This window comes from Brienomyrus brachyistius, chromosome 4, assembly GCF_023856365.1.
Source record: "Brienomyrus brachyistius isolate T26 chromosome 4, BBRACH_0.4, whole genome shotgun sequence".
NCBI classification, from domain to species: domain Eukaryota; kingdom Metazoa; phylum Chordata; class Actinopteri; order Osteoglossiformes; family Mormyridae; genus Brienomyrus; species Brienomyrus brachyistius.
The window spans coordinates 2422166-2535859 of record NC_064536.1 but is presented as its reverse complement, the minus strand read 5'-3'; the positions used below and the strand labels follow the sequence as shown (position 1 = coordinate 2535859).

General features: G+C 45.8%; 2 protein-coding genes and 1 long non-coding RNA gene across 5 annotated transcripts; 2 read left to right on the top strand and 1 right to left on the bottom strand.

The window, feature by feature from the left end:
• The first annotated feature begins 53691 nt into the window (after nucleotides 1–53691).
• LOC125740531 (uncharacterized) lies at nucleotides 53692–55810 on the top strand. The gene is made up of 3 exons (XR_007397649.1): nucleotides 53692–53821; nucleotides 54581–54684; nucleotides 55350–55810. It is a non-coding gene; the product is annotated as an uncharacterized LOC125740531 (long non-coding RNA).
• Nucleotides 55811–60801: 4991 nt separating this feature from the next.
• On the bottom strand, nucleotides 60802–66189 carry LOC125740495 (BCL-6 corepressor-like protein 1). Of its 2 annotated transcripts, none has more exons than XM_049011738.1 (3): nucleotides 65938–66189; nucleotides 65652–65715; nucleotides 60802–64195 (listed from the first exon to the last, which is right to left on the bottom strand). In XM_049011738.1, exon 3 carries the CDS (start codon nucleotides 62472–62474, stop codon nucleotides 61506–61508), a length of 969 nt encoding a protein of 322 aa, XP_048867695.1. In that variant the 5' UTR covers nucleotides 62475–64195; nucleotides 65652–65715; nucleotides 65938–66189; the 3' UTR covers nucleotides 60802–61505. The 2 variants fall into 2 exon arrangements, with proteins under 2 accessions (XP_048867695.1, XP_048867696.1); XM_049011739.1 differs by having other exon boundaries at nucleotides 65942–66189.
• A 27-nt stretch (nucleotides 66190–66216) lies between these two features.
• adcy8 (adenylate cyclase 8 (brain)) lies at nucleotides 66217–108142 on the top strand. Of its 2 annotated transcripts, XM_049011522.1 has the most exons (18): nucleotides 66217–68157; nucleotides 79250–79399; nucleotides 81685–81815; nucleotides 82359–82470; nucleotides 84945–85072; nucleotides 85908–86066; nucleotides 87698–87968; nucleotides 94435–94632; nucleotides 96391–96491; nucleotides 97403–97604; nucleotides 98370–98459; nucleotides 98941–99113; nucleotides 99666–99747; nucleotides 103825–103983; nucleotides 105264–105410; nucleotides 106974–107066; nucleotides 107193–107307; nucleotides 107562–108142. In XM_049011522.1, exons 1-18 carry the CDS (start codon nucleotides 67288–67290, stop codon nucleotides 108047–108049), a joined length of 3669 nt encoding a protein of 1222 aa, XP_048867479.1. In that variant the 5' UTR covers nucleotides 66217–67287; the 3' UTR covers nucleotides 108050–108142. The 2 variants fall into 2 exon arrangements, with proteins under 2 accessions (XP_048867479.1, XP_048867480.1); XM_049011523.1 differs by lacking the exon at nucleotides 94435–94632 and having other exon boundaries at nucleotides 66219–68157.
• Nucleotides 108143–113694: the final 5552 nt, after the last annotated feature.

Below are 113694 nucleotides of genomic sequence, written 5' to 3'. Positions count from 1 at the left end.
ATAATAAGGAGCCACTCTGAACTGGGACGGCCCTGTTCATTTTCGAGGGCAATCGATGCGAAAGGTTACACGTTATATTTGTCCTACTGTCCCCGCAACGTACACCGACTCTTATTTGTTTACTTACAGTAACACTGTACAGTCTACTGACTTTGAAAGTGCTGCTTTTCTGTTAAACACAGGATGGATGCAAGAGCGGCAGATAACTTTTACCCCGAAGAGGACCCAGTCATGTCTTCTAGGTCAATTGGGCCAGTATTGAATGTCTTCTGTAGCTGTGGACACAGGAACCAGGATTCATCTTTATGCCGAGGTACAGTTGGCTCACACCTGTGGTCCATCACATCGTCAGCCGTACATCGTAAATGAAAAAGGCCAGTTAACGAGTCGACCGCAATCTGTGTCACTTCCTCAAAGGTGAGTCCTGCCCTTCATATTTCATTTGCACTTCTGTTCATTGTCATATTGAACTACGCTGCTAGACTCCTGGTCTTCATAAAACTTTGATTATTATAACGTTCCTTTGGTTCCTTTCTCCCACAATGAACACTCCATTTGTGGTACAGCCAGGGACAAAAATCCAACGCTAATCCTTCCATAAATCCGAAAACTACCCCCAAATGGGATGACCTTCCTTTCTCTTCATGGTACGATTCCCCAAACCCCGAGTCTGAGTTACACCTTGTCCCCATGACATAAATACAATGACCGATTAAATACCGTGCTTCATTATTGAAGCTGCCCCAGACCAAAGGAACCGATCAGAGGTAAAGAGATTATTACCGTTTGAAAGCCACCAGTGACAACTGCCGTAATTTTTTCGTCTCGCTTGACGCGCCCAATGTCACCTCGCGTGCACTTTGTCTCTCTTCTTGATGAAGATCCGTTGGTGAGGAAATTTTCTCAGATAATACCAGAAGGTCTGCAAAGCTGAAATGCTGCCTTTTATCATCTTCTGACAGTTTTGCACCATGACAAAATACAGCTACTCCAAATATATGAAGACATTGTCAAGTCCTTAGACCCAAATTGAAGGCCTGTTTCAGGACCTAACCTGAGTGAGCAAAGCTGTAATTTCATTCTGGACAAAAAAGGCTTCTTCATTTTTACAATATACTGTACATTGGGTTCTTTAACAGTTAGCCAATAGCTGACTGACTCGCACAGACTAAACTTGACAAGTTCCACCCGCAGAAACCTGACAGTTTCCGGCAGAAGGTTCCAGATGCTAGTGCTTAAAGGACTGGTTGCCATATCGATAAGCCTGGGGTTTTCCTGACTGTACAGGAAAGCTGGATCACAGCCTGTTTCCACACACATTTCCCCGCATAATATTCTCTGCAGTAGGTTCCTCGGTCTGAGTCCAGTTTTCCCCGTGACCTAATTCATCGCTTGTCTCATATCAAAGCTAAGCTTCCATGGAAGAAATGCCGCAAAAGCAATTAATTTAATCAAACTGACAGCTGGGCCCTGAAGCAGAAGGATCTATGACTCTGACTGACTGAGGTAATTTCCCCTATTTTTCTGCACAGTTGACTCTGCTGGCATTTATGTGAGCCCCCTGTGGGGAACTGGGCCCCTGGAGTGGGCTCAGCACTACAGGATGCTGCCATAGGCTCCCTGCCAGGGCCACCCTGCCTGCTCACTGCAAAGGCTGCAAATGGAAGATCTCCCCCTTGAGGGTGGGAGGAGGCATTGAAGCACAGTGGAACAGGACTGTGTGGCTTCAGATAGTCAAACACACTAAGCTTTAATTGTCAATCGTTTAAGTGTAGATTCCCCCACTGTAGAGAACCTCAGTGTTAGCAGGCAGGAATTAAGACTATAATCAACTTGTTAGCATGCAGTAAAATAACGATCTTTCACAAGGTACAGGCCACACACCACAGACTGCGCTACCAGTGAGCGACATGAAACAGGAAGTGAGGTAACGTGTCACATGTAACGATGTGACGGCCTAGAGTGGCTACTCCTCTTCTGAATACACACATTTCACAATTTAGCAACATAAATACATTTACTCATTGTGTAAACTCAGTACTTTACATTTACTCATTGTGTAAACTCAGTACTTTACATTAACTCATTGCTTTGCATAATTACCCCAGTTTTTCTGGGTAAACAGCAAACATTTATTTTTCGAACTCTCTTTCAAAGAATACTCATGTAGTTGAGTCAATATTCTGTACCAGTGACTGATGATTTGATCCTTCTGGGCCATTTTATGCAAAGACCGTTAACAGATGTGCAGAGTTTCATGGTTGCTCTAATGGAGTGCCATGATTGTTTACACTTCGTGATACTCGATTTGATTAAAATCCACTGAGCCATTTGATGAACGGGCCCTCGGTGATCTCGTGTGGCAACGCAGAGGAAGGAAAACCATGTGAAAAATCTGTCTTTCCTTGCAGATCCAGCAGAACTGGGTCACGCATTTCTCTCTTGTTTATTGTGTTTTGCGTTGTGCTTTGCGTTTGTAATTAATATATTACGGTAATGTAGTAAAAAGTGGACGGCATGGTGGTGCAGTGGTTAGCACTGTTGCCTCACACCTCTGGGACCCGTGTTTGAGTCTCCGCCTGGGTCACATGTGTGTGGAGTTTGCATGTTCTCCCCATGTCGTTGTGGGGTTTCCTCCCGGTACTCCGATTTCCCCCCACAGTCCAAAGACATGCTGAGGCTAATTGGACTTGCTAAATTGCCCATAGGAGTGCATATGTGAGTGAATGGTGTGTGAGTGTGCCCTGTGAAGGGCTGGCCCCCCATCCTGGGTTGTTCCCCATCTTGTACCTGTAGCTTCCAGACCCCCCCCCCCCGCAACCCAGAAGCATAAATGGATGGATAGTAAAAAGTTATAACCCCCCCCCCTCCCCAATAATCATGTCTCCCACTAGTTGGGTGGATACCTCAACCAAAGTTACACCCTTTTACACAATAACAATAAAGTTGAATCTCATCTATTCTGGAAAAACACAATCAAGAAAACAAAAAAGGCATTTGCATGTAAATTTAAAGCCTTGTATTTAACATGCGCCTTGGTTGATCTGATCACAGGCAGACAGCTGCAACATCACCGTTTACACCTGTCTGTCTTCTCCAAGGTGCCCAGCTGAACACTTCTGCTCGGATTTCCTTACTGGCCAGAGCACCGTAATTGTCCGGGACACATTAGCATTTACAGTACAAAAGTTACGCGGTAAAACACGTCCCGCATCACTTCGGCATGCGGTTTGAGTGATCAGATCACAAGGCATCTTGGTGGTTGGTTACACTCGTATTTAGCGCTGTTCACTTCTGATCCCGTCGCCCAAATTGCTTTTTAAAACCAAGTGTAAACATTACCTGATATCCTTGGATCACATAAGCAGCTCTGGAAAAAATTAAGAGACCACAGCAGAATTTTAATTTTCACTCATTTCTCAATTTATGGATGCACCTGTGGAAAATTCTTTGCAATCTCCAGCCTGGTTCTTCTCATTAATGAAGGGCTTCTTCCCTGCTTCTCATCAATGAAGGGCTTCTTCCCTGCTTCTCATCAATGAAGGGCTTCTTCCCTGCTTCTCAATAATGAAGGGCTTCTTCCCTGCTTCTCATTAATGAAGGGCTTCTTCCCTGCTTCTCAATAATGAAGGGCTTCTTCCCTGCTTCTCATTAATGAAGGGCTTCGTCCCTGCTTCTCATTAATGAAGGGCTTCTTCCCTGCTTCTCATTAATGAAGGGCTTCTTTCCTGCTTCTCATCAATGAAGGGCTTCTTCCCTGCTTCTCATTAATGAAGGGCTTCTTCCCTGCTTCTCAATAATGAAGGGCTTCTTCCCTGCTTCTCATTAATGAAGGGCTTCTTCCCTGCTTCTCAATAATGAAGGGCTTCTTCCCTGCTTCTCAATAATGAAGGGCTTCTTCCCTGCTTCTCATTAATGAAGGGCTTCTTCCCTGCTTCTCAATAATGAAGGGCTTCTTCCCTGCTTCTCAATAATGAAGGGCTTCTTCCCTGCTTCTCATCAATGAAGGGCTTCTTCCCTGCTTCTCATTAATGAAGGGCTTCTTTCCTGCTTCTCATCAATGAAGGGCTTCTTCCCTGCTTCTCATTAATGAAGGGCTTCTTCCCTGCTTCTCAATAATGAAGGGCTTCTTCCCTGCTTCTCATTAATGAAGGGCTTCTTCCCTGCTTCTCAATAATGAAGGGCTTCTTCCCTGCTTCTCATTAATGAAGGGCTTCTTCTCTGCTTCTCATCAATGAAGGGCTTCTTCCCTGCTTCTCAATAATGAAGGGCTTCTTCCCTGCTTCTCATTAATGAAGGGCTTCTTCCCTGCTTCTCAATAATGAAGGGCTTCTTCCCTGCTTCTCGTTAATGAAGGGCTTCGTCCCTGCTTCTCATTAATGAAGGGCTTCTTCCCTGCTTCTCATCAATGAAGGGCTTCTTCCCTGCTTCTCAATAATGAAGGGCTTCTTCCCTGCTTCTCGTTAATGAAGGGCTTCGTCCCTGCTTCTCATTAATGAAGGGCTTCTTTCCTGCTTCTCATCAATGAAGGGCTTCTTCCCTGCTTCTCATTAATGAAGGGCTTCTTCCCTGCTTCTCAATAATGAAGGGCTTCTTCCCTGCTTCTCATTAATGAAGGGCTTCTTCCCTGCTTCTCAATAATGAAGGGCTTCTTCCCTGCTTCTCATTAATGAAGGGCTTCTTCTCTGCTTCTCATCAATGAAGGGCTTCTTCCCTGCTTCTCAATAATGAAGGGCTTCTTCCCTGCTTCTCATTAATGAAGGACTTCTTCCCTGCTTCTCAATAATGAAGGGCTTCTTCCCTGCTTCTCGTTAATGAAGGGCTTCGTCCCTGCTTCTCATTAATGAAGGGCTTCTTCCCTGCTTCTCATCAATGAAGGGCTTCTTCCCTGCTTCTCAATAATGAAGGGCTTCTTCCCTGCTTCTCGTTAATGAAGGGCTTCGTCCCTGCTTCTCATCAATGAAGGGCTTCTTCCCTGCTTCTCATCAATGAAGGGTTTTTCCCTGCTTCTCATTAATGAAGGGCTTCTTCCCTGCTTCTCAATAATGAAGGGCTTCTTCCCTGCTTCTCATTAATGAAGGGCTTCTTCCCTGCTTCTCATTAATGAAGGGCTTCTTCCCTGCTTCTCATCAATGAAGGGTTTTTCCCTGCTTCTCAATAATGAAGGGCTTCTTCCCTGCTTCTCATCAATGAAGGGCTTCTTCTTTGCATTACGGGTCTTCAGTCCTGCTTCTAGGAGCCAGATATGAATTGTCTTAAAAGTGAACTTCACACCTATATCTACATTGAGCATAAGTGACCCTATATGATTGCCTAAACAGAATGAAATGCAAATGTTTATTGAGGACTACTGTGTATTTGTGTGTGTGTGTATGTATTATGTTTATATTATATTATGGGGACCAAATGTCCCCCACAATGTAATAAAAACTTGTTAGTTTGACATTGTGGGGACCAGGTCACCACAGATTAGATATGGTTAAGGTTAGGGTTGGGTAGGGATTAAGGTTGTCACGTTGGGAGTAGAGTTCTCTCTATAGATATGAATGGAGAGTCCCCACAAAGACATAATTACAAACATGTGTGTGTGTGTGTGTGTGTGTGTGTGTGTGTGTGTGTGTGTGTGAGGCAGGTTTCTCCTGCCCTTCAGTGTTATTGAAGAAGGCTGCATTCTTGTTCTCAGAGAGTCCCAAACCTCGTCCCTGGAGTGATCTAATATTGCGCTGACTGAGTGCATTCAGCATTCCTAAGACAAACCGCACGCTCAGCTAGCCAAAGGAAGCAGAGACCTCAGTAAGCTCCGAACAGGAAACCCGTCACACATAAATGCGTATTAAGAGACATTTTCACTTTGATCAAATTCTCTAAGTGAATGATGCAGCTTGTTTAGCGAGAGTTTGATGGCAACTGCAGAGATTAAACCAGAAACTCCTGTATGGAAGCAGCCATTGATGTGATAATAAGACACGCTGGTGGGGTGAGGCCTTGTATTACAGATAATTTCCTGATGAAAGAGGTGCTTTTTTTGAAATAACGTGCAAATGGCAGGCACGTCTACGCCATATTTAATGAACGACCAATCAATGAGAGTTTGATGGAAAATAGGAGCAAAGGAAGCAGCAGGCAGAGCTCATGGGCTGCAGGATTGGCTATTTGCACATCTACAGGCTTGTTTTTATATCTGAACCGGCACAGCAGCCAATGAAATCAAATAGCTTGTATAAATTTCAACTCACATACCTCTAAGGATATTTTTACAAGATTATATTGTGTAGAAGCTACTGTTAATCAGTATAATTCAATATAGCCAATATAATTAAAGAAATCCAAATTAAGGGATTTTTCAAATCATACATAACCAACCAATAATCATGTTAACTCACTGATGTATGTTCCAGTGTTCCACTTTCCTGTAAAAATAAAGAACCACACAGACCAGCAAAGGGCACCGCTGGTATAGGGCAGTTTGTACCACCTGGCATAGGATTGCAAGTCCGCTGTCACTGTTAGAGTGGCACCTTGGAGCTCCTCTGTCATTTAGGAACTTGCTCACTAGACAGTTGAAATCTTTAAATGCTTACATATTGGCTACTTGTAGATCTGTAATGAACACAGATCAGTGCCAGCAAACAGATATTGTCAGTGGTCCCAAGCGTCTGTGGGGGTGTGGAGGGTCGCGTGGTGAATCTTTTCCCATCGACCAGAAGGTAGTCTGGTTATATTATTCGTACGTGTTTTTCCCCCGAATCGTTGAGCTCAGGGTCATATCAAATCGCTGGGTTAGAGTCGAAACTTTCGCAAATGCAAGATGGTTAAATTTCTGCTTCATTCTTCTTTTCAGCCTGACTTATGTGTTCAGGATTGCGGAGCGCCCCACGGCCCATTTTCGGCTGAGCCTAGGCTCATGGCTGGGTACCGTGCCATCCTCCTGTAGGATGAATCGCCTGGATGATTCAGGAGTTATTGTTCGTGCAAGTGTCTGACGCGTCATACTTCCTGCAACACTCCTCACAGAGCACAAGAGGAACAGATCTGTCAGTCACTTCCTGAAACCTGCACTGGCAAGAGCAGGAAAACAACGCTTGTTGTTTTTTTCTAAAGGCCCTACAGACTGTCAGAAACTGCAAACTGGAATCACCTCCTTGACGAACAGATTCGATCAGCTTTCTGGTTCTCGTACGAATATATTTTAGCATTGTGTCGAAATATAATTTAATATGTTTAATATAATATGTCTTATTTTAGCGGATGAGATTCTTTACGGCTTACACTGAGGTTAGATAACATTTTAAATAAGGAAGCACAGAGGACACAGATAATTAAACGGCATTAACAACCTGTCTTGCCCATTTGAACTGAAAAATATTTTCCGGTTCATTACGTCTATCACCTGGAAATCAGGCATAAATTTTGTTGTCCCAACAGCACTAAATGTGTATTAGACAGGAAGTGACATCACAATACACCAAAAGGACAGTGTGCTATGAAAATATATCTAAATGCTGGGCCCTTCTCACCAATTAGAGATGCAGGTTTAGTGACGATAATTAAGGCAATTACCTACAATAACAGGGAAGCTAGGCTAACCCTGGATTATTTTAGCTTCCCGGCGAAAATGAGAATGCAGCATCTGTTACTACTCTGTCATCATTGGGAAAGAGGAGGATTCTGCGAATTACAAGCCCTGAAATATAAAGCCTGATGGCATTAAAATAGCCATCGAGCTCAGAATAGGTCATCAGTGTCACTCTTGTAAAACATTTAACCACCAAAGAGCTTTTTTTAATGGTACAAACATGAAGATCGCTAAGAGCATCAAAATGGCTCTACCCCTAACCCTAAATTAAATGCCACCTTGATACGGAGAATAACACGTAAGTCTTTTTTTTTTTTTTAGGAACTGACAGAAAAAGGCGCAACTGAATGATTCATAAGACACTTCAGCAAAATCTCTTCATCTCCTAGTTAAAAAGAATTCATTACATTTTAAAAGCAATGGAAGATGAAAGAGTACTCAGTCATTCTGAGATTTCCGGACATACGTTTCTACGGACAATGATATGGGCTTTCTTCCAGTCCTCAGCAGATACGTCATCGGATGTAAATATGTACTATGGATTGTGGTATGGAGAGATTGGTGCCGGATGTAAGTAAAGTTTTAAAGCATCAGGCAAAAAGATGCACACACACCCACATACAAGGGCCCCAGTCAGCAGAAAACTAAAATCTGATAGAGTGTAGAATAGTATTAACTGCATGTCAAAGTAATTTACATGATTACAGGTGCACAGGTACATGATGCACGTACATTAGGGTTGCGATATATGTGAATAACGTCTATTCTTCAAAAAATGGCTTTCTAATTAAAGCAAACACATTTTTGGATGTGATTCGTTTTTTTTTTCCTAAGCTAAAATCATATCCCAATTACTAACATCGTTATAACAAAACCTAATATTTCTTCTCCCGTGTCGTTAAACAGCAAATGAGAAACCGTTGCAATGTCCCTCCATATCCAAGACTGGGGTGCGGAATCCATATTCATTTGTGTCGTATAACCGTGCCGTCAAGAACCGGTCGTATTGCGTTAGGTTGTTAAATAGTAACGACCCTTTAGATTGCAGCTTTGGAGATAAGACACGCGTCTCCTATTGTATGAGCAAAGAGCAGCGGTTGAGTTGCAACGTGATTGTCTTGTACCTGTAAACAGTGAGATTTAAAGTCCCAGCAGGGATACTGGCGCGCACTCTAAGCTATTAACCGCAAATTGCGGGGCTAAGTATCCAGATATAAGTGTCCAAAACGCAGCGGTTTCCCGCTGTGATTTGTTGATTCCCGTCGGGGCGATGTTTGTCCTGCACCTCCCTCTCCGTGCGATAATCGCAGCGGCCACATTAGTGATCTGATACCGGGTTTCAAAGGCACAGGCGACCCGAACCGGGACCTCTAATTAAAGGCGTTATACCTGTATTTAGAATCTCACGGCGTGAAGGTCTTTAGTTAAAGTGGACGTAAAGTGCATCTCAAATTAAAATGGCGTTAAAGCAATATGTAGTGTGTGGGTTTTATTACCAGATTTACAGATTGTGTATTATGTTCATCTACACCTCTTAACTGAAGAGCCAGGCCATTATAAACAGAATATCACGTGGAGAGGGACCAAGAGGAGGTAATTCAATCTGGACTCACTGTTTACTGGAACCGGGCTTCGTGCTAATGTGAGAGGCGGTTCCAGTTAAAAAACTGGGACTTGCGGGTCAAAGTGAGGTGTTCCGTGACCACACAGAATTTCCGTCACTTAGAGAGAACGGAGAGGAAAGGTTTGTATTCAAGAAAATATCGGAATCATAATTAAAATGATTGGCATCCATCCATCCATTTTCCAAACCGCTTATCCTACTGGGTCGTGGGGGGTCCGGAGCCTATCCCGGAAGCAATGGGCACGAGGCAGGGAACAACCCAGGATGGGGGGCAGCCCATCGCAGGGCACACTCACACACCATTCACTCACACATGCACACCTACGGGCAATTTAGTAACTCCAATTAGCCTCAGCATGTTTTTGGACTGTGGGGGGAAACCGGAGTACCCGGAGGAAACCCCACGACGACATGGGGAGAACATGCAAACTCCACACACATGTGACCCAGGCGGAGACTCGAACCCGGGTCCCAGAGGTATGAGGCAACAGTGCTAACCACTGCACCACCATGCCACCCCCAAATGATTGGCATATTAACGTATATTAATGTTATTGTTATTACCATGTTAAATGATTAACATATTCATGATAAAAGTCAGCAGAAATAAAGAACAGCTTTAAGAAAGATAGATAATCTTACAACTTTTACAACATAGTAATAACATATTGGTACACAGGAAAGCGTCAGTGCACTCTTCATGTAGCATCAACTCTTGAGCTCTCATATGTTTCTTTTTAAATTAAACAGATTTAATTTAAATGAGGTCATTTACTAACTGTCGGACAAGGTAGTCAGAGTCTGGAAAGACATAGGTGACACTCAAACTGCATGTATTGCATTAATTTTATTGGAATAAACGAATGGGGCAGAATTCTCCTTCCAGCCGGCCCTGTACTCACCTCACCCCCCCCGGACAGCGGAGGACATTCAAACCCCAAGCTGGCTCAGCTCAGTCTAAATCTGTTCCTTTTTTTCCATCAGGGTGGAAAGAATCTGGAAGTTGATTACCATACATGAGCCGCTCTCTCTCTCTCTCTCTCTCTCTCTCTCCCCCCTCTTTCTCTCCCTCCCTGCAGTCTCCCGCTCTTCCGTCACTCAAATTCTCACCAAATACCAGACAGGTCCCAGATCTCAGAATCCCAAGGGGCCTCATATAAGAAGGATTTTGTAGAGTGCTGGTTAGCTCCCGTCTCACTCCGCCTCGCTCAGCCTCCGCCTCCCTCAGCCTCCTCCTCACCCATCCTCCGCCTCCCTCAGCCTCCTCCTCGCTCAGCCTCCACCTCCCTCAGCCTCCTCCTTGCTCAGCCTTCGCCTCGCCCAGTCTCCGCCTCCCTCAGCCTCCTCCTCGCTTAGCCTCTGCATCCCTCAGCCTCCTCCTTGCTCAGCCTCCGTCTCGCTCAGCCTCCTCCCCGCTCAGCCTTGGCCTTGCTCAGCCTCCGCCTCCCTCAGCCTCCACCTCCCTCAGCCTCCTCCTCGCTCAGCCTCCGCCTCCCTCAGCCTCCGCCTCCCTCAGCCTCCGCCTCTAACTTCCCAGAATTCTATATGATGTTTCCAAATGGAAAAAAAAATTATGAATCTTCATACAAGATCCATGAAAATTCTCTGGTGTCATACCTGTTTCCCCGAACAGGATGTTTTCCCGGTGCCTCGACACCGGATGGAAGGCGCACGCCGATTCTCCCCCAAGTTAATCTGGGTGCCCTGGCTTCTAAGAGCAAATTTGAGGAGCCGACACGCAAGACAGCAGAGACACACAGACACACACAGACACACACACAACGGGGGATGACCACGCTTCCTGACCATGTGTCCCGTTCTCCTTATTAGCTAATCCTCCCCCACCCCCCCAGAGTGGTTTTCGGTCCCCTCAAATAAGAATATTGGCAATGAGTACGCATTGGATGTCAAATTCCACCAAAATAAATCTTCTATTGCAAAAAAAAATTAGTCATCAGGCACCAGGGGAATTCTGGGTACGTGCATAGAAAGAGTCCGGTGAATCGCAGCAGACTTCCCCGCTGCTTAAATCACCAATCACGGCTTTGTGGATCACCAATTGAGGTCTCCTATGCCTGGTAGGCCCAAGGCACTTTCCGGCAAGGCCATTTCCTTGACAAAGTGGCACCGTGTGTTGCCTGACCTGCATATTTATACAAATAAAGCATTTAGGCTAATTACTTTCAGATCCTCAGAGCGGGCTGCAGGCAGGCTGTGGGCGATGGGTCAGGGATGGCTGCAGAAGTAATTAATTATGAACCACAGAGGATTTTTCTATGGTCTTTGTTTCCCAATGCAGGTGATTGAAAAAAAAAAACACATACTCAGCTCAAATACTGTCACTGCACTCGGTGATACTGACTATGTGCTGCTCTTCAGACCAAGAAGCAAATCCCAACACATTAGTACTGGTAGTTTTTTTTTTAAATGCATTTTTGGAATCACAAACAGATGTAAACGACGTGCAGGGCAGTATGGCACAGTGGGTCATGTCTCTCTCTGTGATCAGAAGGTCGACAGTTCAGATCCTGTGCTCAGCAGAGTAGCCAGATCACTGTTGGGCCCGTGAGCAAAGGTCCTTAACCCTCCCCCCGCCAAAAATGCCCATGAGGCATCAGATGGGCAGCTGACAGTGAACTCAGACCCCAAGCTTCACTCCCTCCTCCACACACCTGCAGCCAGCTGTCAGGGGGTCCCCAAAGTCCCTATGTCCATAGACCCAGGCATGATACGGTTTAGTCTTTAGACCTTGAGCCTGTATCATGAAGCAGGATTTCTTACTTAGGCAAATAACTCGTTGGATTAAAGGTAGTCTGGGCTAAATGTATGGGAATAAACATGAAGTCTATTTAAACTAAGGGACCTTAAATCCCACAAGTTATCCGGCTAAACAGGAAAATCAGCTTTGTGATACAGGCCCCTTGTCTTTAGTTGGTAGGACACCTGCCCTCAAAATAAAAAACTCTATTGTCATGTCATAAAACTTTACTGCTTGCATATGACCCCAAAATGCATAATCATACATGTCTAAGGATTTGTGCGTGTCAATTTTTCTTTGCGTAAACACTATCCTTCTCTTTGAGATAAATGTACCTATCAGACCATATTATTTCTGGCCACTCAGATATAGACTATATGGCCAAAAGTATGTGGGTGCCTCTATTAATTAGAGGAACTGGCTGACTGACTCACACCCACTGTTGTGAATGGTATATCATTAAGCACACAATCATACAATCCTCTAGCAACAAACAAAAACAGCAGAACGGATGGTTGTTCAGTAGAGATGAATGACTTGGGCGCCATCATAAGACACCATCTTTCCACCAAGGCTGTTCTCCACATTTCTGTCCTGCTAGAGCTGCCCTGGTCAGCCTCAACCGAAATGGTAGCGAAGGACAAAACATCTGAGAACAAGTTCAGTTGTGAAGCGGACAGCCACACAAGCTGACAGAAAGGGAGCTGGTCAGCGAACATCAGTTCCCAACCTGAATGGCAGTAAATCCCATCAGCAATGTTCCAGCATCTGATGGAAAGCTGTCCAAGAGTAGCAGAGTCTGCTACAGCAACAACAGGTCAACCAACTTCATATTAATACTCTTGGTTTTGGAATGAGAGCTGGTGTTCACATACTTCTGGTAATATATGTAGTGTATCCAAAATCCATTTGTGGTCTGGAATGGCGTAGGGATCAACATAGGCGTGGCGATTTCTCCACTGTCACAGACCTAGCTGTCAATTTCGGATGTAGCGGGTCATAAAGTAGCCTTGTCGTAAACATTTTCACTTTGACTGAAATAGTTTGGTGACACTAACTTTACTACCATGGTCCTCATATTGTCAGATAAGGAGACGACAGACAGACAACAATCAACAAGACTAGGTAAGCTGAGCGAAATTCATAGGGCACGTCAGCCAACCGTAAATGTACTTGTGATTCGAGTAGCTCCTTTAAGCCAAACATGTTTGTGAATAGCAATCAGTTTCATAGTGACCTGATGACTGTATTGACAGTCATCTATTGTCAGCTAACCTTTTACATAATGTTATATTAAGGAGCAAATGAAAGACAAACATACAGATCCAACTGCAATGGAATTCTGTTATTGAGTTAAGAATTTACAAACGATGCAAAACCTACGTTGATTACAATACGTGACTCCGATGTCGTGACCGGCTATCGAAGCGGTTTTGCTCCCTGGATGCAAATACACCTTGATTTCCGAGAGTTGGGTGAAATGACAACGCCATGTATTACTAAGAGGCTGGCACTGATGTCGCAGCAGAGGCATCACATTAGCATTAAACATCTTGGATTGTTTTGGGAGGTGTTGAACTCACCATTAGCTTTATCTAAGTCTTCACTCTTCTCGCCTGTTGCCAAGACAACTGGGCATGTTGAGTTTTGACTAATCTAATAATGGAAAGCAATCTGTTTCATTGGTTTAATTCATTTTTTATTTGGATGTTTTTAAGACTGTACATACAATGTCCGTGTAGGAGTGATGGGGAATGTTTCATATATATAAAATGCAAGAAGATAGGAAACTGACGCTTGAAAAATCAAAGACTCTATAAAACTATCTGGACATGGACGATAAGGGCGGAAAGTTCCAGAGACGTGAACAACTGGCCACCAGAGATCTCATCACAATATCTATGTTATTATTACAACAGGACTATTTTATATCCGCCTGAAAAATTATTTCTAAGGATTTAAGTCAGATCGATAATTTTTCTGTCAGCCGTGCCTTTAATGTCAGAATGGAACATCCGGACAGCTGAACTAATCACCCTACAGTATGTGTGATTTTACCGTCACTAAACCAGAAAACCCAGCATGAGCAGTACAGCACGCTGTGCTCTTGCACCTCTGTCAAGTCATTAAGATGCATCCCACTGTTTAATGCACTCGATACCATCCCACATAAGATATCATTAGGGACTATTAGCATTATTGATATAGGTGGAGTTTGGGGAAAAACTTCCACTCAGAGACTTTATTACGGGCTCCATCTCAGACAGTATTAGACAGAGGCTGTGGTGGGATTGGCTGGCATCATGGTAATATGGGATATTTTGGCAAGAGAATTAGCCTGGAGGGTGGTCTCTCACAATAAAAGTTGTTGTTTAGCGAAACAATGGGGGACACCATCCAATGGCAGGGCTAGTTTATTCATATCTAATATTATTCAGATTTACAAAGGTCACGTGACAAAGAAGCACGTTTGTAGGATTCTAGAACCTTTAGTGCAGCGTATGAGAATAGACACAGACACACCCTGTACAACATTTTCACAACAAAGCTACGTTCACACTGCCATGCTGAAGTGACTCAAATCGGGTTTTTTGCCTTAATGTGACACAGATCTGATCTTTTCAGGGCTGTGTGGACACGCAAATCTGATCTTTTCAAACCGGATCTGTGTCACTTTCATATGTGGTACTAAATCTCATACGTATCCGATTCGCGGCCATGCGACCTGAATGTGAACGCTCACGTGGAATTCATGTGGCTTTTTGCTAATACGCGTGTGCTGACATCATCAGCCTGCGCCGGCAGCGCGGGAAGGTAAAATTGGAGGGGAGCTGCGATAACAGAAAAGGCTAGCCGCCTGGCTTTTTTCCCTCCTTTTCGGCCTGCTCATGCACAGCTGATTCACCGTTTGTCGTCCTCCAGAGCAAAGTGCGATACACACGTGAGCTACTAACGCCTCCATTTTTAATGCCGTGAATCGTCCCACAGATATGACGTTTTTTTGTTGGTGGTGACGCAGTTGACCCGTGTAAAAACGTATCAATGTGCGCATGCGTGACGTTTCAGAGGACTGATGCGTTCACATTACAGTCAGATACAGGTCACTTGTATTTATGAATGTGAACAGTCAAGACAGACAAATCTGATCTAAACAAAAAATCGGAATTGAACGATGCGGCTGGCAGTGTGAACGTAGCCAAAAGGACCCTTCGACTTATTTTCCAACTCATTGAAATTGATACTTAAAAAAATTAGGTTCTGCAGTGCCATTTGTGGGCTCGCAGAACCAGGATATACCTTGGTACCCTGTATATCCTGCAGATCACATCCAGAAGACCGTGGCAAGAAGATTCAGTTCGCTCGGTGTCAGAATTGTACGGCTGCAGAGATGATGCGTTCCCATCACTGACACGCCGAGATACCCGACACAGGCTCGTCAGAACCTCGAATCACATCTCTGTTCAGATAAGACAGGCGCGCTCGTTAGATCTGTCTCACGACAAAGATCTGCCGTCATTTAGTATTCAAATGCGATCGGCAATACATGTCAACAAGTTTTGTTCCTTGCCATTCTGCGATTTTCATAATTATTTGATAAGTGGTAAGGGGAGGCAATTATGTTCGCATTGTTAATGATGCCTGCCGGGAGGGAAATGAGAACGAGCTCCGAGCAGACACATCTCACCCTCGTTCCATTTGGAAATCCAAACAAACGGGATCCTTGAGCCTCGTTAAGCAATTAGAAACATTAGGAGGCTCTGCGTCCACTTTATTAACGGAGAGTGAATAATTAAAAGCGACCCGCAGAGAGGCAGCCAATGGGTAGTCACTTGGCGTCACTGGGATCCGAGGGTTAGCGTGTGTGCTGCATCCTTCCCTCACCGGCTCCCACACTCAGCTCACTTCCTGGGACACCCCTGGAGGCCCCCTATAAGCTACTCAACCAATAAGCATGAACCTTGGAGAAGCTAGTCGTCATTTTGTCTCTGCCCACAGACAGACTGTGGAGATGGATACCAGGCTGCGAAATCTTGCCTGAGCTGCTTTGTAAACTTCCCGGTGTTAATGAGCCCAACATCCACAAGGAACTTTTGATCAGCTATGGGAAGATGAGTGGCAGCCCTGAAACTGTCATGGACAATTAAGGTTGCTGGCATTTTCCTCCGGTCATGAACTATGCTAACCTGAGCAAAGATCAACAGGTCCAGATTACTCAGATTTGAAAATGAGCTCTTTCCAGCACGGTTCAATGCATTATTCATAGGCTATTGTATTAAAAAATAACTCTTCGGTGTAATCCTGCTTCAGGCTTGGCTTCCTCCTCGGCACAGTTGGGGAGTTAGTGCATTTATTCCTGGCTTTTTGGTTGTGGGAAAACTGAGAAGTGCGTCAATGCATCACACCGTGTTACAGCCAATCGCCCGGTTTCCTTTAAGGGGCTCCTGACAGGAACTCTGTGATGGAGCCCCAAGGAACTACCTCAGAATTGATGCTTGAGGGTGAATCGATAGATATAAAAAAGGAAAGTGTGAAAACAGCCAGCTCTTTAAAATAAAAAGGGAGACTTGCTAGCTTGTTAGGTAGAGATATTTTTGTCCGGGCCAGAAGCCTGAAAGGGTAACTTCATATTCCCTGTAATGTAGTGCCAAGAGGATTATGACTTATCTGTAAATATTAATTTAAGAATACAGTCACTGCAAGGAGCTAAAATCAAATGGTTCCAAATTCGCTGCTTGAAGGATTAATGCTGTGTTTTGGCTAGACCGGCTCTCAGCGCCAATCGCCATGTATAATCTGAGAAGGGTCTTCCATAAAACCAAGACCCCTGGAACCAATCATCCGCCTCTGTTCCTGTCACAGAAGGCTGTAAGGAAATTGCTGGAAATACCTACTTCTTCGGCGGGATGTGAAGGCTCAGACAGCAGATGTCTTTTAACTCGCAAAGGTTCACGTGGTAAAAGTTCAGGACAATGTGATTTAATAGATCTCAGGGCCGTGAAAAGAATGGAGAAGATAAAGGAGCATGACAGACAATGAAAAGTGCAAAGCGTAAGTATTAGTCCATCCAGGACTGCAGGAGGCTGGTAAACAATGTATGAAATGATCTCTACCAGGGCATCTCAATCTCTCAAATGGCAGTGCAGTAAGATGTAAATGGTAGAATTAAGCCCTAGAGCCCTTGACATGTAAAGGGCTATATGGACCCTGCTGACGTGATAATATCCAACATTCTGGGCATGAGTAGAGAGAGGGGGGACTCCTGAAGCAGAATGGGCCAGTGGCCGCTCCTGGGCCGACGGGAGGTGTGCACAGCGGCCATGCCAGGCTCTGGCTGACGTCATTGCTGCGATGAGATTTGGCCCGGAGTCGGCGTGTTGACAAGGGACGTGGGGTGCCGGCTTGGCAAGCGCCGCATGCTGTTGTAGGGCCAGCAAGTTGCCAAGACAACCACGGCATCAATTTGGCAACAGATAAAAATACATTTTGAAATAGTAGCACAGATTATATGTTGCAGCTTCCTGTGCAACCTTTAGCATTTACACGCGAACATAATAAAGGTCACGGTGATGAATTGCTGCACTGGCTGGTACACTGGATGCATCTGATCGGACCCGTCTCTGCAGTGTGGAGTAATGGCCATATCTAACGGTGGGTGTGTCGTGGGGTCATTTCCACTGGGCGAAAATGCTGTCAGTGAATTTCATTTTAGAAAGAAACCATATGTTCACCAGATAAATAGGTCAGGCAATGACTATGGTTGACATCTATACTTAAATTCCTGTTGCATATTTCTTCATATAGCGTAATACATGACTTTTTGTCATACTTCCAGAAAATGCAAAGGAAATGACATGCATGACTCAGTCAACTTCACCACACTGTATTCCAGTCGACACACCCACTAACCTTTCAATACGCCCACTACTCCAGGCTGCAGAGACTTATACTTGTCTGAGAGTGGTACTCTCTGGATATATATGATCACATACTGAGTGGTACTCTCTGGATGCACCTGCCCATGCACTGAGTGGTACTCTCTGGATGCACCTGACTATGCACTGAGTGGTACTCTCTGGATGCACCTGCCCATGCACTGAGTGGTACTCTCTGGATGCACCTGATCATGCACTGAGTGGTACTCTCTGGATGCACCTGACTATGCACTGAGTGGTACTCTCTGGATGCACCTGCCCATGCACTGAGTGGTACTCTCTGGATGCACCTGCCCATGCACTGAGTGGTACTCTCTGGATGCACCTGCCCATGCACTGAGTGGTACTCTCTGGATGCACCTGATCATGCACTGAGTGGTACTCTCTGGATGCACCTGATCATGCACTGAGTGGTACTCTCTGGGTGCACCTGCCCATGCACTGAGTGGTACTCTCTGGATGCACCTGCCCATGCACTGAGTGGTACTCTCTGGATGCACCTGCCCATGCACTGAGTGGTACTCTCTGGATGCACCTGCCCATGCACTGAGTGGTACTCTCTGGATGCACCTGCCCATGCACTGAGTGTTACTCTCTGGATGCATATGATCACATACTGAGTGGTACAGAAACTTAAGGAAAGAGCACAGCTCTCACTCTCAACAAGCTGCTGAATTACGACATATGATGCTGTTATCTGTCAGCTACACAGAGCTGTGATAACTTCCTAAGTGGATGGCATGCTGAAGACCTTATCAGGGTGGTAAAGAGACGAGGCGAGGGTCCTGGGAAGGAAATTGAAAGGATAATGGGCAGATGAGAATCCCTTCAGAGCAGCGGCCGAACAGAAACGGCAGGCCATGTGATCTGGCTGGCTGGCTGATTGGCTGCTCTCCCCTGGTCAGAGCAGAGATGTGATGGGAGCCACCGATCACCTCATTATTAGGCACAGAGGCGTCACAGAGCTGTACTGGCCTCAGCACCCTTTCTGTGCTTCTATGAACTCTTCAAAGTGACCTTCACCTGCTCCTTCAGCTGTCTTCTTGAGATTGATACCTGGAGAGGTGATGGGAGGCAGGAGCGACCCTAGGACGCTCGACCCCCTGATGGAACGTCACCCTGGTCATTCCACCCAATTTTACATAGAATTTTACATGTTCCAGGGCCCCTGTAAAGTGCTGGGCTGCTGAACCTGCCTGGGTTTCCATGCCCCTTCCTCATCCCTGTTGAGAGGTGAAGCTCTTCGTAAAGGGTTTTCTTTGTGCACTAGTGTGCGTGTGTTTACTCCACGACCCTTTTCCCACCGTGACTGTGTACTGTGAAGTTTGGCGTAGGGTTCCAAACTAATTTTTCCAGGGGCAGTACTGGTGCTACCAACTTTCTCAGTCAGTTACACCAGCATATGATTAAGTTACACCCTTTTTACTGGTGCTGCATGGTTTTATTGTAGAAAGTGGTATTATTTCTTTCTCAGTATCTCAGTCGGTCTCCCCCTCCTCTGCATCTTCTCTATCTCGGGTCTAGGGTTGGGTTGATGGACGATGCCCTTCCAGTGCTGAAATGGCTCCTCACCACAGGAACTCAGTGAGAATGATGGAATAATAACAAGATGCTCAGATTAAATTTCAGAAACCGGATTTACTATACAAGGGATCAAAATTCTTGATTCTGTAAATTACAGTGACCTCCCTTCATTTGTGTAGTTATTCTATTATCATCAGCAAGCTAAAGCAGGTTGGGCTCTAACATTAGGTTAGCCTCTGCGCTAACGGCAGGTTGGGCCCCACGCTAACGGTAAGTTAGCCTCCGCGCCAATGGTAGGTTAGCCTCAGTCCTAACAGTAGGTTAGCCTCCGTGCTAACAGTAGGTTAGCTTCCGTGCTAATAGCGTTACTGATTTTCAGCTCCGTTGCCAACTTGTCCTGCAGGATACTGTCTCTGTGCCTCTACTCCCACACCCATGGTGCACACAGGAGCCACTCCTCAGATCTTCGACAGGATCGACGGGGATGCGGGGGTTTTGATTAACAGACTGTTGTCCTCTCGCTTGCTGAATACTTTATTTAATTAAGTGTGACACTCAATGGCAGAAACACTCTAAGTGCAACGCTGTGTCTCACGGCAGTTTGGAAATTCAATCTCCTGCTTTCAATTTAGGGTTATATCTAAATATAACGACTGTGTTAGCGCTTTTGTGAGCAGGCCAGAGGGAACTTCCATGTGATATTGTTAAAAACAAGTCACGTTACAAGTATCCTGTGTTAAAGATATCCAAAATTGTATTGGAAAGACAGACAGACAGATTTTTTAGCAAATTGAAATGTATATGACTGCGGTGGGCTGGCTCCCGTCCTGGGTTGTTCCCTGCCTCGTGACCGTAGCTTCCGGGATAGGCTCCGGCCCCCCCGCGACCCAGAAGAATAAGCGATTTGGAAAATGGATGGATGGATGGAAATGTATATGGCTTCAAAAGAACCCCTTCGCGTACTTCTATATTTGAATATATGCATGTGATTCATATCAATGATTGATGTAAATCACAAAAACTATTAAGGTGGTTTAATATATATATAAAAAAAATAATGTTAACCTCTGTTGTGATTCTCTAAATCGCCTACAGTCAGAGCTCGAGCTGTTATGGGACGCATGTGGATGCCACCCCCTCCTCATGGGGAAAAAAAATGCCAAAAACCATCCCTTTAAAAACATACTGTCCCCTTAAATGATTCTGTTATTGTCATTCACCTCGAGTTAAATCTGTGGACTGTAACGGGGCTACACAAGAGGCGGACTCCGGTAGACAAACAACCCAGAAAACAAATTAATCCAGACCGTGTGATCAGTCTTCCACTCCCACACAATTAATTGTCTTGTGGGGCCCTCCTGTGAAGTTTTGACCTTGAAATATCTTTACAACTTGATCATTGCCTATAGTGTACACTGATGGACTGGCATCCCGTTCGGCGTGTACCACAGCCTTGTGCCCTGTGATGGACTGGCATCCCGTTTGGCGTGTACCACAGCCTTGTGCCCTGTGATGGACTGGCATCCCGTTCGGCGTGTACCGCAGCCTCGTGCCCTGTGATGGACTGGCACCCTGTTCGGCGTGTACCGCAGCCTCGTGCCCTGTGATGGACCGGCATCCCGTTCGGCGTGTACCGCAGCCTCGTGCCCTGTGATGGACTGGCACCCTGTTCGGCGTGTACCGCAGCCTTGTGCCCTGTGATGGACCGGCATCCCGTTCGGCGTGTACCGCAGCCTTGTGCCCTGTGATGGACCGGCATCCCGTTCGGCGTGTACCGCAGCCTCGTGCCCTGTGATGGACCGGCATCCCGTTCGGCGTGTACCGCAGCCTCGTGCCCTGTGATGGACTGGCATCCCGTTCGGTGTGTACCGCAGCCTCGTGCCCTGTGATGGACTGGCATCCCGTTCGGCGTGTACCGCAGCCTTGTGCCCTGTGATGGACTGGCATCCCGTTCGGCGTGTGCCGCAGCCTTGTGCCCTGTTCTGTCTCGGATGAATCTCCAGGCCTCCATGAGGCTCAGCAGTCAGAAGATGGATGGATGTCTCACTTTGTCCCAGCGGGGTCTGCATTCCAGGCTGGAGTGACAGATGAAGGTTTGAGGCCATGGAATGCATATCAAAGTATGCAGACCGCCATGTAATGCATGTTGTGATGCATGTTAAAGTACACTCACCCTCATGTAACGCATGTCAAAGTACGCACATCCTCATGCAATGCAAGTCAAAGTACAGCACCCTCAGGTAAAGCATGTTGTGATGCATATTAAAGTATGCATGCCATCATGTAATGCATGTTGTGACACATGTTAAAGTATGCACACAGCTATGTAATACCTTAAAGTATTGCACCGCTATGTAACGTGTTGTGACGCATGTTACAGTATGCATACTGTAACACATATCTATACATACACACTGTTATGTAACACGTTGTCATGCACGTTAGAGTTTGCACACCATCCTGCAAACGAATGTCAAAATATGTACATTTCCAAATGTACGTAAATGTCCGTAAAAACGTTTTCAAACAGGCTCATCAATTATACAACAATTACCAAATGACAGAATCCGTACATCCATCCTCCACAGCCACTTACAAGATCACAGAGAGGCTGAGTCCTATCTTAGAAAGTACAGGTCACCAAGCATGGGAACATCCTGCATGGGATGCCAGTCCATCACCGTCTGCATGCATGCACTCACACACACACACAGGTACAAAATACAGATAACCATTCACCTGTTTTCCAGATTCTACCCACCCTGCACACTGGATGATGCGTTGGAGGGGCTTCATCCATCCATCCGTTTTCCAAACCGCTTATCCTACTGGGTCGCAGGGGGTCCGGAGCCTATCCTGGAAGCAATGGGCACGAGGCAGGGAACAACCCAGGATGGGGGGCCAGCCCATCGCAGGGCACACTCACACACCATTCACTCACACACCATTCATGCACACATGCACAATTTAGCAACTCCAATTAGCCTCAGCATGTCTTTGGACTGTGGGGGGAAACGGAGAGCCCGGAGGAAACCCCACGACGACATGGGGAGAACATGCAAACTCCGCACACATGTGACCCAGGCGGAGACTCGAACCCGGGTCCCAGAGGTGTGAGGCAACAGTGCTAACCACTGCACCACCATGCCACCCCCGGAGGGTATTTTATTGCATGTGCGTAGCTTATTTGTATTTCCTCATGAGCTCAGGAATGGCGAAGCCAATCATGCAGTTTCTCCCTTATCTGCATCCCTTACAGGATGTGACACATCCTGCTTCTTTCTTACACACTCCTTACACCTCCTCCGCCCACGAGTTTCAGGTCCCTACACTGACAACCACAGCATCCACCTGTATGGTCCGTGTACATTTCAAAGAACTTTTTCGGGCTAATTTAGATAGCACCGACTATGACCTTCAAGTCTAGACAGATTATAGCTGTTTCGAAGCATGTTAAATGCGGAATGGCAGATCTGGCCCAAAACCAGCCGATTCAATGTGGGACTTGGGGAAAAAAAATAATGCAAAAATAGGCTGGAGAGGCAGGTGGCTGGCGGACAAACAGATGAATTAGGCAGACTGAGCGGAAAAAGTGTGAGGATGATCTTGGAATGTTGTTCTGTTCCTTGTTGTTTAGATGCGAGCAATTGTTAAGCGTGTTGTGAGTGTGAGATGTACCTCTGACTTCCCAGTTTTTAGTGATCCTCAACGTAAGATTATTATGGTCTGCTTTGCTTAAGAATGATACTGACTCAGTGGACAGTTTGTTTGATGCACCTGTCCGCTCGTGCTAACACTGAGTCATGTGGCTGTAACTGAATACGTACAGCATACAGACACGGTCAAGACTCACTGTTACACTACTCGACTCGGAACAGCTAAAATGCCTGCTGGCGTGATGTGACTCTTGCTGCCGGGCTTGGCGATTCAAGCCTTACTAAAACAGCCACCCTCCAGGGATTTTCATACACTACACTGTCTACCGTTTACAGTAAACAGAGGTATCAGGGGAAAAAAAAAACCCTCTAGTCAATTGCATTTCTGCAAACGAAAACATGGCATTAATGAGAGCGGTCAGAGGAGAATGGCTAGACTCGTTAGAGCTGACAGGGTGGCCACAAGTGCGAAGATAATGGCTCAGTACGACAGTGGAGTGCCGAGTCGCTTCTCTGAATGTACAACTCATCAAGCACTGTAAGGGTTCTGGAGACAAAAGTGAGTGTTTGTTTGCCTTATGGTTTATCCAGCAGGCATCTAAAATATTTATCCTGGTCAGGGTCACATTGAGTCCTTCCCAGGCAGCGTAGAGCACAAGACTGGGGAACAACCTCGATCAGATGCCAGTAAAATGCATATATATATGTGTGTGTGTGTGTGTGTGTGTGTGTACTGTATGTATCATACTCTATGGGCAGTTTAGAGCCTAACTGCATGTTGTTTTAGAGCACTGTTTCTCAATCCAGTCCATGGGGACCCACAGACAATTCATGTTTTTGCTTCCTCCCAGCTGAGGGAGCAAAAATGTGGACTGTCCTGCAGGGAGCTGGGAGAGAGCAAAGACGTGGACTGCCCGGGGGGGGTCCCAGAGGACCAGGTTGGGAAACACCATTTTAAAGTACACAAATACAGACATAAGAGTGGACCCCCAACCTTGGAGATAGAAAGGAACAGTGATGCTCTGAGGTTATTATATTGCATAAGACAATCACCGGTCAGGCTTAACTAAGATAATATGGTCATAATTTTAGCCTGTACAATGTGGTTAGTGACTCACAGCCTCACCATCTGTCACTCGCACAAAGCGAACCTCCAACTATATTAATAATGTTATATTAACCCAAAAGTGTAAGTGTTTTGAATGTTATACAAGAGAAATTACAAAAAAAAAATATATAAAAAAATTGCTAATCGATATAAGCTAGTTTCTTATCTATTAATTCAAATGGACTTTAGGACAAAGTGCATGTGATTTGCTAATGCCTCAGGAATCAGGTCCAGACAGATAAAGCAGAAGGTAGCCTCCTCACGCCGTTACTCGTATCTACGGGGTCCAATGTCACGTCAATAAATCCATAATTCAGTCCCTATTAAATCCTTCCATGGGGCACCCTGGATATTGCAGGACTCCAGTGATCCATCACAGACACCAAAAGTAGGCGAACCAATGATGACAGGCTCTGACCAAGAGTGTGACCTCATTTGTCAAATATCCCCCCCCCCCCCCCCCCCCGATACCAGGTTCACCGAAACGTTCATTTATTGTTTCATATGATGGTGTACAGAAGGATTATTATTAAAAAACAAACAAAACAACATAGGACTCTCAAGCAGTCAGGCCGTGCTCGTCTTGGGGCTACCTGCAGTCTGAGGAAATGCTAACTCAGGCTAATTGGTGCCGCTAAATTGCCCGTAGCGTGTGCCCGTAGGGGACCCGGGGATCCATTTGCAGTTGCATCCATATGGGTCAAACCATATTGTGGCAACAGAGGGGGGTGAAAGAAGTCAAAGGGGCTGCGTGGATGGAAATCTAATACTTAAGAGCCAATGACTGGATCATTATTACAGCTCAGCAACGTTAAAAACAATCAATAAAGTGAAGTCAGCTGAGTACCTGAATCTACTGACTGGCCGGGTTACACCTCCATCCATCATCAGTGGGTTTTTCTCTTCCCTGTTGGCATGGGCATATCCCAGGACAAGGATGGCAAGATTCATTGGGTTCGAACTGTCAAAGGGTGGTTCGGGGAGCGTGAGGAATCATTTTCACGCATGACTCGGTCACCACAGAGTTGCGACCTTAACCCCATTGAAGGTCTTTGGGACGTGCTGAAGGAGGCTTTATGGAGTGATTCAACTCACTTGTCAATGCAGGATCTCGGGGAGAAATGAATGCAAATCTGGATGAAAATAAAGGGTGAGATGTTGTAGAAGCCTGTGGAAACAACAGCATTGCAAATGTCCGCCATAATCAAAGCTAAAGGCGGTACAACGAAAAATTCAACTGGCAACTTTTTTTTTGGCCGGGCATCATACATGCTTCCCAACTGGGACAATAAATAAATAAATAAATAAATAATGTACAAGTATCTTGTTTATAGGCTTTTTTTAGGCAAAGCCCCCCCCAGACACAAAGACAAAAGAAAACGGACCCACGAAGGTGATCGTATATCAGCATCTCCTTCTGATTCATACCCCTGCGTCACCTTTCTGATCGTATCATCACGTAGTTTTCAGGAGAGAACGGCGTTATTCATTTTTCGGAAGACTCATGGACGTTCGGTGCCAAGTCATTTTAGCTTAGTTTCCAAAATGGCACGTTGACAATTCAGGCATCGACTGGCAGGTATTGGGCAGCGAAGGAGAGGCCTTTTCTGCCGAGATTCCACATCGGCAAGAATAACATCCCATCTGGAAGGCTGGCCGCCTTGTGCCGGCTAGTCCAGCTGCGCGGCGGAGCCGACGGCTCCCGAGACACAGCCGCAGATGGGCACCTGGGCAGCGACTGGGCACAGAGGCACCGGCAACCATAACCGTCACGCTTTCTTGTCGCTTCAGCTCATGGACAGATCAGCATGACTTTGAAAAACAAATAATAATAATCAAAAAACGCCTCGAGTGTTTATTGTAATATCATAATTGTCATGCTCACTGCTGTCTGTTTGCCTTTTAAATATCTGTAATTGACACTTGGGGGGACACAACCGTCCTCCCGCCATCCTCCGTCTCTCTGATCATCTACATGCCCTTCTGTCATCAGATCCCAGGACCCTGTATCTTATCAAAGACGAAAGAGACTCAACTTCAATATAAGCAGCAGCTTACTGTGCTCTGTCAGTGTCCAAAGAGGCGATTAAGATTCATTAGGTTCCCCAAACGAAAAACCTTAATGATGTGGAATAACTTTTAAGGTTTGTTTCAGTGAGCTTTTCCAAAGAGGCTCCGGTTATGCTATGTGAAAATGGCCAGCAGATCTCTGATGCAGGAGCTTGTAGAGGAGATAAAAGCAGACAGCCAAGGTCCTTGTGGGTGTATAGGGGTCTTAGTGGTTCACATCCAACCCATCTATAAAAGGACAAACCCACCCAGTCCACACACCGACCCAGAAAGAAGCAGGTGGCTGGCACCAGGTTGAGGAAGATGCCGTTGTTCCCCTTTCTCAAGCTCGGGTGGATGTTGTGTTTTGGGGGGGGGGGGGGGGGGGGTGGAAACGTAGCCGATAAAAAATGCTGTTTGAATCCTGTCTGGAAGGCTCTTCTCCCTCTGCTACCACATCGTCTCTCATAAAGCAGAATGCCTGTTCTTTTCATTCCAAGCTTCTAAGCTGCTAACTGGCAGGAGATCAAGCCCAGGAGCAGCTGGGAATGGAGAAGGTAACTGGTGAAAGGCAAGTAGAAGAAACCCTCTCTGCTGAACACGGCTGGTGACTTTTATTATTAGATATTCCTGGTAACATTCCTTCTTAAACACAAAATCGCCTCATAGCTTATGATCTCTCGTAGATGATGTACATACTGTATGTATATGGGAATAAAACAGCCATATTCTCCCTTCATGGGCTTTTCCTTCACAGCAGCTCAAGTCCGTCCTATAATTTATTGTTTTTAATATTTCCACAGTTTTGTTTTCATTATCTGCCTTAATCTCTCCTCGTAAATTAGCCCGAAGCTGACCCATTGTGGGGAAGACGGTGGCCGTGACCTCGTAAAGTTGAATTATTTAGGGCGAGTATATCTGATGGCGGGCCTGTTCTCACAAAAGGCCGCGGAGTTGAGGGGCGGGGGTGAAGAACGACGAGCCGATGGAGGCGTCGGGAGAAAACACACGTGGAAATGCGAATATCCACCGCAGTGAGAGGCAACTCCGAACAAACCGCTGATAAACACTGTAATAAAGGTGCCCAGGGCTGCGCTGCATTTCAGCTGACTTAACATAAAACACATTAATAGCCATTTCACCATACACTCAACATGCTTAAACACACACAATAAATTATCATGGAAGCCATTCAGAAAGTCTGAACCCTACATTTACAATCAGCAGCCTAACATTGTAATTATGTTTCCCGGGACTCATATGTAATCCTGAACCTCTTAAAAAATGAAAAAAGGTAAAAATATCACTTGGCTGAAGTGTTAAATCCACAATAACACAATGTATGTGCAAAATGACACACTGACAGTGTTCAATCTATTAAAATGTGTGTACAGTACAGGTCTATGCAGAAAATGAGGGTCATGTAGGATTCCATACAGCGACCAATCACATTGGGCCCCTACATCAAGCGAGCACATAGAAACCATATAGCAACCAATCACATGGGGTCGATACATTACGAAATCACACAGCAACCAATCACACTGAGCTTTAAGAGGCCAAGCAGCCATACAGCTGCTGACCATATGCAGTGCATAGAACAACTGATCACATAGCAACCATACACTGCCAGAGTGATACCATTTTAGCAATGCTCTTTTTTTAAACTTCTCCCGGATATATCCCATCAGACGTGTGGTTCATGAGAGGGGAGCCCCGCTGACGGGGGGGGCATGTGAGGTCTGGGGGGAGCCCGCTTTCCGACGCTCACAATATGTCAGACCGTCTCGCAATCTGGCGGCAGTGTCGGCCACCAGCAAAAACGATGACCCCCACAGATTTTTGGAAATCATGGCGTCCGTGCCTTACGAAATGCAGCTCACAGGTCATCCAGTCAGTGCAGGGAAAAACCCATGCAGTGCCCTAGGCTAAGCTAACCGGCCAATTTTAATATGGCAAAAGGTGTCAGGAGGCCAGGGTAGGGAGGGGGCCCCCACAGATGATGCCGCCCCAGGCATCTGCCCATCTGGCCCTTAGCGGGAACCAGCCTAGTTTACACTGATCAAGGGTTACTGAACACCAGTCATCTTCATGCTTATATATTCACGTACGAGGTGCATATTCCTCAAACGGCAATTCACTGTAACCAGGAGCAACATCAACTGCGGGACTGCAGGGGAAGAGACATGAGTATCAGACACACGGTGATGGATGATACTGCCGAAAATTAGCGTGAGCTAATTAGTTAATTAGGGAAGCTATTAGCTTGAGAAGACTGTCAAAAACATCTTAAGGGTTAAGGCTTCGTAATCGATGCACGTCAGCGCTAGTTTTATGGAGAAGTGTTGCCATGGTGACAACTGTGAGGAAGTACCAGTAATAAATAAATTATGTGTGGAAAAAATAGCGGAAAATATGCAGTGTCCAAGCCTGACAATGGGGGCACTTCAGCTGAAGACGCCAGCAGGGGGCAGCCTGGAGTAGGGCAAAAAAGACACCAACAGAGCTGGATGCCCATGCAGTCACCTGCCACGCACTACAGACTGTAAGACAACAGGTGATTGTAGAACCTATTTGTTGGTGGTGGGGAGGGGGGGGGCAGCCACATATTTTTGTCTCAGCCCCCTTGAAAATTATTTTATTTTTTTTGTAAAATGTAGCAATTAATCCCGTATTTTTACACATTTAGTACAAATATAGTAATCAGCCCCACCCCGCACATAAAAAAAATTATTATAGATGACCTGGGGGGGGGGGCATCCTGCATTTCTTCAGATTGAAAGTGGCAGCCCTGCTGGGGGCTGATTTGACCCCCTAAGGGTCAGATTCGAGAATGGCCCCTTAGTTAGACCCCTAATCTCATAGCAGATTTTGCATGGCGGTTGCGGCGAACCTCAGATCGCGCCGTAAACAGAAGGCTGCCTGACTCTCACTCCCGCAACAACAAAGGTCGTCACACCTGACAGAATGTCATCCCCTCACATTCTCTGCTGCCGCATCTTAGGATGCTCATCTGTCAAGTTCAAAGAGCAAAGACAAAATCTAGATGGAACTCTCTACTTTAAGGAGTTGCTAACGGAAATCTGCAGTGCAATTCAGTGACAGAGGCACGCCGAAAAAAACACCTTTTTTTTTACCCATGTAATACTGCTTTTTACAATTATAGATGAATTTATATAATTAACACACTTATGCAGTTAGAGGCTTTGTCATAACAAATTACTTTCCGGGCTACAGACAGGTCTCACTCTGTAAATATTCTGGTATTTATAACTGCCGGTTGTCAGAAATGTTTAGCTTCAGAAAAGTGAGCTTCTTTTGTTTTCCGACGCTAATGTCACCGGACCAGAGAATTGCATGCGGCATCTTACAGATGTCGTCCCCCGGGGTCACTGGCAGAAGACTTCTGGACGTGGGTCGTCCCCCCTCAGAGACCAGGGATGAGTTTGTCACCTGACATTGACTTTCATATGAGCAGGGTCTCTGGGCCTCTAGCTCGGGTTTGTGGACAGGCATACACAGGGTTGCCAAATCTGGCGAGTTGGCTAGTGTGAACTTTTCAGTTCGAAACAAATCTGCACACACATGTACACATGTATTAACATGAATGCGACAGTTTTATTTACCTTGTAAATAGTCTGTAAGGTTTACAGACTACCTTTTGACGTAGCTAATTTTAGGTTTATAATGGAATAATATAGGTTTGCCGTAAGATTTCCTGAGAGTCTGAAAGCGTGTCACGCCAGATGTGTGCGTTGGCAACCCTGCATGTAAGGACCCTCACAAATTACAGCACAGATCCTTTAAAAGTAAAAAAAAAAAAAGTGATGCTGTTTGACTGAGTGATGTGTCCGCTGTCCTCATCAGACAGTATCAGGGAACACCAAGACCCCTGCGTCTCAATAAAGTGGATTTATTGCAGCATTTCCGCCCTGCACCAGAACAGGACGGGATGGTCGGAGGAGAACGTCATCCATCCATGACACAAAAGCAGCTTTAAGAATGATAAAACCGCGGCATGGGGGGAATTAAATACACATAAATACACACAGCGTACTCACCGTCAGCAGACCCAGACAGGAAGTCGTGCCAAGAGACAGAGATGAGGCAAAACGAGAGGCAAAAGGACGACGTGAACCAAGCTCGCTTTCACAGGAATGCCACTGAAATGGCTTTACTACCGAGCCGCTGATGCATAACCCACAGACGCAGCCTGGGACGTACCACAGTAAATCTGGATAGATTGGTAAACCACCTGTAGAGGCAACAACCTGGAGATATCCTAGTATCGAGAATAATTTGTGTCCGCCTGGGACCAGAAGTTACCTGGAGAAACATTTGATACCCCTCGCCCCCTCCTAGCTTGTTATGAAACGAAATGTGATTTGGGTCTGTGTGGGGTTACTGGCTTATCGGGGTAACTTGTCGGATTTAAGGTAGTCTGGGTAAAATGTAAGTGAATGAATATGAAGTCCATTTAAAGTGTGATTTGATTTAAACTTAAATCCGACAAGTAACCCCGATAAGCCAGTAACCCTGCTTCGTAGTACAGGCCCCTGTTCAGCTGTGATCGGCAAACACCTTCAAAAAGCTCAGAGCCAGCTTAAATGCGGCTAGGGTACAAATCAACCAGTTAAACTTGAGTTTAAATGTAGGTGGGGCTGAAGCTAATAATTTTGTTTTGTAGAAATTAAAAAATAGAAGTCCAGTTATAGAAGGATACATAATATGAGAATAAAATGTTGCAGGAACCTGCCTGAAAAACACTGATTTAATTGTAAGACAGCAAAAGAAAACGATGGCCCTTTTTAAGACAATTACATTTAGGACCCTGGGGATGCCTATGTTAGAAATGCTGCATAGTAAGTGAACCAGGACCCTTAATCGTCCCACCGCTGTGTTCATGCTTCGCATTGCCTACTGGGAGAGCTGTTATTACCATTTAAGCACATCACTGCTTTATACCGGCTAGCTGACTGTGAGCCAGCAAAGCTGAAAGGAAACAATGCCATTTGGCATCAACACCCCATCCTTGTCACCGGTATTAACATGCCATCCTCATCTCTGACATCAACACCCCATCCCTGTCACCGGTATTAACATGCCATCCTCATCACTGACATCAACACCCCATCCCTGTAACTGGTATTAACATGCCATCCTCACCTCTGACATCAACACCCCATCCTTGTCACTGGTATTAACATGCCATCCTCATCTCTGACATCAACACCCCATCCCTGTCACTGGTATTAACATGCCATCCTCATCTCTGACATCAACACCCCATCCTTGTCACCGGTATTAACATGCCATCCTCACCTCTGACATCAACACCCCATCCTTGTCACTGGTATTAACATGCCATCCTCATCTCTGACATCAATACCCCATCCCTGTCACTGGTATTAACATGCCATCCTCATCTCTGACATCAACACCCCATCCCTGTCACTGGTATTAACATGCCATCCTCACCTCTGACATCAACACCCCATCCCTGTCACTGGTATTAACATGCCATCCTCACCTCTGACATCAACACCCCATCCCTGTCACTGGTATTAACATGCCATCCTCACCTCTGACATCAACACCCCATCCCTGTCACTGGTATTAACATGCCATCCTCATCTCTGACATCAACACCCCATCCCTGTCACTGGTATTAACATGCCATCCTCATCTCTGACATCAACACCCCATCCCTGTCACTGGTATTAACATGCCATCCTCATCTCTGACATCAACACCCCATCCCTGTCACTGGTATTAACATGCCATCCTCACCTCTGACATCAACACCCCATCCCTGTCACTGGTATTAACATGCCATCCTCACCTCTGACATCAACACCCCATCCCTGTCACTGGTATTAACATGCCATCCTCATATCTGACATCAACACCCCTCCTTGTCACCAGTATTAACATGCCATCCTCACCTCTGACATCAACACCCCATCCTTGTCACCGGTATTAACATGCCATCCTCATCTCTGACATCAACACCCCATCCCTGTCACTGGTATTAACATGCCATCCTCATCTCTGACATCAACACCCCATCCCTGTCACTGGTATTAACATGCCATCCTCATCTCTGACATCAACACCCCATCCCTGTCACTGGTATTAACATGCCATCCTCATCTCTGACATCAACACCCCATCCCTGTCACTGGTATTAACATGCCATCCTCATCTCTGACATCAACACCCCATCCCTGTCACTGGTATTAACATGCCATCCTCATCTCTGACATCAACACCCCATCCTTGTCACCGGTATTAACATGCCATCCTCATCTCTGACATCAACACCCCATCCTTGTCACTGGTATTAACATGCCATCCTCACCTCTGACATCACCACCCCATCCTTGTCATTGGTATTAACATGCCATCCTCATCTCTGACATGAACACCCCATCCTTGTCACTGGTATTAACATGCCATCCTCACCTCTGATATCACCACCCCATCCTTGTCACCGGTATTAACATGCCATCCTCATATCTGACATCAACACCCCATCCTTGTCACCGGTATTAACATGCCATCCTCATCTCTGACATCAACACCCCATCCTTGTCACCGGTATTAACATGCCATCCTCATCTCTGACATCAACATCCCATCCTTGTCACCGGTATTAATATGCCATCCTCACCTCTGACATCAACACCCCATCCTTGTCACCGGTATTAACATGCCGTCCTCATCTCTGACATCAACACCCCATCCCTGTAACTGGTATTAACATGCCATCCTCACCTCTGACATCACCACCCCATCCTTGTCACCGGTATTAACATGCCGTCCTCATCTCTGACATCAACACCCCATCCCTGTAACTGGTATTAACATGCCATCCTCACCTCTGACATCACCACCCATCCTTGTCACCGGTATTAACATGCCATCCTCATATCTGACATCAAAACCCCATCCTTGTCACCGGTATTAACATGCCATCCTCATATCTGACATCAACACCCCATCCTTGTCACCGGTATTAACATGCCATCCTCATCTCTGACATCAACACCCCATCCTTGTCTTCAAGTGCGGTTCTATTGCCCGTTTTAGAAACCCAAAACATTGCTTACCTTTACATAAAGTACTTATGTGGAGACCAAGTATTGCAGAGTTTTTATACCACGCAACACGAACTTTGCGCCTTCTTCCCGTCTTATTCTTGATCAGCCACTTTTCATTTTCCCGCTTCCCTGTATTCTTAATAATCAAAACAATCAGTTCTATTAGCTACTGAACCGTGACTGCTTGTCGTACCCACACACACAGCGCTGTCTTACCTCAGACAGTGCTAGCACCCCTGCAGATGTCCGACAGCACCTGATATATTGCCCACTGGCTCTAAGGAAACATTTTTTTTTCTTTTGTTTTGCTGCCCCAGCGATGTTTTTCTTCATAACCAGCTGCCAACAAAGTCGGGAAACTTAAAGCAAGTAATAAAAAAAGTTTGATCAAAGCGATGCTGATAGGTGCCGGGCGTTGGGTGTGCTTTCATTAAAAGGGCGCAGAAATGAAAAATGAATAAATATGCAAGGAAACAACAGGGTTCACTCGCAGGTCATCCTTCACGGAGCGAGCAGGGCGAGGCGACGCTGCCTTCAGGAGCCTCTGGATATCGATTTAGGCGCCGTTCTCATTTCAGCGCCTCGTGAGGGATGGGCTAATATGGCCGATTAAGGATGCCGCGCCGACTCCGAAATGTCAAATGTCAACCGCTAGAAATCTGTGCTCACATGACAGGCGGGAGAGGTCACACGATGAGCAGCCATTCTTAATGGCCAGTGACATTTCATACCGACTGCTATACTATAATCTGTCTTATGATATTTCACATCAGCATTCAAAATTAAAGGCAAAGTATTCATTCAGCTGTAAGAAGGACGCAGAATCTCCGGTTCCTGATCACAGGAGACATACAGTTTTGGACATTGTCTCCTGGCTGTTCGGATTGTTATAATTACGACTGCTATTATTTGATATTTAGTTAGCACAGGGTTTGAGACAGGGCTTCCCAACCTGTGCGCAGAACAGTTTGCATTGTGCTTGTCGCCTGGGAGAGCAAGCGTGGGGGGCTGAGTAAGTCATGTCGACATGTTTGGACCAAAATTTTCAAATTTTTTTTCCCCCAGACGTGGACGTGAAAATGTCAGGAATCATAAAAAGGCATGGCTTGAAAGACAGAAAGAAAGAAAGAAAGATAGACAGATAGATAGACAGAGATAGATAGATAGATAGATAGATAGATAGATAGATAGATAGATAGATAGATAGATAGATGCTATGCTTTATATATAGACACACACACAGATACACGCGCACAAAAATAAAAAAACTTCTTCTTATCCAACCCATCACTCCCTGGTAGACCCTGGAGGGGGGGGTGACCTAAAATAAGGGGCCCAGGGTATGAGGCCAGTCCATTGCACTTCGTAGTGATCCCCACAGACATGGCGACAGGAACTGGTCCCGTTCAACCCCGGAGGCAGGTGCCAGCCATGCAAAACCGGAAAGAGTGAAGAGGTTAACAGATAATGAATCCGCTTGTCGTTTTGATATTTATCGTTCACATACTGTCCATGCGTCATTTCCTCGGCCCCCTCCGCGCCCTCAGCGGACCCCCGGCTGCAGTCATCTCCACAAACTGTCTACGGCGCGGGCAGTTCGTCAGTGCAAAGAGGGAGAAAACACTGTTTGAGAGGCGAGCCGTGGAAGTAAAGCAGCCCAGCACTAGACAAACCTTCGAGGTGAAGCATTAGAATTCACCCAGGGGGACAGCCTGGCACGGAAGGTTCCGGAGTGACAGACACCCTCGCCCCGTGTGACAGGGTGACCTTGCGAGGTCGTCGAGTTTTATTACTCTGCAGTTCCCACGGCGGTGCCGGTTTTCACTAATAAGCGGGGGCTCTTTTTAAATGGAAGCTCAGGCTCCAGGAAGGTATAAAATGTTTTATTTTTTTTTTGGTAGGGAGGAGAGCCAGCTGGTACTAAGGAAACCGGTGGGGAGACAAAACCGTGGCATGTTTGTCCTTAAATGGCAGCGTCTGTCAAGTTACGATAAACTTCCGACATCAAATGGCAAACATAATTACCAAATAAACCTACGGGTACATTTCCTTTAAGCCTGCTCAATAACATTGATGGTACCTCAAAAAGCGAGAAAATACACATAATTTAATAAAAAGGGGGACTGCGCCCAAATTTCGAGCTCCGCATTTAACCGTTGTGTGCTAAAGCTGACCTAAAATCATGAGTCACTAGGATACACTCACGACGTGGAGGCTACTCCGTCAATGCAGGTCACTGGTCACTAATAGCAGTGAATGAGAAAAAGCCCATTATGTTTCAGCTGAATGAAAAAAAAAAACACAGTTTGCCTTGACCTTAGTCATGGAACCACGGGATGCCACCCAGTAGGCAGGCTGGAACTCGATGGGGCTTTCGAGCCCAACATCGCCCGAGGTTGCACATGGCGTGGAGAGAGGGCTGAGTCAAGTCCTCCCACGCACCACTGTTAAAGTTTTCTCATATAATAACCATTAAGCACTCATTATTCGCCAGGCGGTCATTACCATAGCGAGTACTCTATGATAATGCATTATAATGAACGTGGAAGGCGGATATTTGAATAATGTTTCAAGCCTGTCACCGTCAGACCATTATTGACCCACGCTACAATTCTGGAGTTTCTCGTACCCGGGATTCTTGCACGACGGTGCACCAGAGAGAAGTGCGCCGTCTGACCCTAACCATAAGCCTGCCATTCTGAAAGACGGAAAGAACTCGTTCTTGCTTTGCTGTGCAATCACGACCTTGAGAGCCAATCAAGCAGGTTAACAGAGGAATAGCAGAAGCGGGGTGGCACAAAAGACTGCAGTACTCCTGGCTGCCACAAGAGGGGTTATGACGCACAAGCAGCACCCATTCCTCAGCTCTTAAGTGACATGGACGAAATGAAACATCAGAGATCCTGTCCGTGTAGCTGCCACAGCTAATTTTGCAGGGGGGGGGGGGGGGGGGGGGGCGGTCAGAAAAATTTAAATGGCACGTCTCCCATCTGTGAACGGCATGATTGCAGCTCCTGCGGTAATTTTGCGAGCGAAAGGATCTCCTTCGGTATTTTTCACCCAAGATGCTGTCTGCTTGCTGACCATTATCTGCGGCAGCCTCTGGTGCAGCATTTTGTACTGCAATTTTATTTCGCACATTTTTAAAAACTGAAACGCACAGACTCGTGAAAAAGTGCCCAGACGACAAACTGTCCCCTGCACACGACTCTTTGTCGCACTACGGAATCGCACTGCTTCACGCCTCCCTTTTAGCTTTGACGTCAGTCTGAGAGTTTGTGTCAGTATATCTTACTATTGTATTAAACTCATTCTTCCATGCATCCATCCATCCATCTTCTGTACTCGCTCCTCCAGTGCAGGCAGTGCAGAATGGCCAAGCCATGGACGGCATCCCAGGGAGCGAGAGGCGGGCTAAACCCGGGACAGGAGGCAACCCAACCGTCCCAGTGACAGCATTATTAGCTAAATAATGAAATAATGACGAATATAATATTTAATAAAACTATAAAATATCACCTGTCTATAGAGTAAAATGTAGGTTTGACCCCTTTGACTCCTCTATATCTATCACATATATATCTATATACAGCTCTGGAGAAAAACACAGTAAAAAATTCAGTTTCACTCATTTCTCAGTTTATGTTATGCTTTTGTGTGAAATAAACGATTTTTGCTAACTCCAGCCTGGCTCTTCCCTGCTTCTCATTAATGAAGGGCTTCTTCCCTGCTTTATGGGTCTTCAGTCCTGCTTCTAAGAGCTTGATACACACTGTCCTAACAGTGCACTTCACACCACTTAATGTTTCCCGTTCCTTTTGAAGGTCCCTTGAGGTAATCCTCCGATTTATGAGGCGCTGCCGGATAAGTTAACGGTCAACTCTGGCATTAGGAAGCCGCTTGGCCCCTCTAGCTGGCTGCCTTTTGGTTATTGCCGGGCTCTCCTGCTTCACCTTGTTCTCGCGTGCTGCAGTCTTAGAACCCGAGCCTGAAAGCGACCCGCCGCTCAGTGTAGCCTTCTGCCAACAGAACCAGGATTAAACCAGGATGTAAAAATGCAGATTTGTAAAAATTATAGAGTGGGCTCATTTTCTTCCAGAGCTGTGTGTGTGTGTGTGTGTATATATATATGTGTCTGGAAGTCTTTCCTTATTTACTGTTGACTGTTTTAAATGAACGAGAACTACATTGTTTTTTTTTTTGTTTTTTACATTTATATTGTCTTATTGCCTGGTTCAACGCTCAGAAATGCTTGATATTTATTTTGGACATCGACTGTTATTTATAGCCACGTTTTTCCACGTTTTTCCTCACACGGGGCACCAAGCTAAGATACTGCGCAGGACCCTCAAGCTCCCAGGCCTCTGGTAGAGGACCCGAGCTTGAAGGACAAAAGACCGCCCACAGGAGGGCGAGTGGGGAATTTTTTTTTATATAATGTTCCTTAACTGACACATAAATATGTTCCTGACTGTGCTGGACACACTATTCTGACACGCCGATGTAAATAATAATGTGTTTATGGCAGATTAAAGGTGGCAGGCGTCCTTACCCAGAATCCTTTAAGCCTCGCCGAAATGCGGAAGCTGCAGTGTCGCATGTACAATGCCATGGTTATTGCAATGTCATGACTGCCCCTCCCCTTGTTTAAAGTGGCACTTGACAGCTAACTATGCTGGGGGGGGCATAGACTGGCTCAGCTTCACACTCCCCAACCCTGTCGATCTTCTTTCCCACCCCCCACCTTTGCAACGCTCCCAAAGATTTATCGGCGAATCTGCAAATAAACACCCACAGATGACAGGGCAGCATGTGGTCATGTTATCAGATATATTATCATCACCGTGAGACTCCATCGCAGATACATTCCAAATATACCTCCGAATATCTATATTCTGTTATCGGCCCAGTGCATTTTGGCTCATTTTTTCTGGAACATTCTATGTCGCTGCCTACTAACGCACTCTGTGCCTGGAAATGTGAGCAGAGGTAAGCAGATGCTATACAGTCTGAGATTGCCATGCTTTTGTTATTTTTCCCTGTGAGGGAAATGCTGCCACGTGAGTCACATCAGGTGACACGAAATGGGCAGGAATGAACAAAAAAAAAAAACAGACACAATGTATCACTAGCAGATAGAGATCAGCACCTAAAATAGTGCCAGAGGCGGGTGGAAATGGAGTCAAGAGCCTCTGGTGGTAGGCAGACGTGCCATGTGCCCCCCCCAACTTACCAAGCGGGACACCATCAACAGCAACATGCCCCGCCTCCTTCTGACAGCCTGCTTCCCTAATTGGTGTGGCAGGTGAGGAAATGGAAGCTGATAGGCTCCCCTTGGCCTGTCCCCCCCCCCCCCCCCAGACCATCCCCCCAGAGTTGTGTCATCTTTTCACCTCAATGCTGTCTGAGACAGAGCACGGGGTTTTGACACTAGCTTAGCGGCACATAAACATTGCCATTATACGTTACGTTGAGATACGTGAATATAAAGTCTGACCCAAGATGAATAATGACATCGATAATCTTCAGACTACGAGCTGAACTGTAACAGAACAGCGTTACTGTCGGAAGAGCTCCGTCATAATTATGTCCCGCCTAATATTTTGTATTCACTAGGGTGGTCTTTGAACATTTGGAAAACATCACCATTCTTTGCCCTCACAAGGGTCACATGTCCAAATCATTAATAATTGCTGTATCAATTTTTCTTGCAATTTATTACAGCCGTTACATCATGGATGAAGGGTGGTGTAATAAGGAAAAGTAGCAATGATACAGGCACTAAATTGCTTTTGTTATTATGCACTCCACCGCTACGGAAAAAAATAAAAACTGCCTTTTCCACACACACACACGCACACACACACACACACACACGCACACACACACACACACACACACGCACACACACTACTTTCTGATTGGGGGGGGGGGGGGGGCACGGTGGTGCACTGGCTGGCACTGTTACCTGGGTTTGAGTCTCTGCCGGGGTTCCATGTATGTGGAGTTTTCATGTTCTCCCCATAACATTGAGGGGTTTCCTCCAGGGTCTCTGGTTTCCCCCCAAAAAACATGCCGAGGTTAACTGGAGTTACCTAATTGCCCATAGGAGTGTGTGTGAGTGAATGGTGTGAGACTGTGCCCTGCGATGGGCTGGTACTCCATCCTGCAGTCAGAGCTTCCAGGATAAGCTCTGGACCTCCTTGTCCTAAATAGGACAAGCAGTCTTGGAAATCGATGGATGGACAAATCTGACTATAACATTGATGATGAGCATATTCTATCCAAGGGCCATTACCTGATAACCTGCAGGCAGTGATCTGACCAGCAGGAGGTGCTGATTAGCCGAGACCTCAAACAGCCAGGTACATCCTGTTTACTGCGGGCAATGAAGCACACACAATATATAGGATTTTAAACAAAGTTGGGATTGATAGAGCTTTGTACCTGGAATGGATCTTGTCCACTTTGATATTCGACCCATTGACTGTTTTGCTATGATGTAATACAATGAAACTTTCTGTGACCCTTGGGATGTGAATCTGTACCTTGCAGGGTTTGTACCTGCACTCCTCCCACCTCCAAGAAACTCGGCAATGAGAGGTTCTGCGTGTATTTCCGCTCCAAATGGCAGACTACGTCGAAGTTTCAGAGTCCCTCGTGCCCCGTATAAAGTTTTGCAAGAGGAGGAGGGAAAAGAAATGAAAGAAAGAATGTTACAGAATGAGTAAGCAAGAGCCTGGCAAACGGACTGGGGAGTAGCGATTAACATTTTAGCGACTTGAGTGATCATTCAAATTTTGACCCATTTAAAATTCGCTTTGCATTCGTTTTTTTCTTTGTAGTTTGAATCTGCGTCTGCAACCTGAGGCCGTTGTATTTTAGAGACACATCCGTTTCGCTTGCCATGGAAGTCTACCGGCAGTCGCTCCAACAGCAACTGCGAAGGTTTCCTTTTCAGACATAAGTTTTTAAAAAAAAACGCTCATTTTTGCATTAGTCAGCCATAACTGTTGCCGACCCTCTGTGGTTATCGGGCCAAATAAATTATCTAGATAAAATATGAGTACAGTGAATAAATCGTATGGTTCTAAAAATCAGAGGTGGAAAGTTCAGATCCAGAAAGTAAAAATCAAGACCAAGTCCTTATTTCAACCGGCAAGTTGAACACGAAGAATCAACTCTGGTTGGCTGAAACAAAATCTTGGTCTGGAGTTTTACCTTCTGGACCTGAACTACCCACCTCTGCTGAAAAGTGTCTTGTCTAAAAACTCTTTAGGGAAAACCAGGGCACTGACCCAGTCTACTGAAATGTTGTGAGAGGCAGAGCAGACCAGCAGCCGAAAGACATCTTTATACTTAAAAAATGTGCATTTGTACATATCAAATTACAAATTAGACTGAGCCAATCACAGCCTGTCAGAAGACAGTACTAATTAGATTGACATTCCTGAGAATACATGGCGTTTGTCTAGATATCCAAGGACCGATCTGAGTCTTTAGTGTGTTACATAACGTCTGCCTACACTGATTCAGTAACAAAGCCCCTTTTGTTTCTGTCCCTGTGCGGCTTTTTTTTCGCTTGCATGGACGAAACCTACATTTGTGAATGTGTATATTTAATACACGCGCAGACCTGCGTGAAGAATAACATCCTAACGCAATTGGAGTGTAATGAACAACGGAGAAGGGGGACATGCATGAGCGAGCGAGCGCGCGCTCCGTGGTGGCGCATGAACCGCCCGCCTTGCTGCACGGCGCCTTTATTAGAAATACGGCCGTCGGTGTTCAGTCAGCTGGGAGCTTCACACTGTGCCAATCAGAGCCGATCGCAGCCTGTCAATACACAATACTCATTGTGCATTCCACTGATTACCAGTGACTAATATAAGGAGGCAGGACAGACAAATAATGACTGTATAATGGGGAACAGTTCTGGCTTTTATTCCCCCAACACGGAATCCGCTAAAAACGCAAGCATTCATCTTAAGATCTGTTCCGGCTGCCGTGGACAGTATTTAAGTACGTAGAACCTGAGTGAAAATTGTTTATTGATTCTTTAAGTTTAAAGGAAACAAACCCTCCTACCGTGTACTGTTTTGGCAGAAAGCCGTATTTAGACTAGCGCGATCCTGACTGACATCCCTCCGTGCTTCTATTCACTCAAGCTGAGCTCTTAGTTAATTAGTTAATTAGCCGGGATTGAGCTGTCGATTGACTGAAACTCACGATTTAAATCACTTAAAGCCGAAAGCCTTATACAGTCGCCCTCGTTTGCACCTCATTCCCTCTTCTTGTGGTTTAATCTCAACGGAACACGCTAGTGTTTAACTTCATGCTGAATTAATCTCTAAATTACTTGATTGTTTAAAGGCTCCATGTAATCTGTAAAGTCAGTAGGCCTAACTGCTATACTGGTTGACTGAAATAACAAACATTTTATTTTGCCTCTCAAGACAATTGATTCAAAACACATTTATGATATGATTTAACTTATTCTTCTATTATTCTTTTATTCTTTAGTTTTTAATTGTATCCACTTGGGAAACAATCACAAACCCACGGCACGATTCACAAAACGTAACTGGAAGCGTGTGATTCTGACAATAAACAGGCTAATATGTGTAAATATTTAACAGCACAGCTAGGGTCCAATCCATCAGATACTGGGATCCGAGAGGACTGGAGCACAGAAGCCCCCGGAAGGAGGGACCAGCTTGTGTTTATTCAGGATCATAAAGACCTGCTGCGGGGCTGGAGACGGTGGAGCTGACAGACGTTAAATACTGTTGTAATAACTCCAACAAGTCTGAGTGGATTTGACCGTTCATGTGTAGATGCCTTAAAAAGTCAAATTAATACCAAAACCACGTCGTCCAAATTTTCCATATAGGATTTCCGGCATTCAACAGTTTTTCATTAGCAAACCAGGTGTTAGTGTCTAAAATATCTAACAATGCAGATCCAGATGGAAATGTAACAGACGATAAGGACCATCTTAGCAGTGTCACTGTCATGTGTGCTTCCGAAATATTGACCTAATTTTGCATGGCTGGTAAATGCAACCCCCTTCGCTAATGATTCAGTGTTTACACGTGCACCTATCTGCTTATTGTTGCAGGATATTTATTGTGCGATTCTTTTTTTTTCAGCTGAGGTGTAATCATGTGTCTCTGTCATTGTCTTATCCCACACAAACAGATGCTCCTGGGCTCTCCTCCGCATTTTTTAAAGGTCAGCTGGTTGGTATTGAGGCCTCGGCACCTCAGGTGTTCCGTTTTCTCATTTTCCGGGCGGTTTGTATGTACCTCTTTCACACGGGCGCAGTCGGAGCGACGGGGAGCCGCTGCGTGGAGGGTTTAGCAGAGCCGGACGGGGAGGAATCGCAAACTAGGACCGAATTTCCCAAATAGAACCCAAACAAGATCAGGGACCCATTTCGACGGCCTTGAAAAAGTCAACGTTGAGTGGTCCGGCATGTTGGTCTGCTGCCAACCACAGCACTGCTCTGTGGGCAATAAAAAACAGGGGGGAGCCATTCGTCTCACGATGAGAAGTGAACATGAAGATACTCCCTGTACAGACTGCTAGATACATTATTGTGGGTCGCAATTCCCTCGGGTGCTGTATCAGGAGACCAAATAAGACCTGGCGTGTAATTAAAAGACTTTCCAAGCCATTCGTTTAACCTCACAGAGGTATGTGGATGGATACATACAAGTCTGTGTCTGTAGGTGTGACCAAGACTGATGTGTCGACGGAAACTGTCAGGTCCTGAAGGAATGTAGCCCAGCGATTACCTGAAATTACCCGGCTGACTCCATCCTGAGGGCAATATCCCTCTTCATTGTCCTCCTCCCTGCGCTCGCTCTATTTCCTGACCTCAGTTCCGCTGGTTATAAAAATCACGTAAGGGGGAAATTTCACGTAATTCCCGCAATAGCTGGGTCTGATACAGGGGTCAGAGCCTCCCCCGCTTTTTCACCATGATTTGATGAAAAACATTTTCTTCCCTCCCAAGTGGCTCAAAGGATGACGCTAGACAAAGACCATCAAGATTCGGCTGAGAAGATGTCAGAGCTGGTGTTGGGGCCGGTGTAGTACATGGAGAAATCAACCGTATGTAATCAACTATATGCAAATGTGCATCTGTAGCCAGCAGCTAGGCTGGGAAATCTTTCCTGACAAACCTCTTCTGGAGTTTAAAACGAACTTAATAGGGTTATTTAGATTTTAAGAAATTGGGGAAAGTCGAAACATGACTGTTTGTGTTGACATAGCCAGCGGCCCCTGGGCTATTTGAGTTGTCAGATATTTTCTAGAATAGTGTCAAGCAGAGTGGGAATGGACGACGAAGGTAAAACTTGTCCAATAGGGGGCGGTATTTTATAAGATGGTTATAAATGTAGATTCCGAAGTCATAAATGCCTGTGTTTGGGCATGATGTCTCCTTACTGTACCTGATTTGGTTGTATCTTCCGACTCTGCGGCTTGCAGAACGCAGCTTCTGTGCTGTGTCTCATAAAGGATGTGCGTGGCATTGCCGGCATCCGCCGAGGTTCCGCAGTGGTGTGCTGCTGCATCTCCAGTCTCTGGTTCTGCAGCTGTACCTGTGACAGAAACACGCTCTGCTCTCCCCGTAGTTGTAATGTTCCCAAGTCTCCTGTCTGCCCGTCTAGTATTTGAGCGTGAAGGAAAGGATGGCGGTGAGGGAACGCAACTCTGCTGAGAAAGTGTGTGAATTTATGTATATTTTTTGCTTGGTAAGGAAATGGTTGTTACTGTAGATTAAATTTATATGGAAATCAGCATTCCATGCTCCCCCCCCCCCCGCCCCCCCAAAGAGTTTCTCTAGAACTGTCGACACTAGAGCCATAATCGTAAAACAAGGCTCTACGAAGGACGGACTGAATTCCAAATTCAGCTCTGAAATATCCTGTTTTTTTCCTGATTCGCAAGAGCTGTTTTTTCATTTGTACCAATTTTACCTTAAGGTCTGAGTGCCGAGAAATTGCATCAGTCAGTCAAAAGGCTTTTGAAGTTCAAACAGTTACTGAGTTCATTCTGGCCTTTTGCACAAAGCTTGCTCGTAGCAATGTTTTCTGCTAGCAAATGTAAAATATTGAAATGAATTAAGACTGAAAAAAAGCTTGGGGAAAACACACATTGACTTTTCAGTTTACGTAACATGTTTCAGAAAGACCAGGCTCCCAAATCCAGCGCCAGCAGTCCAGCATCAATTCGGTATCGCACCTCCGGATTTGGATTATTAGAAAATTAATTCTCTGAGAATGATAATACCTACTGGCAGTGATTTTTTGGGAATGAGGTATCAGCTGGATTTTACTTGTTTAAAGCATAAAGGCTTTTTTAAGTGAATGCTGGCCACAATTCTCTTATCCCAAATAGCTACCAAGGTTAAGGGAAGGATAAGCTATTGACATGTATTCAGTCACAGCTGCTGTTTAAGGCAATAGCTTCTGATTGGCTGCTCGATTTGCTGGTATTTTAGTGTGACAACTCCTTAGTGACAATCGCACTGGGTCCCTGAGGGTACACGGTTATCGTACGATGCCAATCAGCCATGCTGGTCAGATTTGCAACATTTCCATAATTAGGATGATTATCGGGGGAGGTGGCGGGGGGGGGGGGGGTGATAGGGCAGACAGCTGGCCTGTGTGAGAGATGCTTGCAGTTAGTGTTACAGGAGGCTAGTTGTGTGTGTGTGTGTGTGGGGGGGGGTCCTTAAACCCAGCAGTTCCTCTGAATGAACGGGGACAAACTGTCCCGCTTCTTAGCACCACATGCCCCTCGCATAGCCTCGGAAGAGGGAATACATTTAGTAACGAAATTGCACATTTGCAAACATGCAGGGCAATCCTAGCCTCTGGGAGAAGAGATTAATGTCTCCAGCGGTAAGAATTTCAAGCGTGGAGCATGTGGCCGTCTTTAAGGGCACGACACGAGCCTCGTTACTCATTAATCTGTGGGACAGGGTCTCGCCTCGGAAAGTAAGGCTGGAGCTAAAGCTGCTGCGTGCTGCTTAAGCCACGTCGCCTTCCTGCGCTTAGGCCTCGTCATGAAGACGTTAAACAGCGGCCCTGTCCTCCCTCACGTAGACAGTCCTACTGGGCTGCAGTGTGACAGCTGCAGGCAGGAACCAAGAAGAGTAGCAACGTTTGTCAATAGCAGGGGTGTATGCAGGGGGCGGGGCCACAGGGGCCTCAGCTGAAAGCTGATTTGCCCCCGTCCACTGTCACTCGCCAATTTGCAAAATATCATTGGCTAAGTGGCAACGGCTAGGTTGGCCCCTTTATGAATTACGGCCCGTCTTATGCAACCCACCTTAAAACTGTAGGGAGAGAAACTTCAGGAATTAGGCTTCGTGGTTCCCGTTCACCACTTAACTGACAAAGGAGATTCTAGAACATGAACCAAGAAGGTTCCGGCATGCGTGCCAGTCTTAATTAGGTTAAAACTGTGCGGTAAGTAAATGAACAATTTAATGACACAATAGCGATTAGCAGAAAGCAGTGAGTCATGGCTTGTCTGGCGAGATTCGTGGTGACGGACGATACGGACGGCGAGGGGGGGGTCGAGAGGCAGCTTGACTCGCGGCCCCCAGTGCGTCAGGCCGACCTTCACGTGCCTGTTCCTGTCTGCCAGCGCTAAGCCCAGATTAATTACTGATGTCTAAATCTGCTTATTGCGATATTTTAGCTTCCTCTTAATCCCACGCTGAAGCTAAATATGAAAAAACACACAATAACAGAAACTGACAATCTGGGATTTAGTTTTCTGTCACTCAGTCCATTTAAATACTGGCGGAACTTAGCTGTCCATTTCAGGATGTACACATTTAATGAATACAGTTGTGTGCCCATAAAATCCATCCATCCATCCATCCATCCAGGCCCATTGAACTTGGAGTCTGTCCCAGTATAAACCAGGCCAGGGATATCTGACACAGTTAAAAGTCACTATGATTGACAACCTTAGATAATTATGTGCTTTGCTGCGGAGGATATGCCTTTTATATTGGTTGACTTTTGTGAAAACCTTCACCAGACGTGATAAAAATGAGAAGCACTCAGTTCAGCTGGATACTGGATGCCATGGGAGTCCAGTTCTGTGGTCTTGGAAGCTGTCAGGCTAATCCAGGTGTGGAGAATTGGCCTCTTATGCAGCTAAGAAATCTGCCTTATGGAAATGTTTCAGCCACTAGCTCCCATTCATCCTTTGTGCTATAATATTGACCTTGGACTCACAAAGGTTTTGTTTCTCCTTATTTGGGAGTTATTGGCTCCTCTCCTTCATTTTCTTTCTGTCTTTCCTTCATCATCCCATTTCCGTGTTTGCTCTGTATGAATGATGATGTCATGTATTACAGCACACCCATCAAAAGTGCCTCAGGGCAATTCTATCATGAAAGGCGCTATATAAAATTAAATTGAATTTTCCTGGTTGCTAAATTGCCCGTAGGTGTGTGTGTGTGAGTGAATGGTGTGTGAGTGTGCCCTGCGATGGGCTGGCCCCCCATCCTGGGTTGTTCCCTGCCTCGTGCCCATTGCTTCCGGGATAGGCTCCGGACCCCCCGCGACCCAGTAAGATAAGCGGTTTGGAAAATGGATGGATGGATGAATTTTCCTGTCATTTTGTGTGGATGTCTGACGGGATATATTGACGCAAACCTCCTGCACGTTTTGTTTACGATTTCAGTCATACTTTGTAAGAGGAAGTAAAATGAGCGTAGTCAGATGCTTCAAAGATCGCCTTGAAATTCACAGTCTGACTATATCTGAGAGCACAAATATAGTCACACTTATATATGATTTGTGTACATATATCATAAATGCCTTGATTAGTGTGATGCTCAAACGTGAGAACACTTTTGAGCACCATATTAATCAGATGTGTTGGGTCCTAAACACTTTCCATTATACGTTTCTGCATGGTGACCAAACATGATGTTGATTTACTCAGAAAGAACAAAAGCATTGTGGGAAAGGAGTCTCGTCCCACCGCAGATGTTCCGAGGAGCACCGCCTGCTGGGCCACCGTCCACCGCAGAGCTCTTACGCAGCATGAGGGCAGATTGTTTTATAGCCCTATCTAAGCAGACCTCAAACTGCTGCAATATTTACGTTTATTTATGTAGCGGAAGCTTTTATCTAAAGTGAGCAGTGGTGTCTTAATGGTTAGGGAAGTGCACTTGTAGTTGAAAGATTGTAGGTTCAAATCTCTGAGTAGTAAGACACCACTGAGGTGCCCTGAGCAAGGTACCGCCCCCAAGTATTGCTCCCCGGGTGCTGAAATAGCTGCCCCCTGCTTTGTCACATTGTTGCATATTGATTGAAGGCAGAGAACAAATTTCATTGTTGTGCACTGTGTGCTGTGGTGTGTCAACACTGATCACTAAAAAATAAAATTAATTAAAAGTGACACATGAATGAGTATCACAGAGTATCCATAAAAAAACTGATGGTCTTATCTAAGGGCCCAGAGGGTACATTGCTACTCTAATGATTATAGGATTTGAACCAATAACCTTCTGGACAACAATATAGATTCCTGACCCACTGAGCTATACACCAACATGTTTGTGCATGAGCAGGTTTTTGGTCCTTCAGAAGGCATGAACAGATAATTAAGTAAATAAGAAATTATTTAGCTACATGTCAGACACCTAAGACTGATTGGGGGCTGGTAAAATGTTACATAAAGCAGTTATGTTCGGAAAAGGCAGTAGTGTGAAATTCTGAATGGAGGCTTAATTACAGACCAGATGTTCATTATTACTGGTTCATTCTTAACACGCCAATCCATCAGCGTGTTACTTACAGAGTGATTAAACTCCGCTGGGCCTTTTCCCAGCCACCCCATTACACCTTTTTCCCTTGTTATCCTAATTTATGACCGGGTAGCTTTTAGCCTCGTTTTCTGGCATCGCCAAATGGCGCGTCTGTGGGCCTCGTGCGCAACAGGCCGCGAACCCACGCCCATCCGTGACTCTGCCAGTGAGCGTTTCCTCTTCAAATCAGCTCAATGTAACTTTGCATTCTCTTGTTGTAGACAGGACAAGCCCTTGGAATCAACGTGCACTAGGACCAAGCGGTGAGGGAATCATGTGAAGTGGCTATCAAGGAAAATAGGAGTTGTTTGGGAACAATTTTCAGTACTTTTTCTTATTAGTTTTGTATATCATAATGTGTTTGTTCATTTTTGAGTGTGCAGGAAGATACATGAGAAAGATGAATATATCATATTATATTATGGCCAAACCTAGCGTCCTGCAGGTGTACTCAGACTTTGGACAGGCACAATAAGTGGCAAACTGACTTATTAGCGATAATATCAGGAGCATCGGCGAGCCATTACAGTGGCCCTGACTGTATGTTTTTGCTCCCTTTTAGATCCCTGACAGACAGTCCAGTTTTGCTCCCGAGGGCCAGATTTTGAAACACTGTTCTAGAGAATTCTAAATGGCTGTTTCAAGATGGGGATGTGCCAGGATTAATCTAGGTACACACATGCACACATATGTGCTCGCACACATGTGTGCACCTACAGGCTAGCGGGGTGAAATTTGCTCAAAATGAGATGGATGGATTTTTTTTGTCTCGCACTGAACCTGAAAGTTACTTTTCAGAATTGTTCTTAATGCTGTGATATAGATATATACAGTGCTCACAGAAAGAATTGCGATGTTGCTTAACTTTGTAAAAATGATGCTAATTTATTGGTTTCATAATAAAATCCATTGACAAGCAACATTTATCATATCTGCACATATATTCTGCACAGCCTTTTTCAGTTTATTAAATGACTCATTCAGTTCTGTTCTTGCTATGAATTGCAATTGTAGTTATAGGGTCCCAAAACTATACTCAACACAAATGTTTGCTGTTTTACTGTTTTTTTTATTATTGTTGTTATTGAAAAGGTGTTACTAATTAAACAGCACCCAATGAGACTGTTTGTCAATTAACTGTGTAACTCAGAAGAATTCTTTTGGAACTATAAATTTATTACTACTTGAAAAACAAAAAGCCTTTCGGACCTCATTTGTTTGACTTCAGTGAGTTTTCTGGTCAGGCTTGACTTTGCTAACAGCAAGTGTAAACTCTGACCTTTGCTTAAAACTGTGAATCTCCCACACAGTCTATCCTCGTGAGCTTACAGTGAATAACTTATTAAATGTATTACATACCCTGTGATCCAGTAGGATAAGCGGTTTGTAAAATGGATGGATGTATTACATATATTAAAATTATTATTTTTTTTATAATATATTTTTTTGTAAACAAATGAATAAAATATTGATTTTCGTTTTAAAACCAATACATTTTCAGTATGTTTACTGAATTATCCAACTTTCTGTGTGTGTATATATATATACACTATATTGCCGAAAGTATTGGGACACCTGCCTTTACACAGCAGCCTACGCATGGGCTACCCATAGTCCGGATGATGCCAGTTGGTGAGACATGGTGCCGGATGACACAGGGTGTTGTAAAGAGTCCAATACCTGTGTCCGGATGGCAGGCACGGATGTCACGGGGATCTGTAATGCTTGGTGCACAACACAAAGATTCTCCCTTGGTGTGGTCTGTCTTGGGTGACCGGAACCTTCACTGTGTGTGGGTGCCCTCACGTGCCCATTGGTTCCAACATCAGGTGACTGTGACACCTGCATGCCCCACATGCCGGGCATTTGCACAATAGGACCACCGGCCTCATGCAAACCCACAATGCGACCCCCATGAAACTCCGTCAAATGCAAGTAATGCTGTCTAATGTGCGTACCAGGCATCCTCTGTGTCTGGTGACTAGACTTGCCAGCTCCGTGCAAATCGAATCATTTACATACCCATCACTATTACAGTATGCATGTGTCACATCCAAATCGGACTATCACGTCCGGGTGCTTATATATACTGTACCAGTGTGTGTGTGTGTGTATATATATATATATACACACACAAACACACATATACAGTATTCACAGAATGTATATGCATAAAATATATAAACAAAGCATCTAATTAAAATGACAGGTGATTTAAAGCTGACAAGCGCTGCTCACTAATCATGATAAATGTGATCTAATGAATATGGAAGGTTTTTAATGTATTCCTGATCCTCAGAAATGGTTATTTGGGCTGAATATTAGCTGACAAGACAGCATTTTTGTTTCCTTTTTAACTCATGGTTATACTGCCTCAATTCCAGCCGTCCTAAAACAGGGGCCTGATGATGATGGAGTACTGTCCCAATTAGAGGCTAATCTGAAAAATGCCTGGGGCATGTATAGAATAAACCCGGAGCATGTTCAGAATCAACCCAGAGCGTGTTCAGAATAAACCCGGAGTGTGTATAGAATCAATCTAGATCATGTTCAGAATCAACCCAGAGCGTGTACAGAATAAATCTGGAGCGTGTTCAGAATAAACCCGGAGTGTGTACAGAATCAATCTAGATCATGTTCAGAATCAACCCAGAGCGTGTACAGAATCAATCTGGAGCGTGTTCAGAATAAACCCGGAGTGTGTACAGAATCAATCTGGAGCGTGTTCAGAATAAACCCGGAGTGTGTACAGAATCAATCTAGATCATGTACAGAATCAACCTGGAGCGTGTACAGAATCAAACTAGATCGTGTACAGAATAAATCTGGAGCGTGTTCAGAATAAACCCGGAGTGTGTACAGAATCAATCTAGATCGTGTACAGAATAAACCCGGAGCGTGTACAGAATCAATCTAGATCGTGTACAGAATAAACCCGGAGCGTGTACAGAATCAATCTAGATCGTGTACAGATTAAACCCGGAGTGTGTTCAGAATCAACCCGGGGCGTGTACAGAATAAACCCAGAGTATGTACAGAATAAACCCGGAGTGTGTACAGAATAAACCTGGAGCGTGTACAGAATAAACCCGGAATGTGTTCAGAATCAACCCGGAGCGTGTACAGAATACACCTGGACCGAGTACAGAATAAACCCAGAATGTGTTCAGAATAAACCCGGAGCGTGTACAGAATAAACCCAGAGCGTGCACAGAATAAGCCTGGAGCATGTACAAAATTTGCCTGGGCGCATGTGAAGGGTGATCATTCCAGAAAATGGAGGCTCGTGCTATTGTTAATAGAGCGACCAGCGGCCTGCAGGCCAGGAGGCGAGCTGTACTCCTCCCCGGGAGGAGCAGAGGCTGCGGAGGAGCCGGGTTTCCATAACAGAGGTCCCATTGATCACGTGACTCGTTCTTCTGAGCGTGTCACCTGTATAAGAATGGCCGCCCGCGGATCATGTCCGTCGCCAGCGCGACGCACTCGCTACCTGCTGGCGAGACAATAGCGTGGCACTTGAGACGGAAACCCCATCTTTCAGAGCGCTGAGCCGCCATCGTAGCTGTGAGAACGCTGCCAGCTCTCGGGGGAGGAATGCGTGGCAGATTCACAGCTTTAAGCAAAGCCCAGAGTTTACACTTCCTGTTAACAAAACCAAGCCTGTCCAAACAACTCGCTGAAGTCAAATAAATGAAGTCTGAAACTTTTAAAAAAAAATTTTTACAGATTCTATATGGATCATAACCTAAAAAAAACAAAGAAGGCTAGTGATTAATAGATTACTTGCACACATTCCTACTGGCAGAGTATAAAATTCATATTAATATTCAGCCATCCATCCTTCGACCGCTTATCCGGTTGTGCAGAGCTGAGAGCCAATCACAGACAGCAGAGCTCGTCGATCACATGGCACATGCACATGGCACAAACTATGGGCCACCTGGAGGCCCCCATCCACTGAATTCTGTGTCTCTGAGCTTCCAGAACACCCAGGGGAAACCCAGACAACCAACAATGAGTATGTTGGGGCGGTTTCTCAGAAATTCCATTATTACTACTATCATATGTTGAATAGTAAGAAAACACCATACTCTAGAAATACATTTACATGATGAATACTAAGAAAACTCACTGCATTATTACTTTACCCAGCCTTCCTCTTATTGTTTATCACTCTGCCTCGCCTCACAGCACAGTGAAGGTCAGTCCCCCAGTACAGGTCCGCTTGAAACTTTGCTACTTTCATTAGAATTGCAGACGGAGTGAGGAAAGGATTATAAATAATTTGTGTATCTCTGTCTGCTTCCCCGCAAGCATCCCTTTAAGCCCCTTATTAAATGTCCATTATGTCAATACGCCGCGGTTTTTCGAAAGTCTTAATGCCTCCAGACTGTTCGGATATGGAGGAGGTGCAGAGACATGGAGACCAGCCGAGGCTGGGGAATCGGAGGTGAGCGGGCAGAGTGGCTGAAATCTTTATCTGTCATCTGCCCCCCCCCCCCTACCCAGACCATCTCGGCCACATGGGTTTGAAGGGCTATTTTTCTCCTTTAGATGGGAGAATCCTTCTCCCAGCTTCAGGCTGAAGGGTGGGGGTGTTGGGAGGGGGAATTGATGATTGTTGGCTCTTGGTTTAGCAGGGGGGCCCAGTTTAAACAAACCAGTTTGAGCTCATGGCTCACTGGCCAAAGCACGGATTTGGTCATCTGCCGTCACTCTGTCAAGGGATGAATGACACAGGCAAAGCCCACACAGGTGGCTGATTAGCCAAAATCAAATAAATGTTAACTGTCTCCCAGAGTTGTTTCGTACCTGTGATCTGTTAATTATATGGACAGCTTGTTATGTGATGATCTGTTACTTTGGGGGTCAGCTAAAATTCTTCATGATATCTAAACCCCAAAAAGGAGAACTCAAATGTCCACACGTGACGAATACCCGATTTTTTTTTACCTTATGGGGATCCGTTTCCTGGTCCCCATATGGGAATCTGTTTTATAAAAATCCGTGACTGCAATGACTGCAACTAAAAATGCAAAAACTCTTGTATTTTGCTTGGTTACTTATGGTTATGGTCAGGGCTGGGTTAGGGTTAAGGTTGTCATAGTTAGCATTAGCATTTTCCCCATAGAAATGAATGAGCGGTCCCCATAAACATATGATTACATGACTGTGTGTGTGTGTGTGTGTGTGTGTTGCACCAGTGTTGGAGTGGACAAACCATGCCTGGAAAAGACATCACAGAAGCAGGTAGAGGTAAGTGTTACTTTATTCACCATGTTTCTCAGTAAAAAGATACGTTCACAGAGCTAATGTAGCAAAAGCGGCAGCTCACTTAGTACCAGATTACTGGTAATACATCACCTAATTCCCAAAGATTAACCAAGAGTTGAACATTTATCCAAGAGACAGGTTCAGAATGGCGAACGTAGACTTTACTTAAGGCACTGTGTATGAAGCAGGCAGGTCACAGGGCTTGCATTCAATTTTATTTGTAGAACATCCATCCATTTTCCAAACCGCTTATCCTACTGGGTCGCGGGGGTTCCGGAGCCTATCCCGGAAGCAATGGGCACAAGGCAGGGAACAACCCAGGATTGGGGGCCAGCCCGTCGCAGTATTTCTAGAACATCAAATTTGTAAGTACAGACGCTGCGAGTTACATTCCGAACGGCCGTTCGTAACTTGAAGTGTTCGTATTCAACATCATTTTAAGGATATACGCAAGTACAAAGAACTAGTATGCTGGGAGTACGCACGCTACGCTGGGAGTTCGCACGCTACGCTGCTGCGCGGTGGGAGTAGCGGCCAGAAGTCGTACTAGGAGGAATTGGGCGCAGAAAAAAAAATTGATGTTGCGGAGAGGAATCGGGAGCCTAATTAACATAATTTGGACTTGCAGTCCTCTTCGTTCATATGTTTGAAAGTTCATACACAGAGGAGCGTCTGTATAGAAATTCCAGAACTGCCACAGCCGGTAAAATTAAAAGTTTGACAGAAGGAATTAACTTTAAATGTATAAATGCCCCCTTAACTCCTTCGACATGCCCATACTCAACTTTCACCTCATTTGCCTGGACAGAAGGCTTTTCCAAGTGAGCCAACAGCAATAAGAGCGGACGGAATGGACCAGGACTGGAGGATTAATTCAGCGTTAGACCCCTTACTTAGAACTGATTTAATCTTCCAGCTGTGGCTTTGTATCAGCAGTCACTGTGAAATCCACTGTGAGAGTGGTGCTGAAATAGCAGTTCATCATTCCTCAGGCTCTGTAAAACATAAACACATGGAAGAATTTCAATTAGACGGCCACATGGATCTGACCACCTTAAACAAATGCGGGGACGGCCGTTGCCCTCCTTCTATTCATTTTTATTTGGTCTTTCTGCCTATTCCAGATAAAACATCCCTGTGCAGTGAGAACATGGTGAGGCCCAGAGTTGCAAGAATCGATGCAGAAGATGAATCCATATTATGACTTACAATGTGAAAACGATGGAAGGTACAGTCTTCCTATGTAGCATTTATTTGTGAAGTACAACTGCTTCTCTTAAATCAGAAACAGCAACAAAGATATTGGAGCAGAATTTTAAATATTTACATAGCAATATTCACTTTTGATTTCGTGGATTAATTGCCTGTTTTAAATTCCTTTCAGCTTCATAATTACGGCAGTGACTGGAAATGAACTGTTTAGTCATGCATTAAAACGGCTGAGAAATATTTTAGAGCATTAGTCTTTAATGCAAAAGTGAGAAGATGGTCGAAATAAAAGGAAAATCAACACTGCAGAACCTAACAGATGGGTATAGAAAAAAAAACAGGAAAAAGGCTTTTAGAGTCCATGAAATCTGTGAGAATTAACCTTGAAGGAGTTTCTCCATACTGCACACACATATGCACAAGCAATTCTTTACACTATATACCCTGGTTGAACCACTTTGAGGTCACATTTTTCATATAGGATGTCATGCAGTATAATGCGTATGCTGTAGGTCAGAGATAGTACTGCCTCTATTGTTGACATTTAATTGTGAAACAACTTTGAAATGCCTAATTGCTAAAATGTTATTGCCATTTAAAAATCAGTTTTCTCTCTTCTTTGGGAAAAGTTACTGCTGTAATTTTGTATCTTCTAACTTCCCCGATTTTTTTTTTTGTCACCAGCCGCCACTGCGGCAAACAGATTTCACCGGACGAAAGGGCTCCCAGCCTCCTTATACAAACTCAAATGGATCGTTTTTGACTCGATTAGCGGCCCCACAGGCCTGTAAAACCTCTTGACCGAACCCGTATTGAAAACTCCGCTAACACTGATTTACTGTCATGTCATTGACGCTCCGTTCAGATAAATACGTCCAGCAGCCATCCTGGGAAGGACCTTGCAGGAAGTGTCACGAGAAAGGCTGCAATGTAGGAATGTTAGGAACATTTTCTGTGTTTTTTTATTTTATTTTATTTGTTTCTTTGACAGTCAATGATAGGAGAGAGTTTGATATTGGGGGACACAACTGGAGTCAACACTGGGGGGAGGGAGGGGGGAATGAACCCCATACATCCATCTATTTTACAAACCGCTTATCTTACTGGGTCGCGGGGGGTCCGGAGCCTATTGGCACGAGGCAGGGAACAACCCAGGATGGGGGGCCAGCCCATCGCAGGACACACTCACACACCATTCACTCACACATGCACACCTACGGCCAATTTAGTAACTCCAATTAGCCTCAGCATGTTTTTGGACTGTGGGGGGAAACCGGAGTACCCGGAGGAAACCCCACGACGACACGGGGAGAACATGCAAACTCCGCACACATGTGACCCAGGCGGAGACTCGAACCCGGGTCCCAGAGGTGTGAGGCAACAGTGCTAACCACTGCACCACCATGCCGCCCCCGGGATATATTGGGGAATTATAATTACGGCCTTGATTTAAATATTTAAATACAAAGGCCCATTTATTGGGGGGTGGGTGAATGTATCCAAATTAAATATTGTTGGGGATACATGTTCCTGGTTCCTATTCCCTTGGTGACAGTTCAGGCAAAACGCAGCTCCGTGTGAGACGCAGACGATGGCGATTCAGTGCTGACATTCCTTCATTACGAAACACGCCTAACCTCCCTTAGGAGATACTCACACTTATCTAACAGATGCTTTTATCTGAAGTGATGCACGTTTCAGAAATCAGGGTCAGACGGTCCCTGAATCAACTGGTGGCTAAGGGCCCAGTGCTGACATCACTCTGCTGACTCTGGGATTTCCACTGTTCCAATCTCAGGGATAAAGTCCTAACTTGCATAGCCGCCTAGGGAGGTTCGAAGGGGCACATCACACTGGCCCTTGTTTCACGGGGCCACGGAGCTGACCCGAGAGTGCGCTGGGGCCAATTCCTCCCGAAGCGGAGCATCCAGGGACGTCCTGCTTTTGCCGGGTTCGACGAGTCTCTGGTTCCACAAGGGAGGGGCTTGCATTTCACTTCTTTAACCAATCACAGTCTTCGTTGTATGACATCACCAGATTTATCCATTTTTTGTTCTCACTTTCAAACTGAGCCCCTGTAGTTGAACTCAAAAGCTTACTGATTCAAGCCTAATTATTATTTATTATTATTTATTATTATTATGCAATGAAGAAATGTGTTTATATTGCTCGGTACAGCCTTTGAAGGTAAGTAGTTCCTTTGTTTTGTATCTATGACATGTCCCTTAACCAAAGGTATACACAATAAAATTGGTGCTTTATAAACCTGTGCACCTTTACAGAAAACACTGGTTTTAATTAATGTGTGATGTCGTACGATGAAAACTGTGATTGGTTAAAGAAGTGAAACACAAGCCCTACCCTTGATGACGCAGGAACATGCTGGAATCAGGATGTACAATCATCCAGCACGTCTCGAACCAACAGGACTTTGCACTATGCTGCGGAAAGGGGGCAGCGACTTCTCCCAGGACGCCCCCCCCACACCGACTCAGTCCCGGACCCTTACTGAATGAGTCCACATTAAATGGGCTATATTTAGCACAGTTTGCTAATTAATCACGCAGACCAGCAGAGGCATGAATTTTGCATGAGAGGGGATTCCAGGCTTGTTACGATACCGGCCATTTTTCATCAGTCTGAGCTATGCTCTTCATGTCATTCTTTACAACCTGTCTGACGATGGTTTACAAAGGTGAACATACTGGATACAATACGTCTTAATTGCTCTTTTTGTGTTAACACAGAAATTCAAGTTCCGATATTGTTTATTACAGAAGATGCACACTGTGAATTTGTATATTGGAAACAACTATAAATAAACCCTTAAATAACAACTTGCTTTATGAAATTGTGTTCCAAGTGACTCAACTTGCTATTCATCCAGTAAGCCTGAGGGTAGGAATGGCCCAGATCGAAAAAAACGCTGATGTAGAGGAGAGAAAAGTGTGGATGTCAGGTAGTCTGGGGAGGAACACACAGAAATGTCTCCTAGCGGGGAATCCCACGCTAAAAGCAGCCCCAAGCCGGGCGTCTTCTAATGTGCAACCATCATTCCCAGCCGTTGGGTTCAGGAAAGCCAGCCAAAGGCACTCCATAGCTGGAAATGGCCTGTAGCCATCGATATCTTTGGTGGTGTGGGGGCGGCGGAGGGTGGGCAGTTAGTCCCTATTAGCTATTACACTACAGGCATGTGCAGAGTGGGGGGGGGGCAGTTAGTCCCTATTAGCTATTACACTGCAGGCATGTACAGAGTGGGGGGGCAGTTAGTCCCTATTAGCTATTACACTGCAGGCATGTGCAGAGTGGGGAGGCAGTTAGTCCCTATTAGCTATTACACTGCAGGCATGTACAGAGTGGGGGGGCAGTTAGTCCCTATTAGCTATTACACTGCAGGCATGTACAGAGTGGGGGGGGCAGTTAGTCCCTATTAGCTATTACACTGCAGGCATGTACAGAGTGGGGGGGCAGTTAGTCCCTATTAGCTATAACACTGCAGGCATGTGCAGAGTGGGGGGGGGCAGTTAGTCCCTATTAGCTATTACACTGCAGGCATGTACAGAGTGGGGGGGCAGTTAGTCCCTATCAGCTATAACACTGCAGGCATGTGCAGAGTGGGGGGGGGCAGTTAGTCCCTATTAGCTATTACACTGCAGGCATGTACAGAGTGGGGGGGCAGTTAGTCCCTATCAGCTATAACACTGCAGGCATGTGCAGAGTAGGGGGGGGGGCAGTTAGTCCCTATTAGCTATTACACTGCAGGCATGTACAGAGTGGGGGGGCAGTTAGTCCCTATTAGCTATTACACTGCAGGCATGTACAGAGTGGGGGGGCAGTTAGTCCCTATCAGCTATAACACTGCAGGCATGTGCAGAGTGGGGGGGGGGGGGGCAGTTAGTCACTATTAGCTATTACACTGCAGGCATGTACAGAGTGGGGGGGCAGTTAGTCCCTATTACCTATTACACTGCAGGCATGTACAGAGTGAGGGGGGGGGGCAGTTAGTCCCTATTAGCTATTACACTGCAGGCATGTGCAGAGTGAGGGGGGGGGGGGGCAGTTAGTCCCTATTAGCTATTACACTGCAGGCATGTACAGAGTGAGGGGGGGGGGCAGTTAGTCCCTATTAGCTATTACACTGCAGGCATGTGCAGAGTGGGGGGGGGGGGCAGTTAGTCCCTATTAGCTATTACACTGCAGGCATGTACAGAGTGGGGGGGCAGTTAGTCCCTATCAGCTATAACACTGCAGGCATGTACAGAGTGGGGGGTGGGGGGGTGGGCAGTTTGTCCCTATTAGCTATTACACTGCAGGCATGTACAGAGTGGGGGGGCAGTTAGTCCCTATTAGCTATTACACTGCAGGCATGTACAGAGTGGGGGGGGGGCAGTTAGTCCCTATTAGCTATTACACTGCAGGCATGTGCAGAGTGGGGAGGCAGTTAGTCCCTATTAGCTATTACACTGCAGGCATGTACAGAGTGGGGGGGCAGTTAGTCCCTATTAGCTATTACACTGCAGGCATGTACAGAGTGGGGGGGGGGGCAGTTAGTCCCTATTAGCTATTACGCTGCAGGCATGTACAGAGTGGGGGGGGGGGGGTGGGCAGTTTGTCCGTATTAGCTATTACACTGCAGGCATGTACAGAGTGGGGGGGCAGTTAGTCCCTATTAGCTATTACACTGCAGGCATGTACAGAGTGGGGGGGGGCAGTTAGTCCCTATTAGCTATTACACTGCAGGCATGTGCAGAGTGGGGAGGCAGTTAGTCCCTATTAGCTATTACACTGCAGGCATGTACAGAGTGGGGGGGCAGTTAGTCCCTATTAGCTATTACACTGCAGGCATGTACAGAGTGGGGGGGGCAGTTAGTCCCTATTAGCTATTACACTGCAGGCATGTACAGAGTGGGGGGGCAGTTAGTCCCTATTAGCTATAACACTGCAGGCATGTGCAGAGTGGGGGGGGGCAGTTAGTCCCTATTAGCTATTACACTGCAGGCATGTACAGAGTGGGGGGGGGGGGGGGGGTGGGCAGTTTGTCCGTATTAGCTATTACACTGCAGGCATGTACAGAGTGGGGGGGCAGTTAGTCCCTATTAGCTATAACACTGCAGGCATGTGCAGAGTGAGGGGGGGGGCAGTTAGTCCCTATTAGCTATTACACTGCAGGCATGTACAGAGTGGGGGGGCAGTTAGTCCCTATCAGCTATAACACTGCAGGCATGTGCAGAGTAGGGGGGGGGCAGTTAGTCCCTATTAGCTATTACACTGCAGGCATGTACAGAGTGGGGGGGCAGTTAGTCCCTATTAGCTATTACACTGCAGGCATGTACAGAGTGGGGGGGCAGTTAGTCCCTATTAGCTATTACACTGCAGGCATGTACAGAGTGAGGGGGGGGCAGTTAGTCCCTATTAGCTATTACACTGCAGGCATGTGCAGAGTGGGGGGGGGCAGTTAGTCCCTATTAGCTATAACACTGCAGGCATGTACAGAGTGGGGGGGGGGCAGTTAGTCCCTATTAGCTATTACACTGCAGGCATGTACAGAGTGGGGGGGCAGTTAGTCCCTATTAGCTATTATACTGCAGGCATGTACAGAGTGGGGGGGGGCAGTTAGTCCCTATTAGCTATTACACTGCAGGCATGTACAGAGTGGGGGGGGGGCAGTTAGTCCCTATTACCTATTACACTGCAGGCATGTACAGAGTGGGGGGGGCAGTTAGTCCCTATTAGCTATTACACTGCAGGCATGTACAGAGTGAGGGGGGGGGCAGTTAGTCCCTATTAGCTATTACACTGCAGGCATGTACAGAGTGGGGGGGCAGTTAGTCCCTATTAGCTATTACACTGCAGGCATGTAGAGTTGGGGGGGGGCAGTTAGTCCCTATTAGCTATTACCCTGCAGGCATGTATAGAGTGGGGTGGGCAGTTAGTCCCTATTAGTTATTACACTTCAGGCATGTACAGAGTGGGGGGGGCAGTTAGTCCCTATTAGCTATTACACTGCTGGCATTTACAGAGTGGGGGGGCAGTTAGTCCCTATTAGCTATTACACTGCAGGCATGTACAGAGTGGGGGGGGGGGGCAGTTAGTCCCTATTAGCTATTACACTGCAGGCATGTACAGAGTGGGGGGGGGCAGTTAGTCCCTATTAGCTATTACACTGCAGGCATGTACAGAGCGGGGTGGGCAGTTAGTCCCTATTAGTTATTACACTGCATTCTGCTATTACACTGCAGACTCGCACGACTAGAGCAAGAGCAAAAAAAAAAGTGGGTATGACTCACGGTGTGCGGCTGCTGCTGTGACGTGCTGCCAGGCGGGAGAAGCGTTTGGAGAAGCGTTCATCCCCAAGACGATTGTTTAATATCCATTCAGTGGGGCAACAACACAGCATCGCTTAGATTCACTTTTCACGGGAATAATTCTAACATAAAACAGCATGTCTCTGCAGAGAGCCACTTCACAGAGACCCTGTCCTGAGCTCTCAGAAATCACCGATCCGGCCAATCGCCGGCAGACGTTACGCTGTGAACAGGAAGAGGAGAAAGAGACGCTCGACTAGGAGTGCACACGAAAAAAAAATTTTGTAATGGAAAATATCCCACAAATGCTTGACATCCATCCTCACAGTTGTGAAATTGGTGCAGTAGATTCCTGCGTAGATCAGCCCTCATGATCTGCATTTCCTGGAAAAATTCATCTCCCAAAGATCATCTGCCTTCAAACTTAAGTAAGGATGTGTAGCTGAATGGGTTGGAGGTTGCAGGGTCAAATCCTTGGATTGGTAGAGTCATTTCATTGTTGGGCTCCTGAATAAGGTCCTTAACCTCAAGTGCTTCAGAGACAGGCAGGCACCGACTGGCACTGACAGGCACAGGCAGGCACCGACTGGCGCTGACGGGCACAGGCAGGCACCGACTGGCGCTGACGGGCACAGGCAGGCACCGACTGGCGCTGACGGGCACAGGCAGGCACCGACTCGCACTGACGGGGACAGGCAGGCACCGACTGGCGCTGATGGGCACAGGCAGGCACCGACTGGCACTGACGGGGACAGGCAGGCACCGACTGGCACTGACGGGCACAGGCAGGCACCGACTGGCGCTGACGGGCACAGGCAGGCACCGACTGGCGCTGACGGGGACAGGCAGGCACCGACTGGCGCTGACGGGCACAGGCAGGCACCGACTGGCGCTGACGGGGACAGGCAGGCACCGACTGGCGCTGACGGGCACAGGCAGGCACCGACTGGCACTGACGGGCACAGGCAGGCACCGACTGGCACTGACGGGCACAGGCAGGCACCGACTGGCGCTGACGGGGACAGGCAGGCACGGACTCGCACTGACGGGCACAGGCAGGCACCGACTGGCACTGACGGGGACAGGCAGGCACCAACTGGCGCTGACGGGCACAGGCAGACACCGACTCGCACTGACGGGGACAGGCAGGCACCGACTGGCGCTGACGGGCACAGGCAGACACCGACTGACACTGATGGGGACAGGCAGGCACCGACTGGCGCTGACGGGCACAGGCAGACACCGACTGACACTGATGGGGACAGGCAGGCACCGACTGGCGCTGACGGGCACAGGCAGACACCGACTGACACTGATGGGGACAGGCAGGCACCAGTGCCTTTGCCCTTGTGGCATCTGCTAGAACCAGTAGTGCCAGGTGGATCTCCCGAGCTTTCCTGCCAGAGGTCGGACATCGAGTCGCTGCCATGGTATCAGCTAAAACCTGGCTGGACTTCGTGGCTTCAGTTCTGGTGTTTAGGTGTGAGATACCGTTTTCTGACATTCAGCTCTGCGGATGTTCAACCAATACGACCAGGTGCCACAGCTGAGGACCAAACCTGAATGAAACAATCTATGAAATACTCTCACACCATTATGGACCTATTTTTGTTCTCGGTGACAGCTATGGGTGTATAAATAAAATGTTACAGAAAGTAGTGCTTCATTTCATCCTCGGCGGGATTCGAATGGCTCAGGGCCAGCGAGTGAGTAGGCTCGCAGGCCGAAGGCCGTTGCTGGGTTCGGATACCAGGAAAGGCACTACTGTAGTAGCCTTGAGCAAAATGATTAACCTACAGGGCTGCCGTAAAACACCCAGCTGTACAAATGAGCAGGAGCTTATATATAGACGGAGGCCACCAGGATAAAGTGTCAGCTAAACGGCGAAATGATTAACGGAAGCGCTGCTTCGTGTTTCCCTCCACTGCGCTTGAACCCGTTTAGCATTACTGGGTGTGCTGTCCCTCTGGCTGGAGAATTTTCCAGAATCTCACAAAATAAAAACACATCTGCTAATCTGGCAACAATGATATTTTGTCTCTTCATCTTTGCTATCATGAAATCAGCCCCTAAAGGTACCTGTAGTGGTTGGTGTCACCATGCAAGCTCTGGGCCTCATGTTTTACACTTGACCTGCGAACGCAAGGTAGCTTCATTGTGAAAAACACAAGTAGGCGACCAGGCATTGGCATGACCTTTGACCTGCTGGCCTGGCGTTCCTCACGTGCTCCCTGCTGTTATGTGATTTAACCACTCAGCATGCATAACGGCTTGACTGATGACCTTGAGTCGTCCTTCTGTTTTTGTGTGCGGGGGGGGGTATGTTTGTAGGGTGAGTACTGGGGCACCGGAACTTTAACTGGATGAGAGGTTATGGGTAAAGAAAGATGTGTCAATTTTCCCAGAAACCCCTGCAAGAAGGTGATTTGTTAAGCCTATTATTATTATTATTATTAGAATGACCGACAATTAAAAAATACTTCAGAGGGATGGTGAAGGATGTACTTTCCCTGAACGCTACTGTGTCAGTCCTAACGCCTTTGATTAACGAGACACCTCACATTTGCATAGCCTTTTGGAAATATCCGGGCCCCACGGTAATCCCTTTAATAATTAGCTGCTCGGATTTCCACGGCCCACGACATGCCCGTTTCTTGGGTGAAGCGTGACGAGCGTCAGACCCGAAACAAAACACCGCCAAAAATCTACGAATTTTCAAAAGCGACCGGTTTTATACTTTCCCTGTCATTAAAATGTGCAAAATTCAGAAACTGTTAATTGCTGTAATTCTTCAGAGGAGAGACACATACGCACATGCACACACACAAAGCACTCTGATAACTTTCCAAATATAGCTGCTTTTAATTGCAATCTACCAGATGGAGCGACACAGCTCAGCCGCTAGCTGAAGACCCCTCTACCTGGGGCGCGATAAAATGAATAATAGCGTAAAACAGCAGCTCCTCAAAAAGTACAAAGTGCTTTTAACCCTCAGAGGCCTCTTTCCTCGTCTCGCTAGTGGGACATCTTTAAGGCGATAGGAAATCAAAGCCAGGTCCTATTGAGAAATGCCTCTGGCGTTCTCTGCTAGCTCTTCTCGTCACGGTGGAGGTGCATTTTTCACATGCACATTCTGTGTCTCGCCCTCAGAAGGAGGTCTCCATTCCCTTCAGAAGCAGGAGGCTGTGACATCCGTCTGGCCGAGCCTGGAGGGCCCACGCTGACCTGGAGAAGCACACAAACCAACTTCTAGGCGCCGTGCATCTGAGGAGGCATTTGCAGTAGAACTCTGTTGAAATATGACTGCAGTTCAACTGTTGGTCCTATTAAGCACCTGATCTTCCTTGACGGCCTCCTTACCAAAATGGCTACCTGCACAGAATTTCAGCCGGAAAGGCTTTGCTGTGCATTAAGCTACTAAAAGTTTTGTTCAGTCACTTATGGCTGACCATCCTCGATAGCTTCATGTAATTTAATACTGAAACAATTGTATGTGATGGAGAATGACAACCGTCACGCTATTCTGGAGAGAAGCACCATCATCTCACAGACACGGCCATCTCCTGCGAACTTCTAGGCAGACATGGTGAACCTGTTTATTCCCAAAGGAATGCAAACCAAGAAACTATATATATATAGATCTCATTTAATTTAACAGGTGTATAGCACCATGTCGTTTTATGAGATGAAAGTTCAGACAACATGTATTTTTAGAAAAATAATGATACTGGAATAGAGGCCCACTGTCTGCAGATAAATGCTAGAGATTCTTGTAAAATCCCACAAGACAAACGGAAAAGCCACACAATCTTTTGAAAAACGCTTCTAGGTCTTTTCTTCAGTTCCTTTTTGTGTTTATTAGTATAACAGGCCTTATGTACTAATTAGTTATGAATATAATTAATACCTCAAAGGAAATTTCATAGCAGTTTTCAAAGAATCACAAAGAACATTGGACCGTTGAAATACATAGGAAAGACAAACCTAAAGCGGTCTTTCTTTTTACAAGAACTTGGTCATGTGGAAGATGTGCTTTCAGTGACACGTGAAATAGATCGCAAAGAACAATAAACTAGTTGTCTTACGAAAGGAACAAGACAAAAAATCGCTGGGGCGGGCATATAGGTGCGTTACCCGCTGGTCCAGTTAAACCAGGACGCTACTGCGGACTGCAAACGTTTTTAACTTCCAATTTTGAATGGTACCTCAAGATGAGACAACCAAATGTCCGTTATTTCATTCTCATCCAACAAATTGTTTGCTGTGAATATCTATTCGTCATATATGTAATGTCGGGGAAAGCAAATATCGCAAATGCAACTTAATTAAAATTTGACCTGTTAAATAGGCCTACGTTACGCTGCATAAGAGAGAGAAAAAGTTAAGGCATATTTATGACTTTCGTATTTTAAAGAGCTGTGATGAATATTTAACCGTTGCTTGATAGGAGCAGCAGAATGCGTGTGTGTTCACGTCTTTATTTTAGGCCCTGTTCATCATCTGCTGGGGAACAAGTTTCGAGAAGCAACTTGCACTCATCTCGCAAGTAAACCAAAAGGGATCGTGAAAAAAGACACGTCAAAACAGTAGTGAAACTGTATACATGTCTTCCCAGTTGACACAGCACAAGAGTAAATACTGCCCCCCCCCAACCCCCCCTAAAAAGAAAAAAATACTTCACCTCAAAAAGAAATCGCGGGGGTAGAAGGATGAGTCACTCATCCAACACATCAGCGCCTCAGCTCCTGCAGAAAGTAGGAATCCATTAAAAAATAATTTCAACAAAAAAATTCTGAACGGATACGAGCAAGATATTTTAACTGGGGTGAGGCTTGTGTCTATAATACAATGAAATCTGTTTTATGTTAGAGCGCCGCAGTTTGCAGTGAATCTGGCTCACTGGTTATTGAGGGCGGCAATTTAGTGATGGAGGTAAATTTCAAACTTTTGTTCATCTGAATACTCACGTACATCCGATTTCTCTCGCCTTGATGGACATTTTCCCTCCCCAACTCCCTGTCTTATCTATCCCTCTCGGTGCGTCTCTCTCTCCCTCTTTCTGCGCTCCACTGCGCTCCGCGTCCCGTGGTGTCATTTGCGGCAGTGATGAAAAACAAAAGGAAAGATCGGCTTAAAAAAAGAGAGGGAATGACGTCAGACGGACCCAGCTGACACCGGTCGCCCTGCCTCCTCCGATCGCGGCTTCGCTCCGCAAAATCCACTCCTCTCGCCGCCTTAAAACTAACTCCGATCATCGCGGTGAAGGAAGACGGCAATCGCCGCGCACCTACATGCACGACAGACCAGGCAGTGAAATGCGGAGAGCCATTACTCAAAGCCTACCGCCTGGTATTATATGCTCCTTTTAGTTTTATTTTACATATATGTGCACTGATCGTAATTTCAGGATTGATTTTTCATCCGGATGCGCGCCGATTCGTTTGATTTTTATGGGAACGGAAGGAGTGCTGCCTGTTCACCGCTGTCCTGGGTCGCTGGGCTGCCTTTGACTGTGCAGCCCCAGCCGACATTTCACCAGGTGAAACGATGATCCGTCACGCAAAATGAGGTGGAGTCGCAATGCGAACAAGGTGCGGGGCACTTTGCACCTACGGCGTCGCACCCTGTGATAACGAGGCGGCGACGGGAGTCAAACGTCCACTTGTTCAAGTTCAAGATCCTTAAACCCGCCAGAAAAACGTCGTTTCTATATGTTAATAATGCTGGTATCGTAGAGAAGACCAGCACTCGATGACTGTTTTTTAAAATTTATTTGGTCGCACATTGCACAAGAAGAAAACTGTATAAAGACAAGTTGCATCAGCGATGACACGGAAAAAATAACGGCGTTAATTTTTTTTATGCAAACGTATATGCACTTTCGTTTCGCGATTAAAGCAAATCTTGAAAGTATTAAATGCATCGTAGCTGGCGGTACTGCTCGGGGTTTGCTGTTCGTGGTTAAATCTAAGAAAAAAAAATGTAACAGTCAAGATGGAGCACACGACACATGGTCTTTGGAATAAATACATTTACTGTCATGCCAGGTTGGTAATTCACTGAAAAGCAATACCTTCATCTTTGATCATGGGAGGCAAGCGTTTTTCGGAAAGCATTGATGCCAGCCGCCAAATTAATAAACGCTTCTTTTTTATTCTGTAAGAAAATGACCCACAATCTCGCCGTTTCGTGTCTGTTCGACACACCCCAAGGATACACAGAGCTCGTCCTTGGTCCGGCATGGCAAGTAAACAGCTCCAAACAAACTCTCACCGTTGACATATAAGGCAGATCGGATCGAGAAGAGCCGGCAAACGATGGAATTGTCCGAAGTGCGATGCTCGAGCGCAAGCGAGGAGCTCTACACCATTAACAAAACTCCCAGCAGCACCAGCAGCACCAGACCCAAGCGGCTGCTGTGGCAAAATGCCGTGAGGCACATCACCGAGCAGCGCTTCATCCACGAGCAGAGCAGCGCGAAGAGCATCACCCCGGAGGAGAGCTACGGGCAGGACCTGCGGAAGCAGTCGGCGGGGAGGACTTCAGTGAGCGACCGGCACAACAACGGGGGGACCAAAGTGTTTCCCGAAAGGGCCAGCAGTGATCTGGGATTCCTGCAAATTGACTGCGCCCCCAGCAATTCCGACTTTTTCCTCAACTGGGGCTACACGTACAGAGGTGTCATTTTCCCCACTTTGCGCAATTCCTTCAAATCGCGGGACTTGGAGCGCCTGTACCAGCGCTATTTTCTGGGGCAAAGGCGCAAGTCGGTGGTGGTCATGAACATCTTGGACGTGGTGACGAAGCTCACTCTGCTCATCCTTCACCTGACTTTAGCTTCCGCACCAATGGACCACATAAAAGGCATGCTCCTGGGCTTCTTTACCGGCATCGAGGTGGTGATCTGTGCCTTAGTGATAGTGCGCAAAGACACGACCTCACACAGCTATTTGCAATACAGCGGCGTGGTGACCTGGGTGGCGATGGCCACGCAGATTTTGGCAGCCGGGCTGGGTTACGGACTACTCGGAGATGGTATCGGATACGTGCTTTTCACGCTCTTTGCCACTTACAGTATGCTTCCATTGCCACTTACCTGGGCAATTCTAGCTGGATTTGTCACGTCGGCTCTTCACATTGTTGTTCAGCTGATAATCCCCCAAAGCGCACAAATATCTACAAATCAGGTATGTCGAACCCGTTTTTTTTAGCCCCCGCTGACAGACAGTGGTTTTTGGACGGTGATAATGAAACCCGTGACGTCGATAGACAAGGAAACGGTGACAAAATGTGATGTGCAGGAGCGATGGAGTGACAACGCGCTTGTTCAACAATATCCCAGCCATAATAAATCATACGCAATCGTATTTGTGAGGGTAAATTTCGACTAACAGTTTGCCCTTAGAAGAATTTTTCCATGCACAAGAAACCCAACCGAGAGCTGTTGTCTTAAACCTATTACTATTTCATGATGGTGATCTGCTGTTATTTTATGCATTATTTTAAATAGAATGTTATGTGATGTTACTGCACTGACTAGTAAATGTGGAAAATTTAGAAAAGTATTAGATAAGTATATGCAACTCTTTATGAAAGCTGTTAACCAAAGCCATCGCGTCTAAGCGCTGTCCACGTGAAAGGTGCTGAAAAGTCTTTTCCTCGCTCCTTGTTTGACTCCCCGATTCCGATAAAGGCGCAGCGCCCCCTATCGGCAGCTTTATTAAGCGCTGGGCGTAGCTGCGCAAAGGACAAGAGTCCAGATCCCGAGTCCGGACGGGAACGTTTTCCGCCCCGTTCGTCGCCGCTCTGGGGGCGCAGTTGAATGATCTTCTGAAATAAACGCAATTGCTCTAACTGGTGTATATTTCTTGTACATTCCGTATTAATTATTTAAAAGTGTTACTGTGCCCCGTTTTTGCAACCGGGGAGATGAGAACTTCAGTCTGGGAGCTCACATTCCACACTTTGCATGGTTATTTCGAGTCAAGTAGGTGGAGGGCGGGTCTTCTGCATAACGATTGGCTGTAAATGCACCTGAGGGCGCATGGGGCACTGATCTAAGACCATATACTAAAGTAATAAGCGTGTATATATGGCAGTCGTATTAACTAGAGGATAATAATGTAGTTATATAAAAATTCTATTGTAGGTAGCGCTTCCTCAGTTGGTATTTAAGTCCATCCTACCAAAGCGGCTGCAGATTGCCTCGTTTTGATCTATTTCTTTATTTTTAGTTATTTTTCTTGGAGGCTGAATATAAGTCCTTGGTCACAGACGGTTTTTTTTCGGTGATAAATGGTGCTTGTATTTGAAAAACCTCTCAGGGACCCCTCAGTGCGGTGCTGCTCTAAGACAAGACAGGAGACAAGACGTGACAGCATGAATGAAGGCGACAGAAATGGTCTCCGGCTCGCTGCTGCTTAGGGATCGCGACGCCGTGCAGATTCGTGGCTTCGGTTACTTGCAGCTTTAACGCCAGATTTAAAGCGCCGGATCATGCTGGAGTAAGATGCGTAGCGGCGTGTCCATTCTGCCAACATCTGGAAGAATCCGCCTAAAATGAGTCACCAGCTGCATCACCGCGCCCCTGCCCTGTGGGCAGAGGAGGTATCGCTGGGCATCCTCACACGGCAGGTCTGCCAGAATGGGGGGGGGGGGGGGCACCACTTCTATTCAAACGGTCGGAGACAGGGGCCAGGGGCTTTCTCAGGTCAGGCGGCATTTCTGCAAGCGGACTCATTAACGGAGCGGGTCAGGAAAAGCCAGGAAAGCCTCGCTGTGGGATGCACACAAATGGGGAAGGGCGGGGGGAGGCGATCGGGGGGTGTAGCGTGCTGGTCCCCGTAATGTGAGAATATCCCACTAAAACATGCGCTCAAGGTCACAGATAAGGGACTGGTTTTGTGACTGTGGTCTGTTAAACATTACATACAATAAATACAATTTAATCTCGAGGAAATTCTGGATTTAATCTATAAAAGGATGGCTTCAACTTTAAATGCAAACATTATAACATTCATTATATGCATTATAGGAATATTTTAAACACTTCTCAAATTGTATGGTTTGCATGTATATATATATATATATATATGTGTATATATAAACAATTTAAAAACCATACTTCTCTTTGTTGAATAATAAATATGTACATGCGGCATAAGGATCTGTAATTATTTAAAAGATGATTTGTAACAGCAGATTCGATGCTATGAATGTTTCCTCCCCGTCTGATGTTATCGCAGTGATGTTTATCGGAAGTTAGCTCTGCCCTCGCGATACTGAAAGGTTTGGGGCAAAAAATCCACAGAACCCCAAAAAAGTTAATTACTGTACAGATATTTCCAGCTGTGTAATAAATGCCCCCCCCCCCCCCCCGATCCCAAATCCAATCTGAGTTTTGAAATTGATTTAATATATAAAATGGTTCACTTATTCTGGCATACAGTGTGCTAATATTAGCAGTAACTGCATGATATATTACACGGTATAAACTTGTGAGCTAGAGACAATGCAGAATTATCAATAGGACTGTTATGGCGTCTCCCTGCATTTGTCCTGCATTTTTTAATCCATTGCATCTGCGGCCCTTGCAGCCATGTGACGCTTGCGGTTCTGCCCAGCGCAAGTCTGGCTGGGTCCAGCAGGTGCCGTTCGCAGGATGATTTATGTTGAGACGAAAATAAAATTCAGGGTTAATGCCGGATCAGGCCCCCCAGCAAAAAACCCCACGTTTGTCACTGTGATTTCCCCAAAAGCAAGTACTCTAATGTTCACTCGTATTGCTCTCCCCAGTATGAGACCGCATCCCGGGTCCATGGAATGTGCTCTTCGGGCTCTCCGAGCGATTCTCTGTAAGATACCGTGCTGCAGCAATTTGGTGACCTTGCCCCATTTGTCTAGGCCATTGGGCACAGTTTAATTGCTGTCAAATATATGAGGCCACTGTGTAATTATGGATATTGGTGGTAGGCTATGTACAAAAGCTCCAGATGGTGGGAGTGCCCCAGTGCAGCCCCTCCCCCTGCCTTGATTGGGCACACGGCGATGCGTTAAGAGGCTCGCTGATCAACACTCGGGGGGATTCAGCTCCAGTACCTCTTGGTCCCTAACTCAGGACAATACTTCAAAGATCTGCTAATTACTTTTCCCCACCAGAAAGTCATTACAGGAGGACAAAGCATTTTCACCTTTATTGATGTCATTCATTGGGGAAAAGCTAGACTCGTTAGCTCCGTGGGCAGCATAGTTGCCTCCAGAATTGGGAGTTTGAATCCCACCTCTGGTTTGTCTGTGAGCTTTTCACAAGGGATTTCTTCCACTGTCCAAAGATAGACAGTCAGGCATCTCTAGGTTGACCATAGAGTCATCTTGTATGTGTCAATGGCTACATCCCAAAACCTTGTTTGTGCCACCCTCCCTCACTGACTCCCCCCCCCCCCCCAAAGTTTTTCCGAATCCCAGATGTTGAAGTGCTGTCTCAATACCTTACGGATTGATTGCATCATCAAGGGCCGACTTTTGCTCAAATCACTTTGTCTGGGGCGTGTGGAAGTCTAGTTCCCTTTGTGGCAGAGAAATTCACCTATGGTGGGTGACACCCATCCATGATGTGGCATGAAAGCCTCTATTTCTGTGATGACTTCATACATACAGACGGAGCCTGGTAAGTCATCGAGGACGCAAGTGTGTCCCGATACCGCATTTTATCCGCACTACCTTCCTCGTTCACTTGTTCCTTCCCTCGTCAGCTTCATGAACTTTCAGCTTTAGACAGTGAGTCATCGAGGGAGGAAGCCATCGAACAATCCGTTTTGGGATGTAGCCTATGTGTCCTGCAATGGACTGGCATCCCATTGAGGCTGTATGTCAGCCTTGCGCCCTTTGCTGCCTGGGTTCGTTTCCAGCCTCCAGCCCCCACCACCGTGACTGGGATACGTGGTGAGAAGATGAATGGACCTATGGGTTTTTGTGTATTGGCAATATTAGTGGTATGATATCCTGCACCCATGTGATGTGATGCATTACTGGACAAACAGAACACACCAAAAAAAAAAGCATTTTATTTTGAATCGTCATTAAAAGCTTTGATAACGAAGAGGAAGTTCATGCTGGTTTGGAATATGCACAGACTGGGATTGTGGGATTGTGACAGTTTAAGATGAAGTGTGTAGCGTGGATTGCACAAAGTCTGCGATGTGTCCCACTGGAGCACAAATACCTTAGATAGACATTTTTGGGGTCAGGCTCTCAGTCAATACCTAGGGGAAGGCACCTGTCAATATGTGTGAAATGTTAACGCCAGGCTGTGGTGCTGGAACACTTGCAATCTGGGGGGGGGGCGGGGGGGGGGTAGCCTTTCATCTGCAGTGTCCCATTCATCCCGATTCCTGTGCTGGTCACATGCATCTGAATCTTTCCATTTCTTCACAAGACTAGGAAGCCCCTGGGATTGCTAAGATAGCTTTTAACCTCCTCCCCCCCACCATAAAATGGTTGTCTGTTCAAAGAAATGCCCCCCCCCCGCCCAGCCATTGCACGCTGAACCAGCCAGAGGAAATGGGGACCCCCTATCCCAGGTGGGGTACGGTGATCTCGCTGGTCGAGGGGGGCTTTTAAGTGAAATTGAGTAAAGACAGTGGACACCTTACCAGTGGCCTACCAAGATTAGCGGGCGTGCATCAAGGCACCCAACTGGGTGTCTAGAAGACAACAGGAAGTGACACGCGACTGAACACCAGGACTAATTGCCTCACGTCTCATTCTGAATAGAAGTTAATTAAAAGACTGCATTGTTCTCCGGAGGAGTGACTCTGCACGTACAGTTCTTCTGTTGATCAAATTAGCATTTCGCGATATAATCAAAATGACCTGTCGCCAGTAAGCAAATGTTAACCTGTAGGCAATAATGGGATCCCTGACCCCAATGACGGCCCCAACCCGCCCCTCCTCCCATCCCTGAGAAGCTGTTGACATGCTCGCTCTGCCAACAAGATCAGGTGCCTCAACTCATTTGTGGTGGATGTCAGGGCTGATGACAGCCAGGGGAGGTGGGGGCCCATTTTATTAAGGTCTGCCTCTTTCAACTCTAGCCCCCTCCCCCGTCCAGGTTTACAAAGATTGTGATCAGTGCTTGGATTTCATCCAGTTGCCCGTTTATAGCTGGCCCACGTCATAGATATGCCCAGAGGGTCAGTGTTTAATGAGATTAGTGGGTGGCTTGGAGTTTTTCTCCATGGTTTGCTGGTCCACTGACTGAGAGCAGCACCCATAGGAAAGCTAACAGGAACATCTGTGGTTTTACAAGTTGGGGACTCCTTCAGAGTAGAACACACCAGCAGATCCCTGGATCTCCAAATCCTGGACAATACCTGCCTTTTATTTAATTTAAATAAACCATTTTCCAGTAAAATTTCAAATTCTACTCAGAAATGAAGGCACACCATCCCCTTTTGCTACGAGTCCTGCTCAGGAACGGTTCAAAGGTGTGATTTTTACTTGCCAGATTTAGATCTTTACAAATGATGACATCAAAGTGCTTTTTTTTATCAACAAATTCATTGGGAGGAGGAAGGATATTTGATCATAAATGAATCCCTTTGATTAAAAATTCAGTAGGATAAAAAAAAGTACGGATGGAACCCTGAGCGGACGGAAGTTATCTGATAAACAATTAAATGATATTGATGAGGAGGGCGGCGGCTTCTGGGGACGCTTGTATGTTTCAGAGACACAGCAGCCTGCACACGCTATGCTAATTCCACTGCTTCGTGGAACAAAGGGAAGGACATGGAACCAACAAAGAAAAGCGAAGGTCTAGACAGGAACCAACACAGGAAAGCGAAGGTCTAGACAGGAACCAACACAGGAAAGCGAAGGTCTAGACAGGAACCAATACAGGAAAGCGAAGGTGTAGACAGGAACCAACACAGGAAAGCAAAGGTCTGAACAAGAACCAACACAGGAAAGCAAAGATCTAAACAGGAACTAACACAGGAAAGCAAAGGTCTAAACAGGAACCAACACAGGAAAGCAAAGGTCTAAACAGGAACTAACACAGGAAAGCAAAGGTCTAAACAGGAACCAACACAGGAAAGCAAAGGCCTAAACAGGAACTAACACAGGAGAGCAAAGGTCTAAACAGGAGAAGTCTGGGGGTGGTCAGGTTTAACCAGAAAGAGGCCAGAATAATATCAGACAAACCTTCTTAGTGGCTGGCATCTGACTCTCGATGTTGCCAGTGATTACCAGGGGTTACCTGTTAGCTAGCTCTGATTTCCAACATCTATCTATCATATGGTCATGGGGAATGTAGCATACAATCTGGCAACTCAGGACACAAGGCAGGGGAGTACCCATGGCGGAAGGCCAGCTACTGTACCTGGGAACACCATGAGCATGTGACTTACCCAGTGAGTGCCAACCGAGCCCAATATTCCCATGAGGAAAGGGATCAGATCCCAGCATTGAAAAAGGCAGTATAGGACTACAGCCTCAGAATAAATGTATGATATGAAATGAATTAGTACTAAAGAGATGGTACAGCTCTTTTTTGCATTTACTAATATGGCTGTATTCATTTTCATATTCGTACTTCATTCATACAATATTTGTCCATAATTCCGCCATATTAACTATTCTGCTCTGAAGTGTAATGTCCAATAACCCCTTGTGAGTTCCCTGGAACGTCTCCAGCAGTCTGGACACTTCCCACCTCCAGCTGATGCATCCCCATCGCCAACGGGTCTTCCCTGGTCTCATGGCAGGGGCTCGCTGGAGCGTGAGCAGGCAGAGTTATAGCAGGTTGACTTCCCTCCCCAGGGAGGCTGAGAGACACTGTAAAGTTATACTCTGGGGACTGGGCCTTAACGAGGCAATAATGAGGCATTTTAGATACTACAGCCTGGGCCTGATCGTTACACTGCGAGGGACATGCGTTTGAGTGCTGCCCGAAATTGATTTTCATTCGTGATTGTGCATCGTGTACGAAAACGTATAGTTGCATCCTACAGCCTAATTCTCTTAATATGTATATACATCATGCACTGCGGCGGCCAATATTACAGATCTGTACATGTGTGAACAATAAGCACATCAGCCGATGTTTTGAAATGGCTGCTTTTGATGGGCAGATGAGCTTTGTTGAGAGTGAAGTGATGAGAGATTCCCGAGGGGGGCGACTGAGCCAAAAGCTGCCCAGGAAACACACCGAGGCTCCTTGTCAGTCCACAGATACCGACGCCATGGACCAGCACCTGACCTACTGCCGTAGTTTTGTAATTAATAGGAATGAGAATAGCGTCAAATTCACGCCTTGAGCTTCCCTGTACATAAAACTGCAGCTCACGGAGCATCTGTCCGATGTTTTTAACGTGTCTGAAAATCCGACATCTGCTGACAGTGATTTCTGTGGTGTTGGTGGAAATGGGAAACGCTGATGTGCTGTTGCAATTGCGCTGAACTCTTTTTTTATACCCCATGCTAATTAAGTAATTATGTAAACATGAAGGGGTGGTGCAGTGGTTAGCACTGTTGCCTCACACCTCTGGGACTCGGGTTCGAGTCTCCGCCTGGGTCACATGTGTGTGGAGTTTGCATGTTCTCCCCATGTCGTCACAGGGTTTCCTCTGGGTACTCCGGTTTCCCCCCACAGTCCAAAAACATGCTGAGGCTAATTGGAGTTGTTAATTGCCCGTAGGTGTGCGTGTGTGAGTGAATGGTGTGTGAGTGTGCCCTGCGATGGGCTGGCCCCCCATCCTGGGTTGTTCCCTGCCTCGTGCCCATTGCTTCCGGGATAGGCTCCGGACCCCCCGCGACCCAGAAGGATAAGCGGTTTGGAAAATGGATAGATGGATGGATGTAAACATGAACATGGCCTGACCAGTGACTAGGGTTCTTGGTGCATCGCGTGGCTTATTATGGCTAGATACCGCATCACATGTGTAGCCAGGTGTAGAAAAGGATCTGTTCTCTGGAGTAAGTCGGCAAGAAAAAATCCAAAAGTGAACCGGCCTACTCTGCTTTCTGTGCAGGAATATCTATCTCGCCGTACTTTCAAATAGATCTGTGTGAACATAGAAGGTGCCGATGTTTTGGGTGAGTCCCCTCTACTCACCTGTAAGTGATTATTTTGAGCCTAAAGCAAGCGTAAGAGCAATGGCCCGACTCTCATGGTTGCGGATTCGATTTTCAGAGTGCCGAACTGTTTTGTACATTGTGGGGCCTCCTGCCTGACACATCCTCCATCCTCCTGACCTCATGTCCTGCAAAACAGCTTTTCACTCTTTACTCCAACATATGATATTATTATCTGCTGTATTACAGGGTGTGACACAAATGATACATTTGTTTCACTAACCAAGGCCACTATACATTGTAAGGTGTGGAGAATGCCTTCCTATTGTAGTCGGTTAACACGCCAAGTGGCTTCATTGAAACGGATCCCTTAGATACACACTGTTACTCTGTATAAAGGCATCTAGGCTTCGCCTAGTGTCAGGCTGTACCTTTTTACATAGGCTTTTACATGTTTGACCTCTTAGTTTATATTACTACAATCTAAGGGATGGCTTTACTGAGACAATTTGTCAGGTCGATGCCATCAGGATGGCGAAAAAAGAAGTGAATGATGAGGAGGAACGGAGTAAAGGACACCACTAAAATATTCATGCCCAAAGAATGACTGTGCTCCTTGCTGGAGTCTGTGACATGCTCCTGCAGGACATCTTTGTGAAATGGCAAGGCAAGCGCTTAATAATTAATGTAACAGTCGCTGGGCCGTAAGGCTGATGCCATGGCAGAATCAGAGGGCGGCCGTGGGCAGCAGCGAGTGTGGGAGGGGCGAATTGGGGGAGGGGCGCTAGGTCTAAACCGACCCGATGTCTGTAGGTAGCGAGAGAGCCGGGCCTTCGTGTGATTGGACGATCCTGAGCGCATTCATCTTTTGTTCCAGAAAGCGCCAAACCTGCCCACTGCCTTGTTTAAAGAGGAGAGGTAGCTGTCTGGGGTTCCGATGTCGCGCGTGCGAGCGTGAGGTCAGCCGCAGCAGCCTCCGTGTGGCGAAAACGTCCATGTCGGATGCTGGATCCCGCATCAGGCATAAATTGCTGAAAAATCGACAGCAAATCAAAGCAGCTGTCACGCTCCCCCTACCACACCCCCGCCGAGACTCCCACATGTAGCAGTTCGCCTCTGCGAGCGGTGAGGTGGGCTGGGGAAGGGGGAGGGCCGGGGGGAGGCTATTTCAGTCCTCATTACCAGATCAAATTGTCAGAAGGCCCGCTCTGTACCCCTCCGGTCCCTCGTGGGCGTCCCGCTAATGTCCACTGTGTGGGCAGGTGCGCCTCCTTTGATGGAGTGAGGGGCGCCTCCCAAGGCATTCCGGCCGATGCCGGCCCCAAGCTGACGCCGTATCCACCTTGGCCTACGGCCGCTCGATAAACGGAGCCAAAAGAGCGTAATGACAGCCCAGGGTGCGAGCGGGATTCCTCATCACCGCTCGATGGCTTATAGCGAATCGCTATGGTGCGTTGAGATCACGTCGACATCGAGAGAAGCCCTCCAAAGACGATTACTAAGGCGCGGAAGCGGCGCCCTGTGTTCCGCGACGCCAAATACGATCCGAGCATTTTCCTCCGCGGCTCGAGCAGAAGCGGCCCTCCCTAGCACCCCCCAGCCGCTCTTCCCCTCCCCCTGCAGCTTGGCACGCTCCCTAATGGACTCATTACGCTCCAGATATATACTGTTACCGCACTTGTTTTGGCCCCAGTTATGCCTGCCATTTTTGCCTCTGCGTCAGGCTCATCCGGGCCCTTCGGAGCCACATGTGGTGCCAGGGGCCCTCAACGTGTCCGGACCCGTCCCTCTGTTCTTCCCAGTGGAAAAACCCTGAGTGAGGTGGACCACATGACTGCGGGCAGGCGGGGGGGGGGGGGGGGGGGGCAGGCACTGCTGACGCAGATCGGGGGGCTTTGTTAGGAAATTCCCCCTATTTTCAGGAACAGGGATGACGAAACTTGCAGCAAACACTTTTGGGGAAAAAGCAAAATGAACTTATTTTGCTGAAATCCAGGACTGCGCACAGAAACTTCCTCTGCCTGTCTCAGGGGAAGAGCCATATTTAATGCACATGGAAAACGGAGGGCAGGTGAAACATGTTACTAATGATTGCACGTGTTACCTGACTCTCTGACTACAGAGCCAGGTGCAGACACCGCCCCCGCCCCCTTCAGTTGATGCAGTGTAACTGCGTGCCCTTGATAATGGTCTCCTATAATTTCACTCCTCTGCCCCTCCTTATGCTATTTCTGTCATTTTTGTCTCTCTACATTAAACACGTTGCAGTTCACTAACATGAGTGCGCTGATGTGGGCGCTGTGGAGCTCAGCTGGTGAAGGGACTCTACCCGGAAGGTTGTGAGTTCCGATCCCACGGCTAGCAGAATAATTGCACCAATGGCGGGCCCTTGAGCAAGGGCCTCAACCCCAACTGCTTGGGATGCCCAGTCTTATCCTGCACTCTGATCCTCACTTCTGTGTCACTTTGGATAAAAGAATCTCAATAAATAAAAGGTACAACGAATGCCATTGAAAAGTAGCTCCTCAATAACATCCCCCCTGCACATCTACTACAAAGGCAACAGCGTGTAATTGGCCACTTACAAATAACCCATAAGACACCAAGTAATTTGTATATAAATTATATTATAATAATATAAACATCTTTCATACTGGGGGCGGCATGGTGGTGCAGTAGTTAGCACTGTTGCCTCACACCTCTGGGACCCGGGTTCGAGTCTCCGCCTGGGTCACATGTGTGTGGAGTTTGCATGTTCTCCCCATGTCGTCGTGGGGTTTCCTCCGGGTACTCCGGTTTCCCCCCACAGTCCAAAAACATGCTGAGGCTAATTGGAGTTGCTAAATTGCCCGTAGGAGTGCATGTGTGAGTTTATGGTGTGTGTGAGTGTGCCCTGAGATGGGCTGGTCCCCCATCCTGGGTTGTTCCCTGCCTCGTGCCCATTGCTTCCGGGATAGGCTCCGGACCCCCCGCGACCCAGTAGGATAAGCGGTTTGGAAAATGGATGGATGGATGGATTATTATTCAATGAGAGGCATTTCTCTGTTTTTAATTGATCTCAGTCCATATTGACTGGGCTTCTGACCCAGGCCAGTTGTGATGTGGCAGTGCAGTGATGTTTGGCAAGGAGCACGGAGGGACTGATCATGTCCTCTGTCGTTTCCTCCCACCTCCTCCCACCTCCTCCCTGTCTCCTACCCCCAGCTGCTGGCCCAGGCCGTGCTCTTCACGTGCATGAACACGGCGGGTGTGTTCATCAGCTACCTGTCGGACCGGGCTCAACGCCAGGCCTTCCTGGAGACGAGGAGGTGCATCGAGGCTCGACTCCGCCTGGAGACTGAGAACCAGAGACAGGTGATGCTCGGTGGGGGGGTCGGGGGGGGGGGGGGGGTGTCTTAATTGAGCTCCTTTGCTTGTGACCTGAAAGTGCTGTGACATAGATGGCGGCCATGTTATAAGATACAGTTATAAGATAGTATAGAAGCATTCAGTGATGTTTTGTTCTGAGATTCTGATTGTCTGAAGCAGCATATATATCCCAGTGGCAGACAGACTGGTTAATGGAGGGGGCGTCAACCTGCTGTTTCACCCTGGGGGGCCTTAGAGCAACGGCAGGCCTCAGGGCAGCCTCATCTTGTCCATGTGTATATGGCGCGGGAGGGGGGCTGTTATTCATGGTGCCACGATGACGTGTCTTTCAGCTTTAAGAAGAGAGGCACTGAGGGCGGGAACACATTGAAAGATGGAAAGATCCATAGCTAATGTGAGCGAATGATCGTATTCTTAATCGGGGGGGGGGGGGGATGGGACATCTGGCAAAAAGTCCCCCTCCCCCCCCCCCATTGGCGAGTGACGCTCCCTGCTCCACCAATCACGAGGCGCCACACGGGCGCAGAGTCACCGCGGTTATTTTCAAGGAGTCGCAACAATTGGACAGGGGGCCACCTTCATACTCCTGGCAAATTCAAACAGGGCGCAGCCCCAAATACGCGGAAAAGACAGTAATCATGACTGAGCTATCGTAGGTAGTCAGGCACATCACTAATTACGACTTGAAATCAAGCCCTATTTGCCAACCGCAACCATGTAGGAGGCAGTTTGATATTGGGGGGGGGGGGCACCATTTAAATTAAATACAAAGGTCAGTTTATTGGGGGTTGGATGATTGATCAAATATTGGGCTCCATTGTAATAATTTAGCTTTAACATCTCCCACTATGCTAGTAATAGTCAGCTATTTATCCTGAGCATTTCGGGGGCCTTGTTTTTGCCTAGGAATCAAACATGCAGCCTGTGAATAATACAGTAAGGCGTCGAGTGAAGGATTTAGTAACACATACTGTCACCACTGTATATTCTCACAGCATGAAGCGCATTAACCCTGTGAACAGCAGGCTAACAGTGTCAGTCACAGAAGCGGGCTGTCGGCAGCTGACCCGGAGTCAGTCTCGGTGCTGATTTATAAGCGACGGCTTGGGCGCAGCCCCAGGGAACAGGCCCGTCGGGTCACATGGCTCCCAGCTCAACACCGTGTGACTTACTGCTCGCCAGAAGCATCCATAGAGACCGTTTTTGTAGGAAGTCCAGGCCTCCCCAGGAACAAGACATCCCTGCAAACACAATGCAGCTTTGCAAACATCTGGGGCTCCGCCTCATTTCCCAGAAGTCATTACACGCACTTTATAAGCCCTCGTGGCGACACGCGCTGTTGTGACTGGACGTCTTTGTGTTGAAAAGGGGAGACGGGGACGATCTGATTTTGCCAAGTCTGAAGAAGGGAGGGGCTTGTGGTTCACTTCTTTAACCAATCACAGTCTTCATTGTATGACATCACCACATTGGTCACTTTTACCTCATTTCTCAACTCAAGGCTTTCGAAACGCTGGTTTTAATTAATGCAGTGATGTCATACAATGAATTTCGTCGATTGATTAAAGAACTGAAATGCAAGCCCCTCCCTTGTTGACCAAGTGACACTTTGAGCTCTTCAAAAGCAGGAGGTGTGGGGAAAATGAGGGTTTGACCTGGTCGTTAAACACGTACTCCGTCCTGTAATCGCTGTCCGACGTGGGAGCATGAGGTGTGATTTCACTTACCCCCGAGGCTCCATTCCCCGCTCACCCTCCTTCTAGCACTCTCAGAGTGAAAGTCCGCTGGGGACACTCGCAAAACACCGTCCCGCCTCATGGTTTTGCAGTGAGTCAAGTGAGGTCAGCATCGCCGCGACATGTACTGTTGTTGTTTGGGCGGAGGCCAGGCCTTTCTCTCGGCCTCTGTCCCGGGAATAATAATAAAAAAAAACAGGATGACTACAATAATGCTTGCTTGGCAGTGCTTGCATCTATTTTTAGCAAGCTTGTTGCGGTGAGATAAATTCAGAGTGAATAGTGAACAAAGCATTAAAGGTATGAAACAGGTATGAAGTTATATTCATCAGATCAGCCCAGATCAGATCAGTTAAAAACAGATTAGCCTATTATTAGATTAACAAATATTCTCATCCAGTTGAAGTAACCTTTCTCCATCTGGAGGTGCTGGTGAACCCTACTGCACCTTGTTTTCTGTTATTTACCACCGGCGCTGTGTTTATAATAGCCGTGTACTGATGCTAAGATCTTTCTGGATTCCCCCACTTGTAGGAGAGGCTGGTGCTCTCAGTCTTACCCCGGTTCGTGGTGCTGGAGATGATCAATGACATGACCAACGTGGAGGACGAGCACCTCCAGCATCAGTTTCATAAGATCTACATCCACCGCTACGAGAACGTCAGGTGAGCGTCTCTGGTCCTGGGTGTCTATTGGAGTGTGTGCGATGTTTCATTCGGACCAAGAGGACAGGGTCTCGGTCAGATCAGTGGTCCGGAATGTTGGTGCCACGTCCAAAACACCTCAAGTCAAACTCCGAAGTACAAATGTACCTTTTATAATTTTTAAAAACCCCACATTTCCTGATACGCTACTTCGATTTGCAGTCACGTGATGTAAACAGCTGCCTTTCTACATGTAAATAATTCATTGCACTTAAACATACGTGAACTTCCATATTATATGCTTAAATGTATTTACCACAGACCACTTAAAATCCTTTGTGCGAGGAGCGGCTGTGATTATGGACCGTCTCTCTTGCATTGTCGCGTCGACACTGTCGTTCGGCGTGAGGCAGTACTGTACACCCCCGCGCGTTCTTGTAATTACGCTGACGACGTGGTAACGAGGTCATGCGACTCCTGCCGCCTTGCGTTTCTCCTTATCGTCGGCGTGCAGCTGCTCCAGGCGACCCTGCAATTAATGCGCCGTCTCCCTGCTTTCTGCAGCATTCTCTTTGCAGACGTCAAAGGCTTTACCAACTTGTCCACCACACTGTCAGCACAGGAGCTGGTCAGGATGCTGAATGAGCTCTTTGCCAGGTTTGACCGACTCGCACATGTAAGTGGGGACCAGTTCGCACACAGTACTGGGCCAGAATACACTGCCAATGGAAATAATATTTATATGATCTACAGACTGCTGTGACATTATATAAGTCAAAACCTCTCCCAAAATCACCACAACGCATGCATGAAACGTTCAATGTATTTGTTGATTAACAAGCCTTGTTTGGTACTCAATGCCTAATCAAATTATTCAACTAATGAAACTAATTAATTAAGTGAGCTGATGGTGAAATTTAAGAAATACATGAACTGGCTGTGGTGCCCCTGAGGCGAGTTTTGAGATGATGTTCATCTAGCCATCCAAGCAAATATGTCACTTTTGGTGAACAGAAAAAAATTCGTAGTAGATTTCCATACATTCTGATATTAAGTTTTTTTCTGAGAAAATATGCCCTTGCTACCCAGAAAGACGGCTTTTGCACAAAACTATACATATACATTTTTTAACATTTTTTTTTACTTTGTACAGAGTATAAGTATTTATGAGTATTTCTATAGTTATAATACAAAGTATTACTCATAGTTATTTGCACTATTATTTCTATGACTATTACTTCTGTTCCCTTTAAACTCTTACCTTTATTCCTATTGTTGCACTGAGCAAGTAAAGGACAAAAGAATTTCCCTCGGGATAAATAAAGTTTTTTCTTATCTTATCTTACCTTATCTTATAAAAGGCATTGTGAAAGTTTAAGTGATAACGGCTGACAATAATGCATAATAGCGTATTTTAAATGAATCTGCATAGACCACCTCACGGACGACATACGGCAGTCCAATCACGAGAGTTGATTCTTGAGTTACGAATTTCTGGTCTACCTCTGAAAATAACGCCCTTTATTCTTGAAGCGTATTTGAAAGTGTCAATTAATTCCCGGCAGGTATTTCTTAATTACCTCCATTTTCCCTTCTCACGCAGCTTTAATTGTCCAGCACAGAAGCTACAATGCCTACAATGCCTTTTCATAATAGGGACGAGCAGTCTACATAGATAATTACATACTGCATTGTTTACCCTTCCATAATAATGACAAATAATGGCAATAATGGAGTAAAAGTACAGTTATTTCCAATACTGCGGCAGTAAATATGAATAAATGCATGTAAGTGAGTGAAGGAGGACGTGAGGGAAACGCAGATGACAGGGGTCCCTCGAAGACTGGGGCTGCGGAGATGCGAAAATCCCAGGCTGGGGTTAATACAGGCTAACAGAACGCAGCAATACATGCGAAACTGCGGTGGGGTAAATCAGTGCATTTCATCGCAGTCACAAGGCCTCCTCTCCCAAGATGGCCGCTGCCTCTGTCGCCTCGCCCAAAATCCATTTAACTGGCAGCTCCATCTTCTTCCTCTCTGCCGATCCTCTCACTTTATCATAGATGCATTAAGGGCAGTAAATAGGCTTTGATGACAAGCTTAGATTACGGCGCTGATTGGCCACAGGAACAGCTCCAGACGCCTAAGTGTTTGCGCCTTCATTTTTTCTCTACGAAGATACCGTCGCGGCCTTAAAATGATCACCCTGCTTTATTTGGTATTGAAAATGCAAGTGGAACGGCCTTTTAAAAATACAGTAATCACCCCTCCGGAGCCTGTGCCCTAACAATAAATTCACACAACCACACATGCTGAGAGGCCTCAAAATATCGTTTGCAGGAATATTTCCAATTCTTGGATAATGTCAGATTTGAAGGTCGCCTTATTAATTAACATAAGCATTGCATTGATGAAGAATCAGAATGTTCATCGCAGGGTTTGTCAGTCCCTGATTTTGTTGAAAGACCAGCACAAAACGACAAACGACACGTAAACGCTTTCAAACGCAGGCATCGGCCAAACCGACGGAAAGACATAAACGGAAATCCCGGCTGCAAACAGCGACTGTCTCATTAGCGGAAACTTGCAGGAATCGTTAGTTATTAGGCTTTTGAATAATGAGGAACTTTCTGTGTCATTTCTGACCTGAAGTTAGCGGCCATTTGATTACAGCCTGATCTTAACATGCCTGCTGGTTCTCTTTAATTGCATTTATTATATTTTTATTCGTACTGTATGTTCCTTTGCCTGGTACACATAGACACTTTTATGCAAAGCTTGGTCCAATTATAAACCTGGATTATTTTTAAAAGCAGTACAGGAGAGGAGCTGGACCCCCGTTCCAGACAATGATGTCAGAGTCTTTTCTGAGACTAGAATCTTCACTGGCTGCAGGGTTACATGCTTTAGTATTAGGCAAGCTGCTCTTCGTGCATGTAGGCCTGCCGATGCAGGAAATGCATTCTCCTCATTCGCAGGAAATGCATTCTCCTCGGTCGCAGGAAATGCATTCTCTTTGGTCGCAGGAAATGCATCTTCTTTGGTTGCAAAGAACCTTTTAAGATGCAGTATGGATCAGATGGATGTGAGTAGACTGCACTAATGTGTTTGACACCCCCCATCCCTACCCCTCCCGATCTGCACCCTCAGGAGCATCACTGCCTTCGGATCAAGATCCTGGGGGACTGCTACTATTGCGTGTCGGGCTTGCCGGAGCCGCGTCAGGACCACGCGCACTGCTGCGTGGAGATGGGCTTGAGCATGATCAAAACCATCCGGTGCGTCGTCCTGGACCAGTGGGCTCAGAAACAGGGGCGGGGCCTTTTCAGAGAGAAATCCAACTGCTCCAATTTGGCACTGCAGAAAAAGACATAGCTGCATGCTGCAGGAGCTCAGTAAAGGGCACCTCCAGTCCAGAAGGTTGCAATTTAGGCAAGATGACACTGTTGAAATGTATGTAAGCCGTAGCTGAGGCAGGGCGTCACCCGAGAACCTGCCTCTAGAAGGTCTGAGACCGGCTTTGAAATTCGAGCAATTAGTGCCAATAGCTACAAATCCGACGCAGCAAAATGTGCATCCAGCTCCGATTACATCCGGCCAGCAAAGTCCACAGCGAAGTGTCCATTAGCTGCAGAAGGCAGCAGTTAAGAGCTGCATACGATCGACCGCTCGTGTTCCTTTCTGGAGACCTGCAAGTAACAATGGTGCTCAGCGCCGGCACTTTACACGCTGCGCCACTCCCGTAAGACGCCACGGGCCTGTGCAGGGCACATGCTTCCCATCGCCACCCCCTCAGCTAGCATCTTCTACGCAAAACACATTTCAGAATGCATATGGCAGTCCAAATCACAAAAGCCTGAATGATTAGTGCTGAACTGCACTTTATATGAATTTATGAATATGACATTTAGTTGCTAATGATGCACAACTTATGAGTGAAAAATCACATTGCCATATTGTCCCTTAACAGAATAACAAATGGATATTTGTATAAAACTATACTAGTGCATGAAAATTGTACAACTCTAGCGCGATTCCTCAATTCATATTCCGATTCCACTTGCACTTTCAGTGGTCTGTCCCTAGCACTCACTTCCTCTCTTGCGGCTGCAGGTACGTGAGGTCGCGGACGAAGCATGACATCGACATGCGGATCGGGATTCACTCCGGCTCTGTCCTGTGCGGGGTGCTGGGCCTCCGCAAGTGGCAGTTCGACGTCTGGTCCTGGGATGTCGACATCGCCAACAAGCTGGAGTCGGGTGGGATCCCAGGGTGGGTATTCTGAGCTGCGCCGTGTGCTCCTAATGCAAAGGATGTGGGTTTGAATCCCAGTGAGCCCCCAGGAAAAAAGATCCACAACCCTTTCATCTCATGCCAATCACTTTGGATGAAAGCCTAAAATTGATTAATTAAAAGGACTTTCGTGGTACAACATCTTTAAATCTTGATAAGATTTAGTATCATATTAAAAAATAAACTCCATCATGTTTCATTACAATTTATCGGTGTTTTATCTTACGGGTGGAGAAGTGCTTGATATTTTTTTTCTCTTTTTATATCCATCTCCTTCTGCAAATAGTCCTTTAATGGTCTCTTAAATAGATGGCGTCATAACCCTTAGTAACCCTCTCCTTAAAAAAACACCCCCCCCCACCCCCACCCGCACTGGTAAGTGAATCACTGTGTGTCAGGGGGGGCAGCAACGGCTGCCCCTTGGTTATCACTCACAAACAAGCTTTAATTACTGTTATTATTGGTGTGATTTCTCCACGGGGCCTAACTCTCCCCGCACCGAATCCCACAATGCATTGCACGCCAGATGGGCCACACGCTTCCCTGGGGTCAATAACGACACCACAAACATTTGCACGTGTCTAAGAGTCCACCAGCCGTGATTCTTGGATAAACCACAGAATCTGCCAGTTCCCAGTTGCAGATTAAAGTGACTTCAGACCCTGTGAGGTAATCTCCTGGTTGGAACGCCAAGCATTAAGGCTGGAATGGGAGACCCGCTGCGGAAAACAATTAGTAAAAGGTTAGATGATTTGTTGAACACAACCTTTCTTACTGATGAAATCCACGCGCTGGAGGCCGACCAACATAAGCAGGCTTTTGAAAAACACTTTTACCCCAATTAGTTTCAAATGACAATGGATACGATTCATTTTACCTACACAAGTCATTTGCTCTTTTTCCGTCCTTGAGTTAAATTAAAGTGAATGTGATGGTTCATTTTTTAAAGTGAATGAATCTCCTGGACCCATTTTTCACCAATCCTGTGCTTTTAAGTGAATCAAATTGAACTTATTGTAGTGGGATTTCAGTAAATTTTAGTCCTCTGTTGTGATCCAAGAATAATAGGTGATGTATATTCAAGCTCTAAAGACCAATTTTAATGGATAATGGATATTGTTTGGGGGTGTTTCCCACACACTAGTTAAATTTGTTTGCATGCAATATGACCTGGGGAATCTGCAGCACTTGACAGACAAATGTTGGTCCCCAAAATGGCAGTAAAATACCACAGAAGCTCATGTAGAAAGCAGTTCAATTTGGCGTCACACCGATGATGTCAGCAACCCTACGCTGATGCTTGCTGACGGTTTAACCGGGTTCAATTTAACCAGACTTACAGCTACAGCTAACCAGAAGTTGTTATGTTAAATCGTGGCTACTCAGCCCAAAGCCATATGTTTGTAATGTGCTATTTGCCTCACTTGTACCTCACTTTGGACAAAAGCTTCTAATAAATAAAGTCAATGTCATAAATATTCAGGCTGCATTGCTGGTCGCGCGGCCCTAGGACATCGCCGTTGGCGACGCATCAGGGCCTGACCGTCACTCGGCGCATTTGTGACGTATTTTGGATATTTTTTGCGACCTGAAATCTTTGCCTTTCTCAGGAGGATCCACATCTCCAAGGCGGCCCTGGACTGCCTGAACGGCGACTACGAGGTGGAGGAGGGTCACGGCAAAGAGCGCAACGAATTCCTGCGGCGCCACAACATCGAGACGTACCTGATCAAGCAGCCCGAGGAAAGCCTGCTGTCGCTGCCCGAGGACATCATGAAGGAGTCGGCCAGCGTCAGCGGGCGGAGGAGCAGCAGCGCCACCTTCACCGAGGGCTCCTGGAGCCCTGAGCTGCCCTTCGACAACATCGTGGGCAAGCAGAACGTAAGCGCTGCCCGGAGCCGCCGCCCCCAGCACCGACCCCCCCCCCCCCCCGCCGCGCGGAGCATGTATGAGCATGTGTGAAAGGCCCCGCGTAAGGCTAACCCCGACTACTGCTCACCTCACTGCCATCTTCCCTTACTTTCCTTATTGTCATTTTGGTCCATCCGCATATCTGTTGGCCGCTACTTATTGTGAGATATTTGTTATTAACCCCAAGGGGAAGTTCTTCTGACTTACATAAAGGGCACAGATACAAAAGCATATACAACATATGCTTTATATAAACAAAATACAAAGCCTGTACATATAACACAAACAATATTGTTTAGGAAGCAAATAAATGTAAATTAGTTGACGGGCACTGCATGTAAATGAAAGTCTAGCGCTATCTGTTTGAAATTAAATTAAATGCTGATTTGACCGTGGGAAATGTGGATTGGCATTGGGATGTGGGTTTTGCGTATTGGACAGTCAGGTTAGTTGCTTACCTTGCACGCTTCCTACACAAATCCAGATTGCTTTAGGAGAGTCTGGGTTTATGCCGTAATGTCAGATCATCAGAAGGTACTGCATTTCGGGACCGTTTCCAAGAGCCTGTACTGTACATGTGAGAATATCAGGACACCAGACCTTAGTTCACATGCCGTACGATTTGCAGTAGCTGGATTAAGCTTAAGATCATTTCCCCTGCGAAAGAACACTGTCAACAACTGCTTTTAAAAAAATGGAAAAGGCAGCTACCCTTCACTGCGGAACCTCAGACCATATGCCACCGCCGATGACTAAGTTAAAGTGATTCCTCTTGCCATTTGCCTTGCTTCAGGCTAACCATCTGCTCGAGCCCAGTGTAACCATTAAATGTTTTGGCTTCAGTACTGTAAACCACCCCACGCATTCCAGTGAGAGAAGAGAATCATTTCTTATTTCAACCCTTAAACTATGCAGTGTCAAGCCATCACTTGGCATTGTAGATATGTCAGTAATACCCCATAGTCTGGAACCTTTCATTTTTGGGCATTTGGTTCCTGGGACATGCTTTAGTGTAGCACACACCTTTCCCATGTGTCATTTTGCCTGCTTATTGGAAGAGACAGTTTCCAAACTGGCTTTAGAATAGAAGAATTCTGATTGACGTAGACCTCAGGCAATATGTAGTACTAATGATCTGTTTTGTTGAAATTTTGTTGTATTTGGATACTTAAGGAAATCTGGATGAATAAGCTAATGGACAAATAATGCCACAAGTAATGGAAGGACTAATTAAATATGTGGCCTCTGCAAAACATGAACAGTGGACCTACGTTACTTTGTCTAATGACAACAGCAGACTTAATCCTTAATAGCTTAAAATGGTGATTGCTGCTTGTTTCACTCTCAAATGATGGAATTGTAAGGACTAACCTGCAGTCACCATGTTGTTTCATATCTGTCTCCTTTCTCATGGGAGCTCGCCAGGACTATAATTAAAAATGCTCAGTCATATAAACCTCCCCAGTGATCGCGGTAAATTTAAATGAGCCTTTCCAGCCGCTGCTGTGGAATGGGACCCTGGAGGGCGACAGCGACGCTGTCCTGCCCCCGAGCTCTGCTCAAATCTTGAAAGTAAAGAGCAGATGGTGCATCGTGCCCTACCCTTTGTACTTTTGATTATCTGATGCTTGGATGATCTGAAACGTTTTGGCAGATGATGCCATACCTGGTCCCTCTGCGCTTGGACATCCGACGTTGTATATACTCACATCGTGATCTCAGTTATGATTTCAAATTCCTAGGACATAAGAACACTTGCGGAGGGGAGGAGACCTAAAACTTTATTCAGAGTTGCGACTCTCGCAAACAGGAGCATAGAGGGATTCATGTGGAAATTGGCAGCGATCCTTCCAAGGCCTGGTGATATTTGCACACCTTGTTTACTCTACGTCAAGCAATTTGGTTTGAAAGACCAAGCAGATGTTCAAATCGCCATCGTGCACATTGGTGACACCCCTGTCCCTAAGAGAACCTGCACGTGTCTCCGGGAGCCGATGCCCTTTGAGTCTTCTTGTCTTCATGCCCTGGGATTCTTGCAGATGCAGCCTTCGGAGGCCTTGGTTCTCATGCAGCACTTCCAGCATCATTAGTGACCTTCCTTAGCTCTTTATCTCTATCCAGCCTCATGCTTCTAAAAAGTCTTTCATGCCACCTGCCCATTCGGAGGATTTTCACTTCAAAGACGCCCCCCCGGATGCCCCCCTCCCTGCCCGCCACCCCGAGTTTCCGCGTCAGTGTCAGTCAGACAGCCTGGTGTTTGTGGTTGATATAATAAGAGCACAATTATAAAGAGAGAGCTGGTTTATATAGGGAGTATATGCTCTAGGGGCTGGAGGATCTGCTTTGATGGTGATACCTTTATGTTGGGCTTAGAACCAAGTTATAGTGCAGAAATAGTGTCTGAAGCTCCACGAAGCTGAGTCCTTTGTTCCTCGTGTATAGAATGTACTAGAACTGGTTTTTAAGGCAGCGTTACCAATCATTGCTCATGCTCAAGCAAACTGCCTTTTTAGACAGCTATATTCTGTCAAGTCAAGTGATTTATCCTGTTCAAGTATAAATAGCATGAGGTCTACTCTACTGGAAGACTAAGCTAGCAGACACCTTGGATGCTCACCAGACTGTTACTGGTCACACAGAAACCACCAGAACCAGTGATGTCTTGGGGTTATGGGAAGTAAGTAACGTCTGTATAGGAGTAGATATGGAAACCAGAAATCGAGCGTTAAGGTCAGAACTGAATCTACAGTACAGCCCTAGAGGCTCTGAAACTGCACAACCCAAAGGACGTCTTTTCTGAAACAAGAACATAAAAATATCATTTTCCTGATTAAAAAATGCAAAATCCTTTCCAGCCATAAACCTAATCGTTACACCTTGAGCTGAAATCCCAAAACTGGCACAGCTATCCAGCATCCACGATAGGGCACTAATGCTCGGGGCTCATTAATTTTGGTTCTTGTTGCTGGAAAAATTCTGTTTCTCTCCTGCCCTGTCGATTTAGCTTCGTTTGGCGCGTCGTTACTTTTGCAAAAGATGAATGACGCCGAATGCGCAGACTTTCTCGTATAGCCTCACCGTCTACGGGCAACGAATAGTTATTTTCCAAATCGAACCGCAGAAGAGCGAGTAGTCTTATGGCTGTCACCTGAAGTGGCGATCCCTGAGTATCATGCCCTTAACAAAGCGGCGCGTTTTGGAAAATGCGGGGACAGCAAGTGGGCAAGCTGGCAAGCAGGAGCGGCAGAGATAAGGGCGAGGCGGGCAAATCGCGCTTTTCTTTCCCGGCACTTCAAAGGTGCTGCCATTTTACACATAACATGCTGTCAGGTACTGAATATTCACGTCGCTTTAGCGCTGCTGTGATTCCTATTCCCACGCCGCGAAGGACGATGCGGCAGCAATGCGGTGTTTTCTGACAGATAACGCATTCGAATATCAGTGTTCTTCTAAGCCTTCAAAAGTCATCACAGCAGGCTGAGGTATATCGTTTATTCTGCGTATAAATGTTTTCTTTAATTTTCTAATCCCCGAATCATGTACCAAAGATCAAAGGGATCGGATTATTTGAAGGAAAAATATATAAATAAATTAAAAATAATAAATAAATCTGGTAATTAACTCCTGTATGAATGCTGTAGTAATCATTCGTTATTAGGTTAGTGCTTTTTAAGGCTACAATCAGACGTATAAGACTTAATGTTCGATAAGTACACCTATGAAATCCGGGACTAGCATGGCAGTCATGCTGAGATTATCTAGCTAGGGTGTAAGGTACTAATGATTATATTAACAATCGAATATACTAGCGATTAATGTAACGATTCATGGACTAATATTATATTATATTATATTATATTATATTATATTATATTATATTATATTATATTATATTATATTATGGGTGGCACGGTGGTTAGCGCTGTTACTTCACACCTCTAAGGCCAGAGTTCAAGTCTCTGCCAGGGTTCCAAGTGCGTGTTTTTCCCTAATTGCCCATAGATGTGTGTGTGTTTCCAGTGATGGGTTGGCGCCCCATCCTGGTTTTTCCCTGCCTTGCACCCATAGCCTCTGTGATAGGCTCCAGACCCCCTGTGACCCAAAATAGGACAAGCGGGCACAAAAGATCGATGGATATATATTATGTTATTAGTGTGAGGCAGCAACTAACCAGCCATTGCAGTGTGCACACTCAGTCACACATACTGCTAGTTTAGGTACCCCGCTTCACTGGAATCGCATGTTCTATGGACATTTGAAGGAAACCAGTCCAAAAGCCACGCGAGTACAGACCGAACATTCAAGTTCCACACACACAAAGCGACACCACGACCCACCACGCCAGGCTTGGGTGACCTGCAGTGGTCACTATCGACATGCCAATTCATGCATCTGGAGGGGTGTCAGTGCAGCAGGGAAACAGGGGCCCTTGAATACATAAAATCATACAGAAAATTACCTGGGGGAGGGGGGCAAGGTGAGAGATGAGGTCTTCAGGTCCATATATATATACACACTCAATCTAAACCTCAAATATTTTGGCGTGAACTGTTCCCTTGTTGTTCAGTCCTATAACACACAATACAAGAACAGAATAATACGTATACTACTACTATTATTATTATTAATAATAATAATAATAATAACTAAAAATAATTGGAAATAATAATTAGTAATAATAATTATCAAAAATCACGTGGTTATAATGTACCATATTATGTACGAAGACGTGGATAAGGGACAAGGTTAAAATGTTTTAGCAGCGATTGATTTGATATACAGGAATGGAAATGGAAAGTAAATTAAGCAAAATAATTTAAGTGAAGGCGATGACGAAGACAGGTAAAGCTACTATGAGAAGGTCAGTGGCGCATATCTATGGTTAACCTCCCATTATTGGGCGAGTCTTTAGGTTGTATTTGCATTGCGGACTTGCTGTGGTGATTTTTATGTTCTAATCTGCAATACCGACAGACGCCGGCATTGTCATTCATGTTTAATTTACTTGCTTCCACAGAACTGCAGCTTTTACTCTTTATTTAGACACTTATCCGCTATGCACCGTCTCCCTTCCACCAAATCGCCGAGTGGCCGAGAAGGGAAATTTTAATTCATGTTTTTTTAATAATTGAGTTATCAGATTGTAATTGAATAACTGTGGCAGCACTACTGGGGTGTCTAATTTCTAGTGACTATTTTTAGGATGACTTTGGATATCATATACCGTACATGCAATCATGGTCAATCACAAGTTTGCTCATATCAGAAATCCATGGGAATCCATTTTACTGCGGCATTGGGAATAAAACAGGAAAGCAGAACTGAAGAAATACCTAATAACTACTCCATGTCACATTGAGAAGTATCCAGAGTACTACAATACAGTCCATTACTGAATTTTTCCAGGTGACTTAATTGGAGCTTTAACACTGCAACAAAGCAATTCAACTGATGGCAGTAATTAACACTGATTGTCTCTATCTTTAGTAGAAAATCAGATCACCTTTGTGTGGTATCTCATTCGTAATAGGGTCTTCTCAATTTGTTCTGTAACATGTACCCCAGGAAGGCATGGAGTCATAACCTGTAGGGCAGGGATTGGAAGAAAGTCACAGGTACATTTGTGTATTAATGGTCAATTCATGTATGGGATATATATGTTTTTTTTTTCCTGGAGAATCGGGCTGGTTAGGACATTATACACAAAACCCCCAACATTCATAGTGGAATGAATTTTAATCACCAAGCAGAGAGGTACTAATCAGCCTGATAAGACCAATTCAACATCTCAGATCTACACTAAAGGGTGTTATACTCCTGACACAAAGCAGCTAAATTAACACATTTCTGTCAAAAGCTTTCCTTGGATTTCAGTAGCATGTAAATTGGATTTTTAAGTATTATTTTTTAGTAGTGGTAGAACTGGAAGCAGTGATATGCATTGATTGTATTTTCTGCCTTCAGAAATGTGGATTTCCATCAATAAACACCAGGGCTCTGTGTGACTGAGTAGCCGAGCTATATGGCTACGCTAACGAACTTAGCATGCGACCTCGTACTTGTGGGAATTTTCAGATGGCAACTGCATGTCACGCGGTTTCAATCTAGATGAATAGATCTTCTGTCCGTCTTCAAACGTAATCATTTATTGTTATTTTGTTATGTCTTTGCTTGCTACCATTAATGATCATTAACATTATTATTTCGTTTGCGCATATATACTTTTTTTTATTTGAACGTTTGATTGATCGCCATTGTTACCGTAATTTTGAGTGAGTAAGTATTTCCGCCATCGACTGCGTCTCAAAGACCCTCGAGTGAATGGTTGGGATTTGCATGCGATGTCATGAGTGAGTCTTTGATCTAGAGCGTTGCCTTGTGTCTGTCCCGGACGGGGACAAGCAGGTTTACTCTCTCTGCATGTGCCTTCCCCCAGACTCTGGCTGCACTTACGAGAAACTCAATAAATCTGCTTCCAAACCATCTCGCACAAGCTTTGCATGTCCAGTCTGGTCCTGAGGAAATTAACAAGCGAATAGAGAACACCATCGACTTACGGAGTGGCGATAAATTGAGAAGAGAGCATATCAAGCCTTTCTCACTGATGTTTAAAGACTCCAGCCTGGAGGAAAAGGTAGCTGGGTCTTTCTCTATGAGATACGGAAAAAAAATATATCTATATATAATAAACAAACTTGAAAAGAAGAAAAATTGGTCTACCATACTTTTATCATGAGTAAGCTGAAGGATCGTCAGACTCCCAAAATGATCAAATGCTCTTCCAACCTAAACAGGCTCTTCTGTTACGACACATGAAGTCGACACAATGTGTAATTCAGATACCTCAGATGTCACACTTGCTATTGTCTTAATTACATTAAACGCATTTGCGTGCCAGCAGTCGCAGTTAAAATAGTTCACCAAATGCCTGTCGAACATTCCAGGATAGTTCCAAAAATCGTTGATTTGTTGAAAGTGAGAACATGCACGGCGATTTCTGGACCACGAAGGCTCCGTGTAGCAACATTCAGAAGAAACAGACAATGCTTTCGTTTTCTTTTTGGATTTTTTTATTGGGGGGGGCCACATGACACAAATCCAAACAAAGAAGATTGTGAACCATTGTATAATTAAACTGAAATGGCAGGTTCTTCCTCAGCTCCCAGAAATAACCATGAACCTTGTGACGGATCTTGCCTGCTGTTCGCATGGTGTGACCTTTGGTTCTCCTGGGTGTTTATCATGATAGTCACAAGATGCACAGGCAGGCAGTACAGGGAGTCAGAGGAGTTTCAGCATAACAGTAAACACCTCATTCCTCGATATGTAACACTGAGGTTTACGTTTTGGAATGCATTTGATTGGTGGAATGTGATCATTGGATAAGAACCATTGAAATGTACAATTATACATGTATACATAATACGTAAACCAAATGGACTCTGATTTTGAAATACTAATAGTCATTTTGCTCAAATTGCAATGCTTATTGGATGTTTAAGCGATACAGAATTGACTTTAGTTTACTCATGACCAAACGTATGCTGTGGACTCAATGTCCTACAAGTATTGTTGAAAGATTTTCAGCTTTTTGAAATTCATTTTGTTTCTTTGCAGTTTGTTTCCCCTTTTTGTTAAACGAGTGAGTCTGTTTGCACCCTTATATTTTGATTTGAATTGACTACTTCCTGTTTCCTTCTCTTGGGTTACCCATCTCAAACTGGTTTTCAGCCCCCATCTGGTTTGGTTCTGCTTAATGTCCCGCCACTTGGTGTTCCAGTTCCTTATTTTGGCGTAGCTGTTACTGACATATCCTCTTGCTAATTTCCCAGTACCCTTCTCTAAAAGAGGCAGAGAGCTGGTCAAAACGGGCTGCTGGGGATGGCAGTATTTTTTGGGACGTCTGGTTCTGATGAGATAAACCTCAGACCAGCTCTGGCCAACACCTGGGTCGTTTCTCAATACGCATACTTGACCATACTTGTGTTCTCGCATTCCCATTTGACGTCATCTCCCATTGCCAAAGGCCAGTTCCAATACTCAAGAGCAGAAGCATGGAAGAAGGTAAAAATCAAGGATACATCGATTGCATTCTCGGCAAAGGAGACCAATCCCATGCTTCACTGCGCCCCAAGTTCGGTCTTGGGAGGCAAGTTAGCAGGCCTGGTTTTGCCAGGACCACAAGTACGATCTTTGCGTTCTTGGTATTGAGAAACAAGCCTCCTGTGCCATCCTCAAGGGCCCAGAAATGGCCCACGCTCTCTGCACCTTTGCCTGTGGACGTAGCATGTCCGTGACTGTGTGTTTGTGGGATGCGGGTGGCCGGCGGCTACCTCAGCCTCTCGAACCTGTCTTGCCTGTCTGAACCCTTTCCCCCTGCCCCCTCCCGCAGTACTCCCAGATGAGAGATGAGGTCTTCAAGTCCAACCTGGTCTGTGCTTTCATCGTTCTCATATTCATCACAGCCATCCAGAGCTTGCTTCCCTCATCCAGGTAATGGAAGAAGTTGAGTGGGAAGCGACTGCCAGATTCCAAAGCACTGTACGGAAATGGTTTATGGGAAAGGCCCCAGCTTCCCCAGTTAACGTTCCCAGTATTCAAAGAATACGTTTCACTTCATTATTTACATACTAAGTTCATGGCTGTGATTGTTTCTCCGAGCAGACATCCATGAACACTGTATATATCACTTAAGATCTGAATACATTGACTGAAGTATTTTTTAGAAGCCATAGGAGTCTTTCATTGCATTTTCACATCAAGTACACCTAGAAATAAGACACGTTTAATATTCTCTGTTTTATTTTTCTGCTTCAAATCTGGTAAGATCACATATGAATATATTTAAATTTTATACTGTAGTTTGCTGCTGAGAAGCAGGGAATCTCTTTCTCTATAGCGGGGGTGCTCATGCCCACCCCTGGAGCTCTACCCCCCTGCCGAGCTTAGGTACAGCCCTAATTTAACACACCTGATACAGATAATCAGGCCCTTCAGTACTGAGATGCTGCTGAACCGCCTGATTATCTGTATCAGGTGTGTTAGATTAGGACTGTACCATAGCTCTGCAGGGGGGTAGATCTCCGGGAGCAGGAATAAGCAGCCCTGCTGTACAGGATCATTTTAACGTTAAAACAAAAAAAGAAAAATTGAGTGTTCTTTGGTGGACCATTGATGACGGTAACGGGGAGTTTGTTACTGGTTGATTTGATTTAAGTGGTAAAGCACAAATTGTGTGTTTTCATTTATAGAGGATGGAGTTGTAGATTATTTGGCAATTTGATGATTGAACCTGACCCTAGTCAATCTTGGATGCGACGTATTCCTTTACTGTTTAGTGTTAGAGCAGATTGTGGTGTCGGTAGTGTATCTAACCGTATTTCATATGTTTCACGTGTCGACAGGATGGTAACCATGGTGATCCAGTTCTCCGTCCTCATCATGCTGCACTCGGCACTGGTCCTGGTCACCACGGCCGAGGACTATAAGTGTCTGCCCCTGGTACTTCGGCAGGCCTGCTGCTGGATCAACGAGACCTACATGGCCCGCAATGTCATCGTCTTCGTCTCCATCCTCATCAACTTCCTGGCTGCCATGATTAATATCGTAAGTGGGCTGGACAGTCAGTCATCAATGGAAATTTGCAGACTGATGCTGGCAGGTGGCGTAAGGTGTTAGTCATCATTTATTTTCCAAAGAATTTTCTGATTTATACATGCGATTGCAAATCACATTCACAGGTCCAAATGTAGATACTCTCAGATATATTTATAATCCTGCTTTATAAAGTCATGTAATATTTGTTTTCGATGAAAGGAAACAGTGCATTTTACTCCACAGTCAATGTTATTAATATCCATACTGAAAAAAAAACCTCTCCAATATCGAATTCCTGAGATCACAGGCTACCAGAGTCAATGGCTGACATCGATTAAATCTCAATATAGTTTCAAAACATAGTAACAGAATATCAGATTGCAGCATTATCATTGGACTGTCTGTCAGCACAGAGCACAAAAGGAGGGACCAGGCAGCCGTCAGAAAAATGCCCATCACGAAAAGAATAGACTTAATCCCTCAACTCCTTCACATCAGCGTTTTCTTTTAGTAGCCGGAGAGAAAAGTCAATTTCCTCCAAATCACTCCAATTTTGCATGGTCAGCCTGCATCGTTAGCTCCGTCCTCTGATGGGGCAGGACAGAGCGTCATTGCCGGTAACCGCTGATCGAACACCTCAGTGTACACGCTTCCACGCCGCGGGGACCCTCTCATCTCAGGGGCCTGTGATCTCTCCATGCGATGCCTCGCTCCCCCCTGCTTTCTCTGAAGTGTGACCGTCCAACTCGTCTCCCTCTCTCCTGTGACGTCCAGCTTTGGTGTGATTTCGACAAGTCTAGCACGTTCCGGAACCAGACATTCAACGCATCAACCTCGATACCCGACATCTGCTTCTACCCTGAGGTACGCCGAGCTGTGTATATGTCAACTGATGACTTTATTTGAGGCTGAAAATCACATGAATGAGAGAAGTACTTTAAATCAAATGACTGTCTCTGTTCTTGAAGACAGTCTTAACAGAAACTTTAAAGAAAATAGCTTTCTGTTTTTTTTCCCCAAATACAATCAAGTTCAACGTTCAAAAATCTGCTGTATTTCATTTTAAGCCTTTTTAAGCTGCAGCTGGGACCATGATGTCATAATTTATACGACTGCTTCTCCTCCTGATTGGACGCAGCTATTTTACTCCGAGTCGTTAACTGGATGACTCCCACGAGGTCTCCAACAACAATAGCCCCTTTTCCCGGAGCTTGTGGACTCTCTGAGATTTACAGTGATTGCTCACAGCACAGTATTCCAGTGATCATCGATTTGCCATAAGAATCACGAACCACGCACCCTGTTCACCTTTGCCATCTGTCTCCCTCGTGTCTTTACCCGTCAGTACTTTGTCTTCACTGGCGTATTGGCCATGGTGACCTGCGCCGTGTTCCTGCGCCTCAACTCCGTGCTCAAGTTGGCCATCCTGCTCGTCATGATCGCCATCTACTCACTGCTCACCGAAGCCTTCTACACCTCACTCTTTGTACGCTACGACACCGTTCACCACAATGGCGAGTGAGTTTCATGCCCCCCCTCCACCCCCCACATCGCCATGACAGGATGCCATTATCTCCCTTACAAACAGCTGCTTGCCATTTATTACCGCACGACAAACCACAATGACGGCCCCCCCCTCCGCCATCTACCCGGCGAGGTGCCGCAGGAGACGATTTCTGGTCGTGACGAGAACAGCTGGTGCCCCCAGGTCCCTAAAAATACACAAATAATCACTGCATGTGTCTAAGAAGCAGCCCGAATGCAAACACCGTAAATATCCCTTCTCTTCTCTAAGGAGCTGTAGAGGATTTTCCACTCAATAAATTGCTTTCAAAACAATGAATGATCTCTGTTACTTCGCCCTGTGCATGCAGCTCAGCATAGAGAAGCTTTTATGGTACCTCAACTACTGACTGACATCTTTCTAGAAATGCTTTATCAATGACATTTTATGTTAGACAAAAGATAAACGATGCAAAAATTAAATGGCTACTACATTAACTAAATGTGTGCAGTCGTTTCTTGACTATGAAAAATGGTAATGTGCATGTCTGCCTCCATTTGTTCCAGGAAAAATTTTCTGGGGACCAAGGAGACCTCGCTTCTTTTGATGGCAATGTTTCTACTGGCTGTGTTTTACCATGGACAACAGGTAAAACTATAGCACAAAAGTGTGTTGGTGCTTGGGTTCTGGTGCAGTGAGCACTCGTACAGCGTGTGAGTACTAGTGCAACGCGTGACTGTACAATGTGCAGTTGTTTTTGCAGTGTGTGACTGGTCTAGTGAGTGACTGCACTGTTTGGTTATTTTTGCAGTGCGTGGGTCCTGGTGCAGTGTGTGGGGCCGGTGCAGTGAATGTGTGTACCATGTTTGATTGTTGAAAGAATGCGATGATGTTGGTGAAGTACTTATAAAGCGTGTTGTGCTGGTGCGGCGAGTACTGTACATGTACAATGTGTGGTTACTGGTGCAGTGAGTGATTGTACACTGTTTGGTTGTTAGTACAGTGTGTGGGTAGTGGTGCAGTGAAAGGTTATACGGTGCTTGGGAGTTGATACAGTGTTTGAGTGTTTATATATCACCCTCGCTTGGGATTACCAGAACGGTCAGCACTTCTCTTGTGATGATACACTATAGAGATATTATATATGGTGCACCTTCATTATCTATGTTCTCTGCATTGAGCTGTATCATTTTTGTTAGCTATTGGCTTTCTATGGTTTTCTTTATTTAACTTATGTTTTCAGCTTCTGTCTGCCTGATATTTAAGGGAGAACATCTGGGAATATGTCATGTTTGTTGACACGGTGACTCAAAAATAATTTTGACTGACAAACTGGCCCTGCGCCTCTCCTGCATGAGGCCAACAGGGGTGAATCGGCGACCAGCCGAGCAGCTTCTCTTGCTCTCAAAGAGAGCCTCTGATCATTCTTGAGCCTTTGCTTGGTTCTGTGCTCAGATAATTAGCTCACGGTCACAGCAAACCCGCTTATGTCAAAGACAGACGGCTCCAGTCGCGCTTTTGAACCTGCTGGGAGAATAAAGAAGAAAACCAATTATAAATTTTTTTTTTACTTCAGTATTTAATTTTATTTTAATTACTTTTTATTGAAAAACTTTTTAAAGACTATTAACACGCTACAGTATTTTCAAAATGTCAACATTAGTCTTTGATTCCAGCAACCAGCATAAAATGATTTGTACTTAATTTGCATTTTGATTAATTTTATCAACAAAAGCAGAAAGGATCGATGCTGAGTTGTAGGCGTCCAGTGCTGTGGACCTTCTGAGCCCACGATTAAAATGACTACATCATTACATGATGCTGCCATCTCATCCCTTCCAAGTTGCAGTAACTGCAGAAGATCACAGTAACCAGGGCTCCGCGAATCAGTATTGACGCTGGTGGGTTCAGACCCTGAAGCCATTTTTAAGAATATTTTTTGTAGCTGTTGGTATAAGAAGTACGAAGTAACTAAAGGTTGATATTTGTGCAGTCATTTAATGCCAAAAATCGGACTTTTACCGTGAAATTCTCTGCCGGTGCGTATCGCTCCTGCTCGCAGGCTCATATCGTAAAATGTCATCAAGGGGGTGGCCAGAGAGCGGTGGAGTACCTGGGGGCTACGGATGGAGAGTGGGATTTATATCATAAAAACATATTACTATGAAATGTCACCAGCTGTCAGCATCAGCATGTCCGGTGCCCCCCCCCTTTAGATTCCATCTGGCAATGAGATGAAAGTAATTGGAAAAAAAATTCTGAAGAAATGGGGAAAGCTAGCAGTAGCAGAAGCATCGCACTTTAAGCGAACTGTCCTCCATCCATCGATCGGCAGGCAGTGCAGCTATGTGTGAGAGCTTTAATGGAGGTTAATGATGTGGGGGGGGGGGGGGGGGCTTCTATAATGACTGGTCCACTGCTCAATTGTGGCTACGCCATTTTGATCTAGCGACGAGACATAAAGGATTTACGATATTAACGACACTGAGATTAACGCACATTGTTCACAATTACTGTTAAGCTGACGCCATTAAGGGATTTCACGGCATTAAACCTCTCAAGGTGTCTCCCGATTCCCCAAACCCTGAGTACATCTCAGACCCCTGAGTCGACCAGACAGTTGGGCTGGAGCCGTCGTGACTCTGGTTAAATGTGTCTGCTTTTCTGCTCTGCAATTTAGTTGTCTCTGGAGGCCATGGATACGACTGAAATGCTGAACCGACTGGATCGGTACTTAATTACACGTTATGCAAAGAGCTAAGTAACTGTTTCTTGTCCACGGCCCGGCGAAGTGGCTAAACCGGGATAAAAGTGCAGCCTGGGAACTTCCACGTGGGTTAGATGAACCAAAACAGCTCTAAAATCCACCGTCCGTTTCGGTGCCGCAAATGCACATATCTTTCCCGTGGAATATGTGTGCGTTTTTGTTTTTTTTTTTTACATGGGGTTTGCTTGTGAGATGCTGCCGAGAGGTGCAGGCTGCTGGGTGATCAGAGAGCACTCTCAGAGTGGGGGTGGAATTGAGGGTGGCTGGAATGAAAGGTGTTTGACTCAGGTGTTTGGTGTCAGAACCTGCTTTATTCCTGTCACACGGGGGCTATGGGCGAACATAACCCTTTGATACAGACACCCAACCAATTTTTAGCCTTTAATTCCTCCCATACTGTCACTTTGAGTACCCCCAGTATGGAACCTTGACACCTTCTGAAACCCAGGCAGTATTTTTTGGATCTATGCTCTTTGGAATATCTATGCCCAGTGGAATTATGGGGAAAAAACTAAATGCATTAAATCTGTGGGTAGTGTGTGGCTCAGTGGGTTAAGATGCTTTTCTTGTGATCAGAAGGTCATTGGTTTTATTCCCAGGGTTGGCAGAGTGATTTAACAGCCAGGCTTTTGAGCAAGGCTTTTAACCCCCAACTGCTACAGCAATTGGCTGACCCCGTGTTCTGAAAAATGCATGTCGCTTAGGATGCAAGGCTCTGCTATATAAATGCAATGTAAACACATCGTCTCTCACTTTTAGACTGCATTGACGTCATTTAATCTGTCTGTTGTATCATGCTTATGTAAGGGATAATGGCATTTTGATCCATCCATCCATGTTCCAACCACTTACAGAGGGGGTCTAGAGCCTATCCCAGGCAGCGCAGGGCTCGGTGCGGGATACACCCTGTGTGGGATGGCACTCCATCACAGGACACACACAGTCATACCATCCACTGAAACATCTCCCAACTACGGTTTATGATTGAGCTTGGAGGAAATCCCAAGTGACTCAGGAGACACGTATTGCTACTCCACAAGCCCAGGGAGAAAGCAAGGCCCACATGGACACAGTATTCAGACCCCATGAACTACAATCCTACCCGCTGAGCCGCTGCGCCACCCACGGTATAGCAAACGTTACAAAATTAAGTTTACCTTAGGAATATCAAGAATCCATCCATCCATCCATCCATTTTCCAAACCACTTATCCTACTGGGTCGCGGGGGAGCCTATCCCGGAAGCAATGGGCACGAGGCAGGGAACAACCCAGGATGGGGGGCCAGCCCATCGCAGGGCACACTCACACACCATTCACTCACACATGCACTCCTACAGGCAATTTAATAACTCCACAGTTTTTTGGACTGTGGGGGGGAAACCGGAGTACCCAGAGGAAACCCCACGACGACATGGGGAGAACATGCAAACGCCACACACATGTAACCCAGGCGGAGACTCGAACCCGGGTCCCAGAGGTGTGAGGCAACAGTGCTAACCACTACACCATCATGTCACCCCCTATCAAGAATCTTTAAACAATTTCGGTAATTTTAATCCAAATTAAAATTAGCTCTCACTTGAAAAATATAAAGGATCAAACTTCTTTATTTATTGAAAACAAATGAGCAACATATGATTTATTTTTTTCAGTTTCAGGACTTTTCTTTTCATCATAATTATAGCATTTCCTATTTAAACACCCTATCACTTGCTTGTAATGTAACTTGTTTTCATTGTTAATCCAGATTAACCATAAATCCGTTATTTACTGAATTTAATTAAAACTTTGATAGCACAGCAAAACTTCCATTGTGATACATTTGTTGTTTCAAACTTGATTTGCATTTGTTAATTGCTAATGCATTTTAAACGTTGCTAATAGCATAACTGATAGCACAAGATGACACTGAAGACAAAAAATAATTTTGTACACGTGTATATATATATATACATAGTTGGAGTACACTGCACGCCTTGACTTCCTGTGGCGAGTGCAAGCCAAAGAGGAGATCAACGAGATGAAGGAGCTAAGGGAACATAACGAGAACATGCTGAGGAACATCCTGCCCAGCCACGTGGCCAGGCACTTCCTGGAGAAAGATCGGGACAACGAGGTAAAGGCCCGCGCGCTATGCTAATGAGTAGGAAGGCTGCGCGTAACATAGCGATCGCGAGCATGCGCACTGGGGACAAATCCATGTGGACGAAGTCCCGTATCGGGAGCTCACTGTCCCCTGTTTGGTTGTTTCGAGTATCATGATTAATGAAATGATACATCACAAGGGTTTTTCATATAAATAGGACAGTTTTGCGCAGCGTCAAGATACCGAAGAGAAATGGTTCCTTTGTTGCCGTTCAGAAATGATATATTGTGCCAGTTCATCGCAGGTGCAATATTGTAGATAGCCCGAATTAATGGTTCCATAAACCACGAAGAGACATCATACAATGAACAATAACTGGCCTTCGGGCGACTTTATGTGTAAAGCGGAGAGTGGACAAAGTGTTCTCTCAGTGTTTTGCTCGGCATGGATGTTTTCCTCTTTCTTTAAATTCACGAGTTGGCCATCAGGTGACAGGCACACTGCTGGGACGCTCAAGGTCGCCCATTGACGGAGGCTGTGGGAATACTATAATCAGGCGGTTATGATGTGTATTAATCACACGGGAAATGGCCAGGGAGCCGGAGCGCGCGCGCAGACACCTCGCGCAAGCACAATGCCCGTCCACAGTCAGCGCTATTAAAATAAAACCTTGTAAAGCGTTCAGCACCGCTCCGTGCGTCATCTTAGTATTTATAAATCCATAAAGAACACACACATTTGCACTCTCCTGGACAAAAAAACGGAAGCTGACGGATAAGTAGAGCATTTAGGACAGGCACATTATAATGGCCGTTTAAACTAGAGAGAAAATTCAATCAAAAACCTTAGTAATTAAAAATTATTATTGGATATAAAAAAATCACTGACTTCGGAAACAGTTTTTTTGAGAGAACTGATAGCAATATATAGAGCAAACCATCTTTACGTCGTGTTGTGTGCAAATTTTTAAAAGTGTAAATTTAGGGAGTTATGTATTTAATGGCAGTAATTGTCATTATTTACATCCTTCAATTTGCTCTGGTTCTTTAAAAAGCTGTATTTTTCATGGTTAAATACCTAATTATACATGCAGCCACAATTAGTATAAGAAATTCTGCTAATTTTGACACAGATTACAAATTAATCATTAATAAGCTGAAATAGAACGTTTCTGTTTGTTTCTGTTTACTGACAGTGGAAGAAAAACATTGCCCTCTGCTGGCTGGATAATGCCTAGCAGCCCAAAGTCTGTCTCTTACAAGGCGAACACTGGAAACATGATGATGATGAGAGTCTTGTCCTGTTCCCAGGAGCTGTACTCCCAGTCCTACGATGCAGTGGGGGTCATGTTTGCTTCCATCCCAGGATTTGCCGACTTTTACTCGCAAACGGAGATGAACAACCAGGGCGTTGAATGCCTGCGTCTCCTCAACGAGATCATCGCCGACTTTGACGAGGTGCTTCCCGCGTACTAAAGCCTGTGTCTTTCATGAACGATATCTAATTATAACATGTGTAATATGTGATTTCATATAAAAGATGTATAAGATATAAGAAATATATAGTACTTTAATAATGTATAATTTTGTAACAAATTTAATTTACAGTTTAATATATTTTTTTAAATCCATTTTATTATATGTCTAAGAACATACCGAAAATACTGAGCAAAAGAAGTATTTAAGGGGAGTATCAGACTTGACCAAATCAATGAACTATTTTGAATGAATATTATAGCTGAACAAGCTTGATTGAATTGATTCACTATGGTATGTACTGCTAAACCGGATCCTGCCGGCTGTCGCCCCCTGGACTGAGGATTAGAAGACGATACCATTGAGGCTTATAAATTAAAGTTATATCCGTTATATGTAACGTTACATGTAAGGGTTACTGGTTTGCACAAAATGTAGGCAAGTGTGAACAATGAGTTACACGTGTGGCTCACTGCCTGTCAAAAGTGTAACCAATGAGGAGATTATATCTAAATCTTCAGAAAGCATGAGGTTGATGAATCTGTGCTGTCTGATAAAGGGCTTTCAGAGGCAGCCAAGGCCGTGTGGTTGATATGGCACTCGCTCTTTTGATGCATTTGATGCCATATTTCAGGGGTCCTCGTCCCGATCAGCCAACCTGTCTATGCTGAGCTGTCCAGGTATACGGAAAAAATTAGCATGTAGCACGCTAAGCTTATTCAGCTTTAGTCGACTTAGATGACTATCACTTCACAGACTTTTTTGGGCTCAATTACGAAAATAAAAATGCTAAATGTAGTCTTTGGATATGTCAGTGTGGAACAGCGTAGGGACATGCGTAGAGCACGTTATGTCCCGCTGTCCAGCCGAGGCAGTGAGGTCCTTGCTGGGTGACTTCCTAATAGCGGTGATAAACTCCATCTTCCAGCCCCTTCAGCTGGCTGGGCCATGAATGCATGAGGAAAGCCAGAACAGGCTCTTTCTCGATTGTAATCCCAGATTCAGTTTTCAAAAGGCACTTTAGATTCAAGAACACAGTCTGAGACCATCTGCCACTGAGCCGGAAACCCGTCACAAGGACAAGATGAGCCGAGCGTCAAACGATCCCAGGAACCTGATGGCCAAACTTAAACCTCTTGATTTATGGAGACTGCCTCCCCCAGCATGGCGAAGCTGTTATATCCTGTTGCGGTCCTCAGTACAAAACCAGCACCATTCAAATCTCTGGAAGGAAAGGAAATCACTGTCAAAAGTAGGAGGAGTGGAGTGTATTATCAGAGCCTGGGCTTAATCGGACAACGGGCAACTGAATGTGGACTGATAAGCTTGATGTCTGAACCTACGTACAAGCAATGGAGACCAACATGAAGGTCTTCAGCACCTGCTTCAGGATCTGCTCCATATATTACTGATGTGCTGTTTCCAGTATCTCCAGTATCTCCGTTTGCATTATTCAAACATTACTTTTGAGGATATTAGAACTCTTCAGTTAGCCTACTGCCTTCTCATTAGTCATTCCTACCCTTGTTTCCTCTGTGTTCCCAGTTGCTTGGAGAAGATCGATTTCAAGACATCGAGAAGATAAAAACTATCGGCAGCACATACATGGCAGTTTCGGGGCTGTCCCCTGAGAAACAGGTGGGACAGCGAATGAACGAAATAATATATCAGGCATAATTTTGCTTCTTTTTCACAGTGAAAATGATGTTGAGCCCTCTAAACATAAATGATTCTTCTTCTCCTTATTTTTCCATTGTTGGGCAGCAATGTGAGGACAAGTGGGGCCACCTGTGTGCCCTGGCAGACTTTGCCATTGCTCTAAACGAAAGCATCCAAGAGATTAACAAGCACTCCTTCAACAACTTTGAGCTGCGGATTGGTAATATCCTAACCGGGAGACTGCTCACATTTGGCCACATGAAGTCATGATTCTGTGTCTTCGTCCTGTTTTAGTTGGTGACATATTTGCATGAAATATTTCGTGTTGGGGAAATTGGTTCGTAACTCTACTTAGTATGATGTCAAGGCTAGATTAAATTTAGCATCAGTGTCAACCTGCTCACTCTGTGTGTTTGTTGAGAACATTGTTCGGTCACACCATCCTCACCAGTGTTTCACTCGTTCTCTCTTCAGGCATTGCACATGGATCGGTCGTGGCGGGGGTGATCGGTGCCAAGAAGCCCCAGTATGACATCTGGGGCAAGACGGTTAACCTGGCGAGTCGCATGGACAGCACCGGCGTCAGTGGCAAGATCCAAGTGCCTGAGGAGACGTTCCTCATCCTGAAGGAGCGAGGCTTCGCCTTCGAATACCGCGGCGAGATCTACGTCAAGGGCATCAGCGAGCAGGAGGGCAAGATCCGCACGCACTTCCTGCTGGGCCGGGTGCAGCCCAACCCGCTCATCTTGCAGCCACGTAAGCTCACGGGTCAGTACTCTCTGGCCGCCGTGGTGCTGGGCCTAGTGCAGTCGCTGAACCGGCAGAAACAGAAGCAGATCCTCAATGAGAACAACAACTCTGGGATCATGAAGGGACACTACAATCGCAGGACGCTGCTCACGCCTGGGGGGCCCGAGACCGGGGCCCACGCCGAGGCCGCTGACAAGGCGGAGCTGCCGTAGGCTCCGTTGTTTGCATCCATTCCATTGTTCTTTGCTTTTCTGTGTCAATGTTTCTGTTTTGTATTTCTTTTATATATAAAAAAAAACACAATAAAGGGGTTTAATTTTTTCATAACCAGGTGGAGTGCCGTGTTGTGTTGTCGCAATATGCTTTTTGGGAAGCCTAGTCATGAGGCTTGGGGTAACCTACGCTTATCCTGATTAAAGAAGAGCTCCACATCCATGCGACCAGGGTCGCTCCACATCTAAGGGGTCCCTCCAGATATATACATTTTTTTCAGGATCTGTAGGTATAACATTTCACCATGAAACACACGCCCACCACTTAAGCAGGTTAATCCCAGCTCCAGTCTGGGTAATAACCTTGAAATATGCCACCAGCATCTTAAAGGCAAGAAAAACCACCTAACAACAAAATCAATGTTGATCGATGTCGCATTAGGGTATGGCAACCTCAGAGGCTCAGAAAGAGTGGCAAGCTTATTCCAAAACCCACAAAGGGCTCCCTTTTGTTTGACAGATATGGAAGACTGTCTCTGAGCTTACCAGTTATAACTCCTGCAGTACTGGCAACCAGTCCTTCCATCCATTTGATCACAGAGCTTACAGAAACCACTGCTGCAAAACTGCTGAACTGCTGTAGATGACCAGCAGCAATTCTACAAACAGCAGATGTTGCCAAAGCAATAAGAGTTCGAACATCAACGAGTAACATAAACACCCGTAAAATCAATGTGAATGTTCTTCTGCTGGTGGACAATTTTCTGCTGTAGAAAGCAGGCTGTCAAATGACAAGCAAGCAGTGACCCTAGTCTAGAGGGTTCTTAGCATTTTTCTGGGCCTTGAACCAACTCCAGCAGCTACAATCACCTTGGCTGAACCACGACAATGTCATTACCCAGCTCTAATCGACACAAAGCAGCACACGTTTCCATGCCAAGTCACCAGCAGCACGCAGCTTGCTGGGGGTGGAAGCCAGATGTACACTGTGAATTCTTGATGAAACAGAAGCTGTGGTCTGACAGCCAATTCTGGACAAAAGACCATTTCCTAAGAACTCAAGGTTTTTCTTCGATTCCCTTGTAAGTCATGGATCCTCATTTTTCCATCGGTAACAGTTTACATGACGGGACCCAATTACTTAGCAATAAGCCAGTTACTGCTGAAGTACAAATCATGAACAGATATAGTCGCTGCTTCAGATAAGACGAGTCACGATTCATTAATGATGAACGAACGAGAGTATTTCACATGTGTTACTCATGACTTATTCTTTCAGCAATAACTTAGTAGTTCCTTCAATAGTTTACAAAGGTTTACTGAATTAACAGATATAGCAACAAATACTAACTGCTTGAGATAAAACATGCATCATGATTCATTAATGATAAATTAACATGAGATCAGTATGCAACTCAGACTTAGCTTGTTCTTAATTGATATGTTAGTAACAGCACTTGCCTGAGGACCGAATGGCAGCATCAGTCTGTTTTAGGGTCTTGCCTGAGGACTGAATGGCAGCATCAGTCTGTTTTAGGGTCTTGCCTGAGGACCGAATGGCAGCATCAGTTTGTTTTAGGGTCTTGCCTGAGGACCGAGTGGCAGCACCAGTCTGGTTTAGGGTCTTGCCTAAGGACTGAATGGCAGCATCAGTCTGTTTTAGGGTCTTGCCTGAGGACCAAATGGCAGCACCAGTCTGTTTTAGGGTCTTGCCTGAGGACCAAATTGCAGCATCAGTCTGGTTTAGGGTCTTGCCTGAGGACCAAATGGCAGCATCAGTCTGTTTTACGGTCTTGCCTAAGGACTGAATGGCAGCATCAGTCTGTTTTAGGGTCTTGCCTGAGGACCAAATGGCAGCACCAGTCTGTTTTAGGGTCTTGCCTGAGGACCAAATTGCAGCATCAGTCTGGTTTAGGGTCTTGCCTGAGGACCAAATTGCAGCATCAGTCTGGTTTAGAGTCTTGCCTGAGGACCGAATGGCAACATTAGTCTGTTTTAGGGTCTTGCCTGAGGACCGAGTGGCAGCACCAGTCTGTTTTAGGGTCTTGCCTGAGGACCAAATGGCAGCATCAGTCTGGTTTAGGGTCTTGCCTGAGGACCAAAAAGGACAGCATCAGTCTGGTTTAGGGTCTTGCCTGCGGACTGAATGGCAGCACCAGTCTGTTTTAGGGTCTTGCCTGAGGACTGAATGGCAGCATCAATCTGCCAGCTAGGGGCATGGATACCCTAATAGATCGAAGGGGCCCAGACTTTTTAACTACATGCCTGGGATTTGAACCAGCGACCTGCCAGTCACAGCTGTGGAGTCCGTGGAGTCCAACCGCACGCTTCTCACTCTTCAGTTAAATTAACTATAAAAGCTTGTCAGGTGCAAGTCAGTGAAAACAAAAAGGTCTTGTGACCAAACTCATTTCTAACGAGTGAAGAGGCCTAGAAAGGGACCAGCAACAACGCAGCAGTGAAGTGACACAGGTCAGTGTCAAAATCGCGCCTCTTAGACTCCAATGTGAGGACTTTTTAAACGGCACCTGCGAGGCACAACTGTTGGTGTCCATCACATGACAGCTGAATCGCGCGGTTAGCGTTACTGTTAGATGCATATTTAACTAACCTCTGTCTACACATATAGTACAGTAGAATAATATATGGACAGCAGTCTGTTAATTTGCTTCATACTCTAAGGAATTGTATGGATTGTGATTACAGTTGTATAATAAATGGTAGGAATTATAAAAAAAAAAAAAAACACCTGGTTTTGCAGACGTTCCAATGACGCAGAAGTTGATGTTTCTTTAGTCTCTGCTGCCCCCTTGTGGATATATATTAATTGAGATTTCTCTTTTTTTGTTTCGGTGAAGAAATTCAGCTCGGTATAAAGGCCTTAACCCGTCTGAGATGTGCTGGTCACATGACATGTAGTTGCAACATTTGCGGCCTAATGGTATTTGTTTGATTATGGCTGTGCCGTTCAGTCGGACGTGTTTCCGTATTGAATTACTGTAGCAGGCAGCAGTACTATGGACCTAAAATCTCCATTCCCTGCTCACTAAGAGGTTTCTGGGGAAGTAATCATAAAATGTACAATATTGCTGTATTCCAGCCATACTGGCTGTTTATACAATTATACTGCTCAGCCTTCACTGTGATTTCATTTGAAGAGTTTTGAAAAGATGGCAACTGTGTTTGGAGAAGCGCATATGTTGTGTGCAATGTGGGGGTATATTGTACCAGCTATTTAAAGTTAACTGCATTACAGGAAACAGCACAAAAGAGTTATATCACCCATACATCCATTTTCCATAACTGCTTATCCTGTGCTGGGTTGCAATAAGCCTGCAGGTTATCTAAGGAAGCAAGATCGCAAGGCAGGAGACACCCTGGACGGGATTCCAGTCCATCACAGGGCACGAGGCAGGGGACGCCCTGAATGGGATTCCAGTCCGTGACAAGGCACGAGGCAGGGGACACCCTGGACGGGATTCCAGTCCGTGACAAGGCAAGAGGCAGGGGACACCCTGGACGGGATTCCAGTCCGTGACAAGGCAAGAGGCAGGGGACACCCTGGACGGGATTCCAGTCCATCACAGAGAACAAGGCAGGGGACACCCTGGATGGGATGCCAGTCTGTCACAGGGCAGGGGACACCCTGGATGGGATGCCAGTACATCACAGGGCACAGGGCAGGGGACACCCTGGACGGGATTCCAGTCCATCACCAGGCACAGGGTAGGGGACACCCTGGACGGGATTCCAGTCCATCACCAGGCACAGGGTAGGGGACACCCTGGACGGGATGCCAGTCCATCACAGAGAACAAGGCAGGGGACACCCTGGACGGGATTCCAGTCCATCACCGGGCACAGGGCAGGGGACACCCTGGACGGGATTCCAGTCCATCACCGGGCACAGGGCAGGGGACACCCTGGACGGGATTCCAGTCCATCACCGGGCACAGGGCAGGGGACACCCTGGACGGGATTCCAGTCCATCACCGGGCACAGGGCAGGGGACACCCTGGACAGCATTCCAGTCCATCACCGGGCACAGGGTAGGGGACACCCTGGACGGGATTCCAGTCCATCATGGGACACACACTGAAACTCGATCGCACAGTGATAGCGCCCTATTTGCCTAACAATGTATTTTTGGACTGTAGGAGGAAATCTGCACTAACACAGGGAAAGCATGCAGATTCACATGCCCAAAGAGTTCGAGACGGGGACCACACTCTGAGTCCTGGCAGTGTCGGGCTACAGTGTTGGGCACTGCAGCACAGCACTGCCCACACGTCTCCAAAACGCTGGTAAACTAGCTAACATCAGATCAACCATTTGTGTCACACAACATCCCTGCCTTACTTGATATGAATGGCTGAGTGCCCACCAGAATAACTGTGATAACCTTCGTCCAGTCTAGTCATTACTGTAGCCACAGATACAGACTGCGATTCATTTCCACTTATTTCCCATCTGGATGCTCAACCATGTCAGACTTTCGAGTTCAAACTATCTTAGCTTTGTGGATGAATGCACTGGAAAATGGCCTCCAACGCTTCCACGCATCAGCAGACTAACAGGCGCCATCTACAAGTGTGTAGCTGATGACATGCATTCGCAGGGTGCAGCTAAAAGCACTTCACTGCGCAGTTGCTTTATTTAAAAGAACTATTTTGCAAAGCACCGTCTATATGCCCTTAATTAATTTGTTTCAATGTTTTCATAAGAGCCGAACACACGACACAAAGGCCCATTCAGAAATGAAGGTTATGGTTCCCCCCAGGTCTTTGGTGGTCATTTCTCTGCTGGTAATGCATTTACATCTGGTTTGTGCTGGTCGGTGTCCTCCGCGTGTCACTGTGAGAGCTTTGCGTTGCTAGGTAGCAGTTCAACACAAAGGCAGAACCTTCGAAGACCCGGGTTTCTGAAACAGTGTGAGACAGATTCGCCTTTCGCCTGTTTTATTGGGTAACATTTCAGTCTAGTTTCGTCTTTATCCCCCTATTCTCAGCCACAACATGGCGCTGAACAATCCCTTGAAAACAATGACAGACATTTTTACTATTCATTTTTAGTCTCTATATTTATAACTTTTACTTTTACTTGCACAAAAATGTTCTGAGGGCAGAAGGGAAAATGACTGGTTCAGGGAGATAACCAATCAGGTTGTAGAGGAGGTGATTTCAAGCAACTAGAGGAGGCGGGACCAAGACATTTGATTGGATGGGTCCTTCAGTATTTCACAAAGGTCTACCGAGTTAACAGATATAACAAATATAGTAACTGTTTGGGCTGAAAGATACATCATGATTAATTAATGATGAACAAATATCAGTATTTAACTTGTGTTATTTATGACTTGTTGCTTCAGTAGTTCCTTCAGTATTTCATAAAGGTTTACAGAATTAATAGGTATAGTAACAAACATAGAAAGTACTTGACGTAAAACAAGCGTCACGATTCATTAATCATGAATTAACATGAGATCAGTGTGTAACTAATACTAAGTTTGTGGTTAATTTATACATAAGTAATAGCATAATACTACATTCATTTGTGCCCCATCGAGTAAAGTGTTACCAAATTTCTCAAATTTGACTTGTTATAAAACAACCTACAGAATGGAGAAGTATCTCAGAAGTTGTGATA

Coding starts and splice junctions, on each gene's coding strand:
- LOC125740495 (XM_049011738.1), bottom strand. CDS start 62,474: ATGTCAGAAAACGGTATCTCACACCTAAACACCAGAACTGAAGCCACG.
- adcy8 (XM_049011522.1), top strand. CDS start 67,288: ATGGAATTGTCCGAAGTGCGATGCTCGAGCGCAAGCGAGGAGCTCTAC. Junction 98,460..98,940: donor ACATCTGCTTCTACCCTGAG/GTACGCCGAGCT, acceptor TTTACCCGTCAG/TACTTTGTCTTCACTGGCGT. Junction 99,114..99,665: donor ACCGTTCACCACAATGGCGA/GTGAGTTTCATG, acceptor CATTTGTTCCAG/GAAAAATTTTCTGGGGACCA.